The sequence below is a fragment of the Anastrepha obliqua genome, chromosome 5 (genome assembly GCF_027943255.1).
Source record: "Anastrepha obliqua isolate idAnaObli1 chromosome 5, idAnaObli1_1.0, whole genome shotgun sequence".
In the NCBI taxonomy this organism is placed as follows: Eukaryota; Metazoa; Arthropoda; class Insecta; order Diptera; family Tephritidae; genus Anastrepha; species Anastrepha obliqua.
Genome location: NC_072896.1, coordinates 102,024,133 through 102,168,311, shown reverse-complemented (window position 1 = coordinate 102,168,311; position 144,179 = coordinate 102,024,133). Strand labels below are relative to the sequence as shown.

The 144,179-nt window shown below is 35.3% G+C and overlaps 7 protein-coding genes across 15 annotated transcripts; 3 read left to right on the top strand and 4 right to left on the bottom strand.

Moving 5' to 3' along the window:
* Nucleotides 1-196: 196 nt before the first annotated feature.
* On the bottom strand, nt 197-919 carry LOC129247608 (ragulator complex protein LAMTOR3 homolog). The gene is made up of 3 exons (XM_054886792.1): nt 734-919; nt 475-667; nt 197-406 (listed from the first exon to the last, which is right to left on the bottom strand). The coding sequence occupies exons 1-3, from the start codon at nt 775-777 to the stop codon at nt 269-271; spliced, it is 375 nt and encodes a 124-aa protein (XP_054742767.1). The 5' UTR covers nt 778-919; the 3' UTR covers nt 197-268.
* A 3,057-nt stretch (nt 920-3,976) lies between these two features.
* On the top strand, nt 3,977-11,284 carry LOC129248035 (serine/threonine-protein kinase TBK1). The gene is made up of 9 exons (XM_054887444.1): nt 3,977-4,151; nt 4,223-5,249; nt 5,320-5,471; nt 5,544-5,671; nt 5,731-5,806; nt 9,555-9,679; nt 10,087-10,264; nt 10,323-10,604; nt 10,671-11,284. Exons 1-9 carry the CDS (start codon nt 4,068-4,070, stop codon nt 10,788-10,790), a joined length of 2,172 nt encoding a protein of 723 aa, XP_054743419.1. The 5' UTR covers nt 3,977-4,067; the 3' UTR covers nt 10,791-11,284.
* A 1,842-nt stretch (nt 11,285-13,126) lies between these two features.
* Nucleotides 13,127-15,809, bottom strand: LOC129248327 (conserved oligomeric Golgi complex subunit 5). The gene is made up of 4 exons (XM_054887825.1): nt 15,698-15,809; nt 15,064-15,634; nt 13,922-14,998; nt 13,127-13,759 (listed from the first exon to the last, which is right to left on the bottom strand). Coding segments are annotated over exons 1-4 (2,223 nt in total). The 5' UTR covers nt 15,700-15,809; the 3' UTR covers nt 13,127-13,186.
* A 616-nt stretch (nt 15,810-16,425) lies between these two features.
* Nucleotides 16,426-54,988, top strand: LOC129249331 (zinc finger protein 628). Of its 5 annotated transcripts, none has more exons than XM_054889088.1 (9): nt 16,426-16,819; nt 20,922-21,413; nt 39,032-39,577; nt 40,350-40,539; nt 41,804-43,081; nt 47,616-47,783; nt 47,857-48,594; nt 48,664-48,873; nt 49,637-54,988. In XM_054889088.1, exons 2-9 carry the CDS (start codon nt 21,174-21,176, stop codon nt 50,191-50,193), a joined length of 3,927 nt encoding a protein of 1,308 aa, XP_054745063.1. In that variant the 5' UTR covers nt 16,426-16,819; nt 20,922-21,173; the 3' UTR covers nt 50,194-54,988. The 5 variants fall into 5 exon arrangements, with proteins under 5 accessions (XP_054745063.1, XP_054745067.1, XP_054745064.1 ...); XM_054889089.1 differs by lacking the exon at nt 16,426-16,819 and adding an exon at nt 18,128-18,743; XM_054889090.1 differs by lacking the exon at nt 16,426-16,819 and adding an exon at nt 18,128-18,764.
* Nucleotides 54,989-63,810: 8,822 nt separating this feature from the next.
* Nucleotides 63,811-66,294, bottom strand: LOC129248447 (cell division cycle protein 20 homolog). Its single transcript, XM_054887997.1, has 2 exons — nt 65,816-66,294; nt 63,811-65,755 (listed from the first exon to the last, which is right to left on the bottom strand). The coding sequence occupies exons 1-2, from the start codon at nt 66,152-66,154 to the stop codon at nt 64,505-64,507; spliced, it is 1,590 nt and encodes a 529-aa protein (XP_054743972.1). The 5' UTR covers nt 66,155-66,294; the 3' UTR covers nt 63,811-64,504.
* Nucleotides 66,295-68,494: 2,200 nt separating this feature from the next.
* On the top strand, nt 68,495-69,661 carry LOC129247625 (mitochondrial inner membrane protease ATP23 homolog). Its single transcript, XM_054886821.1, has 2 exons — nt 68,495-69,203; nt 69,273-69,661. Exons 1-2 carry the CDS (start codon nt 68,583-68,585, stop codon nt 69,468-69,470), a joined length of 819 nt encoding a protein of 272 aa, XP_054742796.1. The 5' UTR covers nt 68,495-68,582; the 3' UTR covers nt 69,471-69,661.
* Nucleotides 69,662-79,349: 9,688 nt separating this feature from the next.
* LOC129247575 (villin-like protein quail) lies at nt 79,350-143,639 on the bottom strand. 5 transcript variants are annotated; one of them, XM_054886743.1, is made up of 9 exons: nt 143,387-143,639; nt 140,654-140,848; nt 88,009-88,218; nt 87,743-87,945; nt 87,093-87,678; nt 86,702-87,025; nt 85,660-86,634; nt 85,380-85,601; nt 79,350-79,709 (listed from the first exon to the last, which is right to left on the bottom strand). In XM_054886743.1, the coding sequence occupies exons 2-9, from the start codon at nt 140,678-140,680 to the stop codon at nt 79,596-79,598; spliced, it is 2,661 nt and encodes an 886-aa protein (XP_054742718.1). In that variant the 5' UTR covers nt 140,681-140,848; nt 143,387-143,639; the 3' UTR covers nt 79,350-79,595. The 5 variants fall into 5 exon arrangements, with proteins under 5 accessions (XP_054742718.1, XP_054742720.1, XP_054742721.1 ...); XM_054886745.1 differs by having other exon boundaries at nt 143,543-143,631; XM_054886746.1 differs by lacking the exon at nt 143,387-143,639 and adding an exon at nt 143,199-143,295.
* Between the last annotated feature and the right edge of the window lie 540 nt (nt 143,640-144,179).

Here is a 144,179-nt window from a genome sequence, read left to right as displayed (position 1 = left end):
GGCCTTGTTCCCCATAAATGAGAGAATGTTGCAGGGGTGACAGTCCTTTACCGGATATAAATCCTGGTCGTTACGGCAACGTAGAACCGACTATCGTGCGTACAAAAATGTTGGTCTTGTAAAATTTTATTGTTTTGGTCTTGTTCGACAGTTCCTTATTTATGATTATTTGAATTTGCACATATAAAATCCGTCATTGTCAAATATTGCATGTATATTGTTGCAGAAAGATATGAAAAAGGCAGAACATGTGTATATGTGTATATTATTACGCTTCGTTTACAGCTGACTTTATGTCTTCCAGATGAGCATCTAATTGGTGTTCCAAAGCTAGTATATGGCCACTGTTGCAATGCTCGCCACCAACAAAAGTTAAAATTAATGGTAGTTTATTCATTTGTACCACCTGCAACAAAGAATCATTTTTAAAATTCACACATTTAAGAAAGTATATACAAGATTTTGTCATCCAACCTGGTAATTCGAATACATCGAAATAATTACTTTGTTCCGTCCCAACCCCAACTTTCCTGCCTGCTCGCTGGCCGTTGCAAATGTAGGAATGAAAGACGGCATAAGTGCAAAGTCTACATTTTTATCCTGACTCACACGCAACAATGGTACTCCATCTCTATCAGTAACTTGTATTACATACAGACCGTTGACCCTATAAAGTATGAATTCCGAAAACATTAAAACCCCAAAAAAACATTGCAGTACTATTAATGCTCACTTGTGTAGTAACCCATTGAAATATTTCTTAACTTCATCCGTCATATTACTAGAGATATACTACAATCCCAAAACGTAATATTTGCCCAAAAATTCCACTGCGTACACTAAAAACTTCACTTCCAATCAAAACAATCCGTAAATCTAATAAACCACTTTTTGCATACCACCAAAAACCAATTTTAACAAACAGCTGTTAAGAAAACAAGGCAGAGTTGCATTGCATATTTCACTTTGCATTACGAGCCTGCTTGAAATCCTTGCTTAAATTGGGTTCATATATGCGAGATTATCGAATAAGATTACGGTAATTAATCTATTCGTTTGCAGAGTCGGTTGGTACCAAGGTTACATATAAGTAGATTGCCCCCATTTGCTCAGATCAACCCTACACAATTTCTCTTTGTTAAATAGTAATTATGAAATGCTCTCGGATTATTTCGATAGCTTTTCTGTGTTCTATATAGTTTTATCGATTATTTATGCGTACAACCAAGAAATGTCTAATGTGAAAGTAAACATAAATGAACGAAATGATTCATAAAGATATTTTCAAAAATGTTTCTTTCCGATTTTTGGTGGAGGATCTACTACTGCTTCGAAGGTGCAAAAGAAATTTGCATGTATATAAAGGCACGACGGTGGAATTTTCGACTGGTGGTTATTTAGTCAGATCATGAAGTTCCATGTATCTTCTCCAATATAATATCACATGGATATGTTTTAGCCCTGCCCCACAAAAACACAGTAATGGATTTTCTTACGTGCTTCTACGAATTGTAGATTGCGAGATTTGATCATCTAAAGGAAAATTGTGAGAGTATATTTGACTACTAAGTCTTATGGGACCCCATTTTACATGCATACATATGCTTTTCCAACCAGCCATTTTATGGGAAGTGGCTGTGTTGATTTTTCTTTTTTTTTTATATGCCAACACAATCAGCAAGAGCTGATTCCTTCCTTTTCACCAGATTTCTTGGTGATCTGACTATAGGCCTCTTCTATTCGCCATTCCCTCCGCTCGCTATCTTTATGCTCGATGAACTTGACGAAAAATTTTAATGCGAAAGCAACAATAAAGTTATCGGTAAGATTCAAAATGCTTCATCTATTCGCCACTTGATAAGGCTTGGCGAAAAAAAGAGGCCTTATGTAGACTAGTTAATCAATAAACACGATTTAAACGAGATAACGTACTTTTAGGATAAATTCAGTTAGCTGTTAAATTTTAGTACATTGTCTTGCTATATATATAATAAAAAAAATTATCAGCCAAGCTCTATATTTTTTCCTTGCCGGCACTCATTTTCATTTACTTTTCTCTACTTTACCAACCTATTTAATAAATGACTAGAAGTAATCAAAAAGTTGATCACCAAAAGAAATTTTTGAAATATTATTAAATTTAAGTTTATTGATGATGGAATTTTATGTAGCTTATCTCCTTATTTTTAAAAATTAAGGAATTACGTTGAAAATTTAAAATAATCTAGCATATATGAACATAGTATTACTTGATAGAGACCGCTTAAAGTAGGAAGAATGGTTTCTATCGCTTCGAGAAGAGCGGGATCTTGCTTATTTTCAATTGTCAGTTTCTCAATTTGTAATACCTTTAATTTTAAGTTCTAAAGCTCTTAAAAAAAAGAGGTTGTCTGTAAAGTCGGTTTACTGACGATAGTTTAACGTGATAACGTCATAAGAAAATACTGATTGAATGGTTGCATTTTTCAAAAGAAAATTTTAATTTTATTTGTTTGATAGATATTTTGTATGGATATAGAGAATGAGTTAACATTAACATAACATATTATACTTTAACATAACATAACATAACATAACATAACATAACATAACATAACATAACATAACATAACATAACATAACATAACATAACATAACATAACATAACATAACATAACATAACATAACATAACATAATATAACATAACATAACATAACATAATATAACATAACATAACATAACATAACATAGCATAGAATAACATAACATAACATAACATATCATAACATAACATAACTAGTTGTTCAAGCAAGTTAACGACGCATGAGCAAGATAACGACGCATTTTTTGGTGCGTGCAGCCGGCTACATAGAATTATAAGACGTTATCACGTCAAAAAATAATAATAACATTAAAACAACAGGTATTATTAACAAACTTGGTTTTATTTTAAATTCTTCAAGTGAATCAAATTAATAATAATCAATAAGAAGGCATATGCAAATACAAATAAGTGAATTTATATATGTACATATGCGCATATACATACACATATACGCTCACTTAAGTAGGAGAGACCAAAATGTCGAACGTTGCCGTTCGTTTGCTTTATTTGCTTTGTCGTTCGTTCCGCGCTTTCGCTTGCAGTTCATTCAAGGTAACGGCAATGAGCAAGGTAACGACACATGAGCAAGGTAACGGCAATGAGCAAGGTAACACTAATGAGCAAGGAAACGACAAATTTTTTCGTGCATGCAGCCTGTTAAATCGAATTATAAGACATTATCACGTCAAAAACTCCAAATAGTTGCACTAATTTACATTTAGTGGCATCATGCAGTTGGGAATCACCTGAAACCGGCACAATTAGCCTTAGCATTAGCTCTTCTCTTCTAAGTTATTCCGTGATAGTATGCTGCTGGGTACCTATTATCATTGTACAGATCCATAAGTAAAAACACTATCAGCTGGTTGTCAAAAATGCCCACAACTGAGATCATCTGATTTCAGAACGTTCTTTTATGTAACATGGTTGCATGAAAAATGATTAGATGTCATAGAAAATCGTGTCAAAAAGTCTAAAAAGTTACGTAATAACTCAAATATTTCTCAATAAAAAGCATTATTATAGTTAAAAAACATATTAAAAATATTTGTTATTGTAAATTTTCAAAGTTAAAATTATTACTTTTTTTGTCGATATTCTATTGTTTTTAATGTTACCATACAAATTTTAATTCGGCATAGCAACCTCGCCAATAGACTCAAGCAAAAAGTCCTATCAGTCACACCATCACACACCTGACTACCTGTCAAATTCACACCAAGGGTGTCTGTCCAAAATTTGGAAGAAGAAGAGTGTTTTTACTTGTATTTTTGTACAATGCCTATTATTAAGAGGCCGACCCTGTATACATGAAAAATTGAGAGACCGACAAACCAAGCATCATTGTTTTGAGTAATATCGATAACTTTCACATATCTTCCATCCTTAAATTAGACAAGTTAGTTTTGTTTTGGAAAGTATTAATTTTACGGTATTTGCTTTTATTATAACTGGCCGGAAAAAGGCTAATATATAAAGAAAATGGCTTTTTTACGAGGTTCACTTAATTATGTATGGTGCACGACAAGTGTGCTAGGGAAAGGAGCAACTGGATCAGTTTTCCAAGTAAATGATTATTTTGCAATTTTGCCTGTATAAACAACAAAGCATTGATTAATTTATAATCATTCAAATAGGGTGTAAATAAGAACACTGGTGAATCAGTGGCCGTCAAGACATTCAATCCCTATAGTCATTTGCGGCCTCCAGATGTCCAAATGCGTGAGTTTGAAGCGCTCAAGAAACTGCATCACGAAAATATTGTCAAACTGCTTGCCATTGAGGAAGATCAAGAGGGGCGCGGAAAGGTAATAGTTATGGAATTGTGTACTGGCGGCAGTCTTTTCAATATACTTGATGACCCAGAAAACTCGTACGGGCTGGCAGAGAATGAGTTTCTCTTAGTGCTTGAACATCTGTGCGCTGGCATGAAGCATTTACGTGACAATAATTTAGTGCACCGTGATCTTAAGCCAGGAAATATAATGAAGTTCATATCTGAAGATGGACAAACTATTTACAAGTTAACTGATTTCGGTGCTGCACGCGAACTTGACGATAATCAAGCGTTCGTTTCGCTATACGGCACGGAGGAGTATTTGCATCCGGATATGTACGAACGTGCTGTGCTACGTAAACAAATAAATCGTTCGTTTACGGCAAATGTAGACTTGTGGTCCATTGGTGTCACGCTGTACCACGTGGCTACGGGAAACTTACCCTTCCGTCCATTTGGTGGACGCAAAAATCGAGAAACCATGCATCAGATCACCACGAAGAAAGCGTCTGGCGTAATTTCGGGTACACAATTATCCGAAAATGGTCCAATTGAGTGGTCAACTACGCTGCCGTCATATTGTCATCTATCAGACGGCTTGAAAACATTAGTGACACCGCTTTTAGCTGGTTTATTAGAAAAGAACCGTGAAAAGACTTGGTCGTTTGATCGATTCTTTCAGGAGGTTACTTTAATTTTGCGTAAAATCGTATTGCATGTTTTCTTCACAAATCGTACTACTTCAGTGGAAGTGTTCCTTGAACCGGACGAACAAATCGACAACTTTCGTGAACGCATTTTCTTACAAACTGAAGTGCCTATAGAAAAGCAAATACTATTATTTAGCAATGAGCATTTGGAAAAGAAGGTGGCGTCCAGTACCATATGTAAGTATATAAGTGTAAGCAATAAATAATTTTAACTTTAAAATTCCATTTCCTCTTCCACGGTTTAAAGCCAAGGCTTTCCCGTCCACTACGACGGAAAGTCCAATATTTTTATATAGTAATGATGACAATAATGTGCAACTACCACATCAATTGGACTTGCCCAAGTTTCCCGTCTTCCCCAACAACGTGTCGGTTGAGAATGACGCAAGCCTTGCTAAGGTCAGAGAAGTTGCCACGAATTGAAATCATTTCATCCTACATTATTTATTGCTATTATTTTTTTGGTTTTAGGCTGCTTGCAGTGTAGGCCACGAATGCAAGCGTCGCATAGACACGTTTTCTTCTATGGATATTTTAATAAAACGCGGAGTGGAAAACTTTATAGCGATGCTGATAACAACAATAACTTTACTATTAAAGTATTTATTCATTTTCGGTGAATTAATTAGGTTTTATAAACGATTTTTTTTTCTTTCAGAAAAACCAAGCACTTAGAAAATCTATTGACTACAACCCTTGATTATGCGGATGCTGTTAAACGTCTTGCGAATTTAGTAAGTCGACAAAAATAATTTCACTAATTGATAAAAAAAAACTAGGGGCCTCTTATAAAAGCATACTTATCAGGTTATAATTGCTAATTTTCTGATGCTTCGTTTGCATGGGATGCAAGCAAATACCCATGACTTATGTGTGAGTCACTAACTCTTACGCAACATGAACAAGGGGATTTTTATTTTAAATTTTTTAATTCTACGGATAAGAAAAATTCAGCATTTCGCAATGAAAATGAAAAAAAATTGCTCAAGATAAAAAAAAAGAGATGCAGTCTTGTTGCTTTAAAAGCGTACAACCAAAAGTGGTTTAAAAAAGGCATAACTCTTCCCAAGGACAAGCTGGGAATGAATGAGTGCAACGCTATAGCGCGGAGAAGGTTGAGACATCTCGGCCATATGCAGCCAGAAGAAAGGTACACACGCTCACTCCAACCCAGCTCTATCTTAAATTTAATAAGGTAACTGGGTCTGGATGAGGTACTGTAAAGAGTCGAGAGCACAAAAGACCACGAGGTTGGAGGGCAATCCTCGAATAAATCTAAATGTAAGAAATTATTCTTATTGTAGCAGCATAAAACCTTCACCGTATATTTTTGGGAATGCTGTTGAGGTGACAGTTCTAGGCCGGATATAAATTTGGATCATCTGGTAACATAGAACTGGCTGTTGTTGATGTTTTTGTTGTTGTAGCAGCATAAACATTTCCCATACTTACTGCCGGAGTGACAGTCCTTGGTCGGATATAAATCCGGGTCGTTTCGGTAACGTAGAACCGACAGTCGTGGAAACGACATAGAACTGGCTGTCTTGCTTTGCTGCCATTGAAATGTTTATTCGTACTTTCCTCTAGTATACATCAATTCTTTCGAAAGAAGCGCATGTTAAACATCAATATAATTTTTTTTTTTTTTATATATATACTAGCGGACCCTCTGCCTGCTTCGCTAGGCATATCAAAATTAGAAATGAATAATGAACACTCGATTTAGATTCACTCTATGTGTATTTATTCTTTTTTTACAATATAAAATTAATGTTAATTTTAAACTTAAACTAACGCAAAGCCTTTTCGTAAACTACATTTTTTGTTTTGCCCTGAGTTGTGGTATAAATAAACAGAACTGATGGCTTTCCTACACGTGAACATGATACATATAATTGTCCGTGGGAGAAGCATGGATATTCTAAGTCAATTCAGCGTAATTCCAGCGATTGTCCTTGTGCTTTGTTTATTGCCATTGCAAATGCAAGACGTATTGAAAATTGCAATCTTTTGAAGTCAAAAGCTAAATCTGGTGGAATCGGCGGAATACGCGGAATCAATACGTCTTCACCTTTGAATTTTCCTTTTAAAATTGTTGCTTCAATAAGATTATTAATGACCTTTTTGACTGCTAATCTGCTAAGTAAAATAATTGGTGCACCAACTTTCAATTGTAAGTGATGAGCCGGCAGTCCAGGTAAATCCAAGGAATTTAAAAATTCTGTTGAATAATTTACAGCGTCATCTTGATTTATAACTGTATCAATTGATTTAAATGTTACAATCTCACCAGGCATATCATTTAAAATATTCGCATTCAATTGACCAACATCCTTATTTTTCGCAGCCAGTATTGCTCTCTCAGCTAACCAATTGTGGTTTTGATAATTTTGCGCAATATTTGGAAAAACACTTGAAACTAATTCTTGTTTTGTGTGTGCAAAATTACAAAAATTATCTGGCAAAGTGATTAAGCCAATAGCAGCATCAATAGGAATTTGTCCATTTCCTATCTTCAGAAGTTGTCTTGAAAATTCGTCAGCCGATGCATAATTTTGCAAATAAACTCGCAGATTTGTTTTCAAAGTCAAAGTTTTTACGTGCCTCCATAAATGGGATGTCTTTAAACATGCTTTTAATTCACCTGCTGGTGTTGAACGGGAAATTACTGGCAAAGTTTGACGAAAATCACCAGACAATAATATTAAAGCACCACCAAATATTTCTTGATTAATACGTAATATAAATCTTTCAAAGTTCTATCCAATGCTTCCACTGATTTTTTATGTGCCATTGCACATTCATCCCACACATTTAATTTGCATTGTTGCAAAACTCTTCCCATTCCAGTAAGTAATATAATTTTCTTTTTTCTATTGTTGAAATTAAATTTCTAATTCTTTTGGCCGCATAAGTTGATTTCCAATAAGTTAAAACAAAATAATTGAAAAGTAATGAATTTAATCAAAAAAACATGAAAAACTTACAATGTGCATTACAATCGCTAACAACAACAACGAAACCACCGTTTTTTTATTTTCACTGATTATTAAAATTTTACGCACAATATATTTTATTTTTATAAATTTTTTCCCAAAAAAAAAAACAACAATGAAAAACACACTCATATTTGCAATTTTAGTTGTTAAATGAAAATGTGTTTCAGGTACTTTTTAATGTTGCAACTACTCTTTGACTTTGAAACTGCTTACACTCACAAAATAATCCAACTCTTTTAAACACACATACAAATATAATTATTTATTTTGGGTTTTCCACTCGTCAAAGCAGCACATAAGGTTGCATTATTTAATTATTACCTAATAAAAACTTGTTCTCTTTTAACAATGATAATATTACTATGTGAAATCAAGTAAATATGGATTTTTGTATTATATCCTGAGCATTTGTCTTCAGCGCTATACCAATGTTCGAACACTTGGAGCATGAAATTTACAGAAGTATTGTTACAGAAATGCCTGAGAGCGCTATTTTAGTTATAAATACCTGCTTTTAGGCATTCATCTCGTAAACGTACGTTTGCCCATATAAAATTGTCTACGTAAATGCATGAAAAAAGTGTTAGCATAACTTTTTCGAGTATAAATGTATACATGCAGGAGGATTTATTTTTTACATTTTTCTCGTCGGCTTTCGCGTTTTCTTTTCTTGGTTTTAGACTTTCACCACAGAAAAATTACGCAAACCCATGAACAAAGTTATACTAATAGAAACCTGATCTTAATACTCGAGCTACCATCAAATTAACACATTTTATTTTTTAAAAGAACATTTATGGCGACTGTCGATCCATATGATGGATTTCAAAAAATGTATGGATTCAACCGCTAAATAATTTCGTATATTTTAAATCCATCTAAACTTTTACATTTGCGCATTTATATTTGTATTTAACATTTAGTTTAAGTAAACGTTTCAATATTTGTCCAAAAACTTTGAGCTTCGAAAAATACAGGCTTATGGTTATTAATGGAATCAAATATATTTAACGAATTTTTATTTTATCTAAATCATAAAACGTTCAAATGAAGCTCAAAATATTTTTCCAGTTAAAAAAAAAAGCAATGTGCTTTGATGCCGTGTCACGCATGCATAAAAAGGAAAGAAAAGAGAGGACAACTATTGCGATACGAATAATACAGTCGCATACGTCACCCGACATCGAAACAATGTTATTCATGACTGTGTATATTCTATTCATTTGCGTGTATTCTCATTCCGTATACGTAATGTCCGTATAAGGGAAACACGCAAATATTGTATTTTTCACACTTACACAACACACGCATACCTTTACCGATTTCTTTAAAACTTCACATAAACCATCTATGGACCAATACCAATGATCTGTGAAAGTTTGATTGAAATCGGTGAATGCGTTTAGGCGTGAATCGGCGACTAACGAACACAAAAAAACGTCTCCATTTTTATATATAAGATTTTATATTTTCATTATTGTAGACAAAACCGGACAAAGAACTGAAACCAATATTCTCTACGCTATATGATTTGAAGCCGAATTTCGAAGATGCTGCTGATGTGGTAATGCAAATGTATAAGCATTTTGTTGTTGAAGACGCACTCAAGTACGTATTTTATGGTATTTTATGTAGTTACAGCTAAACAATAAAAGGAATAACTTTGAAACTGCAAATCATCATGCATGTTGGCTGGCTGGTTGATGTAGCGTGTGTTTTAAGACCCAATTAGCGTTAAAAGCTAACCATTAATTAAAAAGTGCAAAGACACGAAAACTTTTGCTGCCTCTAAAATATTCAAGATCAAGCAATTCTGAATCAGCTTATCGGCCAATGTTACTCTTACCGAAGGCTCGAAATAACGATTACGGAGGAAAAAGTTCCTATAAGTCATAATTCGTTTCAAAGCTAGAACCTTGCAAAAGCCTTCCAAATAACAAAAGCCATCATGCATGGCCGTTTCAAAGTTATTTCGTTTCATGAAAATGCTTTTAATAACTATCACAACATTTCAGCGATCAGTGGTCATCATCTATGCATGGCAAACGCTGCCCTTGCCGCACTAGGGCCAGTCCACAAGCTAAATACTTGGTGGAGCGTCTGCGTGATTCGTGGCAACATTTATTACGTGATCGCGCTACACGCACACTAACATACAATGATGAACAATTCCATGCGTTGGAAAAGATAAAAGTAAGCGGATTTGGTAACATTACGAGCATCAATGAATTTCATATTTCCAACTTTATAGGTAGATCGCAATGGCAAGCGTATCAAAGCGCTGCTATTGGACGATGTGAAACCCGCCGTGGCACAAATGGCCGAATGTCTGGCCGATTGGTATAAACTGGCGCAAACTGTATATCTTAAAACACAGATATTGGAGAAGGATGTGCGTGATTATGAGCGTAAATTAAATGACATACGCGACGAGCTGTATCATTTGAAAGCGGAAATAAAATCCGATGCAAATGCAAAAGTAATCACCAACAATAATAAATTGTCAAAAAATATACAGAAAAATATTATGAAGGTATGGGCATACAAACTTTTTTCTTTGAAATATAAAACTTATGTATGCAAAATATTTGTTTTCCAGAAAATACAAGAACAACATGACGAAGTATTGCAAATAATGCGTCAAAACGAAGTAATCATAAATCGGCTAAAAGAGTCGGGTGGCGTGAAGCAATTTGAAACACTAAAAAATAAAACGTAATTTATTTGTTGCACTACAAATAAGATAAGACTGTGAAAAATAATTATTAGCAGGGCTCAGAATTACAAGTATTTCCTCAAACTTTCATTACATTCATTAAAGGGCGTATTCGTTATTTTTCCATGTTTAAACGGTTTTTTTTCTCGAAATAGTTTTTTATTGAATTTAATTTGAAAGATTTATTGTCGAAGAAATTTCTTTCAGTTGTGACGATTTTATAAAATCCAAGTCGCATCTATAAAAGGTGGTATCGGTAAAGCAGCTGGTATATTTTTTCCTTTCGCCGTGTCTGGCTGTCAGTCCAGAGTGTAACATGGCGAATTCGTTCTTTGTTTTCTACTTTGTCAATACTTTTCTTTGACAATCAAAAGTACAAAATATTGTTGTTGGTCTAATCCCACCACCTTAAATGAATGCGCCTTGATAAATTCATAATAATTTTCATTTTTGCTACCCGCATAATTTTGATCAATGATAAAATTGAAGATTAAGTGTACTTTAACCCAGAGAGTTTGGTCGTACTTATTCTGAAATCATGTTCTGTTATTCCTTAACTATACCGTAAATCAAAATATTGTTATACTACATCGATTATTTGTCATTTATGCACGCATTTGGTTTCGGTTCATATTTTTTTATTTTAAAATATTTTCTTTTTATTTTTCATTTTCTGGGTCCTGGGTATTATTTAGTAGTTCTCTACTATTTTAAAATATAAAATATACAAATGCACTGCTATATTAGGTATGAATGTAGTACACTTTATTAGTTCCAACTTTCATATCCAACGATCCCAGGCCTATCCATAATGTCAGTGTTATAATCTTTAACAGTAAGAAAGTTCAAATAATTATATTCAAAATTTTCCATATCAGTTAGGTATGAAAGATTTGGAGAGAATTGCGAAATATACTGTAAGCTGATTTTTTTCTTTTATGTTAAGTATTTTTTGTATATTCCAAATTTTACCAAATGCACAACTATAATGTTACAAAATTATGTTGTTTTAACTTCCGGCTGGTTTGTGTATCAGATGATTAACCTACTCATTCTCTCAACTGGCGGTTTTACACGGCCAAATACTGTTACTACAGCGATCTTACTCTATTATGGCCATATCATTGGTGCTGTGCCACCACCACTTTGCGCCCAAGCAGTATGTTTGTTGTTGTTGTAGCAGTTAGTGGCATGCCATTGCGCTAAGATAACGCGGGCCTCACGAGGCAGCTGAGGTGATGATGAATTCGATGACGGTTACCTCCTCCCTCTGTTGTATCTGGTTACTAACACACGAAAAACTTCAGCGTATCAAAGGGAAAAGGTTTGCTATTATGGAAACAGCCTAATATCTACATTCCTAATACATTTTTGAGGTATGCTGCTGAAGTGACGGTTACAAATCCGGGTCATTCTAGTAACATAAAACCGACTACCGTGGCAACAGGAAAAATATATTAAATGGCGCTATTTATTCATGTTCGTCATTCACACAAGGCGTGCGGTTGTTGTTGTTGCAACAGTTTACGAAATGGTGCCTATTGTAAAGGAATGATCAGTCGTCGTTTATGTATCTCTTCTAACGGTGGACCTAAGAAACAGGGAGGGACCATAGGAAAAGGGGCGTTAGAGAAATGGGTTTTAGTGGGCATATGAAGAGATGATTACTGTCATTCGGAGTTGTTATTGTAGCAGCATAAACATTCCTCATACTTACTTACGGGGAATGCTGCTGGAGTGACAGTCCTTGGCCGGATATAAATCCGGGTCGTTTCGGTAACGTAGAACCGACTGTCGTGGAAACGCTGTCATGCGGAGTACAATCACATGCTTTACATATGTTGAGTAAGTGCTAATTCTGGATAAATAAGACTTTAAACTGACACGATTTCCAGAACGTAATTAATTACCTGAGGTCACCTCTTTTTTTAGATCCGACCAAAGCAGCTTTGGTGACAAAGTCTAGCCTAGTGCTGAAAGAATTGAGCGCACTTTAACAGCCGGGCAAAGTTGGGTAAGAGGCGTTGCGTGTAGTGGCCGTCAAGCATCGAATTGAATTGACAAATCGAGTACTTTGTGGTGCTGATGAATTTTGTTTTTTTGTTTTTGTTTTGATAGGTATGCGCAAAGTACAACCTAAGGGAATATAAGGTGAAGTTCACGGTAAAAAGTTCTAGGTGAAAATTCACATTTCTCAGGAAAAATATAATGTTAGGTGTAGGAGTGGTTGAGAAAATTATTTGCGTCTCATCCTAACTGGTTCAGAATTATGTACAAAGGTCTTGAAGAAATCCGCTGTTCCTTTATTGTATTTTCATGCATTATACATTAATCCACAGTAGAGAGTTTATGTAATTACTTTATTAAGTCAATCTTGATAAACATAAACGATTAATTAGTTATGCTTTTAAAGCTTTTTCGAAAAATTCCACTATTAATGGATATATCTCGTCATATTGTTCACTATTTTTTCTTCTAACCTGATCACGGTAACGCTGTAATGCGCCCGATATTAATTCTAGCTTTTCACGTTCCGATGTGTGCCCTTCGAGCCACTCGATTAACCGTTCATTCGACCAATTTGCAGTAGTATGTGGACTCTGAAGTTCAGCGCCAGCGTGACCGAATAACAAAAACAATACAATGTAGCTGGGCACCAGCAACTCACTACCCACACTTTGCTTCACCAATTCTTCGGGTGGTTGCACAATTAAGAAAGACATTGCGCGTAGTAATCGTGCTGGATTTCCCAAATCAGGCAAGTTGGCGCAAATTGGCTTAAGCGCCTGCTCCATATGTGCGCAATCACTCTTCAAGCGTTGCCGACCCGCTTGACTAATCGGACGTAAAATGCTTGCATTGTGTACGAAAAGTTCAATGCAGCGTTTTGCCAATTCGTGTCCACATTTCGAAACTATTTCTTTATCTTCAAACGGGCCAATGTGATTTACCCAGACGCGATTTATGAATTCCTGAAATTAAATTAAATGCAGTCGGGGAAAGATAAAATATTTTCGTATATTTCTGTTAAAAAATGCAAAAATATTTTAATGTCTTTGGTTTACGGTATACTCGTTTATAGTTTGAGCGATGATGAAGTTTATTATTCAGTTCTATTTCAAAAAATATCCTACCTGTAACTCCTTCATATACATTGATGGACCTGATGTTGATATTTTTTCTAAATTAAGTCCCGGTTCACGATGCATGCTGAGAAGTATAATACTTATGGTTGACAGAATCGAGTCCATTATCTGTTGTAGTATGGTACTGATCAAAATATCCGTCTGTTCTAATGCTTTTACAATATCATGATGAGCAGCTGATTTCGATTTGGTAAAGTGCACCTTCAAGTCGGCCAACATTCGACGTGCTGAATCTTTATAATAGTACAGAATATTAGCCAAGAGCACATTTTGCGTTTGTTGAAAATTTGGAATGTCGACTACTTGTTTGGCATCAGCTCCCAACTTAAGTTGTGCTTCTAGTTTCGTGCAAAGCTCTTTGCCACACGCAATGAAGACAGCTACTACTGAATTTGTTAAACGCGTATCAATTAGAGCAGCACTGATTTCAGTAGATGCTACTCTTATAAAATTATCAACCGTTTCATTTGAGGGCAGATCGACCCCAGCAAGACAAGCTTTCATATTGGCGGCACACTTGCTTATATAGCCTACCTCCAGTGTAGAGAAAATGTCATTATCGAATAGAAATTCACCATCCAAACGCTCCTCCAAACCACGAGCTGACGTCAGTAATTTTGCCAAACCTTCTTGCAATGTTTGTGTCACGTGGGCAGGACTTTCGACAAAAGATTTTTTCAACAGCGTTTGTACGGCTTGCCAAAAGTTCTTGTGTATATCATATGTCTCGCCGGCATCGAAGCCGAACTGCCTTATTTGATCAAGGCCCCGCTTTAATAGATTTACTTGCTCACAACTTTCATAAAGTTCTTCATACAATAGCCAATGCAGTGATTTCCAAAACTTGGCTCTGAAGTTCTGAGTCGTGGTTAACATAGGGGTTTTTCCTGGGCCACGCATAGAATTGCTTGTCTTTGATGAGGCGTTGTTAAATGTTTCCCCTTTGTTCAATACGGAAATGTCGGTACCAGCAAAACATTCTCTCAGCGATTGCTCCAAGTCCGTGACGAATGTCGCCACTAAGTTGTCTAATGACTTTTGTAGTGTGTTGAAGTTTTTAAATATCTTCAAATGAAAGAAAGTTAAAATAGCTTTTTTTATTGAAATTTTGGATTAACGTAATTACATACCTTAAGTGAGTTGACTACTTGTGCTTCATTTCTTTCTTGCAAACCCGTTACTAACTGCATCTGTGTTAAATTTCTTAATTTTTGTCGCGAGGCTATTACTTCAGCACGAGCATTTTGTACAAACTCGATTTGCTTCAAGTCCTCATCATCTACCAATTGTCCCAATTCATAGTGTATCTCTGCTTGCTTGAGTACGTCCTTTGTTGCGCGTAATTTGGCCGTCAACGATAGTAGTGTGCCAGCCGAGCGAAGTTGATGAGATAATTCGTGCAAACGTCCCAGAATACGAGTTTGATTATCAACGTGCTGATACTGGGCATCGATTTGTGTCTTTAGTCGTTGGCCGGCTGCACGAATTTGCTCTACATCATTTGCTAAGGTGTTCAAGGCAACATCAAATCGGCCAGCGTGCGTTGCCTGTTGTAACAAAGCACCATGTTTTTCACGAACCTGCTGGTGCAGGTCGTCATTCACATTTTGAAGACGCTTTGAAAGTTCTTGGATTTGTTCCTGAATTGTCGTGTTGGCATCGACTTCGGTGATTGATTCGTCATCCAATTCTAAATCTACCCTGAATAAGGAAAAATATTAGATATAATGCAGAGAATACTTTCTGTGTATTTTATTTACTTACATTTGAGTTTTTTTAATTATTTAATTGAAGTAAAAGGATACCGTAAGCAACACTTTAAAAATAAATAGTCAAATACAAAATGTAAATAATGTTACCATATGATAGTGCTACCGGACTGGTTAATTATTTCTATTATTGCCATGAGTTATTAGAGTTGCCAAAACAAAACAAACAAACAAAAAAAACAGATTTGCAATGTCATATGATCAGTACCTTGTTTTCTGTATAAGACAGTATATACCAATAATAGTACAACCTCCAGGCCATCAAACAAATGAAAATACCGGGATATAGATGGGTTCGACCCTGACTTACATACATTTTGAATTCGGTTAAAAAATTGTTTATGCCACATCGATACGTAGTATTTATAGGACGAATTTTAATAACAAAATGCACTCAGGTCTTTGCATTTGACTATGTATTTGCAATGCGTGTAATTGTATCTAAGCTGTTGAAATGTCTGCCAATTGAATTTTACCCTGTGAAACTGTGGATTCAGATTTCAGACTCAGCGACTCTCTTTAGCTACATACTAACACTATCATCTACAGAAATTCCTTTTATAGCTCTGATTCTCCTATAATCAGCAAACAAATAACATTTTATATGATATAAAATGCTGCTATACTTATCAAGGGAATAAATGCTGAACATCTGGCAACGGAATACAGAACAAACGTTTAAAAAGGTATGGCAGCGTCCTTAAAACTTGCATTCGTTGAAAAGTTCGGATAGAATATTTCTCGTTGGAAAAGTCTAAACTTTTATTTTATTCCGATAAGAAATTTGCTTTAAAAGCAACAAAAAGTGGTTGAAGTGCTAAAGTGGGAAGGGAAGATTTGTGTAAATAAAATTGAAGTGCAAATGTGCAGACTCAATAGTAATAAATGCAGAAGTAAAGTATCTATAAATTTTCTGAAAGTGAAATGACCATTTGAGAAGACAAGAACTTGGACTTCGACGACGAAGGTGGTGGCGGCGGCCATTAAAGAATTCGGGAGATGTGTTAATTCGTTGAGGAATCATCGGTTTTCGTTTAAGCAAGAGCAACGTCAGCAGAGGGGAGTGGTGTCTGCTAGTGCTGCCAGATGTAGCAGCGTTGGATTGAACGATCGAATGGTACGAATTTTATCATTTGTTTACGTTTATAAGATATTTGGAAGAATTAACAAACAAAAATAACATTTGAGTGCATAAAATTAATTGCGAAAATAGTTTTTATTTACTTAATACAATTGGCTGTATGAAATTGTATGCTATGTGGTTACTTCAAATCAGAACTTGTTTTTGCAATGAGAGTCCGAATGTGTTAGTGGAAATAAATACTTTACGATTTTTGGGTTTTTATATTATGAATTGTGTAATTGTGTATTATTTTAGTAAATTTACAAAACATATGCTTTAATAATGTAAAGAGCGCGTAAACGCCTTCCCACTTGCTCCTCCCCTAAATATTTGAGGATGACCTTTGCGGGCATGCGTCGTTCACAGCTCAGCGGTTGTTCCATTGAAGCTGATTAGAATGGCGGCAGCGATTTACGTTGTGTTAGTAGTGGTATGGTGGTCGCGACTCTTGAAATAATGTGGCAAAGCAAAGTGTTGCTGTCTAGTGGGAAATATGAACTTGGGAGGGGAAGTGTTTTGCCGAAGCCGCCGCGAAGAAGGGTCAACATGATTTATGTCCAATTAGTATTTGTTTATAAACAAAAAATTTACTTTTATCGGTGTTAAATTTTCTTATAAACGTTATAACATATTGTTGAGTTATACTATTTGAATCAGAACAAGGTGAACTATCTTGATAATTTGGATGAAATTTTTAAATACGAATTAAAAACAAGTATAATAGTGTTGAAAAGTTAATCATAGATTTATTAATCATATTATCTATTTTTTATTCATTGATAATTGATTATAATTGTATTAATTTAAATATATTTTATTTACTGATATTTGTATAAAAAATGTACGAAAAAGAAAATTTGACTATTCGTCTACTATGATAATCAAAATAGGTACACGTATGGATATAAAATTAACTCAACCAAAAGGATAGAGGAAAGTAATATAGTGGCATTAAATAGTGGTAAACGAAGGTATATTTATACTGAAGCATCTAAAAGGCAAATTTGAGATATTTGAAATTATCATGTAGCTTATGGAATGTTTCCCCCATGACTCCTTAACAGTTTGTCTGTCGTTTATATTCGTTGTCACTACCTTTCCCAATAAGAAACACAACACTGTTGTTTAGTGCCCCTCACTCTGAGCTAGTAAGAATATGTAATCGCAATTGTCTGTCGAGGCGCGCGACGGCGCAGCGGCCGATTAGTGTGAGTGCACTAAATTGAGCGTCAATCATTCTCGTTGTACGTACATTTGCTACTTCTACGCTTCAACCAGCTTCTACGTTCTCATCTCTGTCTCATCGACATACGTTTGCAGCAAAGCTTGCGGTGGTGGCGGCGGCAACAACGATTGCGATGAAGTTCTCTTCACTTCTCTTCACCTTATTCGGTTCAGTTGAGTTCAGTCTACGCACCTTAACTCGTCGTCTCACCTCCGCTGACGTATTTCGTTCTATTCGAATTTTTTCTTCCTTGTTTTTAGCTTGCTACCAAAGTTCTTCCCCTCCATATCAAGTTAATTCAAAAGTTATTCTTCAATGGCGTCCCATTAAGAAAAAATATTAAAAAAAACAGTGTATGCATATTCTTTCAAATAAAAATTTGTAATTTTTTTCTAAATATGCATAACATTAATATTCATAAAATATTTGGTGTAAAAAAAGAATAGAAGAAAAATATGTTTGCTAAAACTAATGCATGTACATATGTATATTGTGTAAAGTGCAAAATTTGGGTACGAGAAAAGGAATTTTGAAAATCAAGTGACTCGTAATCAACACGGAATGAGTGATTGTCATAGTTCTTGTAAAGTGAAGCGAACAAATAATCAAAAATAATATATGTATAGAAATGGAAGAGACGAAAAATTAAAATGTACTGAAAAGACGACTTATTAACGTCATCGTGTCATTCTGGTAATTGTAAATATGTATCAGGTATTAAATACATTAGTGTGTGAGTGGGTAAATGTTCGCCTGGTTGGCTGTGGAGCAATTGAGTTGGGAAGCAATGAACAAGCAAGTTGATGAGCGAGCGAGCAGGCAGCCGAAGGCAGGGTTGCATTTATGCGGGAAAACGAAATGAGCTTTGAAATGTAGCTAGGTTGTGCGTAACAAGAAATCGACAGCCGCCCGTTGCCGTGCCCGCAAAGTGCATATACACATATACATGTACTTAAATATGTATATATAATATTCTACTCCCATATACTCTTGTGTGCCATTGTATGTAAAATTTAGTTTAAATACATATGTGAATGAAAATATTTAAGCTTTTCAAAAATATTATTTCTTTGTTACTTATTTAGTGCAAAATTTCACGCGATCGACGGTGAAATTTGCTACTTAAATATTTAAGATTTGTTGGTATATGGGAATGTGCTTTAATTTCGGGCGCAAACACATATGTATGCACAAATAAAGTCGAGCAAGTTTTAAATGGTAGTTATAATTTGGTTACTTCAAAGATTTTAAGTAGGTGGGGGATGTCAAGGTCAGTGAAGGTCAAATAGGTATGTTACATCAGTATAACCGTTTTGGAAAGCTTTATTCTGAAATCGGATATTGAATAATATGGCTTGAACTGATTTCGAAACTTACATTTAGCGCTCGAAATGCTTTCGGTTATCTGTTTAAGCTTTTTATTATCGTACAAAGTACGTGACAAAAGGTTTTTGATGAAAAAGCCGCTTTCTTGGTAATCCTATTGCATATCATATACATAGTCAAATTTTGTATAGTTCAATTTGGAAACTACTACAAAAATTTTGAGCTCTTTTACTGCCTTCTAGGTATATACAAATATTAGTGAGCCTATTGAGATCATAATATTTTTACTTGCCTTACCTTTTGCTCGATGTGTAATTTTTTTTTATTTATTTATTAAACAATTATGAAATGCACTCTAATTGAGCATAATGGAAAACGTAATTAAAACGTCTTAAACAGTGACCAGTGGCGGAACCTCCTCAATGCAATAGAACATACAGCGTAGCTACAACCAAAGTCTTAATTCAGCAGAATCACACGAAGGCAGTGGATTATGCTGATAACTACATATGACGATGACTCGAGCAATTTTGGGAGAGGGAGAGGGAGAGTGTAAAAGAGAAGAACTTTAATTGGAATGAGGGGGAATTGATGTAAAATTTGCTGAAGAACCTGATTATATGATTTTGATTTCATAAATTATATATTTTATTTATTTATATTTAATTGGCAAAATGTGAATAATTAATAATTTACCTACTATTTTGGGATTTCCAATTTCTCAAGTACTTGCATATGGTTTAAATAAATACAGTAACAAAAAAAGCACTGGGCAATATGCGGGCTGAAGTCGTTTACGTTGTATTTGTCGAAAGGGGTCGGGTGTGCTATAGTGTATAGTTGTATAGTTGTTTGTCTCATTGACAGTAGTGCGGTGCGGTGTATTTGTTGTTCTGTTCTAACTTGATGCGGCGGGGCATTGGCGAGAGCGAGAGGAAGCTCTTTTTTTTATGAATAAAAGCACAAAAAGAGCGAATTGGAAGTGAACGCACTAATACACACGCACATATATCGCTTTATGCATGCATACGACACATAATTGCATGCAATGTGAGTAAAGCGAATGGCAAGGCAATAAGAGCTATTGAAAAGAGATTGGAATGGGGAATGATAGGAGAGGAAAAGGCAATAATGAAGGCAGAGGCAGAGACGTTAACGGCGGTCACGAAGTCTCAGTCATTTAGGCGGTTTTTCGTTTTATTTATTTTTCACAATATTTTTTTTTATAATACAAAATCTTCAGGTTTTAAGGCGGGGGGTTAATGCAACAGACAAATAGTAACTTAGCAGACAAGTAGGTAAATGTGCAAATATAGTTTTCAGGTATAATTTTAACTCATTCTATATAAATTAAATTATTATATAAAAATTCAATATGGATATCAAGTAGATTTTAATTACATTTACTTTTTAAGCTTGCATAACCATTTAAATCGTATAGTTTTTTCACATTGATTAGGTAGACTTGTGAGTTTAATTTTTAAAGCAAATATAGTTCAGGTGCCAGGATTTAATGTTAAGAAATCTCTTATTGGATTTTTTCAGTTGTCATCCGATTGGAAATTTTACGGATTCAGCTTTTTGAGCGTGCTAGAGTCCAAGTGGAATTGCACCAATACAGAATTAGAAACTTGCAACCTATAAATATATACATATACATATGTGCATAGATTTTACAATACGTGTTAATTGCAAGATAAAAAAATATTAATATTTGAAATCAATGAAAGTGCTGTACACTTGAAATACCTATGAAGATGTTCGCCATGCAGAATTGGATTGTGTGGTGTTTGGAAAATGAATAGTGAACATGCAACAGCAAAAGCAAATGCTGGTGAGTCAGCGAAAGCCACAATTACTGTAGCAACTGCGAATGAATTGAATCGGCAATATCAACAACATCAGCAACAACAACAACAACAGCAGCAGCAACAACATCAGCAGCATCAGCGGCATTCACCACAGCAACATAACGATTCACAACATTTGCAGCAACTGCAATTACAACAACAACAACCTCAGAATCATCTGAACGAGGTGAGTTTGAATGCCAAAGAAATGGGGAAATTGTTATTTTATCAGACGGTGTTTTCTACTTTTGGGATAGATTGCAGCTGATGCTAAATAAAAAATATAGTTTATATTTCTGCTAATTTTGCTGCTATTTTGTTTTTGTTTACTCGTTCATTTACCAAGCTCTATTATTATTTATGTAATTATCTACATACATATGCACATTGTTTAATTGTTTGCGTTGTATCGGATTCGGTTTCATATTTCCATTCATATTTTGTTTGCTGTCGTTATACTGTAACTCGACTCGCATTGTGCATTTGTCTCTAATTCAATAGAAGTAACAAAGAACTTTTAATGTAAATAGTTTTTGAATTTGATCGTCGCTTATTTTTATTGCTTTTCATTTTATTGCTAATCACTCATTTACTCCAAAAATCACTTGATATTATTGCTACTTTTATGAACAATATTTGTAATAATATTGCTATTATTATCAGGACCCGCAAATAATAATTACTTTTCAAATTTCAACTATAAAATCGTACTGAGAATGTAATGATACGTTCATAAGGAGTACACCAATATAGTCCTTGTTAAACGGGCTGTTTTAATTTTTATTTGCTTAAATTTCACTAAAAAACTCAACTATAAAAATTATCATTATTTCGATTCTAAAAAAGTTTAATCATTATTTCGAAAATAGTTGTTTTTCGAATTATATTTTTTACTCAGCAAAAACAAAAAAACTTTCCATTGAGTTAAATTTTTTTTCCAGATTACAAAATTTATTAACCAATATTTTCACATTTGTACGTTTTGTTTGAAAACTCATTAAATTGATAACTGAAAATATTTATTAATATTATATAATTTAATGTATATGTGTACACACCATGTAGTTAAAATAAGAATAGGAAATAGCGCAGGAGTGCAGAAATTAAAATGTAAGATATTCCCGCTTATTTTATCCTTCCCATACAAAAGTAGATTAACATTAAGCAACGGAGATAAGTCCTTTAATACCTTTGCAAAGTCTGTTAGCTAGTCATACCCCGCATGGCACCATTATTGTTCGTTCAAACCTACTCATCTAACACTTTCTCCTTGTCTTACCCGATCGAAACAGCTGATTTCCTGTGGCTACCATTTTTGAAGGCAGTTCGCTCAGATTCAGATTAAATGTTTGTCTGGAATTTTCAATATTGAAAGATTAGAAAGCAGCTATAAACAAATTTTTCTCAGCCATCCAATATATTTGCAATATAGAAATAGCTACTTCGATAACTTTTATAGTTTTCGAGTTATCATTTAAACAAAAGCTTTTTTTCCTTACAACTATAAAAAGACGAAATTGTATGTGATTAGGAGTAGTGCTTGTTTGTCCAATACAAACTAAACTTTCGCATGGAAAATAAAAGGTTACGTGCTAAGTAATTTCATTATAATGGCAAAATCTTACACTGTGAGTTGGGAAGAAACAATCGTCAAATGGTATTTATTTTTCGGAATAAATGTTTATATTTTACTGTAGCACGAGCAAATCGGGCATTTCATATTCAATGTGCAAATACATGTCTGGGTATTTAGTGAAACATATTAATACGAATATGTGCATATGAACCGTTTGCATACATCATCGATGAGCATATATTAGAATCCTTTTTTTTATCGTACAATTTCCCCTAACTTCATTATTCGCTTGCTCCTATTATTCTGAATTTTGAAATGAAAATTTACTCACTCTCTTAAAGGTTTCTCTTTTCTATCAACTGCCGTAAGGGCATTCTCCTTACTCTTGTCTGCTATTTTAATGTTCGTGCAATTATATGATTTGTAGAAAAAAAGCAAATAATTTTAACTATTAGGATATGTTAGGTTAGTACTGTTGCTATACAATGTTTGCAGTCGTTAGTTCAAATATAAGAACCATTTGTTATTTAATTTTCGCCGTCTCTTTGACCTATCCCATTTTACTTTTAATCGATTATGCTTTTCAATTCTTTTTTACAATACAACACAAATTTCTTCTCTACTAAGCTACTCTCGTTTTATAGACTTTATTATCATATCACACTCGGGCAAATGTTCGTGTGTGTACGGGTGTGTGGTGTAAGTGTATATGTATGTATTATATGACGCCACACCTCGTCTTTGATCCTGCTCTTTCCCACTCTTTGCCGTGTCCTTTTACAAGCCCATCAAGTATGGCTGTTGCCGCCGCCTCTGCCATTAGCTTTGGTGCTGAAATCGTCTTTAAATAATATTTGTGAGGAGTGTGGCATGCGCTGAAGCGTCTCAGCCTATGCAATGGTATGGCGCTCCTAAGTTCTGCTAAGCTTATTGTTTTTACTACAGTTCTAGATGGGCTTGTATTCATCGAAGATAATCATATTTTCATGTACATACATTTGCACAACGGACATACTGCGGTACTATGGTTATTTATGTACAGGGTCTTTATAGTTTGACTTAATTTTTTGAATTAAATTTAAACACATATTCTGAATGAGAATTAGTCTTTAATCTTCTATAATATTATTTTAAAACATGGCGCTTATTCTGACTAAACTAATATACAATATGTACAGATATGAAATATATATCAAAAGAAAGGTTTTGATGCGAATATTTCCGGAAAATTATAAAAATTAAAATTGGTTAATTTGTTCATGAAATATTTGCGTGTAAAGTTATCAAAATTTTCATATTGATAACTGCGATGTCTATGCAAAGCGGGATGACACACAAATATACGCATATATATGAGTACGTTTGCTTTGTTTAGCTCTCTTTCTAATGAGCACAGCATTGTATGGTTACCGGTTACATAATGTGGTACCGAGAAGTACGCGAACTGGCATAGTTGGTAATTGTTTAAAGCGTTGCTCTTTGTGGAAATTTTTTAAATCATTTAAGCTCACAATCAATATGCGTAGTCAAGAACCCGACTATTGTAATTTTCTTTTGCGCATAGGACACGGCGAAGGGGAAGACAATGCATCAGGAGTAAAAATTCCTGATCAATTTCTTTTAAAAAACGGAACCCTCATTGACTGGGTTTTCCAACCAAATAATGGAATAATAGAAATCGATAATTTAAAAGACCGAGCCATATTATGTCCAAAAAATGATCAATGTGCCATCATAAACTCGAGTACAGTCGATATGCTACCTGGTCAAGAGCGCACATATCTCAGCGCTGATACGATTCTTTCACAAGATCAGGTAAGATTCCCTGTGGAATTTTTACACTCCCTCAATTTTAGTGGAATTCCGCCGCATAAGCTTCAATTGAAAATTGGAACAATGATAATGTTGATTCGCAATTTAAGCCCAGCAGAAGGATTGGTGAATGGCACACGACTTATCATAAAACAAATGGATCCGAATTGTTTGCACGCGGCAGTGTTATGCGGAGAGGCTCAGGGAAGGCGATTTCTATTGCCTCGTATAAATTTGCAGCCGAGCGAAACCACACTTCCTTTTACGTTGAAGCACCGCCAATTTCCCATTATAATAGCCTTCGCCATAACAATAAATAAGGCCCAGGAGCAAACATTATCAAGGGTGGGGCTTCATTTAAAGGAGGATTGCTTTGCTCACGGCCAACTTTATGTTGCGTTAAGCCGGGTTAGATCCTGGGAAAATATACGAGTTCAAATGGGCAATAACGAAAACTTGACGTTGAATGTAGTTTATAATGAAGTAATTGAAGTAATTTAAAAAAAAATTACTGATTTAACTGAAAAAAATCTTAAAAATGTTATATGCATAAGTTCTTACATATGGCATATGAATAAAAATAAACACTTTTCTAATCATCATAACTTTTAATATATAAAAATGTCACATATGCTGTTTACTTCCGTTTACCCTTACAAATGTCGAATTTTTTTGTGGGAATTTTTTAAGACAATTAGACATAATTGGCGCTCTGTCCTGGGAATAAATAACAAAAATATAAATTTTGTGCCGAATTATCTTATTAGGCAGTTCAATTAAACTTTTTTTTTCGTTTAACTTTTTATACTGGGCTTGGTTGTACGATTTCAACTAGCGGTACTCAATTTTCACAGTTAATTTAAATTAATTGTATACTATTCTCAACCGAAATCGAAGTCATTTTAGTAAATTATTGATTTTATACGCAACATCTATCAAAAGAGATGCCATCGAACATCGAACTTCGTCAAATCAAAACACGTATAAAAGAGAATTTTAACTTGAGAGACCCTGTAGCTCAGATTCTTTTAGTAAATATCGAATTAATTTACGTGGAGTGTCGTTAGTTGGTATGTAGGATGAAATAATATAGGAAAATAGTTTGCATACTTATCTTTCAATCTATAGAACTATTTTGTGATTAAACCCTTTAATCCTTAACAAACACATACAATTTTATTCGTATTCCGTCATGGCTGTAGACAAAGAAAATTGGATATGAATTTCGACTAAACACCCAGCAAATGATATACAGTCAACGTCAAAAGAAAGTGTACACCATATACTGACAAGTTTTGCCTATTTATTAACCTTTTAATTTCAATTATTTTTTTTATAAAAATATAGTTCAAACTACAACAAAAGCCATATAAAGCAAAGTTTCAAACTTTTTACTCAGAAATTCTGAAAAAAGTGCGTGTAGCGCAGTACATAAAACAGAAGTGAAACTTTCAAGGCAGACACGGAAAGAGGGAGAGACCGGAGAGAGAATGAGAGAGAGAGAGAGAAAAAGAATGTATATCTACAATAAATAAATCACAACATTTGCAAAGAATACAAATTGACAAAATTTACACAAAAACGGAGAAGGGTCGACCGGTGCAGGTAAACGCTAGACACAATCCGTGGCAACAACGCGCACTACTCCGAGCGTTTATCACCCGCACAGACGCAGCGATTCCAGGACCGCAGCAACGGCACAAATTACCGCAAGGCAATACCAATAAATCCGACGCACAGTGCGGCCGATTCCCAAAAAGCTGGCCAAAACTCAAAAAATTAAGTAATTGATTCAAAATTTCTTACTCGGGGGTTGTCGGGGTCGCTGATTACGAATTTGATCTTATAATTTTGAAAATCCACCCCCTTCCACCCCTATTGGCCACCCTCTCACGTGAAATAGCGTATATTCTAGAACATAATCAAGATGCATGTAAATTTATATGTTTTCGGGGTCGCTGATTACGAATTTGATCTTAAAATTTTGAAAATCCACCCTCTTCCACCCCTATTGGCCACCCCCTCACGTGAAATAGCGTATATTCAAGAACATAATCAAGATGCATGTTAATTTATGTTTTCAGGGTCGCTGATTACGAATTTGATCTTAAAATTTTGAAAATCCACCCCCTTCCACCCCTATTGGCCACCCCCTCACGTGAAATAGCGTATATTCAAGAACATAATCAAGATGCATGTAAATTTATATGTTTTCGGGGTCGCAAGGTAGCAAGTGGTAGCAGCTGAATCTGCAGCTGAATTTTGTTCAGTAACCATTACTTTTTTGAGTAACCTTTAATAGGTTTCAAAGCAGCATATGACGGCGTTGTATTACTATACAGTTTGAAAACTCAAATTTTGTAAAAAAAATTGCAAAAAATTTATCTACGTATTGCTGCAGCTAAAAATTTTGTGTCGAGGTATTGATATGTACTAAAGATTTCTCGTATTTTACTAACCTTCCGAAGATGATTCCATTTGGTTTTGTTCAATTTATTCCATTACAAAATCTTTCAAATGTGTACAACTTTCACTATTCATCGACAGTAATACGATGCTCAAACGAAGGCCACGTTGCGACTGAAAATACAGAGGATACTTAGGGTACAGGACGTTGCTATGAACGGTTTTCACTACTCAAGGCATTACTGTAGCCAACCCAAAGACAAAAAAACTCTATCTAGAAACTTTTTTTTCGACTTTTGGCCAGCTTTTTGGGAATCGGCCGCACTGTGCAACGGCACAAATTACCGCAAGGCAATACCAATAAATCCGACGCCGCAATGTATGGCATTTTATAGTACGCACAAGCACTAGTCGGGAAACGGAAATAAGCGCCAAAAAGTAGGCACCAAAAATATATTTCCTACAAGATGAGCTAGACCAACAAACAAGCGCCAAAAAAGTAGGTAGTGTTATTTCTCACTAGAAATTAGCAACCACAAGGAAAAACTCGGGAAAAATAGTCTAAAGTATATCTAAGATATATATTGTATAAGGTATAGCTCTCTCTCTCCTCTTTCCTCTACGTTACATCTTTTTTCTCTCTCGCGGAACGAAAATGCCCAAAACGTTGAATGGCCTTAAAATTTTAGTCTCCATTCTCGCTCGTCCATCGACGCCTAAGAAGTTTCTTTTCAAAAATTTCTTATAGCTCATTAATTTTTGGTACACTAAAGTGCAAGTTTCAAGTAGGTCAAAAATCACAATAAATTTTGAGAATTTTTTTCGCTCGCGGTCTTGTGCATTTTCTCCTACTACATTTTTCATCAACGCGATTTTTGGGCCACTTGAAACTTGCACTTGATTATTTCAATGATCTATAAAACTGCATACACGAAGTTCTTCTAAAAATTCTAAGTAAAAAGTTTAAAATTTTGATGAAAATTAGCTGAATATTTACAAATTTTATACAAATAACACGGTGTGACAAAAAAAAAAAAAATTAAATATACTTTTATGGAGACCTAGCACAACTTGTAGGTATAGTAAAACTAAGAAACATGGTATAGGAGAAATTTCCAATACACCCCCAAAATCTCATTTTATGGCCATAAAACCGTTTTTCAGTAGGTTGATGTGAACAATCACTCCTAACTTCGCCAATTTCCATCCGATTTCGAATTTGTTTTTTTAGTTCGAAAGAACAAAAACAAGCCTTTTTGACAGTGTGTTGACAATTTTTCTGAAATGACAACTGACGAGACTGTAGATGGAAGTATTTGGATTTTTTATATTTTTTCTCTATTTTTTCAACTTTGACATAATTTTTACGATATTATCCGATATTGAAGATTTTTTTTAGTCCACTACTGTTATAGTAAATTTAATTTTGCGTCGAATGAGCTATATTTGACTGTAATTGAGTTAAAATTAATAGAGTTGTGTGAGTTTTAAGATTTTATTGTATTTTTTTTTACTAATTTGGTATGAAGGTATAACTTTACGCTAAATGGGAATAAGGACGTGTTTTGATGCGTTATTATAGATACGTAATATTTATTGGAGTATATATGTATACATAAGAGTGCACTGTACTGCATACAACAGAACTGGTTAGTACTTACGAAAATATCTGACATATTATAGCACTTTTTTTTTCAATGGAAATATGAAAAGGCTCCCAAGTGTACCAAAGTCCACACTGTACATTGATTAAGAAAAGGAGTTTGTTATTATAATTTAACCTTATTAAAACGTCAAAGTTTTATTGTTTGTTTCATTGAAATTCAAGAGATATAAATCAAAACGTTGCCAGAAAAATCGAATTTCTCAATATTCTCCGATGATGTGGCATCGTCAGCCTTATCATAAACCAGATGATTGTTATTTTTATAAAACGGACGTAAACGGCCATCATTATAAAGCTCGAAAGCACATAAAGTATGCTGATGTTGCAACTGTTAAGAACCCCGTAGTCTTGGACGATATGATTGACTCAACTGCAGGACATGAACTGAAGGAAGTTCAACTCATTGCTGATGATGATCAAAGTGATAACAATAAACCTGATGATGAAAAGTACTTTCCGTCTGGTTCTAAGTCTTCAGAACGACACATTGTATCAAATTCAGATTTTCAGGATCTTTCTCGTGATTTACTTCTATCGGGAAGACAATCTGAAACGCTCGCTTCTCGATTTAAACAATGGAATTTAGTTGATGACGACTTCAGATGAATGATGATGATCGAATTTCTTACAGAGAAGTATTCAAAACTGATGAAGAGAATGGCAAATGTACCGTACCATACTAAACTCCAAAGGGCCGTTTCCAATACATTTTTAAGTTTGGAACCAGTTCTGTTGTGTACTGCACCGTACCATACTGCACAATACTCCAATAAATATTATGTGTTTATAATGACACTTGTTATCATTTTCATGCTTCGATGCCTACATATCAAATTAGTAAAAAAAAATACAATAAAATCTTAAAACTCACACAACTCTATTAATTTTAACTCAATTACAGTCAAATATAGCTCATTCGACGCAAAATTAAATTTACTATAACAGTAGTGGACTAAAAAAAATCTTCAATATCGGATAATATCGTAAAAATTATGTCAAAGTTGAAAAAATAGAGAAAAAATATAAAAAATCCAAATACTTCCATCTACAGTCTCGTCAGTTGTCATTTCAGAAAAATTGTCAACACACTGTCAAAAAGGCTTGTTTTTGTTCTTTCGAACTAAAAAAACAAATTCGAAATCGGATGGAAATTGGCGAAGTTAGGAGTGATTGTTCACATCAACCTACTGAAAAACGGTTTTATGGCCATAAAATGAGATTTTGGGGGTGTATTGGAAATTTCTCCTATACCATGTTTCTTAGTTTTACTATACCTACAAGTTGTATTAGGTCTCTATAAAAGTATATTTTCACTGTCGCACAGTGTAATTGAAATTACAAAATAAATAAATCGTCAAAACTTATCAATATGAGGTGTACACTTTCTTTTGACACTGGCAGTACATATGTGCGTATATGTGCATACATCCAGAACCAGAAATCTGCGTAAAAAGATTATTTTTATTTTAAGACATTTTTTTTTCAATTTTTTTATGAAAAAAAAAATTATTCATTCAATAAGGTACATCACTTAAATTGAAGTTTAATTTAAAACAAAAATAATAATTATCGAAAAATCCCCTTATAAATATTTTTTTCTATCAAAATTTTGCATTTTTTTTAATTTCCATTTTGAATATTTTTTATGAAATCAAAATTTTAAATTTTGACATCAGAATTTTAAGAAAATTTGAGAGTTTGCAAAGGTAAAGAGGTAATTTTTTTGAAAAGGGTCTTATGATTTTGCTCATTTTTTACAATATAGAAATCATATGATGTGTATGCATTTGTTTTTGATATACATATGCCAATTTAATAACTGTGTGCAGGTAACGTTTTTATTACGTGAATAAGTATATGTTACACTAGCAAACCCGGCCCCCTTCGCTGGGCACACTAAAATAGAATAGATATGGTTTAGAACAGAAAATATATGCTTTTCATATTATTTATTTCTTTATTCTTTATTCAAGCGCTTTGGCATTAACAATATTTTTTGTTTTTCTATTTGTTTTTGAGTAAATATAAAATATAAATTGAAAATCAGGAAAAAAGAAGATTGTTTTTAAATTTCAAATCAACGCATATGATCATCCATGAATTTTTCGTTTCAATTTATATGTTTTATTAAGCATTGGAGCTTTTTTAACCATTATCCATTTATATTTTTCAAAAAAAAAAAACGAAAAAAATTTTTTTTCCACGAACACATAATTTCATTCGGATTTCACATTAAATTCTCAAATTTCGTAAGAAATTATTCACTGTTCCAAAATCCACTCCAAAAAAATTCACAAACAATTTTTACATGTTGCACTTACTTTTTCCTTATGGCATCCAAATCAGAAAGAAATATTGACACATTGTAACTCACACTGTCAATTTGACAGTTCAGTTCCGCCCCAAGCGTTAAAAAAGTAAGCGACATTATGGCTGGTTCAAAAGAACGATGTACCCGTTGCCAGTGCTCCGAATTACAACCACATTTTACGAAACCCATTTTCAATACTTACTTAACAATGTGCGTACGTTTGGTTTAATTCGGTGCAAAGACACGGCGGGTCCACGTTTTGGCATATATTTCGAGACCCTAGTCATCAATAGGTATGAAAATTACCCCGTATTAAAGCACTTATCAACAGCTTTCATTTGATACCCATATTGTACATACACAACCAAAGGTTACCCGGGTCCACGTTTTGACCTATATCCCGAGACCCCAGTCACGTAGCGGCATGAAAAATACTTTGTACTAAAGTAGTCACCAACAGCTTTCATTTGATACCCATATTGTACATACACGTCCGAAGGTTACCCGGGTCCACGTTTTGACCTATATCTCGGGACCCTATCTACCAATAGGTATTCAAACTATACGGAAATCATCTTCAATACCTACTTAACAATGTGTGTAAGTTTGGTTTAATTCGGTTCAAAGACACGGCGAGTCCACGTTTTGGCATATATTTCGAGACCCTAGTCATCAATAGGTATGAAAATTACCCCGTATTAAAGCACTTATCAACAGCTTTCATTTGATACCCATATTGTACATACACAACCAAAGGTTACCCGGGTCCACGTTTTGACCTATATCTCGAGACCCCAGTCACGTAGCGGCATGAAAAATACTTTGTACTAAAGTAGTCACCAACAGCTTTCATTTGATACCCATATTGTACATACACGTCCGAAGGTTACCCGGGTCCACGTTTTGACCTATATCTCGGGACCCTATATACCAATAGGTATTCAAACTATACGGAAATCATCTTCAATACCTACTTAACAATGTGTGTAAGTTTGGTTTAATTCGGTTCAAAGACACGGCGAGTCCACGTTTTGGCATATATTTCGAGACCCTAGTCATCAATAGGTATGAAAATTACCCCGTATTAAAGCACTTATCAACAGCTTTCATTTGATACCCATATTGTACATATACAACCAAAGGTTACCCGGGTCCACGTTTTGACCTATATCTCGAGACCCCAGTCACAGAGCGGCATGAAAAATACTCTGGACTAAAGCATTCACCAACAGCTTCCATTTGATACCCATATTGTACATACACATCCGAAGGTTACCCGGGTCCACGTTTTGACCTATATCTCGAGCCCTATTTCCAAAATAAAATATAATCCATGTTACTCGTGGATGATGTAGCTTTCGAATGGTGAAAGAATTTTTAAAATCGGTCCAGTAGTTTTTGAGCCTATTCGTAACAAACAAACAAACAAAGTTTTCCTCTTTATATATTAGTATAGAAGTATAGACATACGTAACCTATTAATTAAAAACAAATCATTTCATTGTTTATAAGGGTATACCACATACATATGCACATATCGCTGGCTAACTCATACATCATCACAACACAAATTAAAAAAATTCAGAACGTTCAAATGTTGTAGTGAGTTGTTGTGAATATGATAATACATACATATATACCATATATACATATGTAATATTTAAGTATGCAAAGAATTTTATAAATGTATGAGTGAATAAATTTTGTATTAATTTTGAATAGCTCGTAGTGTTGTTCAAAGGATTAATAAACTTTTGTGATGTAACGAAATATTTAAAAACAACTTTGAGATGTGACACTTATTAAGTAGTTAGTGGGTGACATAAAGCTCTTATCAATTTATAATAATAGTATGGCGCTAATTGTGCTTATCAAACTTATAGGAACATATAAATAGATAGTTTGGATTACGAGAATTAATCACTCACCAAATTTTATATGCATGATAGATATGCGATGGCATGCCGAGAGAAATATATTGTACATAATAGATGGTGACGATAGAGGTCGACAGTCGGTTCTGCATTACCGGAACATCTCCGGATTTATATCCGACCAAAAATTGTCACTTAAGCGGCATTCGCCGAAAATTTAAGGGGAATGTTACAACACCAACAACATGCGAAGTGCGGCTGGAATTAACGAAAGCTGTACCACTACTATCAATGAAGAGATAACAAACTCTGGTATTGAAAAAGAAAAATAAAAAAAAAACATGTATGTATGTATGTACATATAGCGTTTTTCAATAGGTGCGCTTCAACTTTTTTCCGATAGGGAGGGCGAACGACGCAATATTTTTTATTTTTCGCTTGTCATTTGTAAACTTCATTAGTATACATTTCATCATGGAACGCTACACACTTGAGCAACGATTGCATATCGTGCAAATTTTTTATGAAAATAATCGTGCAAATTTTTTATGAAAATTTATAAATTTTCCAAAAAATCATCTTCAGTGATGAAGCTCACTTTTGGCTCAACGGCTTTGTCAACAAGCAAAATATGCGTTACTGGGCAGAAAGCAATCCACACGTGATTCATGAGGTACCGTTGCATCCCGAAAAAATCACTGTTTGGTGCGGTTTACATGCCGGCGGCGTAATTGGCCCATATTTTTTCGTTGACGAGAACGATCGCCACGTTACTGTGAATGGAAGTCGATACCGCGACATGATAAACGATTATTTTTGGCCGCAATTGAATGGTATGGACTTAGACGACATGTGGTTTCAACAGGACGGGGCCACAAGCCACACAGCACACGCTACAATTGATTTGTTGAAGAGTAAGTTCGATGAGTGATTGACGCCTCTAGACTATTTTCTTTGGGGTTATGTGAAGTCATTGGTCTACAGTAGCAATTCGGCGACGATTTGTGAGCTCAGAGCCAATATTGAACGTGCAATTGCTGGAATTTCGGCCGATTTATGCAAAAGAGGGGTCGAAAATTTGGTTCAAAGATTGGACTTCGTAAAACGTGTACGCGGTGGTCATGCAAAAGAAATCGAATTTCATACTTAAATGTATATGTTCAAACTCGATAATAAAAAAAAAATTAGTTAAAAAAGTTAAACCGTTTGTGTTTTATTCAAAAAAGTTCAAAAGTTGAAGCGCTCTTACTGAAAAACGCTTTATAAATCGAATTAATGAGTGAAGCAATGTATCATTACAAACTATTTAGGCCAAGAAATCATTGACGTCAAAGTATGTATTTCATGCGCGATGAAAATATTGTCTGTCAGGTGCGGGCCTGTCTTGGAAACTTGATACAGTAGATTCATAGTTTGTTTCGAGCTCATAGCAATGAATTCATCACTTTTGTAGCTGTTTCTGCATATCTATTTTCCCTGCCGGATAACGAATGCACCCATTTTTTTTACAGTGGTGGCCAAATCATATGCAACTCTTATACAAGGTGGCGCAAGATTAATCACCCTATCCGAAGATTTATAATTTTTGTAAATGGCGTTATATTATATTTAACACTTGTGAACTAAATACTATTAATCCTAAAGGAGTTCTTATTCAGTTAAGAGATAAATGAAAAATACTTGAGGTAGGGTCAAAAACTGAGAATAAATTTGTTGTCATTTTCAATTAAGAGATTGAGTAGAAGATTTTTTAATAGAATCAGATTTAGGAGATTGAGGATTTACAGAGTAGTAATTTATTGTTCTAGGCGGCCGCCGTAGCCGAATGGGTTGGTGCGTGATTACCATTCGGAATTCACAGAGAGGTCGTTAGTTCGAATCTCGGTGAAAGCAAAATTAATAAAAACATTTTTCTAATAGCGGTCGCCCCTCGGCAGGCAATGGCAAACCTCCGAGTGTATTTCTGCCATGAAAAGCTCCTCATAAAAATATCTGCCGTTCGAAATCGGCTTGAAACTGTAGGTCCCTCCATTTGTGGAACAACATCAAGACGCACACCACAAATAGGAGGAGGAGCTCGGCCAAACACCTAACAGAAGTGTACGCGCCAATTATTTATTTATTTTTTTTTTTAATTTATTGTTCTAAAAAGCTGCAATGGATTGCGGAAAGGTCAGAATACAGATTTCCATTTGATCGAGTTTGGCACCCGGGAATTTTATATAAAATTAAGAAAATACTTCTCGCTCCATACATTGTGTAAAATAAGTACCCGGAATTTATAATTTAAACTCTCCCGGGAATACCTGACACTTCAAATTTGGTTTTTTCATGTTGGTACACATGTCCTTGAATGCACAAGCCTTATTAGAACGGGATCTATTACTTAATGTGTTTTATTCTGCAGTCAAAGTGAGTTGATCTTTTGTTTACTTGGCGAATTTTACTATGGATTTTTGCAAAAAGAGCATCGGAAGGAGGTCTCTGAAGACATGGTTTCCCGAGCTAATACGGACCCTACGTTCATGAAACGCATAATAACTGGTGATGAGACATGGGTCTACGAGTACGATATGCAAACCAGTCAGCAATCGTCTGAATGGCGCTTCGAGAACGAGCCGTATCCAAAAAAACCACACCAAAGCCGGTCAAAAGTGAAGGTTATGCTCACGGTTTTCTTTGATTACCAAGGCGTGGTGCACTCTGAGTTCCTTCCAGAGGGCCAAACGGTTAATAAGGAATATTATTTATCCGTTTTAAGGCATTTACGTGAAGCCATTCGCCGTAAACGGCCCGAATTGTGGAAGGACAATTCGTGGATTCTGCACGACGACAACGCGCCATCGCACCGAGCCTTGATTGTACGCGAATACAAGACCAAAAACTTAATAAATACTATCGAACAGCCACCGTATTCGCCAGATCTCGCACCCTGTGACTTTTTTCTCTTCCCAAAACTAAAATTGCCACTTCGGGGAAGGCGTTTTGAGTCGATTGAAGACATTAAAAAAAATTCGCTAAAGGAGCTGAAGGCCATCCCGGCGCCGGCCTACCAGCGGGCCATGGATGACTGGGTTGTTCGTTGGAATATTTGTATCGGCTCAAAAGGAGCCTATTTTGAAGGCGATCCAACAAATAATGATGAGTAATATGAAAAAATGTGTTTTTTTTTTAAATTCCGGGTACTTATTTTACACAATGTACTACTTATTACTGAAATCATATTTAACTAACCGAAAGTATTATGTTGTAAATCAAGGCGTAACATCTAATATATACTCCATAAATGCTGGTGTGCCGCAAGGCAGTGTGCTAGGTCCGGTCCTGTAAACAATATTCACTGCCGATTTGCCAGTGTTGGCAGATGTAAGCATTGCAACGTATGCTGATGATACAGAAGGAGCGTCGCTGAATGTACAGAAGGAGCTTTATGAAGTAGAGAAATGGATGCACAAATGGAGGATTAGAGTCAACCCCAAAAATCTACACAGGTAACTTTCACTCTTAGAAAAGGAGACTGTCCTCCTGTTAATCTTTGTGGTACTCAAATACCACAAAATACGACTGTGAAGTATCTTGGTGTACATCTTGACAGAAGGTTGACCTGGAGATCGCTTATAAACTCTAAAGTGAAGCAACTTAACCAAAAAACAAAAAAGATGTATTGGCTTTTTAGTAAAAAATTGCAGCTAAGCCTGGAAAATAAAGTAAGAATCTATAATGCAATCTTAAAACCGGTTTGGATTTACGCTTTACAACTCTGGAGAACAGCAAGTCTGTCCAATGTGGAAATAGTCCAACGTTACCAGTCAAGAACTCTAAGACTAATAACAGGTGCTCCTTGGTTTGTGAAAAATGAGAAGATACATAAAGACCTCAATATTCCTTATGTTAAAGAAGAGATAAAAAAATATAGCAAAAAGTATATTAATCGACTCGACAATCATTGTAATACCCTAGCTATAAATCTGTTAGACAATAGTCAAAGTATACGACGACTAAAACGATTCCATATACTAGATTTATCAAATAAATAATATAAAATATCCCAACATAAAATGGCAAATAATGGTTAGTCTCAATGGAGACTAAACCATTTCTGTTAAGTACCTAGGTTAAGATTACAAAAATTATAAAATTTGCTTATTGTCGTCAAGATAGATTGCAAATAAAAGTATGCACACAAAAAAAAATTTAATTTTATAGAAAGTTGATTGAAAGTAAAATTATTTTAGCGAAATTTTATAAAAAGTTTTCAAATTAAAGAAACTCCATCCTTATAGAAACAATTATTCGTTGTTTTTATAACAACCCACAATATGTGTGAGCAAAACAAATGCAACTTTTTGAAAACAAAATGAGAATTATGTTAAATTAATTGTTCAATTATAAAACATTATATAAAAGTACGCTTACCGAGTTAAGGGGGGAAGCTGGTCTAGAATTTCGAAAAAATCGAAAAATTTTTTTTTGTCTTAAAAGGTGCTTTAGGGTCTTAGAAATAATATACCAAATGAGGGATGCCAGCAAAAATGTCTAAATGCCCAAATTTTTCATTCGACGGCAGTGCCTCGCAGGTATGCCCCGAACGCTACTTACAACTTTAAACGCGTTTTTCTCGAAATCACTTTTTTTAAACTGGCCGAAGACATAACTCGAACAAATCTTTACCGATTCTTACGAAATTTTGACAATACATTCGAAATACCTTTCTCCGGAGACGTACGTAGGATTTTTTATTTATATTACATAGTTTTTTTTTAATCAACAATTTTATGTCGTTCTTTATAGTGAAAATTGTAACTTTTTGTTCAAACGTGCACCATTTCGCGAAAAAACAAAATATCGAAAAAATCCTACGTACGTCTCTTTCTGTTGTTATATAGAAACTAAAAAAATTTTATTTTTTGATCCAGGACAAAAATTAAGGAGTTTACGTCTTCGGCAATGGACCCACTAGAAAAAAAGGCGCCTTAGGAGAACTGCTGGACAGCGGCCATTTTGAAATTAATTCAGACGAAAAATTTTGTATTTGTACCATGAAAGCTATATTATTAAACCTATTTCACAGATTTTCGATTGATTCCTTTGTTGAGTCAAAATAAATTCATAAAATATGCCCATTTTTTGCGCTCTAGACCAGCTTCCCCCCTTAAAACAATTTTACTTTCAATTAACATTTTACAAAATTGAACTAACAAAAATATGTGATTATTCTACAAGTTGGCGCAATACTAATTGCCCAATAACATTTTTACTAAATAAAAAAAAATGATTTTGAGTGAAGGGAATCTTTATTTTGACCTTTACGCCCTCCACTGCTTGTCTGTTTGTATACTGCAGCTGTTTAGTTCCCAAACGTCATATGATTGACGTACGATGATTCACAAACATTTTAAACATTCCAATAAGGTGATTAATCTTGCGCCACCTTTTGTTTAATACATAGGTTGCATATGCTTTGGTCACCACTGTATATTCATATTTATGAAAACGCAAACCATTCCAATTTATCTATTGATTAATCGAAATAAATGTCAACTGAAATGGTGTATAACCTAAATGCATGATTTTACATATATACATATCATCGTAGTGGATATGTTTTACATTCATGCTCATTTGGTATATGTATACATGTGTATGCACACACACTCATTCATATGTATGTATGCTAATGTTTAATATACATGCATATATGCAATATTATGCATTCGTCTGAAAGCTCACTCACATGCCCGTACATCAATACTTCTGCACTCATTTGTAAACGCTCACGTACTGTATATTTATATTAAGTTTAACGTTTCATACAAACAAACGCACACACACGCATATATACTCAAAAAAGAAAAACTTTGTACTATACATGCATACATACATACATACATACATACATACATACACACATATATCCATACATACTTGCATTTGTGGCTACACGTTCCTGCATCTAGAATAAATGTGCTAAACGAGCTGTTGGTTGGCAAACACTATACATATATACTCGTACATATGTATAAATATATATGAATGTTATGTAGCTTACAGAAAATAATGCTGAAAAATAACAAAAATTTGCATCCAAATTAGACAAGAAATCTTTGAGTCTGAAATTGTGATATTTCAATTTTTAAAAGCATCCAACAACATGTTGCAGCCACAGCCACAACTGGTACCAAGGCAACAAGCAGCAGCACAACAACATTTACATCAGCAACAGCAGAGAGATTCAATGGCGTTGAACGGAGGTGGTGGTGGTGGTGGAAGCGGCGGTGGCGGCTCCGGCAATGTCACAGGCACAACTCCCCCTACCGTAGCTGGTGGTGGCACCGTCGCTGGTGGAGGTGGTGTCGTTGGCGTTGCAGGCAATACTTTAATACCGCTTGCAGTTCCTGCGCAGCATCAGCCGGTGTCAATTGCAACTGTGACAGCAGCCGCCATTGCCGCTGCAGCAGCAGGGGTAGGAATGACTTCCACTATGGCCACAACGACTCCTGTGACTGTAGGTGGGCTAAGCGTGAGTGTTACGAATCCTGCTGCGGGCGCTACGGGTAACGTTACTGACTCAAAATTAGCGCAGTCGTCATTGCAACAGCAGCAGCAGCAACACCAACAACAGCAGCAACAGACACTAAGCTTAACTGGTGGCACAACAGTCACAGCAGCCTCCACAACAACTGCACTAATACCAAATGCACCAAACGTAAGCGTTCTTCGTCGTGCGCACCAAATTAAGAAAAAAAAAACATACAAAATCAAAAGTTCACATACATACACACTCACGCACTACATACGCTCATACATACATACGTAGTATATGTATTGTATAAATGCAGTATATCAACAAATCACTGACTCATACAAACTACAGCTTACACGCATACATACATACATACATACACACATATGCCATTATATATAAACATACGCGAAATGTTAAACATCGGCCAATCGATAGTTGGCACTCGCTGATTGACCCACAACTAAATAAAATTTAGGACGACATTTAATTTTTAATTTCATTTATGTATATTGAATCGATTTCATCTCTATGGAGGGCTCAGTGACTGAAAAAGTATAATGAAAAGTTCAAAAGCAGAATAATGCCCACTGAAAAATGTTTTTCTAACTTCAGTCCGTAGATCTCGTGTTTGGTAATCGTAATCCCTTTTTATTGCATGACCTGTATTTGAAAATTATTGTAAAACTCAATCCTCTATTAGTCTGCTAGTGGTTCAATTGGTTTTTCATATTAAACGTTTAATTTAAAACAGGGTCCTTTTTAGTAGTTGTTTTTTTCCTCTTGATTTTTCATTGCATTATTATTATTTTTACAAGCTTTTCTCTTTCATTTCATAATCAAATCGCACTAGTCTCATTTAATATTTTGCTTTTTAAGAATCAATACATCCTTAATCATCCTAATTTAATGTACATATATGTATATACATTTATTATTTATTTTTTTGTTGCAGTTGAGCAAGTATTGGGTGGTTTCGAATGGCCAAGCGCTTCCTTATAACATTTTACCTAATGGTACAATAATCACACCGCATCAGCGACAGCCAACAGCAACTGAGCAACATACGCATCCTCAACAACAGGTTCAGCAGCAGCAACAGCAACAACAACCACAGCAACAAACAAATGCGTTGCAAATACATGGTAATTAAATTTTTCAAATTTTTAGCCTTTATTGCTAATGGCATATTGAATATTTAAGTTATGGGATACAAATATGTAGTTGAATTAACAATTGAAGAAGATTGACGAAGAATATGAATCTACAAGAGCATCTAAAGAACTGTTCCTCTGACAATCGATTCTATGTTACCGGAACGATGCGTGTTGAAGTCCGACCAAGAACCGTCACTTCAGCAGCATTCTCCAAAATTTTATAGCGAATGTTTTTGCATGTTACAACAACAACATTAAGCTAGATGAGCACCTAAAGAACTGTAATTTCATCTCAACCATTGGTAGCGATTCCTTGGGCTCGAAAGTGATTTATTTTGCATATTACGGCTGATAAGCTCAAGTGTATTTTTATTAGGAGGCTGTACAAACCGTCCATTTTGTTTTCATCAGCTGTTGTTGTTGTAGCAGCATAAACATTCTCCATACATATGTATATGGGGAATGCTGCTGAAGTGACAGTCCTTGGCCGGATATAAATCCGAGTCGTTCCGGTAACGTAGAACCGTAACGTAGTAAAGTTCGGGTCGTCATCGCGAGGATGAAAGTTCACAAAGTTATTGGGCTTAACGAATTCTTGCATATTGATACATATACAACGGGAGTGAATTATGTCATTGAGGATATCGCTTACCACTCTAGTTAACCCTGAAATTTGGACACCATTCTGTGTCACTAGTGAAGCCTGAAATTGATGAATATACTTGGGGGTTTTCTTACTCCCGTCTTCCACATAAAATGCTCCTTACTATGCAGTGCTCAGATAAATCGTGGGCTGAACCAAAAAGGCCTATGTGAAAAGACGATCCTAGTAGACGATCCACATTTAACCCCTGAATAAGACATTTATTTAATATTTTCAGTCGCTGAATGCCTTAAGTGGCGAACATTTCTATTCCAAATTTTTGTTTCGTCCTAAAATAGTTACGTACTCTTTTTTCTGATATTTTGTTGGTTCTCAAAGTACTTTTCCTCAAAGTAGAGTTAGCAGCACACAGTGTCTTGCTAAGGCCGATTTGTCAAGAGAGAACGAGAAAGTGGTTTGCTGAGTAAACGTTTTATTATAGACTTTATGCTAAAGGTGTAGCATTCTTGGCTAAAAATATTTCTTAAAGTGGCCAGTTTGTTGTATAGACAAAAATTAAATTATCTATATCATAATAAGTATATATGTTTATATTGAAACGGCTCACTTTATATGTTATTAATTACTATTTTTGTATAATCTTTACAGCTGCATTAAACCAAAATGATGACAATCGACAACAACAGCAGCATGTTTCACAGCAGCAACATGTAGCCGCCGCAGTGCAGCAGGCCCAGCAACCTCAACAGCAGCAGCAGCAGCAACAACAACAACAGCAACAACAATTATTACAACGAGAAAATATTAAAGAGGAGAAACCATTTTCAGACAACGGAAAGTTAAATCAATCAATTGTTATGCAACACGTAAGCGCAGCGGCGTCGTCCGCACCGACGACGTCTGGCGCCACCACTATTACTTTGGGTGCACCGAAAACCGAAATAAAAGAGGATGTTGGAATGGGCAAACCGCCCCCTGGCATTGAAATGTATAAAGTTAACATTGAGGACATCTCACAGCTTTTCACCTATCACGAAGTTTTTGGCAAAATTCATGGCGATGTCATGAATCAGCAATTGGCCGCACATGCAGTGCCCAATGCTGCGCCGCCACCAACACATGGTAATGCGAGCAACAATGCTGCAGTTGCGGCCGTAGTTGCTAGCGCTAATGCTGCTGCCGCTGCAGCAGCTGCGGCTGCGGCGGCCGCAAATACAACAAGTGGTGGTGTGGTGGCGCCCACAACAACGACCAATCTAACGACGGCAATCAGTACCAGTGGCACAACAACTGCGCCAGCCACCGCTGTAACAGCAACTCCCACAGTGACCGGCGAATTGTTGATGCCAAAAATGGAGGGTGGCCTGCCGGTTGTGGATCAAACGACAACAATCACCCTCGCCCCCGATGGCACGCCAATCGCTACCGGCACACATGTCTGCGACATTTGTGGCAAAATATTCCAATTTCGCTACCAATTGATCGTGCATCGACGATATCATAGCGAACGTAAACCATTCAATTGTCAGGTGTGTGGTCAGGGTTTCACCACCTCGCAGGATTTGACGCGGCACGGCAAGATACACATCGGTGGACCGATGTTTACGTGCATCGTTTGTTTCAATGTATTCGCCAACAATGCCAGTCTCGAACGTCATATGAAACGACATTCAACCGATAAGCCATTCGCATGCACGATCTGTCAGAAGACTTTTGCACGCAAAGAACATTTGGATAATCATTTTCGTTCGCATACGGGCGAGACGCCGTTCCGGTGCCAGTATTGTGCTAAGACTTTCACACGCAAGGAACACATGGTGAATCATGTGCGTAAACACACGGGTGAGACGCCACATCGTTGCGATATTTGCAAGAAGTCCTTTACGCGCAAGGAACACTATGTCAACCACTACATGTGGCACACTGGTGAGTGGTGGGGTGTGTTATGCTGTCGCAAATGGCTCCCCTCTCTAATCTCACAATTATCACATTTATATTTCATTCATTTTGAATCAATATGATTCCAAACGGCTATGCATACATACACTACAAATTTAATTCTCATCATTCAATCAATAATACAATGATTTCTCACCTTTTTATTCCCAAAAAAAGTCATTTAAAATAGAAAATGTTAGGTCGTTTAGCAAAATAGAGTCCATACATTTACAGGTTCTTGGTTCAGGTTAGCCCCTTGTCAAGGGTAGCATATAAATCCGGTTAGAATATTATTTAAAGTCGTTTAAAAGGCAAAAAAACCAAATGTTAATGTCTGTCTCAGTAGGCGCTTTCGACAGTACAAATGTTTTTATTTAAATTCCTCGCGTACTTAGTATAACTCACTGAATTTTCCTTATTAATAAAAGATGTTTTATTAATAAAAAGACTACGAAAAAATATTCTCACACTACAAGACAAAATATTCGGGTTTTCTAATCAGGTTGATTGCTGAACTTAATTTGATGTATTTGAAACTGTTGCATATCAATCACCCCTTTTGCTAATGTGAATGCAGAAGAAAACAACTTATTATTTATAAAATACAGTGATACAAAAAGTATTTTATCTTTACCATTTAATGCTTCCCAAAACTAAGTAGAAAATCCACCACAATAATTTTTTTTGTTAAGGACATGAGAGATTAATGATTTAAAATATTTTTTAATCCTTTATAAAAAAAACGAAAATTCATGTACAGGGTGGGCCATGCAGTGGTTTATTAAAAAAAATGCTTTTTCGATATGTTATTGGTTTATTCAAAGGATCAAATATTCCCATTATTTATGGAACACGATTCCATTAATGTGCTTACCTGGGCTTGGTTCGCAGTAGCGCATCCTGTTAACCCGGCTTTCAAAGACTGGCTCTATTTCACGAGTGGCTTGCTCGATTTCGCCTGAATGGCTTAAATCATAAACAACGTCTAACAATGCCAAATGGGAACTCCGAAATAGGCAACTGATATGGCGGAAGCGGCGATAACAAAAAATCGATTACTCCTTTGCATTTACTCCAATTTATTACAGAAATTCAGCTGATATTTAACCTATGTCATTTTACGTGGTTTGCATTTGATCGATGTGAGATTTTACAATGATTTTTTTGATAAATGTAATAGTTGATAATTTGGAAATCAGTGACAACGAATTGTTATTTAAATATGAAAAACTTTCTGTGGAAAAGAAAGTGGCTCCAGATCGAAATATGATATTAAACAGGTGGCAATGACAAAATCGGCAAACTTTTTCAAAATAATTCAGTTGTATCCGAACTATTCACATTTTCGGATGCTGAAACATTCAATGAAAACAGTATTAGGACACTGCATTAGTGTCTCTATTTGAGCAAAATAAATTATGAAAATTTGATTAAAAAAAAAAATAATAAAAAATAACAATTTTCTTTCACTTCTTCTGCCATCACAAATTTTGGTGATGCCGGTTTTTCACAATTTTGCGCGCATGAAGCGTCAAAATTCGGAGTGCTCGAACGTTTGACATTTGCAAAAGTTGCAACATTTTCACATCGAACATGAAGCTTCGCAATATTGTTGTTCTGATTGAGACTTCAATTCCGGTCACAAAAAACGTTTATCGTGCCTGTGTAGCGCTCACTGTTGATCGCAATTCCATTTCCAGCAGCATTTTCAGATGTGATGCCGCCGCTCCAAAATCCGTGAGAATGCATTGGCTTCTCGACGATCACGTGCGAATTTTCCGATCCCCAGACGCGGCAGTTTTGCTTGTTAATATAGTCGCTGAAATGAAAATGCACTTCGATTCTGAATTCTTTTCAATAAACGCGCTGTTTGGGGTGCACAACATTGATATTTGGAAATAAATGTACAATATTTCCGAAGATATGATACTGACTTTCTGTCAATATTTCTGGCGACAAAGAGCTGTCACTGTCAAAATAACATAGGCTTAAAAAGAAAACCACTATATGGGCCACCCTGTATGTATCTTCACAGCACGTGTTTTTGGATGAGCTAATAAAATCTAATAGGTAAATTTTATTAGATTAAAATTTATATACATACATCTGTAAGTATTTTTTTTCTTTATTGTTTTTACCTTTTTCCATATAATATTTGAAGTTATTTGTTTATTTTCAAATTAAATATTTCATTAAGTACAAGGTGGCGCAAAATTAATTTACTACACTCAAACTATTTTTTATTTAATACAAAAGTTATTCAAAAACAAAACTGATGATTAATTTTGGGCTACCTTGTATATATAAATTTTTAAATAACAAGAATTTCTGTTGGTGGTTAAAATTTTTTTTAACTTTGGCGGTTTGTTAGTGTTTTGCTGTGAACGACTTTTTTGACTTATTTATGTTAGTTTGGCATTACTCTTGCGCAGCAGCTGAATCACTTCCGTATTAGCTTCGTTTCATCCAATGAAAAAAAAGGCCTTTGGAAAATCAAATTTTTAACTGCAAAAATAACTTTATTTTCATCACTTTTTGATATTCGAAGCTTAAACTTCACGCTGGACGATCAAATGCCAATTGTCAAGCCGCTGATTGCTATTTTCCGCTGCGTTACTTAGCGCTAAAGCTCTTCCATTATAATTGCAAAAACCAAATATACATAAAACTGCCAAGTAACAAAGCAATGAGCTCTTCTGTGTGAAGTCCTCTAATATTTGATATTAATTAATTAAATTAATATTTAATGTTGTCAAAATGGAAATTTAGTGCTGCCACTTATTCAAACAAAAATAATTTTTTTTTTTTAATTTTTGTATGTGTTGGGCATTTAAGGACACCCTGCACCCCTCTAGCGTCTCTTCATAAAATGCAGCCCTGCATTCAGTGTACGCAAGTGGACTAGTTTAAGGTTTTGCTAATTAGAGTTTTTTTGAGAATTGTTAGCTAAAGTAAATTTTTGCTTAGCATGTTTCCATTTTATCCATTAGGTGAACCCAGTGAATTTATTACAATAAAAAAAGAAGATGAACCATTTTTACCCTACCCGCCCACCTCTCCGACTGATTGCGTTATAGAAAGCAATGCTGAGCAGTTCGCAAGTAAATATTTATAGTAAATTGTTATTGTAGTGGCAGAAATATGAGTGAGTTAGTTTAGTTGATTTATTTATTTAGCTTTCCTGCTACTTTTCAATTTTCACAATTGTGCTGATGGCAGCGTTGTTTGGCTAATGTTGCGTATGATACAATTTTTTCCTTAGTATAATTGAATAATAATCTTCTTTATATAAAAATATTTCTCTCGATTTTAACAACGATCAGTAATTCATTAACTAATTAAACATAATAACAATAATATTAACATTAAATGATTGAGACTAATAGTTCTGTAGATATTAATCCGAAAATTATCTCCTACATACACTAACTGCCTTGACGAATAATTAGGTAACAAGTTATGTTTAGTTTTAAGCATAAATAGCAAAACATTCATTTCACTTCTTTGGTCGATCTTAAGCTTCTTTAAAGTATCGAGCATATATGCTATTGGAGTCAATATATTCCACAACAAAATACAGCGAATATCCTTTTTTGTAATTTTTGCAGCCTGTTCACCATTTCTGTTGTTGAACCCAGGAATAATATTGTAATGCAACACTTAAGTTTAGATAATTCATAACCAAAATGCTCACGGGCATTCTCACATTTTACTGCAGATTGAGTAGTCATGACTCTTGTCGTTTCTGCGACCAGTTCTCGTAGACTCCGCACACCTTTTCGAATGCGATGTTATAGCGCGAAGAAGAATAAAACATCTCGGCCGGAAAAAAGGCAAATACACTCGGCTAAACCCAGCTCTATTTCAGAGAAATGGGTTGGGATGTGGTAGTGTGATGAGTAGAGGGCACAAACGACCATGAGATCGAAGTGCAAACATCATTTCCATTCATTCATTCATTTAGAGCAAAATTCTAAGTTAGCCTTGATTTAATCATCACATTGTACAATCTTAAGAGAGCGCTCATTGATAATCGTTTTCTATTATAATTATTTAAAAAAAAAACAATTATTTTTTCCATTCTTGTGAGGATCCCTTTAATTCGTTTTGCCGCCTCTGCCACAATTGCAATATTTTCACCGACGTTTTTTTCTAATCTAAGTATTCGCGCTTTGCTTTATTAAATCGAACAGTTTTTCATAGCTATTTAATGCAATCGATGCTTGAATCAAAAACCTATTTGAAGTTCAGCTGATTGCCGTGGATTCGCTTTACATTTTCCACCACTTCAAACTCCTATTGTTGTGCTAAAACTTCAATTGTGTATTACTGGCTCGAACTGTTCTATACTCGTATGTATTCCTTACTGCAATATATCACATAAATTAATGTATAAACTAGAAAGTTGCAAGATAAATATTTAGTCGATCTCATTCGCATTACTCAACTTCACTTCATAGTCCATACTTACATATGTTGTCTAGTCTTTTAAACACATATTAAAATATAATCTTGTTTGCAGGTCAAACACCACATCAGTGTGATGTATGTGGCAAGAAATATACGCGCAAAGAGCACCTAGCCAATCATATGCGTTCGCACACTAATGACACACCATTCAGATGTGAGATTTGCGGCAAGAGTTTCAGTCGCAAGGAGCACTTCACCAATCACATTCTCTGGCATACAGGTAAACATACAACTTAAAGAACCACAATACTTGTGGTCGTTTCAAAAACTGATCTTCCACGCTCAATTCACAGGCGAAACTCCCCATCGGTGCGATTTTTGTTCGAAAACGTTTACACGCAAGGAGCATTTGTTGAATCATGTACGCCAACATACCGGCGAATCGCCTCATCGTTGCACCTATTGTTTGAAAACGTTCACACGTAAGGAACACCTAGTGAACCACATACGTCAGCACACCGGTGAAACGCCGTTTAAATGCACCTACTGCACGAAGGCATTTACGCGTAAAGATCACATGGTGAATCATATAAGGCAACATACCGGCGAATCCCCGCACAAGTGCACATATTGCACAAAAACATTCACACGTAAAGAGCATCTCGTGAATCATGTACGCCAACATACTGGCGAATCACCACATCGCTGCAGCTACTGTAAGAAGACATTTACCCGGAAGGAACATTTGACGAATCATGTGCGATTGCATACGGGCGATTCGCCGCACAAATGTGAATATTGTCAGAAGACATTCACGCGTAAGGAGCATCTAAACAATCATATGCGTCAGCACTCCAGCGACAATCCGCATTGTTGCAATGTTTGCAATAAGCCATTCACACGCAAGGAGCATCTGATTAATCACATGTCACGTTGCCACACTGGCGATCGTCCCTTCGCTTGCGAAACTTGCGGCAAATCGTTTCCGCTCAAAGGAAATCTGCTGTTTCATCAACGCAGTCACACCAAGGGCCAAGAATGCGAACGTCCGTTTTCATGCGAGAAATGTCCCAAAAACTTTATATGCAAGGGTAAGCAATTTGGGTTTAATATTTCTGTTTTATTTCCAATAAGTACTAATGCTTATGAAATTTTCTCAGGTCATCTTGTCTCGCACATGCGTTCGCACTCGGGTGAAAAACCGCACGCCTGCACTCTGTGCAGCAAAGCTTTTGTGGAGCGTGGCAATTTGAAGCGTCACATGAAGATGAACCATCCTGATGCGGTAATGCCACCACCGCCACAGCCGCATCCACAAATCCCAGCCGGTATATTGACGTCGGTCAAAGAGGAAATCAAACCAATATTTCGTAAGTTATATAATAACCAAAAAAAAAAATCATCTAAACGGAAAATCATACCCACGTAAATTCGTAATAGTAAATTATTTAAATGAGTAAGTTACTGGATTCCTTTTAGTTTGAAAATTATGGAAAAATGTGCGGGAATGCTGCTGAATTTAAAGTTCGGCCTTTCCAGTATCATTTACCCGGTAAACCTGGTGCCGTTTTTATAGTTTTAACATAAGCAAAAATACCGCAATATTGCAACTACGTTGCCTGTTTGGCCCGAGTACCAATTTACCAAGCCCTGTTGGGCACGGTGAAGACACCGATCGTCATCAGCACCGATGTCATCTAACGGTAGGCTCAAGAAATTGTTTCGACGGGAGGGTCCGGAGATAAATGGGCGTTTAGGTGATACTCGGTAGTTATATTGTTTTTAAAATTTATGAACTTGGAATTTAGTAACTGATGAGATAAGTAACACAGTTAGAAATATTGCAAGCGTATAAAAAAAATTCTTTATAGTTGGTATTTTGTAGGTCTAAGATCTGAATTATCAGTTTTTAATTTGTGCAATGAATGCAATGCGCCAAAGAAACGATTTATTCTAATCACACTCCACTTCAGAAAATATAAGCGATGTGTTAATAAAAACCAATTTCAAAATAGGCTCATATCAGATCTTCTTCCAATTTTAAGAGATAGTAAAAATAAATACAATTCATTTACTCAAATTGAAATTTATACATTTATCTCTCTCTCTCTCTCTCACTCTCTCTCTGTATAGTTCCTCATCAAACACCAACAATGCACACCATCCAACAGATTACATCGGGCGCTGCAGCCGCAAATGCCGTACAGTTGGCGCCCAGTCTTGTGCCGTTGGTTACCTCAACGATTACATCGCACAACAGCCAGAAACCACAGCAACAGCAGCAGCAGCAGCAACAACAACAACAACAGCAGCAGCAGCAGCAACAGGCACATCAACAACACCAACAGCAAGTGCAACAACAACAGCAGCAGCAAGTGCAACAACAGCAACAGCAGCATCAACAACAATTACAACAACAGCAACTGCTGCAATTATCGATACAACATCAACAACAGGAACAACATCGCCAACATCAGCAACAGCAACAGCAGCAAGCACATCACCAACAAACACAAGCGCAGGCGCAACAGCAAACGCATGCGCCACAACCACAAGCGCAGCCACAGCCGCAGCAGCCACCATCGGTGCCTATCGCACTAATACAAACCGATCCGAGCGTTTTGGCGCGCGCAGCCATGCAATTGCAGCATCTGCCAGCTAATGTTGAGCAGCATCCGGTGGTTTACTAACAGCAGCATAATTTCGCACATTGGTGAGGCGCGTTAACGGCAGCGTTCAATAATAATAACAACAACAACAACAGCGTTGATGAAATTGGTGATTGCGATAGAACGGTGCTGAGATAAATGCGCGCAAGGCTACAGCTGGTTAATGCAATTTCGACTGGTGCTTGGGTAATGCAGCTGGGTAATACAACTCGTGGTTATCGCAAATGCAGGAGAAGAAAAGCTATAAATTAAGAATGAAAGTTGTAGCAAGTTTAAAGGCAAACAGAAGAAAGAAATAGAGCAAAAAGAAGTATAATTTTCTGCACGTATTTCTAAGTTAATAGTTTTAGTCGTTTATTTTACTATTAACAGTAAGTGCTACATTATTGCACGTACAAAATTAGTATGCTGCAACTTGTAACTAACATATTGACTACAAGAAACGTAGAGTATGCAATTATAAATACCGTAATAATTTTTAAAAATTAGGCAAACTTGCATAAAATAATTAACACTTTAATTAAATTCGATACGCTGTTTGCTGCTTGGATTAAGCCTGGCTTAGTGAGTTACTTCTTCCTGCATTTGTCCTCTTCATGCTAACAGAGTGCAATCTTCTGTGAAACTTTTTTTTACCAAGCTTTACATTTTCAATTTTACTCTTTCGTGCGGTTACTTTGCATTCAAAGTATCTCGAATAGTAGTTTTGTGCAATATTGAAAAGAATTTTCTATAAACCGCTACTTATAAAATAGCGACATTTAATTTAACATAACCAGTGTATTTCAATGCTCACTAACGCATACTTATGCTAAGCGGCGCAACAGCGTGTTTGGGTAAAAGCGATTGTATGGGGTAGGTAACAAAAGTAGAAAATCTGCACTGAAATTGCAGCGTTCAAAAACAAAGAAAATTTAAAAGCAACAAAAGCAAATTCAAAATTTTGTAAATTGTAAATAAATTTTATTTTTTTTTTATTGTAAAATTAGACTTTCCACAGATTTTTTGTTATTTTTCAATTACTTTAAAAGTATTGTAAATGGAGTTATAAACTACAATATTAAAGGTGTTACACCTTACCTATATTCTGAACTAAACATATAGAGAAAATTGGACATACCTAAATATTTTTAAAGCTTCGCAGTTATTGTAACAATCACAATTACTGTTAAGATTGGCGTGATGTGAACATATTTATTTTTGAAATTTGTTATCCTGTTTTTTTTTTTTTTTTTTTTTTTTTTTTTTTTTTTTTTAAATTAATTTAATTTTTTTTTAGTTGCATAAACAGTTACTATACATATTTAAGAAATGCCGCTGGAGTGTGACAGTGTTTGGCCGAATATAAATCAGAGTTATTACGGTATCATAGACCCGGTGTAATTTGTAAATTTTTAGTGAATACTGCTGGAGTGACAGTCCCTGGTCGGATATATCGTCGAGTCGACCTAATTCTTGTTTTTGTTACAACAGCAGGAAACATTTCTCATAAGGTTTTAGTGAATACTGCTGGAGTGACAGTCCCTGGCCGGATATTATTAATGCGGGCTGTCCCGGTGGCGTAGAATAGGCTGTCGTGGGAACGTAGAACCAATTATTGTCAGCAGAAAACATTCGCTATATATTTTCGGTGAATACTGCTGAAGTGACAGGCCTTGGCCGTATATAATTACGGATCGTTCTGGTAACGTGGAATAGACTGTCATGGTTTAGCTCCGTACGCCCAGCAGTTTCGTACCCAATTGTGTTTAGAAGCTCCGAATACAATTCGTGCCATCTAATTTGTATATACAATTTGTAGGTACATACATACATGAACATATATTCGCGGTAACGCTGATAGTTACATATATGAATCAAAAGTATTTAGAAAATACTTTAAAATCTCGACTACCACCTACATACATATATCAAATGTATTTGAAAAATACTTTAAACTCTTTCTACTATCACCCATATCGAATTGTCGGCTTTGCGTTCCTTTTGAGTCCAATCGCTTTTACCCTTAAGCTATTATTTATTTTCCCCCAATTCTTAGTTTTTACTGACTTTCTGCAGCTAAAGTGGTTCGAATTACTCTGTGACAACCATTTTATAAACAATCTATGATATATATTAAAGATTTAAAAAATAGTTAACCTGTAAGAGGTACGCTGTATTATTCGCATTTTAGAAGTAAATAAAATTAAGTGACTGAAGAGACATTAATAGAAATGGAATAAATCTATTAAGGTTTTACTTCATTTTAATTTATATTTTATTTGGATAGCGAAGAAAGAAAAACATAAAGAAATAATTTTATGTGTAGTAGAGAGTGGCTTTATGCGTAGAATATGCAACAATGTGTAAACTAAAATTAAGCGATTCAAAAAATTCGGTATTATTATTGATGATGAGGGAAAAGGCAAATCACAAAAAATAAAACAAAACAAACAAACAAAAAAAAAAAAGCAGTAAATGCTAATTATGGTAAGCAAATAGAGAAGCGCAATCAAGAACCAACATAGTAATGTGTAAAATTCCAAATTTAACCACTAACACCACACATATTTTTAGTAACTAAGTCAGCAGCAATAATAAGCAAATATTCAAAGAAAAGTCTAAAAAGCAAAAGCCTATGCAACAGTTTTAAAGCGACAACTTAGTGAACGTGAGAAAACAGAAAATCACTAAATTAGTTTATACATGCATATATACATACATAATATATATATATATACATATATATTATAGGCGACGTTACTAATAAAGTGAATGCACCAAGGCATAAGCAAACATTCAATTCATACACCGTATACAGCAACACATAACAACATATATATACATACATACATGCAATAAATTGGAGCCAGTTGTGACAGTGACTTTAGCATGGAGATGGGTCTGCAAAAATGTTTGCATCAAAAATTGAAATAGTATTTTTTTATTCCATCTTTTCTCGATTTCAAATGTTCCAGTCTTTACGGTAAGAGTTTCTGCCGTGGAAGATTGCGATTTCTTTTTAAACTTGCACCCCAAGAAAGTTTACGCCTTATACTACTATTTACAATGGCAGACATTTTAGCTGGGACACAACACATTTGTGTACTAACAAAAAAATTTAATGCACATCGACACACCGACACAGCGTTTACATACCATACCAACTACATGCAAACATATTTATCAACTACATATACACGAAGTATGAAATATATATAATCGAACTAAAAATTAAACTATACTAAGTATACACCCAACAAGAGAAAAAATATATAACACTAAATATTAATATTAACTGTTTACGCTTTAATTTACAATTTAACAATACGCAAACATGAAAAGAGTTGGTTAGCAAATAAGGAACTATGCAAGGGTGGGGGTGGTTACAGTTGATGATGAGCGAGAGAGAGGATAGAAGAAGAAGAAGCGTTGCAAACTAAAACACCAGCAAAATTTTTGTTTTGTGTGGAACTGCAAGCAAACTCTTGCATATGCATTCATGCGAATAAATGAGAGTAACATATATTAATTGCAAAAAACGTAGTTCTAGTTGATAATAAAATATGATATATACATACATACATACATATACCTAGGCTCATTTACTATGCTAACAAGAAGACCACTAATTGCTATTATTAAAGATAAAAACATAAAAACAACATTTATGCAAGCATGAACATACAATTATAAGAAATATATACTAATGTTTATTAATTGCAAACAACAAGGAAAAAGAAAACTAGAACTATAAAGAGAAATACATATATAAATATGCGCGCTGAGCGTTTAATAGGCATTAACATAAAAATAATAATAATGAAAATATAACTAAGCGAGCGGCAGTGTGGCAAAGCATTAATTATATACATATATGAAATGTCTAGAAGCGCTGGAAAATCCTTAAATGATTATTTATAAAGCAATGCATACATATTTACATATATTTGCGTGTGCCTATAAGTGGATGGGTGCGGAAGTAATTGGACAGTATTGACAAGTTGACAAGCTACCAAGTTGAACTATAGGTGTGCTGTGGTGGGCGCAAATAAAATGAGTACTTTTTAAAGTGGTGTATGGGAGTGCACGTTAGTGTAGGACAAAAAACAAAAAGAAAGAAAGAAATAAAAGAAGCAACTACATACATTCAAAAATAAATATTTAGCAGACAAGCGCTGATGGGTGTTAAACTATGTGTTTTGTTCGCTAGCTGAACAACACTACGTGTGACTGACTGACAAGCATTGATACGCAATAATGCTGCAAATGATGAGCGCCAGAGTTAAGCCTTTTGGAGGCCACAGTGAACAAATGTTTTATTGTTTGTATGTTAGAAGTTTATGAAATGGCATTTTAACATTTTATTTTGCTTTGTAAAAAATGCGCCGCAACCCTTTCCAGCTGCTTCCAAGTGTGTACAGAGCTACGAGTATTTGTGAGAAAATGACACAACTATGTAAAGTAATGCCAATAAATTAGAGCAGTCGAGCATAAGCTAGAAGTTATGTTTATGATTACTGAGACAATTAAAAAATGTATTATTAATTAGAGAAGAAAAGTATTTTCGCAAAAACTTGATTTGAGGTAAGCAAAAAAAAAAAATATATATATATATAAACAAAAAATAAAACATGAAAATGAAAGAAGTAACAATATCCATATTGAACATATTTGCAAGTATGTTGGTAATTTATACTTTAAAAAAGTTGAATAGCAACCAATTAAAAAAAAAACGATATACATATATATAAAAGAAAACACGTCATAAATTAATATGTACTAATCATAGAATGAAAGGCAAAGTAAACAAGTTACACAGTTAAAAACAAAAAAACATATCCTTAAAAGAACTAAAGCACAGTTTGTCAAATGCGAAAAATTAAAAGGTTAATAAAAACAAAACAAAAAACAAAAACTGTACCGCATAAAGAAAGTAAAGAGGTATGCAATGTTTTTTGTTTAGCTCTTAACTGATGAACTACATACACAATTTATATTATGCCCTTAAACAATTGCAACATCAAACAGATAAATAACAATTGCTATAAACATAAACATTACTATATATTTTAATACATTGCAATTATATATATTTCATTTGCTTTTGAAAATAATAAAAATGTGCGTTTTATTTCGTTTGTGGCCAATAAAAAACCTTATTTCATAACGATTTTCCAGTGGATTTTTTGCAGTTTTATTTTATTTTTTTAGTTTTTGTATTAAAAGTTTTTGCATTAACATTTTATTTTTTTAATTTTTTAATTGCATTTTTTTTTTAATTTTTCTATTATTTTTATTTTTTTATAAATTTTTTTATTTCTTTTAATTATTTGTATTAGAATTTTTTTTAAGTTTTGTATTAACTTTTATTTTTTTTTTTTTTTGTATTTATTGTAATTTGTTTTTAATTATTTGTGTTAACATGTTTGTTTAAATTTTGTATTAAAATTAATTTTTTTGTATTTATTGTAATACAATTTTTTTTTAATTTTTGTATTGAATATTTTAATTTTTCTATACACATATTTTTTTTTAATTTTTGTATAATATTATTTTTGTATAATATTTGTATTAAAAATTTGTTTTTATTTGTTATATAAACATTTTGTTTTTAATTTTTCTATTAATATTTCCTTTTTTTGATTTTTGTATTAATTTTTTTCTTAATTTTTGTATTATATTAACATTTTTTGTTTTTTTTTTTTTTAATTTTTGTATTAACATTTTTGTTTTTGTTTGTTAATTTTTTGTACTAAAATTTGTTTTTTAATTGTTTTATTAACAGCTTTTCTTTTTAATTTTTGTATTAGAATTTTTTGTTTAATTTTTTGTACCATTTTTTTTTAGTTTTTGCATTAAAATTTTGTTTTAAATTTTTGTAAATTATTTTTTTATGAATACTTCTTTTAATTTTTGTATTACATTCTTGCATTAATTTTTCTTTTTTAATTTTTGTATTAATATTTTTATTTTGGTTTTTGTTTTGTATTAACAATTTTTTATTTTTTAAGTTTTTGTACCAATATTTTTTTAATTTTTGTATTAACACTTTGTTTTTAATTTTTATATTAAAATTTTGTTTTTAAATATTTGTTCTGAATATTTTGTTTTAAACTTTTTTTTATTTTAGTATTAATTTGTTTTTTTGTTTTTATTTTTGTATTAACATTTTGTTTTTAATTTTTATATAAAATTTTGTTTTAAATTTTTGTATTGAATATTTTTTTTTTAATTTTTCTGTTAATATTTTTTTTCTTAATTTTTGTATCAAATATTTTTTTAATTGTTTTTATTTTTGTATTAACATTTTTTTTTTTCATTGTGATATAATTATTTTTGTTTGCTCATTTTTGTACTAAAATTTGTTTTTTAATTTTTGTTTTAATAGTTTTTCTTTTTAATTTTTGTATTACTTTTTGTTTAATACTAAATCACATTTTGGTTTTAATTTTTTGTACTAATTAATACATTTTTGTTTTAATTTTTGTATTAACATTTTGTTTGCAATTTTTGTTTTAATTTTTTTTTTATTTTTTAGTTGTTTATAAATTTATTTTTTCTTTTTTTTCATGGTTAATACATTTATGTCCAGTTTAATAATAATTTCGAATGTGAAATGTGATGTACTTGCCCTAACCACTATTAATTCGTACCCCTACGATAAGATATCATATACACACCGTTGCAAAATTATAAACGCCACTATTTTTGTTGTTATTTTATAAAAATGTAGTTCATACTACAACAAACGCTACATAACGCAAAGTTTCAAACTTATTTAAAATTTTGTTTTTTAAATTTGATCAGAATTTCAACTTATGAGCAGAATATTTAGAATTTTTCTGGTATAACAAACTGTAAGTCTTAAGTGGTGTCTACAATAAAATACTGCTGATTTTTGGCGATTTTTTTTCTTTTTCCATATACTCGTACATGAATTCTAGCTGTACTCTGTATGGAAGAAACGATGTCGCACCTCAGTGAAAAAAAATTGTCAAAAATCAACAATATTTTGTTGTCACTTGAAGCTTGCACTTTTTGGTACTAGAATTTAATGGGCTATAAAACTACATATCCAGAAAAGTTCTCAGAATTCTGGTTATAAATTGGAAGTCTTAATGAAATTTTTAAATTTTTTCAATTCTCAAAATCCTGATTATAAGTTGGAAGAATGAAATTTGGAAATTTTTTTTTAAAGTTTGAGATTGCGTCCTATGGTTTTTATTGTAGTATGAACTATATTTTTTTATAAAAATAATAGCGGTGTGTTTATAATTATGCAAAAGTGTATATGAGAAGAAATCGTGGAGGTATGTACGTATTATATAAAAGTGAATAGAGCAAATATGTATCCTATATACAAAAAAGTAAACGGATTTTTAATTCTTCACAAGTTTTAAAGTATACATAATTTATTAAATTAAATATTTTCGATTAAAATTTCTTTAATTGCATCAAACTCTAACTAAAAACTACATATACAAAATAATAAAGAAACTAAACGCGAAATAACCATGCAGGGAACAATTTTAAATTGTAATAAAAAAATTTACTAATCATTAAAAAAGAAAAGTAACAATAAACAAGGGCAAGACAGCGATGTGAACGCCAATCGTTCCACATCGCTTACATACATTTTTTCGCTATTCTGCCTTATCGAACAGGTCATTGCAGTTAACTAAAATGCAATTGGGCATATTAAATACCACGTAATTATTTGGAGTAAAGTCATTGATTTTCGAAAGTGGGCGCAGACATCTAAAGTTTATTACTTATGCGCAACTATAAAAGGAAGAAAAAACTTTGAGTCATCTAAGCCCGTAAGCTGAACAAAGGAAAAGGACTGACTGTTTAATTTTATGATGTTGTTGCTTTTATAACAGTATAAAACATACCTTATAAACTGTTGGCGTATGCTGCTTAACATTTCAGCGCTGGGTCGATTAGAATATTTACTAGGTCGTTCTGGTGATGTGAACATGAGCGTAAATTTCTCGTTTACGACGCCTTCAACTGTAGAGTATTTTTGTTTTGCATCAGTCTTTTCTCGTTTTCATTTGTATTTCATGCCAAATTGTTTATAAAGCACCTGCGTAAATTAAATGAAATTCACATTCACGCACCTTTGAGATACGCACACTTATTTACGTAAGGAAAATGCATGCCATGGAAGCGTGTTTTTAGGCGCATGGTTACACTTTGTATAAAATTCAAATTCAGCTGCTAAGAAACTGTTAGAATTGTTAGTTAAGTTAGTTAAGAATTGCTAAGGTGAATTAATTTCGCGAAATATTTGACACCTCTTTTTTGCTCACCATAAAGTTGAAAACAAGCTAATTTTATTTTAATTTGGATTATTAAAAATAAATCGCTTGCAAAATCTAAATCTTGATATCTACTGTGGCAAACGTTTTAGGAAGGAATTAAAATAAATAATCGACACGCATAGTCAGGAAGAACAATTGTTTGATGCCTTTAAAGCGATATTTAGAAGTCAAGCGTGCAAGTTTTGTGTTTTTGTTTACAAATCAAGTAACGTGTGGAAATGCCTTGAGTTGTTTTTCGACTAAGGAGTGTTTTTGTTTTTAGTTTTCTGCAAGCCATGCCAGTTGTTTTAATGTTATAGTTGGATTTGAAAAAATAAGCTAATTATATACTTTATTATAAACAATACACTTAGCATACTTTTAGGCGCGTACACCTTATTTTAAACATTTTTCAACATTTCATACTACGTGACTCGAAATAATTGCAGGCAAGTCTCTACGGGCTAGTTTAACTATGCTTTCCAGTTCAACTAAGTTGGAACGCACCATTTTGCCAAAGCTTAAAGGGTGATATACAGTTAGAAGGCCGAGAAAAGCTAATTTTTCAAAAGTTTTTCTGAGAAAACTTTTAAATTTATTGATCTAAAAATGTCTACACATATTATGTTATTATGTTATCTTTTAGTGTATTTTAAGACTTATTATTAGTAAAAATATTTATTTGCAAAGGGGCTACAGCTGTTCACCGGGAGCTTTTCTCAAAAAAGACGTCTTGCGGTGACCACTATATCTCTGAACTGGATTCTTTGAAATTAAAAAATCAAACAGATTTTGTTAAAGTAATGCTAAATCTAGTAATTAATCGAAGTAATAAGCAAAATAAAGTTTTTCGGCAAAATGGCGGTTTTTCAAAAAAAAAAAAAATCGATTTTTGACCAAAATTTCGACCTTAAATTGCTTATAAAAACAAAAATATTTATCGGTGAGAAAAAATCTTCGTTTAATTACTAAGAAATATATTTAAGAAGCTCATGTTAAAATGTGAGATTAATCGGTTTAGCCGTTTTCGATTAATGTTGGTCACCGTCTTTGAAAACACCATTTTGAGAGAAACGCGTTTTAAGTTTAAAAAGCATTGAACCAGCACTCTGAAACGCCTTTTCAAATTTGCGTGTAACTTCGAAAATATTCAGCGGAACGATATTAAAATTTCTGTGTGTATTCTTAAAAAAAATATAAATATCTGCCGTTCGGAGTCGGCTTGAAACTGTAGGTCCCTCCATTTGTGGAACAACATCAAAACGACAAAAAAAAAGGAGGAGGAGCTCGGCCAAACACCCAAAAACGGTGTACGCGCCCAATTTTATATACATATATATATATATATATTCTTAAATATATGTATGTACATTAAAAAAAAATTTAAAAAAAATCGATTTTTTGAAAATTCAACACTTAAACTCAGTTTAAAAAATTTACTACAGTTTCACTGGCACTGAAATGTAATGAGGTAAAGTGTCATTGAATGTTTTGAATTTTAAAAAATTTTCGGGTATATCTTCTTAAAGTTTTTTACCGTTAATATTTAAAAATATTTAATTCTAAATTTTTTTTTTATAACTTGAAAGCCTTTTGGATTGCATGTATTTGATTGACCATTACAATAGGTTGGAGCATTTTAACACCACATTTACTATAATAACTCAGCTTAACTGTATAATAAAATGGGTCCCGATATGTATTGGAAGCTTTAAAAAAATTTAGCAGTAAAAATATGTCATAACACCATCTGAATCTGAGAGATTAAAACAAATCCAAAAAATAAACTGAAGCAAAAGCGTCATGTTTCCTACAAGTAAATAAAATGCAATAATCACAACTTATGTATGTATACACATTAAATTGAGTAACCGCAATAAATATACACATACTAACAGCATACATACATACATACATGAATAAAGCCATAAATATGTAATATTAAAGTAATTAACATAACCGAAAACAGCAGCCACGTTATTGAGAACAATAAGCAGTTGAGCAGCAGAATATAAGCATGCCTACATACATACAATACCTTAATATTAAACTCATAGATACATACTTACATTGCAGCAAGATGCCGTACAGATTACTTATATATATATATATATATATATATATACATATATATATTATATACAAAAATATTAACAAATATATCTATATATACAAGCGTATACATAACAGTATATATAATCGAATGTATACCCGATATATATATATACATATACATACACACATATAAAAATTACTCGTACTATATAAGGATGCAACTGAAGTATACAGTGAAAAACAGTGAAAAATGTAATAAAATGAAATGAAATAAACATCCAACATAGAATTAGTTAATATAACAATAAAATAAATAAAACCAGAGCAAAAAAACGGAACAGAATATAGTAGCAACGTAGCAGGAACATAGAGAATACCTAATTAATCAGTAATCAGCGAGAATAAATTACATATTTTACATACTAAAGAAGCCTAGTACATTTGCAACACACACACACACACACACACAGGCATACATGAATTCTTAGCCACATAAAAAGTGCATTAGAACACTAAAACTTCTAAGCATCCACTTAATGGTAAATCATAAAAGTTGTGTGAAATCCATTAAATTGTAGAAAAATTTTGGCAAAAAAATTGAAACTGGTCTAAATATCTTCATACATACACACTCGTATATGTATCTACACGCACACAGTCTTATAAACACAACAATATATGAATGAAAACACGAAATTCATCAAAGGAAATGTAAAGTTATTAAATAAAGTAAATGCGTCGAGTAATTATACACTTATATAATACACACATACATACATACAAGCATACTAGAGATACACTAACATATAATTAACACTCGAAAAAATTGAGTTGGTGAAGAGTTGAAATGAAAAATAAGCAAGGAAATATTAAAAATGTAACAAATAAGAATTTTAGAAAAATGTATTGAAAAAGTGTGTTTTATTTCAACACAGCCGGTTGGGAGAGCGACGTTCACTATGGAGCAAAAGTGATCACAAAATTACAATTCACCTGCATTATAATCAATTTCAGCGCTATGCATGGTTTTTTATTAAAACTGGTACCACCTTTTTTGGAATTAGTGTGTTACAAAATACTAGGAAACAAAAACAACAATTATATATATTTAGTATAAAAAAAGAATTTGCAAGCAGCGAGCATTTAAGAGCAACATGTAATCACTTTTGCCCTCACTCTATTTCCCCTTATGATATGGAAGTTAACCGTTAATAACAATAACAAGTTTATTTGTTTCGATAGATTTGTATTTGTTACTTCCTTTATTTTTCTGTTGCGTTGTGGTTTTCATTCGTTAAGGTTCATTTTGTGAGTAAAATTTACCATATATTTTGTGAAAAATGCGAAAAATTAATAATGAAAAAGTGGTAAAAGCTGGAGAATTAATTTTAGAAGGCAAATCAACGAGACAAATTGCTTCTGAGCTACGGATATCTCAAGCTATGGTGATGAAAATTAAAAAAAAATAAAAATTTGAAAGAGCCAAGTGCAAAAAATGGCCGCCCTCGTATCCTATCTGACCAAGATGCAAGGCACATGGCCAGAAGTTTAATGGCTGGAAAAACCAAAACACCAAAAAAAAGCTGCTGAAAGCATAGGAAATAAGGCTACTGCTTGGGCCGCGCGTCGGGCACTAAAGAAAGTTGGATGTTTTGCCGCCAAAAAGTCAAAACTTTCTGTCAAAAACAGAAAGGCTCGAATGTCATTTGCCTTAGCTCATCAGCATTGGACTATAGGAGACTGGAAACGAGTGATATGGTCTGATGAATGCAAAATTAATCGGATTAACTCAGATGGCATACGATATTTTTGGTCTGACACAGGAAGAGCCACCCAGAGTCATCAGGTAATAGAAACGGTTAAACATGGTGGCGGATCACTGATGGTCTGGGGAAGTTTTTCCTATTTCGGTTCGGAGTTTTTCCTAAACGTCGGTTAGGTAACTTTGATGAGGCCCCAAATAGCATTCATGAACTGTGGGAAAGAGTTCAAATAAGTTGGGAAGAAATACCGGTAGAAACGTGTCAAAACTTAATAGCAAGCATGCCGAAACGTGTGAGTGCAACAATAAAGGCAAAAGGAGGAATAACGAATTATTAAAATTTTAACTATGTATATTTAAATTTGATTGAATTAATTTATTATTAATTAATAATAAAGAATATAATGTTAAGTTTATAAGTATAATGTAATCAAGTTCCTACACCCACCTAAGTATAGTAATATAGAAAATAAAAAATGCTAAAAACTTAAAAGCGGTAATAAAATTTCTGCTGAATCTTTTTAAATATCTTTTGCTCCATAGTGTAGGTAGGGTAGGTGAAATGGTTATATCAGTTTGGCACTCGCCAAGTTGCACTAAAGCGCCGTTTTGATACCAAACAGATCTGTCCGTGGTTCAGAAAAATACGGTGTTAACTGCCTAAAAATGCTGTCATGTCCCTTGTGGGAATTAATGTAAAAGTCGATGGGAAGCAAATGCGAAACGACATTCAGCGCAGCACTGGGGCAAGTTCTACATGTTCCGGTGACGTCAATACATGCAGTCCTTTGGGAGTGTAAGCATTCGTTATAAAGTTCATACGTCAAATTAGTATTCAGTACGTTTTAAAACCTCCAATACCGCCTACCTGTATGCCTTTGGGACTCAAAGAATTATCTCACAAATACACTAAATGCTTACTACAACTGCTTCGATAGACCAATAAATACATTCCCACGAGTCAGTTTTGGGTTACCGGAACGACCCGGATTTATATTCGGCCAAGGACTGTCACTCGAACAACATTCCCCGCGGATGTATGGGGAATGTTTATGCTGCTACAACAACAACAACCAATAAATATAGGTATGTTGTTACGGACGATTGTATTATTTACCTTGTTCCCTCGGCGTGGTAAAAATTCTGTTGTTTGCAAAAGTGTTTGAGGAATGCTGCTGGAGGGACAGCCTTTGACCGGATATATATATTCTCTTCGATGTCGGTTTAAAATACTTTTCATTCTTAAAGGTACGAGAAGCAATTCGTAAGCATTTCTCTCAGACTATTGTTGTTTACATGTAACAATAACAATTACGTTCCATACACGTCTGTCTTATTTCGTTGCAGACGGTTACTGTTTGATTGCAAGGCTATGTAGGATAGCATAGAGTATTACCCAGGGACTGCACAAGCTCTTCGTATTCTCCATCTGTTTTTCCATTGGTAAAATTTGATCATTATCACTTTTCATTCACACAATAAGTCCAGCTTGTTTTACACGGATGTGACTCTGGTGTAAAAATAAATAAAATGTAAGTATAAACTTTGCCTTTATTAGAAAAAATCTACATTGAAGCATTACATATAAAAAATACATATTATAGAAATTAAAGTGCTAAGGCCTGTACCTAATTCGCCTTACATGACAAGTGCACATAAGCCTTGCATCTAAAAAATTAGTAAATACAAACGAAATTTAAAAATAAATGCAAATACATGAAAAGATGCTTAAAAATACAAAATGACAATGAGTTATTATACATTACAATATAAACAGCTATAATATGAAATGTGCCAACACACATACATTTCAATATCGATAATTATACTACTACAAATATGTTCCAATGAAAAACGAGATACATTAACTTCTTCTACGTGTGACCGATACGTGGTGAAGAATATCGTCAGAGAATTGATTTTTTTTTTTAATACAAAAAGTTTGAAGTATGGCAAGACACGCGATATGATGTGACTGATGATTAATCTGAACATATACATTCCTCATTACCATACATTATGAACTAAAACTATTCATATCATATTACCGCTTTCCCTGGGACGCATGCAATTATTCATTTCACATTGCATATTTCATATGATAACTTTCAGCTAATAAATAAAATTCATTACTTTAGATTCTGCTGAAAATTTGGAATATTGTTGTTCGTTGTTATTAGACGGTATTAACCCTCTTATTAGTCTATATTGTTTTCCCTTGCTGCAATTATCGTATGCTCTGACGGAAAACGCTCTGTTTAGCCTTGCTTGCCCCCGCACTTGCCTTTTTCGCAGTATACGGATCAGGTGCAAAACAATTCCATAGTCGTAGAGTTTCATCTGCACCGGCACTTATCACCGTACTTCCATCCGGTGACATCGCCATTTGTAGCACACGTGATGTATGCCCAGTCAGTTCAGCCTGTTTCACCATGGAGGGATACTTCCAAATCGTTAGCTGATTGTTTGCAAACCCATGGGCAGAGATCAACTCTTTATAGTTCCGTGACCATAAAAGTGCACAGACTTGAGATTTTGTATCAACGGATTTAACGAGGGAACCGTTGTTTACATTCCAAAATTTAATACAGCGATCGGCTGTTCCACCACCGCTAGCCAATAGATTCGGCTGCCAAGGACACCAAGCTAAGGCACGTACCGCTGCTTGATGCTCATTAAGCACGTGCAAAGGTTCTGTGCCACTGCCAGTACCTCCGCTTACAGCCCCCCATATATTAACCAAGTTATCATTGCCACCACTTGCAAGGTGTTTGAAGTCTGTCGACCATTTAAGTCCACAAACTTCCTGTGTGTGGCCAGTTAGTGTGGCGACTTTGTGTTCGCGTGCCCGTACATCATGATGTATGACAGACCTATCACGACTGCCCGATGAAACCAAAAATGAATTCCAAGCTAACGTTCCAACACGTGCTGAATGTCCGTCCATCACTCGCAGACGTTTGATCTTCGAACAATCCCACAATTCTACAGCACCAGTAGTATTTCCTATTGCTAAAATTTGACCCTCCTGAACCCAGGAGAGAGCACAGGCGTGATCACCTTCCTCATACACAACCAATTGTTCAATATTGCCTGTTGCTGCATTCCATAAATAAACTGCATTACCCAAGGCTACTGTAACAATGTTATCAGCGCTCCAATCCATTAAATTTAGGTAATAATCATTTATTATGTCGGGCGCATCAAGTATACGATCAGAAGTGTTGGCTATATAACGAGAGCCACTCTTAGTCGATAAAGGTGTGTTAATTGAGTAAACCACTTTCAATGGATTTTGATGCGATTCTGGTGCAGCAGGTGCTTTATTTTGGTAGCATAAAATGCGTGTGGTTTTAGGATCACCCACTTGCAAGGATTCCGCGATAAGTTTCTGTCGCTCATTCTTTGAAGGCGTTTTTTTGTTGATATCGTTACTATTGTTATCATCATTTTCAGATTTCTCCGGTTCTTGTTTAATCTATAGTTAAAAATAAAAATTTATAATCGATTCCTATTTTTTAGTTACAATTATAATCACCAAATAATGGCCCAGCTCGAAATTACTGGTTCCACGGTTTGGGATGAAGCGATCGCCACCGCTCGGCGTCCGTGCACCTTTGTTAGGTGTGGGTGTTTTCTTGCACTTCGCATCGCCGCCAACCTTTCGTGGAGTTTTTGCTGCTGGTACTACACCAGAAAAGCTAGTGTTATATGACATGGACAACACCGAACGGGACGCACTTAGACTTCCATTAAGGCTATTCGCCAAAGCAGAAGCTTCCAATTTTTTCTGCCACCGCGGAGGGGGCCCACGTGTAATTTCTCCATCCAGCGTTAAAGCGCTGTCAATTTCGTTTAAATAGTTAAACTGTGACATAATATTACTAAACTATAATTTCGGAATACAAATTCACTAGTTTGTTCAAACTTTGTCTTTCTTGCACACTTTATTAGGTATCTCACAAATAGCGGTTGGAAACAGAAATTGAATTTTGCGCGAGAATTGAAATATGAAAGCCTATCGGTGCTGCCAACTCAAATTCAAAATCAGGGTTGATTACAAAATTTGAAACAGGACCACTTATTTAGGGCGCACCCTACACGTTTAATATATAACAGGACACTAAGATTGCATAATGTGATCGTATTATTTATTGAACTTGTAGGGTTAAATATAGATGGAAGTTGATCCGGTGCGCGAATCACGAACCACACAACACAAATATTATGTTTATACTGAAGCGATGAATATTGTCGTACTAATGTTAAATTTATTAAAAGAAGGATAAAATAGAAGAACGCGCACAATGTTCCGCCACCTTTTTTTACCTGAAAAACGAAGAGCTAACATATATTAGGACAATTCTGATTACTTGTGGCTACATATGTATATTCGCGGTATATTTATTTACTAATACTTTTTTATAATAAAATATTGTCTATTTTAATACATTACAAAAAGTTTCACATTTTTTGTATAAATTTTATAATTCTTGCATTTATATGTAATTTTGACACTTCTCCTTAACCTTCTTTTCTCAAAACTTTGCATTCTAACCGTGCAAAAGTGCACTATTTCTTATCCTGTACAAAAAGTTATGGTCTAAACACTTTGGAGATATTTGTTTAAAATATATGTTGTATATACATATGTAATTTAAATTTTGACCGATGCTGTCAGTCGCCTGTTGAACTATGAAGGTGAGTGTAATCCAGCTGATTTTAATTATTAATTAAGTATACAAGTTCGTTAACCCGGGTTTTGTGGGTAGGCAAATTCTAGCACAAACAGTCGCAACCGGTTAAAAATTACCATATAATATAATATATACATAGGTGTATAATTAATTAAATATTTATTTTACGCAGGGAGTGCGTCTTTTGTTTCAATACAGAAAGGTACTTGAAGCGGCAGGCCACGATATTTTGTAGAAAAAAGGTTAGAAGTGGTTCTATTACCTCTGTGGTATTTATCACCTAGTATCCACAAACGCCGGGTTAAAATGATTGTGCGAAAACTTAATTTATTGCAAACAATGTGAATAATTAGTTCAGTTTTATTTTATAAATTACATAGCTTCGTGAGTTTATTTTTTTTTTTTTCTTTTTCTCATATGAGATATGAAGCATTTCGCATGGCGTATGACATAATTTCCGAAATGTTGCCATATTGGGCTCATTATAGGGGCTCTTGAGAGTAGAAAACACTATAAGTTAGCAATCATTCAATTCAAAATTAAATCTATTTTTCTCATTGATTTATGTTGTCAGGCAAAATTACTGAGGATAAACGAGAAAAGTATTGTATTCAGTACTTAATACAGTTCGAAGATGAAAAAACTTTCACGTTTTACATATCCGTGACGGCAGGAAGAAAATATTTTTCTGTTCACTACTAGGATGTCGCCGCGCTTAATCGAATAATCATTATACCTTTTAGTTACTACATATAATTACATAATTGCTAAACCTTTTTTATCTTTTACCGAAAGGAACGAAACTTATTAAACGTCCTCAACGTTTACTAGCGTGATACGCCCGTCACAATGGGATCGTTGCGGCAACGAATTTGAGTGACAGCAAAATATATTATGTGTATTTGAATCATAGGCTTCACATTTGTGCTGTACACTACGCCGGAGTGCACATAAACTGGCAACTTTCTACTCCATAATTTTCAACTAATTTTTATCGATGATGTTGTTTTATCATACCAAATTAAATGCAGAAAATTGTTGGAATTTAAATTAGTTAAGTCAATTCAAATGCGCCCTAACCTTTTCGATAAAAGTTTTTGAAAGAGTAGAGAAAAGTGTAGGCTTAACCAAGTTGTCCTGAAAATGAATGTGCGTACCGATCTCGAAGTTATGGTCGCACCCAGGGTCTCCGATTACCATAAATTCTACTGAAACCTCTTTTGCTTCAATAAGCATTTATTTTATAATATATTTCACAATCAGAAAAAATCGTTTTGTACACAACTATATAATATTTGAGTTCACGACAAGAACATCTGTTTTTTTTTTTGTTTATATGCGGCAATACATCCATTGTAGCTCGACAATACGTTTTCAGCATGATTCAATTATTAATTTATTATTAATTCTATAATTGAATCATGCGATTTCAGGTAACGTCAGTCAAATGCGTTGCCGCAATGAACGCAACGGTCTCATTTTGATAGCCCTATTAATTTATTTGAGCTTGGCATCTCTGTTGATCAGCTGTCTGGCGTACACTGTTCTCGTTATATTGTTATTTAACTTCTAAAAGGTATCCAGAAGTTATTACCGGCATTGTTTTAAATGGGTCTTTTTACCAAAGCTGAAGCGAAGACACCAGTGGATTCCCCTGTAGAGATCACAGAGGCTCCACCCAATACAGGGCCGCCAGCAAGTGATAATGGCGATACACTCAAGTCAAGATTTAAAGAATGGGGTTATGATTTGTATCCCGAAAGAAGAGGAGAAACATATAAGCCCAAATGGTCGAAGATTTTGCTAGGTATGGAAGGACGCGAAAATATCGACAATGTAAAATGTGAGCGTAACGTGTACTGGTGTGTGAAAAATAGTCCATTGGTGAAACTAATGATGGGCGCTTTGCGTAGTTCTGGTTGTCCAATCGACCTGCGTCGTCATATATCCTGCGAAGTGTGTGATACCACCGTAACTGGCGGCTATGATCCAGTGTTGAATCAAATTGTTGTATGCCAGAACATGGCACGGAACGAAGGCATGGTCCAGGGTGTGCTTACACATGAAATGATACACATGTTCGATTACTGTAACAACGAATTGGATTTCCGGAACATCGACCATTTAGCCTGTACTGAAATTAGAGCAGCAAATTTGGCACATTGTTCATTTTTAAGCGCAATGATGCAAGGTGATGCTTCGATATTTGATATAAAACAAGCTCATCAGGTTGGTCAATAATATAAATATTTTGGACGTTTTTGAAGTAATTTAATACATATGCATTTTTTAAATCAGAACTGTGTAAAAACGAAGGCGATGCAATCGGTTTTGGCAGTGCGGAATGTAAGTAAACTTGAAGCGAAAGAAGCAGTGGAGCGCGTGTTCCCAAAATGCTACGCCGACTTGGAGCCGATAGGGCGACGCATACGACGCAATTCACCCGACCAGCATAAAGCTTACATGGAAGGACCAATGTATGGTTATGATGTTTAGCAGGAATGTATTTGCTGTTTTGTGCGTAGTTCTTTTATGACTATACAATTGCTGAAATTTAATTTTTTATGATAAAAATTATAATTCATTAATATTAGCTGTAAAAAGTAATTTTGTTAATTTTGCTGTTATTAGTGACAAATGACGTAAGTTGTTTTCAATAAAAGCTAGCGTCAAATATTTTTAAAGTATCTCTATTGGAATGCCTCAATTATACATATATGCAAGTTAAGTAGTGGAAATCGGCTTAAATCAAGAAAATATTGTGCAAATTAATTACGAATACAATTGATTTGCTCCATACTTGTTTGAATTTGAAACAGATAATGTAGAATTGGGAACTCTGAGCATTATTTTACGTTTTACAAGTGAGTGCTTCTGTCAAGTTGCAACATGAAAACAAGCATACATTTCGTACTAAATTTCAACTAACATTTCACTAATCGCACCAATACAATATCAAAAGCAATTACTCATATTTCAATACATTTATTCAAAATTGACTTTGACATATTCAACAAATGCCTGTTCGATATGCGAAGGTATCCCGCTGATATTAAACTTTTCTTCACATTCTTTGGTCCTACCCTGTAGAAATAGCCTGTTTTCTGGGCCTATCGCTAGCTGAGAATGACGACTACACCGACTGATGGCTTCACAGCTCTATTCAGGGATCTGTAAGCTGTTGCAACAATAAAAAATTTAATTAAAACAAAATTATAAATGCTGGCTTATAAATTGAATAAGTTGAAACGCTTCACTTTAGTTTGCGTTTGAAATCGAGGGTCAATAGACAATAACGCATAGAAAACAAATGTGCATTATTAGCCGTAAAATTACACAAGAGCAATCATTGGAAATGTTTTTTGATATTTTACAAGTTATTTTCGATTTTATTACGGGCTTATTTTCTTTCGGTGAGATTTTTCTCTATGCAAGGGAGAGATATTAAGAATATTTTTTTTTAATATTTTTTAATATTTAAGGTGGTGGAGACGATGATGACGACTCAGAGGAATCCTAAGACCGACTTAATTTTATTTTTACTATGTATATATATGTATTTACATACATATATACAAAATAAATTTAAAATATAATTTTTTTAAATTAAAAAAATGTTTTCAAAGGAGAAACTAAGAAAGCTTACAACCGTCTTCCTAGCGCACTGAGGCAGCGAAGTAATCCGCACAAGCTAAGAATATGGTCGCAAAGACACCGTCGATTATTCTTCTCTAATATGACTTGGCTTATCATATTTTATCTCTTGTATTTCCTGAAAGAACTTTGTTTAGATTCTATATGAAGGACAAAATAGACCTTTAGGACTTAGGAATGTATGTATATCTCATCTCTATACCTTACTACATACATGCCTTTCTATGTATGTTTGTATGTTTGCATGCACAATACATATGTATTACAACCGTTTATTTTCACTTATTTAGTTCGATGTCAATTGTATTTTCGTCGTGCTCATCTGTGTAATTATAGTTATTATACTCAAATAATTACATGGTCCATTTAATTCGACTAGCATACATAAGTGCATACATATAGCTAAGTTTAAAAATAAAATTCAGTTATTCACAGTAATTGGTGAACGCCGAAAAGGAGTATAAACATAAATAAATAAAATATTCTGAAAATGTTTTTCGACCTCTTCGGTGGACTGTTCGAGTTCATAATAAATTTATTATTTCCAAGTAATAAAACACATTTTTCCAAATGTTTGTTCTATAGGATTTTTGTTCTTATTTTGATATGTAGGCTCTGGTGATGAACCTGACTCAGAGGAAGTGGAGTCTGTGGACATTACAACTGAAGCTCAAGCAGAAATTGTGCCGTGAACATCAAATACACATGCATGTTTGCATATAAACGAATGTATATGTAATATTAACTTATTCAAAAAAAAAAAAAAAAAATGTTTTGTTATATTTATTCACTACAACTTGCACTTAAGCACGTATCGTTTTCTCACATTGTTGAATATGAATAATGAAGTTGTCACTTTTGTTCGCTTTATCGGAGTTAAAAGTGTTAAACTCATTTTAATGAATTTGTGTTGGGAATGTTGAGTGTTGAAAAAATAATTACAAAATGTATTAATATAGGAGAAATAGGAAAGTAATTAACCGGCGTGGTGTTGTGCACTGCAAAGCAAATTAGAGGTGAACACGAGGCTCCGAAGTGCAAAGCTGGAAAGAGAAATCGTAACACCAAACTATATACCTTTGTTAAAAATGTAAAATTATAAGGGTTGGTGTCGAAATTCTGTATGTACAAAATTCTAAAAACAAAATTCTGCTTTTTAAAATTCTGCTTTTTTAAAATTCTGCTTTTTTTAAATTTTGCTTTCAAAATTCTGTATTAAAATATAATGTTAACAATGTTAAAGAGGTAATGTAATTATTTAATTTATTATTATTATTATTTTTTATTATTATTCGAGATATTAAATAAAAAATAAAAGAGGTTGTCTGTAAAGTCGGTTTACTGACGATAGTTTAACGTGATAACGTCATAAGAAAATACTGATTGAATGGTTGCATTTTTCAAAAGAAAATTTTAATTTTATTTGTTTGATAGATATTTTGTATGGATATAGAGAATGAGTTAACATTAACATAACATAATATACTTTAACATAACATAACATAACATAACATAACATAACATAACATAACATAACATAACATAACATAACATAACATAACATAACATAACATAACATAACATAACATAACATAACATAACATAACATAACATAACATAACATAACATAACATAACATAACACAACATAACATAACATAACATAACATAACATAACATAACATAACATAACATAACATAACATAACATAACATAACATAACATAACATAACATAACATAACATAACATAACATAACATAACATAACATAACATAACATAACATAACATAACATAACATAACATAACATAACATAACATAACATAACATAACATAACATAACATAACATAACATAACATAACATAACATAACATAACATAACATAACATAACATAACATAACATAACATAACATAACATAACATAACATAACATAACATAACATAACATAACATAACATAACATAACATAACATAACATAACATAACATAACATAACATAACATAACATAACATAACATAACATAACATAACATAACATAACATAACATAACATAACATAACATAACATAACATAACATGACACGACATAACATAACATGCTGTTCAAGCAAGATAACGACGCATTTTTTGGTGCGTGCAGTCGGCTACATAGAATTATAAGACGTTATCACGTCAAAAAATAATATATTAATAACATTAAAACAACAGGTATTATTAAAAAACTTGGTTTTATTTTAAATTCTTCAAGTAAATCAAATTAATAATAATCAATAAGAAGGCATATGCAAATACAAATACGTGAATTTATATATGTGCATATGCGCATGTACATACACATATACGCTCACTTAAGTAGGAGAGAGCAAGATGTCGAACGTTGCCGTTCGTTTGCTTTGTTTGCTTTGTCGTTCGCTCCGCGCTTTCGCTTGCAGTTCATTCAAGGTAACGGCAATGAGCAAGGTAACGACAAATGAGCAAGGTAACGGCAATGAGCAAGGTAACTACATATGAACAGTAATGAGCAAGGTAACGACACATTTTTTCGTGCGTGCAGCCTGTTAAATCGAATTATAAGACGTTATCACGTCAATAATAATAATAATAATAATTTTTTCTTCAGTGTCGATAGAATCCACAGTATTTTTGCGTAGAACTCCTTTTCGCGTGGGCGGCCTTCGGCCGCGCTTCAAAAAAATAACCCTCATCAGTCCAACTCCGGCTACGCAATCCACAGTATTTTTGCGTAGAACTCTTCTAAAAAAAAACGAACAGCTGCGAAGAATTATTAAGAAAAGAAATGAATTAAGTCACACTACATATTTAAAAAGAATTCCAAAAAATATTGTAATTGGCTAAACTAAAATATTGTTATCGTTTAAATATATACATATGTACATATATTATATTTATGGAATAAATGTTTATTTTGTTACTTCTTGTATGACGAAAATCACAAAACTTGAATAAAGCAGAATTTTTCGCATTAAACATGCAGAATTTTAAAAACAGAATTAAAAAAAAAGCAGAATTTTGTCACCCAGAATTTTGTAATACAGAATAATGACACGCTCCCAAATTATTATTATTAAACTTAACTTTGCAAATTAATTTATAAAATATATTTTGGAGGCTCGGTTACTGGACCATTTTGCCTCGCAAGCGTGTTCATATTTCATGCAGCAGATTGTGTTTTTTGAAGGCGTCGCTTAGTATTTTCATCGTACCTCACTTACTGCAGTCTAGAATTGTAGTTAGATTGCTGCTGTAGCTCGAGATGGGGCAGTCATTTAGAATGTGTTCTATGCTAAGAAGTGTATTACACCGCCTGCATTCTCGTGGTGTTACACGGCTGTATATATAATAAATTTTGTTACACCTACTCTTATTCTGGCTATTGTGATGCATTTTTCGCGTGAGAGATCTTTGTGGTAGTTTGGTCGTTCGCATCTGAAGTTGTGGGCTCTTAAGAAACAGGTTGATGATTTCCACAAGATATCTCTTAATGTTCTGAGATACGATTTATGGAAGTTTGTGATGACAGTGGTTAAGCAAGAAGTATCCGCTACGAGTGGTATGTTAAAAGTTTGTTTAACAGGTTTGTCCGCTAGCTCATTACCTGTTATTCCCATATGACCTGGTAACCATATAAGTTTAATTTCGTTCTGTCCATTTATTCTTCCCATTACATATCGGTGCGCTTCACTATTTCTATTTATTAGCGATTTTGGCACACTGAAGCTGTCCGAGAATATCACGGCCCGTTTGTTGATTTTGGTTGAGTGATGAACGGCAAAATTAATTGCTGCTAGTTCGGCGTTGAAAATACCAGCGTTTGGTGGAAGAAGAACTTGATGGATTGTTTAGAAGGTTCTGTCCATCCGTTGTTCTACAACAGCATAAGACGGTGATTCGTCAAGTAAGAGCCATCGGTATATTAAAAAATATCAGCTTTACAATTTGCTTTATATGTTAGGAGTATTTTGTTGTAAACTTCTCGTGAGCTGTTATTTTTGTGGAAAGTATTCAGTGAGATATCTATTGAAATGTTTTTGTTTGTCCTAAATGTGTCGAGTGGTTTAGGTGGTATTGGCGTATGCGTGTCCAGTAGGTATTTAGACATAGCCGCAATGCTGCAGGTGCTTCTATAGCTTTGACTGACCGGGTTTCGGCTAGTTATGTGTTTCCAAAAGTCATTATGTAGAGGATGCGACACCGTTGTGATTGATTTTGCCGCCAGCTTTGCGGATCGTTGCTGTTGCCATTAGTAATCCAGCTGCTGCTCTAAAACAATGATTAAACGCTGTATTTATTTTGTTTTTATTATTTTCAGAGGTGTATCCGTAGAGACTGATACAATGTTGGGTTACTCGTTCAGTTAGTGACCGGCATATGTAATAACAATTAAAAATAATAATTAAAATGTAAAATTACTTATGCAAAATACATCTGTTAAGATAGTTGAATTTTGATTGTTTGTGTTGTTGTTGTAACAACATAAACATTCCACATGTATATACGAGGAATGCTGCTGAAGTTCCACCCCTGCAAACACCTGCTTGAGCCTGAGCCGCCTCCCAGGCACGTCAGGAGACACCTCCTAGACTACGCTGACGAAATCTAGGACAAAACTAACCGAAATCTACTGGACCGGACAGTATTTAGACAGTCAATAAACGACATTCACCGGGAGACCGTCACCACCTTCATGAACTCCCGTCCTGTGAATGCCGTAATCGGAGTCCAACCACCACCCATCGCAGATGAAGAGCTCCAGCTTCCCCGTGAGACTCGTGTAACATTGGCACAATTACGTTCTGGATACTGTAGCAGGTTAAACTCCTACATATCCAGAATCGACCCCGACATACCAAACACATGTCCGGCATGTGAAGGAACCCCGCACGACACTAACCACCTCTTCACATGCCCCCTCAAACCGACTCATCTAACCCCCCTCTCCCTATGGACCCAACCTGTCGAAACAGCATGTTTCCTGGGCCTACCCTTAGATGAGCTAGACGAAGACGAACGATGATATACTTACACTGACAGGGCTACCTATGCTGTTAAAACAACAACAATGCTGCTGAAGTGGCAGTCCTTGGCCGGATATAAATCCGGGTCGTTTCGGTTACGTAGAACTGACTGTCGGGGTTTGATTGTGTTTGTTTTACTACAATTGCATGTAAGAATGTAACCATGGTTAATATGCTGAAGTAGACAAAATACCTACCAAGACTGGGTTGTGTTGATTCTTGACCTGGAGTAGGACTAGACAGAAATTGGCTGGAATGTTTGCTTTGTATCCTAAGGGTGGCCCATTATCAGAAAAAACTTGTTTTGATATGTAAGTTGCCTGTTTCAGTTCGCGATAGTTTTGGCATCAACGAAACTGGAAAGCAGTAAGATCTTGGGATGTTGTTGTTGTTGTAACAACATAAAACACTTCTCATATATTCTGTGGTGATGCGGCTGAAGTGACTTTCCTTGGTTTGATCAACATATATCTGGGTCGTTCCGCCAGCATTGATGCGACTCTATGGACCTTAAAACAACAACAACAACCTTCAGACATTTTCTTCTACATCATTAGATTCGAGGATTTCATATATTGTAATATATTTTGCAGAACTTTCGTTGGAATGGATTTATATAATAAGTGTGACTACCCTATGGTAGAATGTTGAAATCAATTGAGATAGAAATGTTCATTCCAATTGCAATATTTCCATTTTCAAATTATCAAGTGCCAGATGACATTGTTGTTGTTGTTGTAAATCTTAGTAAACTCCGTCAGTGCGGCGTCGTCACCGGTCGTCTTCGTCTAACTCATCTAACGGTAGACTCAGCAAACATGCTGTTTCGACAGGTTGGGCCCAGGGGGAGACGGTTGTTAGGGTATCTGAATAGATGGTTAGGGTATGTGAATAGATGGTTAGTGTCGTGCGGTATGCCTTCACATGCTGGACATATGTATGTTGGGTATGTCGGAGTCGATTCTGGATAAGTATGTAGGAGTTTAACCTGCCACAATTTCCTGAACCTAATTGAGCGGCCGCCGTAGCCGAATGGGTTGGTGCGTGACTACCATACGGAATTCACAGAGAGATCGTAGGTTCGAATCTCGGTGAAACACTAAAATTAAGAAAAACATTTTTCTAATAGCGGCTGCCCCTCGGGCAGGCAATGGCAAACCTCCGAGTGTATTTCTGCCATGAAAAAGCTCCTCATAAAATTATCAACAACAAGACGCACACCACAAATAGAAGGAGAAGCTCGCCCAAACACCCAAACAGGGTGTACGCGCCAAGTATATATATATATAATTGGGCCAAAGTGTCGCAGATCTCGCAAGGCAGTTGAAGCTCTTCGTCTGCAGTTTAAGCTAACAAGCAAAGGCTTACCAGAAATATTTGTAGACCATTGCATCCTTTCCGGCCAAATGATTTACCACTGTGCTAAGTATATTGCTTTGATTGGTGTGAAGCTTTTTTATAGGGTAGTACATTTTTTAGTGTTGTCACGTTGCCTTTCAGACTCGTAGCAGAAGCTTTTCTTCAACGCTATTATACACGGCCGTAGAAGTTTTGTGGGTTATTAAATTCACACAACACTGATGAAAGCAGCTTTAAAATCGTCAAAGAAATGGCGTAAGTTTACGCTCGCGGGATTTTGTTGGAATTGTGTTATCGGAAGTTTTTTAACTACGCTTGATCGAATCGTGTACGCAATGTAAGAAGATTGGTTCTACGATAATTGACGCAGATTAAATCATTTTATATCATCATCATATAAATCATTTCTCATATCAATGGTTTGATAAAAGAGTCTAAACACCGATTCTTGGGCGTACTACTAATCATATTTTGTTTAGGAGTTCTACATGCTAAGGAATTTACACAGCTCGGCAGGCAATCCATGCGCGATATTAAAAATTACGTAAACGTCAATTAATAAAAGCTAACCTCAAAACCTTAAAATATTTTATGTATAAAATTTCTTAACTCTTTCTGCAACTCTGCTTGCTTAAAAAAAATATATATATACAGGGTGGGCCATATAGCGTTTGTTTTTTGAACCACCTATTTTTTTGAGAATGGTAACTCAAATGACATGTGAAATGTGTTCATAATTTACTTAAATGTTTGACATTTACGAAATGGGGCGCTATACGCTTGAACAAAATTGGGAAATATTGAAAACCTATTTCCAAAGTGGTGAGTCTTCTTCTTCTTTTCTGATTTTCACGTCGGTGGCTACGACAATAAGCAAAATTGTCGGATTTGGGGCTCAGAAAATCCACACGTTACTGTAGAGAACCAAATGCATCCACAACGAGTCACTGTTTGGTGCGGTTTTTGGTCTGGCGGCATCATCGGGCCATTTTGCATTTTTTTTCGAAAATGAGCGAGGAGCCGCGGTTACAGTAAATGGCGAGTGTTCCCGTGACATGCTCAACGAGTTGTTTCCAAAAATTCAAGAGGATGACATGGACGACATTTGGTTTCAACAGGACGGTGCAACTTGTCACACTGCCAAAGTTACACTCGAACTTTTGGCTACCGTTTTTGAAAACCGAATAATCAGCCGAAATTCCGATATCAATTGGCCGCCTCGGAACTGTGATTTAAGCCCGTTGGACTATTTTTTGTGGGGAGTCGTTAAGGACAAATGCTATGCGAACCATCCAGAGACGATTGATGCTTTAAAACACGAAATCGAAGTTGCCATTCATGAAATTGGAGCCCAAACAATCGAAAATGTGCTTAAAAATTGGGTTGATCGAATGGCCTACTGTAAAGCCAGTCGTGGCAGTCATTTGAACGATATTATTTTTCACTCATAAATGGCAATGTTCAATCTTCAAAATAAAAAAAAGAGGTTGTCTGTAAAGTCGGTTTACTGACGATAGTCATACATAACATAACATAACATAACATAACATAACATAACATAACATAACATAACATAACATAACATAACATAACATAACATAACATAACATAACATAACATAACATAACATAACATAACATAACATAACATAACATAACATAACATAACATAACATAACATAACATAACATAACATGCTGTTCAAGCAAGGTAACGACGCATGAGCAAGATAACGACGCATTTTTTGGTGCGTGCAGCTGGCTACATAGAATTATAAGACGTTATCACGTCAAAAAATAATAATAACATTAAAACAACAGGTATTATTAATAAACTTGGTTTTATTTTAAATTCTTCAAGTAAATCAAATTAATAATAATCAATAAGAAGGCATATGCAAATACAAATACGTGAATTTATATATGTACATATGCGCATATACATACACATATACGCTCACTTAAGTAGGAGAGAGCAAGATGTCGAACGTTGCCGTTCGTTTGCTTTGTCGTTCTTTCCGCGCTTTCGCTTGCAGTTCATTCAAGGTAACGGCAATGAGCAAGGTAACGACATATGAGCAAGGTAACGGCAATGAGTAAGGTAACACTAATGAGAAAGGTAACACTAATGAGCAAGGTAACGACACATTTTTCGTGCGTGCAGCCTGTTAAATCGAATTATAAGACGTTATCACGTCAAAAGTTTGAAAAAATATTGATTAGTTTTTTTTTATAGCCGATTCAAAAAGCAAATTTTACACGGCCCACCCTATATATACAAAATAGTTGTTTTGCAAACACAATTTTTATTCACGTAAATACTTCATGCGACATATTTATTCTATAAAAACAAATAATTGCATTTGTATAATTATATATGTAGTTATGTAATAATTCAGTACTACAAAAATTCAATTTGTAAACAGTGACAATTAAAAGTAAATATATAACGTAATACATAAATTTCACATTTTCAAGGTTCTGTATTCAATGCGATTGAATACAACATTTTTTACCAATTTGTGTACCAAAAATGTAATTATTTGCTTGGATACTTGGATACTGGTTAGTGCCTAAAATAATTTATATTTCTTTTTCAACTCTTGCTTCTTCCACACGGGTAACTCATCGAATTCCCAGAAAGACATGCTGAAGAGCGAGACGAAGTCATCATGTGTCAAGTGGACCTGGTAAATGAAAAAAAAAGAATTAAATGAAAATCTGTATCTGCAGAAAATATAAAAATTCGATATAGAAATTATTAATATTAATTTAAATTAAGTTAATAAATTAAAGTTAGTAAGATTAGGTAAAATGAAGTTTGGATAGATTTGTGCCACAGGAAGAGAATTATTGGATATATATAGAGAATGACCGAACATTAAGTTTTAATGCCGCATTGAAACCGAATCAAAAATGTTCAACGGCTCAAGAAAAAAGGTACATACATTTCAGTCGCATATTTTTATGTTTGCAAAAATAACAAAAATAAATGTTTTTATATGGGTGCATGTAGTAATTATTTAAAGTCGGGTGTTTTTTTAGCTGAATGAGAACTAACGATATCGATAACTATGGTTTGACAACTGAGAATGGCAAACTCAGCTTTGGTTAAGATAGTGAAAGTCATTATTAATCGTTTATTGCCAGAACAATGCTTTCAAATTGTGGAATTCGCTTTGAAAAAAATAAATCTGTTCACGAAGTTCACAGACCACTGGTGGCTTTACCAATCCTTATTTCTTTCGAAATGAGGAAGTAGCTGCCATGCTAACTCAATGTTTGTTTACAAAAATTAATCAGAAATCTAAAAATTAATTAAAGATCAACGACATTTGGTTCCAACAGGACGGGGCAACTTGCCATACTATACAGCGCGCTTAGCTATCGATTTATTGCAGTATTCAAGCCATCATTGACGCCACACGGACTGATTGAATGGACCATGTTACTCGTTGCGGCGGCGGACATATGCCGGATATTAAATTTAAAAAATAAATGAAATTATATACCAGATTATAATAAAAAAATGCACTCCAACAATATTTCTGCTTTCTCAAGTTCTTGTACTGGGCAGGTTGCTAATCACTAATCTCTGGCATACTTTCAATGAAGCGCTCCGATCAAAAATCCGAGTTAAAATTTTCCTACTGGAATAATAGATAGATAGACAGATATATGAATGAGGCTTGCACTTCGACCTCTACTCATCACAGTATCTCATCCCAGCCCAGTTCCCTTATTAAGCTCAGGATAGAGCTGGGTTGGATTGAGCGTATGTGCCTTTCCTCTGGCTGCAGTTGGCCAAGATGCCTCAACCTTCTCCGCGCTATAGCGCTGCATTCCAGGAGAAGGTGCAATGGAGCCTCCTGGGATTGGGCGCAGAAACGGCAAGATCCCGTGGTCTAAATCCCGATCATATGGAGATGACTTCGCAGTCTGCGGTGGCCTGTGAGGATGCCTGTGAGGATGCCCGTGAGTATTCTCAGATTATTGTTGAGGTGGGTTATGAGTTTTTTGAACTTCTTTTGGTTGTATCCTCCCAGTATGGATTTCGCCTGGCGTAGCCCAATAGTTTGGTGCCAGCAAACCTCCCTTAGCCCTCTTCCCTCCTGAGCTGCTCCTTGATCGTGTGTTGTCCCATGGCAAGGAAGGGCTCGGGTCCTATTAAAGGCGAGGCTGCAGTCGCTCTCGCCAATGCGTCTGCTAGTTCGTTCCCAGTTATACCCCCGTTTCCTGGGATCCAAATTAGCCGGATGCATTTGCGCATTCCTAGGAGTTTAAGATTCTCGATACATTCAAGTACCAATGAGCATTTGATCTCACAGGACGATATGGGTCATAAGTGCCGCCTGCCTGTCTAAGTTTATCTCTGCACATAGGCAAATGGCATACATCTTCGCTTGAAAGCTGCTTGGAAAACTACCCATCGGCACATACCGTTTGGTTTTGAGGCCGTACATTCCAGCGTCTATGCCTTCTGGGGTCGGCAAGCCATCTGTGTACCAGTGCAGGGTACACTCATGGAGTTTCTTTTCAAATGCACGCCTACTCTAGTTCAATTTATTGCTCAGTTCAATTCTGAACTTCTTTTCGAATTTGATCACATTAGTGATACCATCTCTTGGTAGCTGGGTGAATGGGAGCTGCAGCTTTGGCTCTTCCATGTTTTTAGATGACATCACTTTTCCTCTGCCGAAGCCTTCCCTGGTAATATTCGGCAGGGTACGCTTAAGCCAATTGCCAGTATGCGCTCTTAATTGACTCTACTTTACAAGTTTTTTTCGTAAGCAAGCTTCAAAACCTGATAATTTCCGATACTTTTCAATAATTATCAGCTTGTCGATCAAATTAAATGCCTCCTGGCTTAGAAAAGGGCTTAACCCATTAATGACAAAGTATGATATATCATACGCAAAAAGAGCTTTTTTCAAAAATTCACCAAAAACCCACTATCATATAAAAGTTTTTGAAGTGAAAACTTCTTTAGAATCGTTGGGAGTGATTTGAGAAAAAGTGAAACGAAAAAAGCGACACTCTTGGCTACGAATATTACATATACACGTAGCGACGAACTAAATAACTTTTAGGCCAGCACCGACAGCATGGCGCGATAGCCGAGCGGCTAGCAATGTGAGCTTCCGATCCAAAATCCTTGGTTCGAATCACAAGAAAAAAAATTTTTATACAGTTATTTTATTTTATTTTATGATATGTTTATGAGGAGCTTTTTTTCATGGCAGAAATACACTCGGTGTTTTGCCATTGCCTGCTGAGGGGTGAGCGCTATTAGAAAAATAGTTTTCCTTAATTTTGGTGTTTTCACCGAGATTCGAACTGACGTTCTCTCTGTGAATTCTGAATAGTAGTCACGCACCAACCCATTCGGCTACGGCGTTTGTTTAATTTTACTGATGCAAAAATGAGGAAAAATATATGAATAAAGTTTGCCTACTGTTTACACATTTTCCAAAGGTGACGGAGAACCAAAAAAAAAAGTCGATTTTCAAACAAATACGAGTGCATATGTGTAATTGTGTTAGAGTTTCGGTCACGCCCCAGCAAAACCTGCGTGCATATGTGTTTGTAACATTCAAAAAAATGTAATTGTGTTAGAGTTTCGGTCACGCAGGTTTTGCTGGGGACGCTCATAATAGCAACCGTGTGTGTATTTTTATATTCGTAAATATTTTCATTTTTAAATATTTACCGCAATTATGCCGAAAAATAATACAGAAAAGTGTCGTGAATATCGACAGAAAAAAAATCAATAAATAGCATCACGGAATTCATTCACGAAAATTTAATAAAGTATACACCAGAAGTATCGCGGATACTTAGAAAGGATTACAATAAAGTTCCAATGATTTTAAGTGGCGATTTTAACGTAAATTTTGCATTGGACACAGCGGTTGCTTTAATTGACTTTCTCAATACAACATTCAATTTAAAAATGTGTAACAATCGCACTAAATCGACAACACGATCAAAAACAACATTTGACGCGGTATTTCAAAGATATGTTGACAACATCGAAACCAAAGCATTTGTATCATATTTTATCTATCATAAGCCACTCGTATCATTTGTTGAAATTGAAAACATTGAGGATGAATAATAATAAAATGAAGAAAATAAAATATGAACTTTATAGCAATATTATAATGAACCTATAATTATCCCGCTCCTAATGCTGCTTTCGTCTCATTCTCTCTCAGTTTGTTTTACGGAAGGTTTCACTTCTATCGCGTCTAACCGTTAGACTGGTGTTTTTTTATATTTACAGGGCGAGTGAGATAAAGGAGTAATTTGAAAAGAAATGCTTTTTAGTTGCCATTTAAAGCTCTTTTATTTACATTTTTCGCGCCAATTCATGTAGTGTTTTTCGGAAAAGTGAATAATGCCACGCAGGTGAGTTTTATGTCTTAAAAAAACCAAGCAACAGTATTATATACATAAATACGTGCATTAACTCAAAGTTGAAACCATGAGGCATCGAATACATACAAAACGCAGTGAAAAATTTGCCCCGAAATTTGTTTTAGCTTTTTGTAAATCATTGCGTATGTTTTATCATACGTAAACGCTACCCCAGTTTGGCTTTACGGGCATTCATATATAATACCATTTTATAGACAAGCAACAACTGAGGAGATAATTGGATGGCTCGAAGATCTGAATGAGGACGATAATGCAGATATTATAGACGACATCAGAAATGCCAATTCAATCGATGTGAATTTATTTCCACCTGAAGACCAAGAGTTATCCGATTGCGATGATACAGATGAGAACGATGAAGGTATACTGGGTGACTTGATAATGTACAGTTGTTTCAATGATGTGATCAATTCAAAACCTCGAGGTCAGTGACTTCCACTCAAAGGAAAAAGAAAAACCCCACAGTTCGTCGAAAGTGGTCCAAAATATAACTAAAAACAAGAGAAGGCACAAACACAAAATACGCGTTCACACTCCGGATATTATAGCAGATATTTTGAATAACGATTTAAGTCCATTACAACTTTTTAAACTAATTTTTGATGACGATTTTATTAAATATATACAAGTACAGATTATAAAATACGCTGTAAACAAAGGAGATGAAGCGTTGACCCTAAATTTTGAGGAATTGTACACATATGGGGTGGGTACAACAAGGGGACTATTCTCAACCATAATTTCACTTGATTACTTGAAAAATTTATTAGTTGCATTTTTAGGTACCAGCTACTCGGATGTACTGGGAGACAGAAAGTGATGTGTGCAACCATTTAGTGGCAGGTTCAATGGCGCGGAATAAATTCAAAAAAATACATCGGTACCTTCATTTCAATAATAATACATACACAAATTGATGTGAATAATAAAACATTCAAAGTACAGCCTATTCTGGATCATTTAAATACAAAATTTAAAAAGCTTGGAAAACCATTTGGAACTTCATTTTCTGTAGAAGAATCAATGAAGCCTTATTTTGGTAAGCATTATTTCAAAACCAGTAGAACTTCGTCCAGTTTCAGCACGAAAGAGGAAACGAGAAAACGAAACTAGATACGATGGAGTCAAGCACTACGTAAATTACTCAAGAACTCAACGCCGATGTAAATTTTGTGGCAAGTGTACAAAATTTATATGCATGAAAGGTAATTTCGGATTGCACCCAGATAACTGTTTTTACAAGTATCATGTAACTGACTCATCAAATAACTAAGAAATTTAAAAATATATAGATGTATAATATGTCACTTTATAAATAAAATGTTGATTTGAGTTCAAAACCTATGTATATATTTTAAATTTATTTTCATAGAAGTAGCTCTCCGAATACGCTTATGTATGATATATCATACGCTTTGCCACGCCCACATCTTTTGAGATATTTTTTTGAAAAATGGAAATGAACGGTTTAACATCAACACAAATATTTGGTGAAAATTTCAGTCACCTATCTTAACCCGTTTTATGTGTGAGCATTAATGGGTTAATCGAGTAGAAGAATTTACAGATATCCTGTTATGGTTTTTTACAATACATACATGATGCTGAAATTCCTAATGTGTGCTACGAAATTTCTTGGAGCATAGTGTAATTTGATAGCACCTAGCGCAGTTCAAGTTCGCCCTTTTCAATAGAGAATAGTAAATAATCTAGCTGTGATAGTGTAGCCTTCATGGCTAAAGGTTTTTATAGTTAACCGGCTTATTGTAGGGTTTAAGGTACTGTTTCGGTAATGAATTTTTATATGGGACTAAATCGCTGAAAAAATTACTACTCTCACAAACTATGCAGTTTCTTGTTTTTAACTAAATCTCAAAGTCATAAGCATTGCTATTGTTGTATTCCAAAACATTTACCTCTCGCTTCAAGGGATTCACTTCTGGCGGCAACAAATCGATTTCTTGCTGCAATATAACTATCGGGTACTTATGATGAAGATCAAAGTCTTTCTGATGATTTTTCAGCACTGATGGTATTATGCCATTACCATTTACTCCATTCGTAATTGTGCCATTAACGTTTGACATATTTCCTTGTTTCATAAAAGCTTGTCGTTTCAGCTCGTAGCTCACATAGTTCTAAGAAATAATATCAGCATTAAAATATTACTTCTTGAATCTTGAAATCTTCACTTACATTCCACTGGTTGTGATCCCAATTTTCGAATAGACCTTTGAACGTATTCGGCTCATCGTCCTGTCTAATTACGGCCACCGCTGTAGTGGGTCGACGTGCAATAGGCACCGACTCTAGATAATATTGTGCCATCTTAATATATTTATCCTTTTCATAGGTAGATGCTTGCCTGCCTATCCAAAGATATGAAAGTAAGCCAGTGTCGAGTACATAAATGGATTCTGGCGCGAGATCACTTTGCTCGTAGCCAATAACTTCCTGCGCATGGAATTTGCCACGTTGTAACCAGGTCAAAAAGAGTTGCGGTTGTAGACGCATTTTTGTAGCACTACTATTATTGTTAACATAAGAACCATTTTGTGGCGACGCACAATTATTATTACTGCCACTAGAAGCGCTGCCGCTATTGATAATAGGTTGTGACATATATAGGGTGACTGAACGCCAAAATTCTTTCGGCTCCTTACCCTCAACCACCAGCGAACATTCACCAAGCAGACTGCCAACATTTTTTGCCATTTCACGTGCATCACCCGTCGAACTCTGACCGCACCACACCCAAACATGGCTTGTTTTCACCACGTAGCACTCTTTGGCGCTCATTGAGGTCAAGGGGTATACCTCAACAGCTTTGGAATTATAACTGGTATCGCCATAGATGCGCAAAACAAAGTAATCTCTATTCATTAGCGCCAATTCGTTGCTAACATTGTTCAAGTTATTGTTATGATGCGACATGGTCTTTTCACTTTGCAGAATAATTAATTTGCCATCGAAGATCTGTAGGAAATGTGGCGTCTCATCGCATTCGCTCATTTGCACAAACATAGCTTTTTGATGGAGTTTCTCGAAAGTGTTCAAGGCGAAGCGCTCACAATTTGCTATATCGTCACTATTGGCCTCGGAACCGTTCCATTGATAGATGATCGTACTGATGCCCACATTTTGTGCATCGGCGAGGCTTGTAGTTGGTAGCTAGGAAAATATCAGTGAATTATTAGAGCTGTCATTTTTGATGCCGGTAGCAATTTAAAGTACTCACCATAACGGTATATTCGACCACATAACAGTGATTAGTTATAAATATAACCGTTTTGGTTTGTGGTTTTTCAATAACTTGATCTTTGGTCACATGATAGATCTTACGTTCACCTGTTCCGTCGTCAATGAGTTGCGTGTCTGCGGCCATCTTCGGACGTTGACTGAGCGTGAGTGCATCGAAACGTTTAAATATTGTCGATACCGGTTTTGTGGGGCTTGTGGACTCAGTCGCATCTGAGTGCCAGTTTGGGAAGAGACGTATGAATTCTATAGTCTCATGACCTTGCACCACTCGTATAACGGGCGTTGAGTACGGATACTTTTTCTGCAAGAGAATTGTAAATTTTCATTGTACGATCAAATTGACAAAAGACTACCAATTTACCACTAACCTTTTTAACAAAAGCTCGTCCATTGCCCATAGCGCTGATCTTGTCCTGATGTGGCGCCATATTTCCAACCCACAGCCAAACGCCTTGTGAGCAACCATCTAACACATAAGCCGTGGTTGTATCACTCAAATCTTCTTTTGTCGGTATGACCACATCAAGCTGATCTAAATGCAATCGTGTGCCACGATAGCCGCATTTATAGATCTTCAGTTTGTTACTATGCTGTTTCTCCGGGATTGCGGATATTTGACTGACGACTCGTTGACTAAGCGGTAGAAATGAGTTCCACTGATTCTTTAACTTTTCGGGCATCGACTGTTCGTAGCCATCGTCCACAATGGTTACATCGCTCGCATTAACTCCTAGCTTCGTAACCCAATCGAGTGCGCTGCGTCGTTCCGCCGTGCTGCTTGAGCGGCCAATCCAAATATAAGTATTCGTCTCAGTTTTTAGCAGCATGATATAGTCCGAACCGAAGTAATCCCAGGAAATGCTATCCATTTCGATGCAACGTAGCCATTTGCGGCCATGTAGTTGGTAGAGGCGATTCGAACTTTTTGAACCAACCAAGTTGCTTGAAAGAATGCTATCAAGTTTTCTTCTTTATTAAGAGCTCTTTCTATTATAACTTTGCAACAAGAATTACTCACGTGAAACCTTTTTTGAAGTAGGACAAGAAACGTGCACTCTCGTTTCCCTGCGTCTCGCGATATTCAGCAGCTACATTATTAAAGTATGAGTCCAGCTCTTGGATTTTATGCGCAACATTCGAACGTTTCTGCTCAGAAACCTTCTCGCCCAGCCAAAAGTGTATAAAACGTTCTAGATACGTGCCAGGTTTGGTTTCACGTGTCTTTGTGATAAATAGAAGAGTTCAATATAATAAGTCTAGGTAAATGACCGTGCTTTCACTTACTATGGTATCCTGATTGACGTAGATGCCCTTTGGCCCTGCTGCGTAAACAATATATGCACAGTCGTCAACAAAATTGCCATATTGCGCTTTTGGCTCGGCCTCCAAACGATCCTCTTCGATTTTCCAAATATGAAAGCAAATTGCATTTTTTGCAATTTTTCGAAAAGATGCATCCACTTTTAGATCAGATATGGAATTCGAACAGACTTCCTGTAGATAAATTAAATAGTAAGTAGTAGATAGTTCTTTATAAAAAATTATTACAACAAAAACATTTGAAGTTCATTATTAAAAAACGTGTAAGACAAAGAGAAAGAAATGAGAGCCCAATAGCCTTAAGTGAACAATGAATTTAGTGATATGCACTCTTCGGCGTGGCTAACTGCGAGCAATTCATGGGTTCAGTGTATATGCCTCTCGGACATGAAGAAACGATGGTTATATAGATGACAAGATATACTAAGAGAGCGTGACTCAGTTGGCGTATTTTATCGCATAGTATTCGAAGATTTTCTAATAGCGGTCGCCCCTCAGCAGACAATGGCAAACCTCCGAGTGTATTTCTGTCATGAAAAAGCTCCTCATAAAAAATATCTGCCGTTCGGAGTCGGCTTAAAACTGTAGGTCCCTCCATTTGTGAAACAATATCAAAACGCACGTCACAAATAGGAGGAGGAGCTGGGCTAAACACCCAAAAAGGATGTAAGCACCAATATATATGTATATATATATATAGGTATATAATATATAAAGGGTTTTCCAATAACAGGTGTTACATGTGAATGATTAACGATTTTTTATTTCCGGAATTGGATGGTATTGATCTGGACAACGTTGATTTTCAACAAGACGGCGCTGCTGGTGTGGCAGCAACGAAACCATTCTTCTTTTGCGTGAAAATTTTCCGGGCTGTGTTATCCCACGAAGATGTGATCACAATTGGCCATCGAGATCTTGTGATTTAACACCTTGGGACTTGTTTTTTGGGGCCACGTGAAATAGAAGGTCAACGCCTACAGCCCAGAGTCGATTCAAGACCTCAAAGATGGAATTCGTGAGGCTATCGAGGACAAAGGGCAGCCACTTTGCGATTTGTTTATGGAAAATTTCATGAAAAGGATATTGTCCTGTAAGCGTGGTCGTGGTGGTCATTTGCCTGATGTTATTTTCCACTATTAATGGCATACCTTCCTCTTTATAATTAAATAAACATCCGATCATTTATATTAAGAATAACACCTCTTATTAAAAAACCCTTTATATAAGAAAGTGTTTTTTATTTGCTACACTTATATTAAAAATATATTAAAAATATACATTCGAAATGAGATAAAATAAACGCTCTTAGACGAGTTACAACAAAACAAGCTTGGGTTCTCCGATATCTAGGTGGTGTAGATTGATGAATGAGAACATTGGTTGAGCTATGTTATTTTTCCTAACATTGAGGCATTCATCAAGATAATAAACTTCATTGATTGACGGAAAGGAAAATCGCATTTGCAGGTTTGCTAATAATTTGCTAATCTTGAGACGAGGCTCTCTCCAGGAAATTCATGGTTGAGAGCGCACAGAAGGTTGCGCAAATCGCGAACACAACTTTTCAGTAAATTTAATAAAATAAGTTGTTTAGCTCAAGTAATTTTACAGATTTGTTTATATTTTTTGGAGAAATATTTTTCTATTCTAAGTTTAAATCAACCTAACCTGACTTTGAAGATTTTTGTTAACAAAAGTTAGCTGTTTTGATAGTTTCCTCTCAGTCAGTTTTTTGCATAGCTCCTTAAAAATTAAGTCAGGTCAAAATCAATCTTAAAATCCCACTCCAATTTTCATATCTTCCCCTTTCATTCTTCCAGGAGTTTAGTGCCATTTCCTCTTTGTGATACCAGGTCACACTTTTCTGTAGACTCATGCTGATTGCCGAGTACATCCTATAACGGCAACATAGCCAATTTACTACAATACGAGCAACTAAGTTTAACGCGAAAGTGTCCACCCTTGTTGGATTGGAAATGATTACTTAAGTGAGGTAATTTTTCGTTGCATAAAACACAAAACAGTTGGACTTAAATATCTTTTCCGTATACCACCGCTTCATAATAGTTTTTAATCTGGTTCCGTTTAATTTCTAGAAGCTAAGCTAGAAGCCATGACCCTAAGTAATCTCATTTTGATGAGGACTATCGAGAATGAATTACAATATGAGTTTGGCAACGAGGTTTTTCTCCCATCAACAATCCAATTATAAGAGCTAAAATACAGGGTGGCGCACGAATCGTGCTACAAAAACAAAACGTAATAACTTTTTTTCTGTGTGAGTAATCGGCTTTTTTTTTATTTTGCAGATTAGTATTTAGATTTACAAAAAATGGAGGCTTGGGATACCGAAAAGAGGATTTGGATAGTGCAGCGGTACCATGCTTTGCAGTCCATCATTTCCGTCCAAAGGGAATTTAGGCGGATGTTTGGCGGCACTCCCCCGAGCAGATGAACCATTATGAGGCTGGTGAACATGTTTGCTGAATCTGGAAGCATCGCACGCAGACCGTACCATCGAGATCCCCATGTTCGGGTCGAAGCCACAATCGCGGCTGTAGCATCGTCAATTCAGGCAAATCCAAGAGTTTCGACTCGTAACTTGTCGGCGCAAATTGGAGTTAGCAGACGGTCATTGCAGCGGATAGTTCATGATGACTTAAACTTGTTTCCGTACAAAGTTCAAATCACAAGCAAATTAAACCCTCTGGATCTGCCTATTCGCCTGGAATTTTGCCAAAAAATTATTGAAATGGCCGAAGAAGACAACAACTTCATAAATTGCTTGTTTATGTCTGATGAGGCCCATTTTGATCTAAACGGCAATGTAAGCAAGCAAAATTGCCGTATATGGAGTCAATCAAATCCGCAAATACTCCATGAGATGGAACTGCACCCAGAACGAGTCACAGTGTGGTGCGCAGTTTCATCAAGGTGCATTGTCGGGCCATACTTCTTCGAAGAAAACGGTGTAACAGCGACTGTAAATGGGGACCGTTATTTAAACATGTTGAAGGAGTTTTTTTATCCAGAACTGCGGCGAAGACGTATCCCTTTTAACAGCATTTGGTTCCAGCAAGATGGAGCAACTGCACATATAGCCAGACCGGTTATGGAGGAGCTCCAACGAAAATTTAGAAATAAATTGATATCCAGAAATTTCACTTTCCGCTGGCCCCCAAGGTCACCTGACCTCACTGCACCAGATTTTTTTATGGGGTTATCTCAAACAAGAGGTGTATAAAGCAAAACCAAGTAATTTGACTGAATTGAAGCAGTCCATCACAACAATAATTGAGGCGATCTCGACTTCAACCCTGCGCAATGAACAATTTTCTCATCAGGTGTCGCATATGCGTGAATGAGCATGGAGGTCATTTACGTTCTATTATTTTCAAAACTAATTAGTTACATAAAATAAAATTGAATTATCTATACAATAAAAAAACAAAAAGTTAAATACATTGATTAGAAAAAAAGTTATTACGTTTTGTTTTTGTAGCACGATTCGTGCGCCACCCTGTATATTTCTCGAGTTTCGCAAGGATATTAACTACACGTGTATAGGCGCGCGCCTTCATCATTAAGGGTTAAGATATTCTAGGCAAATGTTTAAACTTATATTTCGGTTGACATGATCATCAGGTCGCCAGGTTTCTTAAAACATACAAATTGCTTGCCAGAAGGTGGCGAACAGACGGTATCACCTCCATCAGCTTGTATGTAAAATATGTCGGAGTGGCTACCACGGCTCGCCATTCCACTTAAGCCCCCAAATGGACGTTGCTACTCAAAGTAAAAACCGATTGAAAGTCGCCAAGAGTTTGCACCTTACGTAAAATCATTGTTTGTGATCTGGTGAATAGCTGTCCAATAGTTTTCCGCCTGCACCATCTGCTGCAGAGCGAAATGTCAAATCTGTATGCGTCACATCGTTTTTGGCTGAGGAATACCGTTGCACAATGGATAAAAACGGTTTTTGTTTGGAAATGTTACCGTTTAGTTGCTCAAAATCTTGAGGATAATTTTTTTCCTTGTTCCCTCCTCTCGGGAGCATAGGGCCTCGACAAGACTTCTCTTGCGTTGGTTTCGTTAATCTATTTGATTTCCATCAGAGTAGGTGATTAGCCTGCCGCTTGAGGATAATACCTCGTATCAAAAGACTTATACTCTCAATTCAAGCGAATATTTATAATTTCAATTCTGAACCAATTACATACATACATATTTACAGTAAGTAATATTAATTGTTTGCCAGTAAGTACCATTCGCCCTCTGACGATTTGTATGCAGAACTCTGCAAAACTTTCTACACAAATCTTTTTCTGAAGTATTAACTGCAATAACTAATGCCAAGAAAAATGGAAAGAAATCTAATTAACTGTTTTGTCTTTTCACTATCACTTGTAAGTTATTATTCATACATTTAAACAAGAAAACCGCAAGTCCACGGGTATCGGCTGCGCTTGGTTGCTAAACTAGCGGAACAGTTAGCAGAAAAAAGAAAGAGATTGGAATTTTTGAACTATAAATATTGTGTGTATGTATGAAGAAGTGCATACATACATACATATGAACGAGTGCTTGAAAATCAAAACTTGAAAAATCATAATTTGCAATCGCGTTGGTGATGAAGCAATGGCGGCGCAAATTCTAAAACAACGGTCGAAAATTACATATGTATATGTATATAGCTGTATGTACGAGGGTCGATCAATTTGCAACAGGAATGGAGGTGAAATTTTATACATGTATTTTTTTTAACCGAATCTTCTAATTGGGACAAAAAAACCTTCATAGGTCTCTGCTTCCGGCATTTATTGAACTGCTCCTCAAACTCGATTTTTCCACTTTGAACTGGTTTAACGGTGAGGGGCATGTTAAAAGACAACGCAGGCTGATGAAGTAATTTATTGAAGTGATTCCCATAAACGTACTATCTATTGTAATTTTTCAAAAAGTTTATGAGAATCACTAATTTTGTTATATAAATAAATACTGACTTCAATCTTTCTGGGTTTTCGGTAATTTTTTGCATTCTGCCGTAAAATTAATGAATTCTCCTATAGTGAAGATTTCTCTTTTAAATTTTTCTAGTTTTTCCATATAAATATTTGAACGCCTCTACAACGAGCTCCTCTATAAAGAGTTCCTCTTCTCTCCGTGACGATGTTATTTTAACTACGAAACATATTTTTCCATAAAGTATAGCTTTCAAATGGCCGCCGTAGCCGAATGGGTTGGTGCGTGACTACCATTCGGAATTCACAGAGAGAACGTACATAGGTTCGAATCTCGGTGAAAACACCAAAATTAAGAAAAACATTTTTCTAATAGCGGTCGCCCCTCTGCAGGCAATGGCAAACCTCCGAGTGTATTTCTGCCATAAAAAAGCTCCTCATAAAAATATCTGCCATTTGGAGTCGGCTTGAAACTGTAGGCCCTTCCATTTGTGGAACAAAATCAAGACGCACACCACAAATGGAAGCAGGAGCTCGGCCAAACACCCCAAAAAGGGTGTACGCGCCAATTATATAAGTATATAGCTTTCAGATGACGAAATTTAAACCAATGTCAAATTTACCGGAAGCCAAAACAATAGATTTTCAATCAACTTCAGACAAGGTAGCAGTAAATTTTTACATTCAAATTGACAATATTGCTGCAGTGAAGATAAAAGAATTTTACAAGGTGGCACAAAATTTATCTCCCTATCAGAAGAGATAAATGGAGGCATTTTGTAGAGGAGGCAATGGCCCATTGCGGACTGTAAGGTCGATATGGTGATTTTGCGAATGGTGTCGTACATCAATCACATTTGACAATTGTGAACTAGACAGTTTGAGAGAAAGATGGTGTGTAAGATTTTTGGACCCTTGCACGTTGGCAACGGCGTATATCGCAGGCGATGGAACGATGAGCTGCATGAGCTTTACGACGACATGGACATATTACAGCGAATAAAGATCCAGCGGCTACGTTGGCTGGGTCATGTCGTCCGAATGGATACAAACGCGCCGGCTCTGAAAGTATTCGATGCGGTACCAGCTGTTGGTAGCAGAGAAAGAGGAAGGCCTCCATTGCGTTGGAAAGGTCAGGTGGAGAAGGACTTGACTTCACTTGGTGCGATCCAACTGGCGCCGGTTAGCACGAGAGAGAAACGGCTGGCGTGCTTTGTTAAACTCGGTTAAACTCGTAAGCGGTTATCGCGCCAATTAAGAAGAAGAAGAACTCGACAGCTGCAGTATACAAACAGACATGCAATGGAGCACGTTAAGTCAAAATAAAGATTTTCATTACTCAAAATCTCAATTTTTTTAGGAAATAAGTTATGCAAAAACAAAATTGAATGATTAATTTTGCGTCCGTATGTGGCCAAACTGTGGCAGAAATCGTAGTTCCTTAACAATTACGTAAAAATTTAATTAAATTACTGAGATTGAAAAGGTCATTCTTCGTTTAGTAGCATTTAAAGCATTTTCAAAAATAAAAGAAAGTTCTACATCAGGCAAGTGTGTGCTAAGAAAACATCTTTTTTAACTCTCCTATAAAAAAACTTTTCTATAACGAAGTGTTTGGCCAGTCTTTAAGGTGTCTTTTTTTATCCAAACTCTCGAAACTCATAGCTGGTATTCAGGATCCTTCCAACTTCTTCACGAATTAAGGATGGATATTTCTCTTTCTCAATTTTTTAATCCTGTTTAGAGAAATTTATAAATCACTATGAAATTTAATATACAGTGTCGCCGGGACCAAAAATTTTCAAATTCGTCTTCTTCTTAGCATCACATCCTTGGTGAACCTTTGCTTCATTTACAACCTCTCACCACCCGTCTCTATCTAAGTCTGCTTCCTTCTATCGCCGCACGTTCAGCTTTGCAAGGTCATCTTCAGCGTACTCGAACCTTTTTTTCCTGGCGCATCCTCTTCTTCGGCCTCCAACAGACGCTAGTACAACTGCCTTTCGAGTTGTTCTCTCCTCGGGCATTCAAAACACGTGTCCAAGCCACCTTATCCTCTGAGATTTTATAAATCTGATCACAGTTTCGTGTTTTGCTAGAAGTTCAAATTAGGTCGACGGAATTTCGTCCAATGCTTTAGTAAGAATTAGAATTTCCTTTGGTCAAGATCGTGGATCGTAATAGAGTTTAAGTAGCTACTTTGCGCTTCGAACCAGAAAGGAAAAAAAAAATCTCCCTTCTGAATGTCCGAATAATTTTTTGAATTAGTTATGTACTTGTTTTTTTTATGCTAACTGTATTCTAATATACTACAATGAAATTCCGAAATATACCTATTCTTGATTTAACATGAATAGATAACACTGTGCGACAGTGATTTTATACTTTTATGGAGACCTAGTACAACTTGTAGGTATAGTAAAACTAAGAAAAATGGTATAGGAGAAATTTCCAATACACCCGCAAAATCTCGTTTTATGGCCATAAAACCGTTTTTCAGTAGGTTGATGTGAAGAATCACTCCTAACTTCCCCAATTTCCATCCGATTTCGAATTTGTTTTTTTAGTTCGAAAGAACAAAAACAAGCCTTTTTGACAGTTTGTTGACAATTTTTCTGAAATGACAACTGACGAGACTGTAGGGGGAAGTATTTGGAATTTTTTTATTTTTTCAACTTTGACATAATTTTTACGATATTATCCGATATTGAGGATTTTTTGTAGTACACTACTGTTATAGTAAATTTAATTTTGCGTCGAATGAGCTATAGTTGACTGTAATTGAATTAAAATTAATAGAGTTGTGTGAGTTTTAAGATTTTTTTTCTTTTTTTACTAATTTGGTATGTAGGCATCGAAGCATGAAAATGATAACAAGTGTCATTATAAACACATAATATTTATTGGAGTATTGTGCAGTGCAGCACTGTACGGTATGGTACGGTGCGGTACAGTGCGGTACGGTGCAGTACACAACGGAACTGGTTCCAAACTTAAAAATGCATTGGAAACGGCCCTTTGGCCCTTCATCAGTTTGGAATACTTCTCTGTAAGAAATTCGATCATCATCATTCATCTGAAGTCGTCATCAACTAAATTCCATTGTTTAAATCGAGAAGCGAGCGTTTCAGATTGTCTTCCCGATAGAAGTAAATCATGAGAAAGATCCTGAAAATCTGAATTTGATACAATGTGTCGTTCTGAAGACTTAGAACCAGACGGAAAGTACTCTTCATCATCAGGTTTATTGTTATCACTTTGATCATCATCAGCAATGAGTTGAACTTCCTTCAGTTCCTGCAGTTGAGTCAATCATATCGTCCAAGACTACGGGGTTCTTAACAGTTGCAGCATCAGCATACTTTATGTGCTTTCGAGCTTTATAATGATGGCCGTTTACGTCCGTTTTATAAAAATAACAATCATCTGGTTTATGATAAGGCTGATGATGCCACATCATCGGAGAATATTGAGAAATTCGACTTTTCTGGCAACGTTTTGATTTATATCTCTTGAATTTCAATGAAACAAACAATAAAACTTTGACGTTTTAATAAGGTTAAATTATAATAACAAACTTCTTTTGTTAATCAATGTACAGTGGGAACTTTGGTACACTTGGGAGCTTTTTCATATTTCTATTGAAAAAAAATGTGTGATAATATGTCAGATATTTTCGTAAGTTATAATCAGTTCTGTTGTATGTAGTACAGTACATATATACTCCAATAAATATTACGTATCTATAATAACACATCAAAACACGTCCTTATTCCCATTTCTATTAATTTTAATTCAATTACAGTCAAATATAGCTCATTCGACGCAAAATTAAATTTACTACAACAGTAGTGTACTAACAAAAATCCTCAATATCGGATAATATCGTAAAAATTATGTCAAAGTTGAAAAAATAGAGAAAAAATAAAAAAATTCCAAATACTTCCCCCTACAGTCTCGTCAGTTGTCATTTCAAAAAAATTGTCAACAAACTGTCAAAAAGGCTTGTTTTTGTTCTTTCGAACTAAAAAAACAAATTCGAAATCGGATGGAAATTGGCGAAGTTAGGAGTGATTCTTCACATCAACCTACTGAAAAACGGTTTTATGGCCATAAAACGAGATTTTGCGGGTGTATTGGAAATTTCTCCTATACCATTTTGTTTAGTTTTTCTATAGCCACAAGTTGTGCTAGGTCTCCATAAAAGTATATTTAATTTCTTTTTTTTTTGTCACACAGTGTAAATGAAGAAATAAATAAATAAATCTTATTAATGGCCATGTCAAGAGGTCTTGGGAAATGAATGAAAAATTAGAAAAATTTGGAGCGGGGATTGGACATAAGTATGCACATATTATTGCCCCAGCTACGCCACACGTCTCTAAGCACAGTTATTCATTGATCAACCCTAGTACATAGATATCTTTACTAGTGGATTTCGAAACGAGTTTCAAAATTTCGATGAGCTCAATTTACGTTGGCTAATGCATCTGGCGGCCGCCGTAGCCGAATGGTTGGTGCGTGATTATTATTCGGAATTCACAGAGAGAACGTTGGCTCGAATCTCGGTGAAACAACAAAATTAAGAAAAACATTTTTCTAATAGCAGTCACCCCTCGGCAGGCAATGGCAAACCTCCGAGTGTATTTCTGCCATGAAAAAGCTCCTCATAAAAAATATCTGCCATTCGGGGTCGTCTTAAAACTGTAGGCCTCTCCATTTGTGAAATAACATCAAGACGCACACCACAAATAGGAGGAGGAGCTCGGTCAAATATCCGAAAAGGGTGTACGCACCAATAAGTTAGGTTGAGGTTAGGTGAGGTGACGCATGGGGAGCTTTCCCTATTTCTCCTAAAACCAGTGTGTGCTTTTCAAAAAGTTTAGAATACCTCCTATTTCTGCAGAACTGAGATCTTCCAATTCGTTAAAAAATTGTCTGCCTAGAATAGCAAATCTCCGTCTAGATAGGACAGGACAATGGCACAGAAGGTGCAAGATTGTCTCTTCCTCTTCCTCATCAAGACAACTTCTACAGAAGTCATGCGCTTGCACACCCATCCTTTGGGCGTGCCTACCTACCTATTAGGCAATGTCCCGTTATGACTGAAATCAGTGTGCTAAGACTATGCTTACGATATTTTGGCTTAGCAAAGATTCTGTGCGTTTTGCATTGAGAGTCGGCCATAGTTGACGGGCGATTTTGCAGGTGGCTTTATTACGCCATCTTTCGTTTGCTTTCCTTACGATTTCTTCAAGGATGACTAGTTTGCATGATTGTAAGGGTATGCCTACGTCATTCATTGTCTATGTACTCATCTCGCTAGTTCATCAGCTCTGCAGTTACCCTCAATGTCGCGATGGATATGTCTTATCTTTAAGCGAAATTACTCAGCCATCTCGTTAAGAGATGTTCGGCATTTCATGGCTACATTTGAGGTTGTCAACTGTTTTGTGAGGGATTTTAAGCACCAATAATATATATAAATAATTGTTGAAACGAAAATCAGTTTTTGTAATTTTTTTATTTGCCTATTAATAGTTATTGTATTGTAATTTTCGAACATAAAACAGTTATTTTATTCGTTGGTTGGCAGATTTGCATTCGATTAACGTGAACTTCTACTTTTTATCGAATAGATCATAAAGCGTATGCTCAATTTCAAGTTGAGCTCCAGTTATGCTCACTATTTTTTTACTTTAATGGGTGGGATAGTCATGGAAACACTTCGAACATCGAATATCGTCGGCAAGAAGTTCTGCCAAATCGTGCAGCCAACTAGAATGTGGATTAGCAAAAGCTCGCGTAAGAAGTGGTAATTATTTATACGATATGACGTGGACAGAGCTATGCACGTACAGCTTATGTCTGAATGGATTGTACCCATGTGGCATAGGTGCAGGCGACTGCCAACGAAATACTTAACTGCATACCGAGAGGCGATTAGTACATAATACTGCGGCTACAATTTCACACTCAAACGGCTACAGGCTTTCGATGCTTGCTTGACATACAAAAACCTCGTTGATTGCTATTGTTTTACGATTTCCAACCGAAAATACAAGGCAAAGAAAAGCAGTTCGACCACTGTGCGTAGTTGATAAGAAACATTTGTTTCTTTCACATAAATATGTCACAATTATATGTCAATAATTCATTAAAGAGGCCATAATTACATTGTAAAAGTAGTTTCGTTGCATGCAGCTAGTAAAAACTGGACGTACATATGTATGCATCTAGTTGCAAATGAACCGTTAAATTTTGTCTAAACACTTGTGCAGCGACAGATATCGATCAGTGGGGATAGACAGGCGACAGGTGCGAAGCAAATAGAAGAACTACTTCTGCGCGAATAGAGCGATTGTGACTAGATAAAGTTAACTTCACACAAGTGATGGGTTGGAATCAAACCAGTTTTTTTGCACCGTTTGCTCCACAAAAAGTGTGCCGAAAAACTAGGTGAGGAGTGAATTTCGCTAAAATAACGGGATGTGGTCGATGCCAAAGACGTGCTTTGCGATAGTTTTGATATTTCATTGTGTGCTGCAAATCATAATTACCATGTCTTTCGATGATATTTCCATCACCTGCATTGCACTGCACGATTGATTTTCGTTTGCTTAGCGAATGAAACTTTGTGTTGTTTGGGTGGTGGTAGTACTGGTCGCACAGTAACTTCTGTGCCACTCTGTTGGTCGCCAATCACAACAGCCTTGAACTAATTCGTTGGGACGTGTGCCACAGGCCCAGAGCAAATTGGCACAATTTAGTTAAGACGTAGTGAAGTTTGTTGCCTCGTTTTATTTGTTTGGCGGCTTATAGTGCATGTGCGGTAAAGCTTGAACTTGTGTCCGAACTCGTTTCGCGCGACTAAAGTGGCCGGCTTAAGTTGTGCGCGTTGTATGACTGTGCACAGACCGATTTTCCTCACTCTTTACTTTTTATTTTTATTACAACTTATTTGTTTTTGTTTTTTTTTGCCGTTTTCTCGTATACGTGTGAAAGTGAAAATCCTTTCAAATAGCGGGATTTCACATTAGAGCTCTACTTTTGCGTTCGGTATTTCGCAAATTGCGGTAGATGTTTTATTTTTATAGTTATGTGCTATTTTGAAATAAATTTTTTTAGTTTTTTTTAGCTATATTTTTAATACTGAAAATTTTGAAAATACTGACTTCAAATAGAAAAAATATTTGAGTACAAAAAATGTATGATTGTTTTTGGGACACAAAAATTAACATCAGCTCAACATTCACACTGGGGCCAAAAAAAAAAAATTTAACTTTGTTTTCGAAAAACTTTGTATATTCTACTGAATTCGATTCAGAATTTTTAGTTTAGTCACTTCTTGCGGATATGTACGAGTGTATGTATTTCCATTGTTCTATTTGGTGAGCTGCTACAGCGACCACAGCATTATTGCATTTCACGCTAAGTAACCGTTTTTCTCTTTACACATGAATTATTAAAACGTCTTCCACGCAGCAAAAAGCACAAAAGGTGCAACCGTCAAGCGCGTTCCAGCTTCAAATGCAGACTGTCGTCAACAAAGCGTTGGCAACGTGTTTATTACTAACCACCAAAGCCTATGCTACCAACAAATATACCATCGAGTGCCGCTCCAGTCAACTAACAGCCAACAAACATAATACAACCAACCAACCTGATGATGATGGGGTCTCCTCATAAACCGCTGAATGAAATAATCAGTTGACGGCGCGGAAAAACAAACGTAGTTGTATTAGTTCGGAGAAATGCGGGAATATGCGGTAGTAAATAGCTGGAAAGTCACTGTGTGCATTGTGCACATCAACTGGATATACATATGATGATACATTAGTACATATACGAATACATATGTATGTACATAAATATTCCTATAAATGTGTTTACATATCTATCTCTTCTCTACATATGTATGTATGTATGTATTAATCTTATCCAGGTGCTGTGGTACAGTGCCACATTTGGGGTCAGAAGCTTAAATAGCAATTTCTGTCACTTATTAAACTCAAAGTCATTTAGCTGAGAATGTTAATGAATTTTCCAGTTCAAAGTTCGTAGAGAAGAAGGTTTTCGAAATATTTCATGTAGAAAATGCATTTAACCCATAAGGGCATAATCGAGTCGACGTTCTCGGCCACTAAAGCGATATTCACGATCTAAAGAGTAGTCGGGTCCAGCCAAGAAACAACGACGAAATTAACGCTGCGTTTAAACCACGGATCGAAAATTGACTAAATTGTATGAAACAAATTCTTTGTTTGTCTGTAATATAAAAGTCACAGCACAATGGCTTCAAAAAAAGTTTTGCCATTTCCACATTAAGACATTACTTTGGTACCGCTCTGTAGTTGAGCTGCATGCAATGAGATGTCTAAAAGATAAAAATAAATATTAGTATTTGCTACTATTAGGTTTTCCAAGAAGTTTTGCGATTCGATAGGAAAAACACAAATGTATTGAAATACACTTTATTATTCAGATAGTCCCTGAAGTGAGAATCTGGAAGGGCTGCAAAATATTCTTCCACAGCTTTTATGACCTCATCATTTGATGAAAATCGTTCTCACGCATACTTTGTTTTAGGTCGGGAAACAGATGGAAGTCGTTAGGGCCAAATCTGGTGAATACGATGGATGCTCCAACACTTCGAATTTTGATTCATTATCAAAATGCTCTTGTGACACGGATGAAAAATAATTTTTTTCTTTTGCAAACTGGGTCACGAATTTTTCCCTTCAGCTGGTCTAAAGGGTTGCAATAATATTTAGAATTTATTCTTTTATCAGTTTGGAACTAATCCTCAAACAAAGTTCCTTTCGCATCTCAAAAAACTGATGCTAACAACTTCTTGGAAGATTTCTGGACACGAACTCGTTTCGGAGCCGAAGAACCAGGCTCAACCACTCTTTAGCATTTAGTTTTGATGTAGGATCATGGCGATAGACACAAGACTTACTTATCTATAGTGATGAATCGACGCAAAAAATCCACTGTATCCTTTCCAAAACGCTCTAAATGTTGCTGAGAAAGTCGCATTTGAAAACGTTGTTGTTCTATTGTTAGCGAATGCAGTAACTATTGCGCGCACAGCTTTCTGAAACCCAACACTTCAGTGAAAATTCCGCTTACACTGCCCAATGAGACGCCTAGTGCTTCTACTAAATCTCCCTCAGTCATTTGTTTTACCGGGGCCCTTGTAAGTTATTTTGTGAAGCGTGTGGTATAGCTTTTTCCCTTGAAACATGAAGAAATCTCGACAACAGAAATCCTTACCACATTCAGTGTCAATTATTGTATGACGGTTATTGTCCGCTGTGTGATAGCTACTTGCTTATTGGAATGATTGCTTGTTCTGCGATAAAGCCAAAATGATGCTCTACAATAATGATCGGTCAACTAAGATGAGACGAACATTCGAGAAAAACGCGATTAAAGTTATCGTTCTTACTCATCTTTCGCTCGACGCTCATCACTTGACTGACTTTATAGGGGTTTTTTAGACTTTCTATTAAGCTTAAAACATTGAAAAGATATTGTTGAAATTGTAAATGAATCTTTAAAGCAAAAAAAAAAAAACAAGGAAAATTTAAAAGTGCTGCCCTCTTGAAATTGAAAATTGAATTGGTCGAGCCAAGGAGCACCAAGAGATTTGGTGGCTCCTAAAACACTCAGGCTAAAAAGCCCATTGTATTTACCATAGAACTCTGGAAAGAGGGTAGATAGTGAAGGAGAGAAGGAGAAAAGTATCAGAGAAAGAGATAGAAAGAATAGAGAAGAGATTGAGGTAGTTAGCCCTGTGAGATCTTTCTAGATTCTTTGATAAATCTGTAAATATATTCCAGTTTTAGAGAACGAATAGTACCCATTCTCACGACATCGGAACGCAAAACTCGTAGCCTTGCTCTAGCAAAGGCAGGACACTCACAGAGAAAGTGCTCAGTGCTATCCGCCTCCTCCAAGCAAAACAAGCACATTGTAATAATACCGACCATCAACCGAACGTCTTTCCTTCCAATTTCTATTAAGATATCGACTCTAAATATTATATAATGAAAACATGCTAAAAATATCGTCGCTTTATAGTTATGGAAAAGTTAACAAGTGGCATCAGGAGAGGGCTCGGACATTGAATGAAATTTTCAATCAGAAATTTTTTGGCACTATTACTGAGGTAAAAAAAGATTTCTGAGCGAATCCATGATAAGTAATCCAAATATTTTGAGCATATTTCTAAATTTTTCAGAAATTTGGTTTATTTGTAAGCTTGAGGTAAAGTGAAAAAATGTTGAAAAAAATTTAATAATGATAAGATTCATTTATTGCAGAAAATTTTATTTATTTATTTATTTATTTAAGTCTATGAATTACAATCCTTACAGACTATGATACAAAAGTTGCTTAGATTAAGCTACAAATATATTATATGTATTTAAAAACTATACTAGCTACTAACTAACTATAATATAGTATTCAAAAGATTTAAAAGTGCTGTTCTTGAAAGCGAGAAATCAAGAAGAACATCATTATGAACGGCATTTAATTCCCGTAAAGCACGAGTAATGGGAGCATTGCTGGCATACGTAGTTTTAAAGTTACCCCCATAATAAGGGTAGAAGTTCCTAAGAGATCGTTGGGGAACATTAAATCGAATTCTTTCCAATAAGTAGGGACAATCAATTACTCCAGTAATAATATTATGAGTAAAAGACAGACACAGTATAGTCCTACGAATCTCTAAGGACTTGAGACTTATAAGCATGAGACGAGCAGAATATGATGGCATGGGATCAATAAAATTCAGGGACCGAAGGGCATATTTGAGAAATATTTTTTGCACACGTTCGATTCTATTAATAGCTTGCTGACTACAAGGTCTCCAAATAAAAGCAGCATATTCTAAGTGAGATCTAACAAAAGATGTATACAGTAACTTAATGGTATAGGGATCAGAGAACTTAGTGGCGTTCCGTCTGACGAGAGTTCTTTAAATGAAATGTTTTTGGTTCTTTTTAACATTTTTATTAATTAGCTTTTTAATTTTTTGGCTTAAAATGTTATTAAAAAACATTATTTAGAAAAAAGTAATTAAAAATTTTTCCAAAAAAAAATTTTTGAAAAAAAAAATTTTAAAGTAAAAAAATTACAAAATAAAATTATTTTTTTTTAATTTCTTCCGTTTTTTGATTTTTGACAAAAAAATTTAAAAGTAAAAAAATTACAAAATAAATTCTTTTTTTAATTTCTAAAAAATAATTTTTTTATTTATTAAATGTATTTAAAAATGAAAAACACAGTTTTTTGGAAAATTTTTATTAAAAATTAAAAAACAAAAATTTTTGGAAAATTTTTATTAATTAATTTTTTACTCTAAAATGTAGTTAAAAAAATTAGTTGAAAATGGTTTTTAACATTCTGATGAAAAAGTATGTAGCTGCGATCAACATTTAAAAAATTTTTTTTTTAAGTTACACTAAGTTTAAAACTTGGATTTTTATTGTTATTACAAGCGAATGAACTATGGTATGTTTTCATACAAGAACTATCAAAATTAAGTAAGAAACAAATTAATTTCAAAGCTTTTCAATAAGTTCGAGTGATATAGTTACTTAACGCAGTGTTGTATCATTGGCACCTCCATCCATTATTAGGTGATTGACTGGAGTTCCCTTTAGATTTTTGGTGTACGCTTTAAGGTTATCCTACAAATGTAGGAGTCTACAGTTTTACGTTAATTTCGAAACAAAAATAGTGATGGCGGGAAGTGTTACTTTGGACTCAAGTAGCAATTAAGCCGTAAAGCATGGCTCTCTGATTAAAAACTACACTGAACTACGGCGCTGAAGTTTCGTGATGTCGATATTGAATGAATTTATCTGTGAAGTGTTCGAGAGAGAGGTGCTCCGGAATGCTTCGTCGCATAAAATAATCACCTATATGAGATTTATACAAGAAGTCTTTGCTTTATGGACAATATGTCACTGTTGACAACCAACAATTACAAGTTATCCTTCTACCTTGGTACCAGCATCAACAACAAAAATGGCGTCAGCCGGGAGATCAATAATTCTTGTCAACAGGTCTTACTTTGGGCTCCGCAGGAAATTGAGAGCTTTCTCTCGATGGACCAAACCGACACTCTAAAACACGCTCATCATTCCCGTCCTGCTATATGGCGCAGAAGCATGAACGATGTCAACAGGAAATGAGAAAGTTTTCGGAGCCTTGGATATAAAAATTCTGCGTAAGGTCTTTGATCCCCTCCGCGTTGCTGAGGAGTATCGTGTACTGGGGCACAGCGGGCTACATAAGCTATATAGTGACATATGTCCATAGTGACATGGACATAGTTAAGCGTGTAAAAATACAGCGGCTACGTTGGCTGGACCTGTATGAACGAAGACATTCCAGCAAGGCGAATTTACGACACGGTATCCCAAAAAGGAAGATGAGGAAGAGGAAGACCACATCTCCGATGGAAAAACTAAGTGCCGCAGGACCTGTCAGCTATCGAGATTTATAACTGGCACTAGCGAGCACAGGACAGAAATAGCTGACGCGCTATTTTGGATTCAGCCATAAACCGGCACAAGGTTGTAGCGCCACATAAGAAAGTAAGTATAAGAGATTTAAAATAACATAAATATATAATATATACATATAGTATATATACATAAGGCAGCTGGATTAAGATCTCGAAGAACAGATGAATTCAATAATTTCAAATGTTCAAGCACTGCTTTGATGATAGCAGTATGGGAAAAGTTAGATCTTCTTTGCGTTCTAAAAACCCAGTGCAGAAAAACTTGGTTTCACTCGGTGCTTCTGATTGGCCGCAAAAAGGACTAGCTTACATTTTTGAACTCAGAAAAATTAAAGTTAATGCGTCTCTTAAAAGAAAAAAATATAAAAATTGAACTTCTGGACGGATTTTCTTTTAAAATTGATGCATTAGCTTAGATTCTGCTATGAACAAAGTTGAGTTTTTTATGCATTTCACAACCATTCTTCTACAACTATTACCTCTCTTTCAAAGTAAGCCTCTCCAGTTATGTGCTCTTTGAGTTCTCGAAACAGTTCTTAAACTCTCTTCCTTTAAGTGGCTTCAGCTCACGAAGCGATCTGTATAAGCTTGGCGCCTAATGTCGAGAACAGATTCTATTCTACATTGAGAGTCAGAGACTCGAAGTTGAACATGGAATTGCATGGCATCTAATGCAGTCTTTAGGGCCTGTTTGCTGCGCGAATCCAAATGGGCACAAAAAGTGAAACAGCTAAGTATATTAGGTGAAGCGCTCGGAAACCCTGACCTTTTTGAATAATCATGAGGCGCTTGAAGGCAACCTCGACTTTTCTTTTCTATAGTGAAGCCGCACGTTCTCTCTTAGTTTCCGCATACCACGATCGAGTGTTCGAATAAAGGTCAAGAACGATGAATGTAAGTAGTGTGAGACGGCGTATTGTACTGTATGTAGAAATCAACGGCTGCATGCTGAAAATCTGTCATAGATTTCGCGGATAGATTTACGTAAACGACGCAATAGGCAAAAAAAAAATTAATACTTGGTACGCACACTTCTGTTAGTTGTTTGGTTGAGCTTCTCCTCCTATTTATGGCGTGCGTCTTGATGCTGTTCCACAAATCGCGGGACCTACAGTTTAAGCCGACCCCGAACGACAAATTGTTTTTTATGAGGAGCTTCTTCTTGGCAGAAATACACTCGGAGGCTATTGCCATTGCCTGCTGAGGGGCGACCGCTATTAGAAAAGTTTTTCTATAATTTTGGTGTTTCATGCACGGAGATTCGAACATACGCACTCCCAAATGGCAGTCACGCACCAAACCATTCGGCTACGACAGCCATCGCGCAATAGGAAATACGAGTACTTAAAAATAAAAAAATTCGTTTGCCTAATCGATATACGCGCGAAGTTTAAACTGAAAAGTGGCTTTCAATTTGAGTAAGTAAGTTTAAGGTATTCAATTAATCAAGATCTCGCATAGTCCCACTGTCCGTTTGGCTCTCTGCAGCGCTATTTTTTCGCATTTTTTTCAATATATTTTTTCACTGCGATAAAATGTTGATTGCGTTGTTAGTTGGCTGAATGTTTGCCTGCTTTGTTACGGTTGGCCTTTTTGTGGGTTGCTGTTGCTGCAATTCTATTGACGACAGTTGCCAGTTCAATACACAAACGCGCGTATTGTTCATCATACGAACGGCAAACTATAAAAATTGCATGCCACACAACTGTTGCGGCAACAATGCAACTCTAGACAATTTCTCATGGCAGACGATGGCGTTTGCTGTTTTTTTTTATTGTTAGCAGACATTTGGAAGACAATCAGTCTTACTATGCACACATTTGTATGCACATAACTACTAATAGATAAGTTGTAGTGTATTCAATCAAGCATTTCAAGTCACAAACTTCAAGCGTTGACGGTCAACTGTTGCATAGCTGCCGCTGTTTGTGTTGCCTTTTTTTTTCAACCGCTAGCCAGTCGCGTTTTTCATAATTATTGCATCTCTTCTCTTCCATTTACTCCACATCGTGAGTTTTGTCTTTTTGTCTTTCACTGTTTGTGACATTTGGCTGTACAAGCACATCATTCATTCGGCACCCAACGAACGTTTCTTGTTTGTATGAAGATTTGTGTACTTTTGTAGGTTTTTTTTCAAGCTTTCAGTTTGGTCTAACTATTGTGGGCCGGGTGTGTTGTTTGTAGCATTTAAGCTTTGTTCGTGATTTGTGTCTTTTATGCATTTAACACTTTTACCTTTTATGTATATGCACTTTTAGCACCATTTTCCAATCGGTTTTATTATTGTTTTTTGTTTTGATTTTTTTGGTGACTTGGATTTGAGTAAATTTTTAGCTTTGCATGACATACATACATACATACGTACATACATGTATTTATGCGAACATGTGCAGTCATACAAACGTACTTATACTACTGTGTCCAAAAAATAAGGTGACATTTGATTTTAAACTGCGCGCTTTGAAGGATTAGGAGAATTCTTTTTTTTTTTTAGGTTGGTAGTACTGTGAGTGACATCTATGTCAAATTTCATGTGAAATATTCATTTACTGTTTGAGATACGCGTCGTTTTGTGAGCTGCTAAAAGTGAGTTTCTCGTTTTTTGCAATGTCGAAATTTGTTGAGCAAAGAATTTGCATTAAATTTTGTTTGCGGAATCAATTTTCGGATACGTTGAGGATGGTGCAGAAAGCCTTTGGTGATGAGGCTATGTCTAAAAAAAATGTTTACAAGTGGTATAGTGAGTTCCAAGCCGGTCGTGAACGTGTCGAAGACGAAGAGCGTCCTGGGCGACCATCAACCTCAACTGACGAAGCTCACGTCCAACAAATCAAAGATTTGGTGTTGAAAAACCGTCGATTAACGATTAGAGACCTTGCTGATGATGTTGGCATATCGAAAGGCTCAGTCAATACCATTTTGAAGGATGTTTTGGGCCTCAAGCGCGTCAAATCTCGACTGGTACCGAAAACATTGAATTTTTTGGACTCGTAATTCGTGATCATTTCATCAAAAACTCAACCCATATCGTTCCGCAACCACCGTATTCACCTGATCTGGCACCGTGCGAGTTCTGGCTGTTCAGCAGGCTCAAAAGACCGCTCCGGGGACACCGTTTTGACACGATAGAGGAGATTCAAGCCGCAACGAAGACGGAACTGAAGGCCATCCCGGAAAGTGACTACAACCAGTGTTTCGAAAATTGGAAAAAACGTTGGCATAAGTGCATTGTGTCGGGAGGGGATTACTTTGAAGGGGATGAAATTGATTTGGAAGAATAAATAAAGAATTTTCAAAATAAATACAATGTCACCTTATTTTTTGGACACAGTAGTATATACAATACTTATTTCGTTTCAAACGTGACAAATGCTTCATACGTTCATTCGCCTTGCATCGTGATTTGTGCCATCTGAGTCTGGGTGTCTGCTAAGTCTGGTGAATCTGATGTGGTGTATAAGTAAATAAGTTTATTGTCAGCAAACATTCACAGGTTGGTAAAAACCAAAGTACTTTACACATTACAGGCGGGGAAGGGAGGGGAAGGAATATACAAATCACCTTTGGATTGCGGTATGAAACTGTGTTTTTCCATCATTTACACATTTCGATACTTTTTTGAATTGACATATTTTAAAATTTTTTATCTATGTTCACAATTTTCCTAATTTTCTCGATTTCTCTCTTTTGAAAATTTCACGCTAATGTTAAAAATCCTCAATTATACATGAGTGTAATGTTTGATTGTCTTTGAGTATTGATTTCGGCTTGCACAACGGCATCTTGTCAAAGGCGCGTTCAAGTTGAATGCAGTGGGAAAATGTTCGCGAAACTGGTAACCAACTGGCGATGCGGGTACATAGTGAATGTGTTTTCAAATTGAATTAGTACTTTAAGGAAATGTTTTTGTGTTGGAAATTTTACAACGGCTTCTGGTTTTGCATAACACTCCGGCGGGAGTCTGCGGCATTTGCAATAATCATTTGTAATTTACAGAGCTCATTAGCATATTGCCAACAAATTATGTCTGCAATGCAAATGCTTAGTAATGCACTTACATATGCACATACATAAGTTTGAATAACCGCATTTATGTAGATCTATGACGTTTTGCATTTTGAATTGACAATTTCCTAACTGCTTTTACTCTTACGAATTTATGTAATTTTATTTTTTTATATTTGTTGTAAAATAGTGATGAAGAATAATCTCTATTTTTTCAATTCGATCAACAAAGCTATAGATATCACAGACTATCTTTGAATATTTGCCGTGAAATATGCGTGAAATTTCTTTTGTAGGTATCTCACGGCAAAGTAGTACTCAGTTCACGCCGTGAGAACGCCGCGCGTGACGTTTCTTCTCATTTGGCAATCAACGTTGCAAGCCAAATGCATGTTGCTATGATATTGCGATTATTTTTGGATCAAAATGAATTGATTAAATATGGCAATTGCACCGTGCTACAGTAACTTTAATCCTTTAAGATGAAATGGTAGAGATCGTAGATCTGATCGAGCACAACACAAACCATGTTTCAAATTTTTCATTTGCCTCCAAAAATGTATATGTATTTATTGTTAAAAAACCGTTTTTCGGTAATTGCTGTATTCAAAAAATGATAACTCGCTCTTTTTTGAGCGTTTCTATAAAGAGGAAAGAAGCTTTCGAAGTATTTACATATACAAGGTGGTGCAAAATTAATCACCCTATCGTAAAATTTATAATTTTTGTAAATTTTGTAAATGTTAATCATATTGTGACACTTGTGACCTAGAAACCTGCGGTATATGAACAGACAAGCAATATAGTAAAAAACAAAAAATTATTTAAAAAAAAATTTGTTTTTTTAGTAAAAAAGTTGTTAAAAAAAAAAAAAATTAGATGACTAATTTTGTGCTCTTGCCTTGTATCTAGGGAGTTTTTTAGTTTGTTTTGAGTTACAATCGACAAAACTCTATTATAAAATTTTGCCATTTTTGATAATTTTCCAACTTTGAAGATAATAAAGAACTTTATGGGGTTAGGGGTAGTCAGAGGCCCGAAAAAATTGTGATTTTCAATCATTTTTTGCTATTCATCAATTGCTTTATTTTACAAAAATAACAAAAAAACACTAATACATCATGTTTCGACTTGACTTCGAAAAAAAAAAAAAAATATATATATATAATTGTAAAAGTTATCGCTGCTTGTGTGGAGCCCGTTTCTCCAGAAGTCTCTTGCGGTGGTCATCACAAGTCCTTGGAGATTTATCTAAAATCAATCGGACAAGAGAAATTAGTTTTATTAATAAATCATACATTTTATTCAAATCTACTAAGCGGTTTTTAAGTTACAGTGATCACCAGCTCCGCTCCGGAGCGCCCGATCGCCTTTTGTTAATTGTTGAATAACTTGAAAAGTATTGGTCGGTTTCTCTTCAAATTTTTACAGAATATTTTTAAGATATTATATTTTAAGAAAATGCAAAAACAATGCAATTGTTTGAAAATTCTGACTACCCCTAACCCCTTAATTTTTTTTACCAATTAATTTAAATTTTTAGTTTTTATAAATAAATTCAAGTTTTTCTTCACGCTATTACTGTGAAGGTAATATTTTGTAAGTTTATATGTACAGTCTCGAACAAAATCCAATTGTTTGCTGTTTTTGTGTGCGTTCGAGAATAATGATTACTTCATAGTTAAATTTTTCAACAAGGTTCATTCTAAAATAATGATTATTGTTGGATTCTCAATTATTGATTTTTGTTTTTTCTTCAACAAATGGCAATTTTTTTTTATTTTATTCTGTAGCTCAAAAATAATAATTGGCTTTAAATTTAGTTTTTTTTCGTTAAGAAAAAAATCCTTTTTTTAATTTCGGTTTAAAAATAATGGTAGTTTTTGCGCTTAATTTTAGTTTTCGGAACACAGATACCATTTAAATAAAAATCAATAAAAAAAGCTAAAAAATAAGGAAACATAATGCAAAGAAAAACAATTTTTCCAAAAAATTTTGAAGCATAAAACGGGGTTTTTAAAACTTGTTTCTACATTATCCAAAGTTAAGATTTATATATATTAATAAAAAAATGAAATAAAATCCCAGAAATGAGCCCCAAGATTGCGTAAAATAAGTAAGTAGTTAAAACACACAAAAAAAATACAGAAAAAAAAATTTCAAATAAATAAAAGAAAAAAAAAAACTAAATAAAAAATAATCAATATTACTGATAAAAAATTTATTTACCATAAAATAATGATTAAATTTTTATTCATTTAATATATGTATGATACTAAAGTTATCCGTTTTTATTCCAAGGGCAACTTTAGCGCACTCTCTCTTACACTTTGTGCACCATAGCCTTGCATTCCGATGTTTTCTATCCCCGCACACTTGTTCCCAATGGTTCTATAATATTTTTCAAATAACGGTTTTATGTAACAACATAAAGGAATCGAGATGTACATATAAGATATAGGCATACATATGTACATACCTAAATGCTCAGGGTGAGAAGAAGCTGGTACATGAACCTTTGAACTTTTGTGTGCTACTCTTATGACAGGGTATCCTGCTTGAGTTGCAATGACACATTTACTGGGCAGCCTGGTGGTAGATGGATTTTATAGAACGTCTCTCATAGGTTGATGGATGGTACGGCGCTTCCCTTCGTTTTCGTTTAGCATGTTCACGAGTGCTCTCACCAGTTCCCCCAGCTTGCTAAACGAGTTTTTCGTTTCCAGATCTTATTTCTGTGCTGATCTGTTAGCGGGTGAGCCAGCATCCGTAATGCTCTGTGGCTCTGCGACTCGGCAAGTCCGATCCGTGGGACATCTTGCCGGTGAATGAGCTAACCGTGAGCTTTTCCTGCAGGGAAATGCTCAGAATGATGAGAGAAGTTGATTTAGGCATATCTGTATCCTTGCACACCATAACTCGAGTAAAAATTGATATTTTTTTATCATATTTGTTTGGCACACATTTTATTCTTTGTTCAGGGTAGTTTTATAAGTACATACATTGAAAATGCGCAGTATCGATCGATAACCATTGCCACCTCCCCTATAATTATAATTTTCAAAAAATAGAAAAGTGATATCTCGTTCTAAATCATGCAAAACTAATTATGATACTTAACTTTGCTGCAAACCATGAACCCAAAATAAAATACGAGTATATGACGTAAGTAAACTTTTGAAAAATGAGTCCACGATATTTTTACCTCGTTAACGACCTAATGAAAATCGCTCAAACTTTGCATGCGTTGCATGCGTTTAGATCATCAATTCCTAGAGCTCCAAGTTGGAGTACTCGAATAAGGCCACATTTGGATGCGACGTAAATATTATATTATTGAGAAAACCATGCCCATTTTTTATATGTTAAGACTACAGTCATCCATCCCTTTAAGGGGGGGGTAACGTTTTTAAATTTTTTTTTTTGCATTTTTTTTTATTTGATTTTTTAAATGAAGAACCTTTCAAGAATATTTTGTGAAAATTGTAGACGAATCGGAGCAAAACTTACAAAGATACAGCCATGTAAGTGTTGCTACCTACCTGGCTCAACCGCGCGCCATTTGTACTTTAAAGCGTTTTTCCCACAACTTACGTTTTCAAAGTCGGTGCCCCCCATAACTTTAAAACTACTGCACCGATCCCTTTGAAATTTTGAACACTTTTTCTGTAGATGTTTTACAAGGTAACGCCGAAGTTTTTTTCGAATTTGTTGATACTTTTGTTTTTACGGTAACTAATTCACCGATTTTTTACGCGAAAATCGTGTTTTTGACTTTAACGTGTTCCCAAAAATCGAAAAATTTTTAATTTCAAAAAACCCTCTCGGCGTTACCCGGAGAAAACGATTATCTAACGAAATAACTTTGGTTTTTTGATTTCAGATGATTTAACACCGAGTTATGAGGGGCACCGCAAAACTACTTTTTTTTTAGATGCGTCCGAATAATTTCTGCCATTGCCGTATTTTTAAATATTTTTGGATGAAAATTTCACAAAATATACTTCAAATGCTATAGTTTTATGTAGTAAAAGATTTTACGAATAAATTTTAACTGTGTCATCAAAAAAAATCATAAAAATGTGCCTTTTTTCCATGAATTAACGTTACCTTAATGTTGATTCTAAATATTAACAGTCTGCTCAAATAAAATTTGTTCTAAAGTGAGTGTGGGCATATAAAATTCGATGCGGACCGAATTTAGCACTTCCTTACTTGATTAAACTGGAAAAACTGTCATACCAATTGGTATCGGTAGGGTTCGCTAAAAATCATGTTAAGAATAGAATGCTCTCTGATTTTATCAACATAATTGCACTTGTAGGTACATAGGCAGCTTAGGCATGCACTGTTTGTGCTCCTGGTAACCCTGCAGGAAAAAGTACTAGTTCTGAACTAGAGTACTACCAATTCACTTCACTTTTCAGCTCCACCCGTTCGGGTTCTTTCTTTTTTCTATGCTTTCTTCTTAAATTTTCTTATAAAAAAACTTATTTGCAGATAAATTAATAATTTAATTATTGGTCAATGAGCGGATCAGCTAGCGAGAAAAGGTTCGACACCAGACATAGCAGAGGCGGTGGCAGTCTTCACCCCATTCAACACAATAAAAGCATCCATTGCTTCACACTATCATGCTTTAGCCGATAGAAGGTGGAAGCAATTAACATCATATAAAGCGTTTTTCAATAGGTGCGCTTCAACTTTTTTCCAATAGGGAGGGCGAACGACGCAATATTTTTTATTTTTCGCTTGTCATTTGTAAACTTCATTAGTATACATTTCATCATGGAACGCTACACACTTGAGCCACGATTGCAAATCGTGCAAATTTTTTATGAAAATAATCGTGCAAATTTTTTATGAAAATTTATAAATTTTCCAAAAAATCATCTTCAGTGATGAAGCTCACTTTTGGCTCAATGGTTTTGTCAACAAGCAAAATATGCGTTACTGGGCAGAAAGCAATCCACACGTGATTCATGAAGCTCCGTTGCATCCCGAAAAAATCACTGTTTGGTGCGGTTTACATGCCGGCGGCGTAATTGGCCCATATTATTTCGTTGATGAGAACGATCGCCACGTTACTGTGAATGGAAATCGATACTGCGACATGATAAACGATTATTTTTGGCCGCAGTTGAATGGTATGGGCTTAGACGACTTGTGGTTTCAACAGGACGGGGCCACAAGCCACACAGCACACGCTACAATTGATTTGTTGAAGAGTAACTTCGACGAGCGCATTATTTCCAGAAATGGACCGGTCGAATGGCCGCCGCGCTCGTGTGATTTGACGCCTCTAGACTATTTTCTTTGGGGTTATGTGAAGTCATTGGTCTACAGTAACAAGCCGGCGACGATTTGTGAGCTCAGAGCCAATATTGAACGCGAAATTGCTGGAATTTCGACCGATTTATGCAAAAGAGTGGTCGAAAATTGGGTTCAACGATTGGACTTCGTAAAACGTGCACGCGGTGGTCATGCAAAAGAAATCGAATTTCATACTTAAATCTATATGTTCAAACTCGATAATAAAAAAAAAAAATTAGTTAAAAACGTCAAACCGTTTGTGTTTTATTCAAAAAAAAAGTTGAAGCGCTCTTACTGAAAAACGCTTTATTACAACAAGAAACACTTGGCCGTCGTACAAAATCCAAAGGACGAATCACCTGCTAGGATGCTCTCGATCAAACATTTCACACATCACTGCAACCCTTACAGGTCATTGGAAGGTAGGGGACCATGCAGTCAGACTCAGCCTCCCCTTCAATCCCATCTGCAGAAGCTGTCAAGCGGAAGGGGTGAAGAAAAGTCTCTTCCACTACTCACTACTTATGTGAATGTCCAGGGCTAGCTAGGGCACGACTCCGCTCCTTCGGTAAGCCTTTCTTGCAGCAAGTGAATGAGATCTCAAACATCGAGATAAAGAATTTGCTGCTATACTTGGATCTCACAAAATGGATCTGACTTAGAAAAAAATACATCATCACACGAGAACAGTGGTAGTAAAACGGTGCTGGTCGGTATTAGAAATACTGAACCACTTCAACAATAACAACTGGTCAATGACAAGCTGGTATTATTTTTTCTATAAATACGAGTATCAGAATTAGAATGTTTGCCTTTTCCCTGCAGGGAGGTAATAAATAACTGCACCACACACATACATACACATCTCTTTTATCTGACAAGTATACGCATGCGCGCGCTTTCAACTTTTTTCGTATTTCTAACGTAAGTGTTGCTTGACATGAGACGTTTGGGAATTGAAAGCCATCATCTATCTAACTGGTCTGATGGCGAAGACTTTCAGCGGGTTGCTTGGCAGGGTGGCTCAGTCTGCTGCTTTGCCACGTTCGATTCAATTTAGTGGTAATTGTGGATAATTAAAACATCGTCGCTTCTATAAGCGACTATATTCTTATATGTGTACATATGTATGCACATCTTGCACTCACTCACTTACACACTTACACAATAACAATGCAAAGGTGTGCATTGCCTTCATCATTGGCTTGGCTGCTGCGGTGCCGATTGCATTGCTTTCTATATGGATATGTATGTGTGTGCATCAGTTGCGTCTAACGGTTGTTGCGTTTCAGCTGCTAAGCTGTAGTTGCGTTTCAAATTGAGATGTGGGCTTTTCGAATGTGGTGCACACGCAACAATCAAATAGCAGCAACAACAGCAACTAACTTTAATGATGGCGTGTAATTGTTTTGTTTTTTCTGCTGTTACTGCTACTACTTCTTCTTCTTCTTCTCTTTCTCTTGTTTGCTTACATTATTGATGAGTTGTTAATGTGCGCTTTATGCTCAAAAATAGTTTCAGTGCGTTTCTTTACTGTTTAACCGATACATTGTTGTTACTGTTGTTGTTATTGTTTTTGTTGTTGTCATATCTAACGTTTTTTAATGCGCTCTTTGCATAAATCACATTATAAATGAAACGCACATCAGCGTGCCTCAATGTTGCGCGCCGCACGTTGCACGGTATACTTTCAATTTCGATTTTTTCTTTTGTGATTGATGAGAAATTGCGCGAGAAAAATCCATCGCCATGATTCGATGCTAAGATAAAGAAAATTCGAAAACGCCTTTCCTCTTCTTTTGTATGCAAAATCGAAAAGTGACCATCACTACCACATGGATTATGCGATTTTCTGTATCTGCGCCTACAGGGATAATTGTGCGAAAAAGCCGCATTTTTCTATAGAAAAGTTCATAATCATTTTGATTGACGTGTGAGATGAATCGACGCTTCAGTAGCGCCGTGTTGACACCTGTGCTTAGTGTGCGCAATCGCGCGTGCCATTTTGAGTTTATCGAACTTAAACAAAAAAAAAACAAAATACGAATTTAATTGCAATAATTTGTGGTAGTTAAATAGCAAAATGTTCAATAAAAATGTTTATTATGTACGTACACTCAGTATGCGAGTTTACAACTCTACTTGTATGCCAATGTGACCTTTGGTAACCCGACTAACTCTAAAATATAAAAAACTAGCTTATACCCGTGGGTTTCACCGCACATTTCTATCAAAAAGTATGCAATGTAAATAAAACAACTTTAACTTTTTTAAGTCAGTTTAGGTATTATTTAAAACGATCGGATATACGAAATTTTTTGTTATATTATTTTGAGTATAAATAAAAAGGTTTTTCGGTGCGCCAACTCTGGAGCAAGCTACATATAATTGGCCATGGGTAAAACATGAGTTGGTTAGATTGACTCCTGCTACAGCTAATGATTGTCCCTGAGCTTTATTTATGGACATTGCTAAAGCCAGTCTAATAGGAAATTGGAGGCGTTTAAAATTGAAAGGTACAATATATCCGTCGGTATCATTGGACTTCTTGGTATGAAAACTTTGTGGTTTTCAAAATTTCCTGATAAAACTATAGCTTCTATAACATTCGGTAAAAGTTTCGTGATGATTAGCCTTGTGCCATTGCATAAACGTGGATGATCCAAATTACGCAGCATAATTATCATGGCCCCCTTTCTAAAAGCTTTTTGCGAATATAGATATTACAATGGAATGCATCAGCTGTTTTTTGTTTACATATTTACAGTGATGGCGATTAAACGATGATTTTATAACTTGTGGTGTACACTGTCAATATTTTCCGCTAGTTAAACTTGCACTTCAATTTGATGTGTGTGGTTTGCTATTTTATTAATTTGGATTATTTCATATTTAATTTCAAAATAAAACTATGTTAGCTTACATACTTAATCATATAGCTTTGAGTGTAATATTTATGTAGCTAAACCGGCATTATTATCTAGGCATGGCGTAGTTTTTAAAGCATTTTTTTTTTAAATAAAATTGATATTTCACTTAGATTGCTGGACTGTTTACTTACCGATAAAGCTTTACCAATAAGAGAATGCATTCAATTCAGCAATACCTCTATCGTTGATAATATAAATTCGTTTCTATATCAAATGGTCTAACCCCCATTTTTCTCTAAGCTCTAAGCCTTTTTCTAGGAATACTAAATACTAACTTCATTAAACTTTTTACCAATTTTTGGTATTCTACCATAAATGCGTCCAGTAATATGCAGTATGAAAAATCCCATTTGTATGGGAGGTGTAACGCCCCATTTCTAGCTATCACCAGTTTTCTTGGAGGTGTTAGGAATTAACCTCATATAACCCCTTCCCAAATTTCATTGGTCTAGCCCAAATACTTCCAGAGATATGGACTATAAAAAATTCCAGTTGTATGGGAGGTGCCATGCCCCCTTTTTCGTTTTTCTCAGTTTTTCTGGATGTGGTAAGGATTAATGTCATATAACCCCTTACCAAATTTCAGTGGTCTAACGTAAATACTTCCAGAAATACGGACTGTTAAAAAATCCATTTGCATGGGAGGTGCCACGCCTCCTCTTTAGTTATACGCAGTTTTTGTGGATGTGGTAAGGATTAATGTCATATAGCCCCTTACCAAATTTCAGTGGTCTAACGTAAATACTTTCAGAAATACGGACTGTTAAAAACTCCATTTGTATGGGAGGTGCCACGCCCCCTATATATATCAAAATATTTTTTAGCCTATGACCATCCCGGTAAGGTATCCAGTTCGTGTTTCAAATTTGGTTACGATCGATTTATGCGTTTAGGACGCAAGTCGATCTATAGATACATACATAATTTGAATTTTATATATATCGTCCCCTTAGTATTAAAATAGCCTATAAATTTTTTGATGTTTTGAGAAAATGAATTTCGAAAGTAGCTCTCACTCAAATCTCATTATGTCTGTAAATATTTTTTGACTGACGTTTTGACCCACTTTGTGGAACAAGAATTTGACAAAATTTTGACCACATATAAAATCGACGATGGAGAATCCAAAAATTAAAAAAAAAATAATAGCCTATGAGCACATAGGCTATTGTTATACTAAGGGGACGATATAGATTGGCGCCTACACTTCTGTTAGGTGTTTGGCCGATCTCCTCCTCCTATTTGTGGTGTGTGTCTAGATGTTGTTGCACAAATGGAGGGACATACAATTTTCAGCCGACTCCGAACGGCGAATAGTTTTTATGAGGAAATTTTTTCATGGCAGAAATGCTCTTGGAGAAGCGACTGCTATTACAGTTACGGTGGCCGCTCTAATACATTCACTAACAATATTTTCGAAAAAAACTAAAAATATAATTCTACAAATATTTTCAGCACATGCTTAGAGTAATAAATAAGTAATTGATGAGTTCTCACAGCTTAAAGCATTTGATTCGTTTAAGAACCCGCATTGGAAGTGTTTTCCTTCTTGCGAAGAGTCGCTTATAGGCGTACTAAAACCCTTAAGGGGTTAGGTAGAGGCCCGAAAAATGATGATTTTCAATGCTAGTCAATTGCTTTATTTTACAAAAATAAAAAATAGCATTAGTACATCATGCTTCGACTTGACTTTAGCAAAATTTCAAAAAAAAAAAAATTAATAATTGTAAAAGTTATCGCTATTTGTGTGGAGCCCGTTTCTCCAAAAGTCCCTTACGGTGATCATTATAAGTCCTGGGGATTCATCTAAAATCAATCGGACAAGAGAAATTAGTTTTATTAATAGATAATCTTGTGCCTGATCGAAGTTTTTTTTTTCAAAATTAACAATATTTTTCAGATTTTCGAGAAAAAAGACTATTAATTGTTAAAAAAAAATCCAAATTTTTGAGAAAAAAAAATCCTTCAATCAGGCGAGTTTTTTATGTTTTTCAAAAGCAATATACATTTCATTGAAATCTACCAAGTGGTTTTTAAGTTACACTGATCACTAGTTCAAAAAACATAGTTTTGAGGTAAACGCATTGAAAGTTTTGCGCCGAGCGCCCTTTGTTAATTGTTGAATAACTCAAAAAGTATTTACCGGATTCACTTCAAGTTTTCTCACAATATTTTTAAGATATTATACTTTAAGAAAATGCAAGAAAAAAATCCAATTTATTGAAAATTTTGACTACCCCTAACCCCTTAACTCATTTCAATGATTTTAAGAATGAGTCATACATAAGTGACTCTCATTGGCTTCATTTACGTATATTTTTAGATTCTTATTTGACGCTTATGGCCTCATACTCGTTTACGATGCGTTGTTGTAAGTTTCTTAAAATCTGTTCTAATTGAAAATTTCCTGCATTCTCACAATGATTCGTACAATAACGGTCATGCAATGAAACACTAAAAACGTGGAAATATGTTAATAAAAAATATACATAGAAACAAAATATAGCAATTGATTCGTAGTTTTTTCATATTTTATTGTAGTTACCATGCAACCATATATTTTTGACACTCCACTTATTTAGTTTTGAATAGTTTTGAATTTATATTGAATAGGATTACATTAAAGTAATTTATATGGGAAAACATCTTTCCAAATTGTATAATTAAATTATTTTGTTAAAAATCGACTAAAAAAATCGTATTTTTGTTGTTTTGCTTTTCCTCTGAGTAACTACTTTACTTTTGATTGCCGTTGTATATTTACGTACATTGTATGCTCAGATACGCTTATAGTGTTGTGTGAGCGTAGGTATGTAAATTTTAGCATTTGAATTTTATACCAGGGGCAATCAAACTCATTAAAGTTCACAGCCACTGTTTCATTTTATTATTTTATTGTTGGATGGCCTCTTTCCTTCCCACGGAAATATTTATTAACAGGAAAGCTCTATGTACCCTGCAGGGAAAGTTGAACTAATATACTAAAGCAAACTTCTGATTTAATAATCGTTCATGGTTACTGCCACTGGGGCCTCGTCACTTCGCTATAGCATTTCATTTGTTTGTTTTTGGTTCCAGTCGAGACAGAAAAAATTATATATACATTGTTTGCATTCAATAATGGATGGGTTTAGTATAAGTGGATTATGATTTTATTGTAGATTTTAGTCAAAGATATTAATTCGTTTCGAGAATTTGATGAGAGATTCGATTCTCAGGTCCGAGAGTACTGAAAGATTGTCAATTGTTGGAGAGCCTAGAAGAGCGAGTCGACTTCTGGCTAGACCGGGACAACTGCACAGCAAATGTCTGCTCGATACTTCTTCATCTTCGTCCTCGCAGTATCTGCACAGGTCGTTTTGAGGAACCCCGAGCCGACGTGCGTGAGTGCCCAAAAGGCAGTGGCCGGTGATAAGAGATATTATATGCCTTAGTTCGTGTTTCGAAAGACTTATAAGGGTTTTTGTCTGTTTCAGATTGTAGGATGGCCAGATTTGTCTGGTTGTAACGCAAGTAGTTTCCACTCGCCACCTCCGATCAGCAATGCTGTGAAATTCTCGATCAATGAGCAATTTACATGTTGAGAGCGGAATGTGGATTGTGGGTAAGTTACTGACATTTGATTGCGCAGCGCCAGCTCTTGCGAGCTCATCAGCTTTGCAGTTACCTTCGAATCCACTGTAACCCGGTATCCAGATAACTTGGACAAAATTCTGAACACTTATCTCGTTAAGAGATAAGAGACAGGATCGAACCACATCTGAATGGGTATAAGAGGAGCTGAGTGCTCGAACGGCCGCTTGACTGTCGGTGAAAAAGCGGATATCCTCTAGTGATATTCTATTTTCTAAGAGAGTTTTCGCAGCATACCAGATAGCGCATACTTCCGCTTGGAATACACTACAGTAGTCGGGTAATCTAAATGATAGAATGATGTGAGGGGAATTGGAAAAGATTCCAAATCCCACTTAACCGTCTTGTTTTGAACTATCTGTATATATATTCAGAGGGCCATCGATTTCGGTTAGATTTGTCTTCCATTCTTCCCTAGTTGGGAGTGAACAGGAGAATAGCAAGGGTGGTGATGGAAGACTTACATGATAGTCTATGTCGGAAGAGATAACAGTGTTCCTGTTCAGTATGGCCGAATCGCCAAGATACTTATTCCATTTCGATATAGCATTCATGCGTGTCGCTGCTTTCGCTGCAATCGCTTTGCCAGCCAGATCGATAGGGAACAAGTGAAGCAACGTATTTAGAGCTTTAGTAGGTGTTGTACTTAAGCATCCTGTTATCAGGAGGCAGGCTGTTCTTTGAACTCGATCAATTGTGGCTACTCTACACCGTTTTTCGAGTGCTGTCCACCATACAACCACACCGTAGAAGAGTATCGGTTTGATGATCGAGGTATATATCCAATAAATGATCCGAGGTGAAAAACCCCAGGTTTTGCCTATAGCTTTCTTACAAGTATAAAGAGCTATGAAAGCTTTTTTACATCTGTTTTCGATGTTCAATTTCCAACTCAACTTCCTATCTAGAATAACTCCTAGATATTTAGCTGAATCAGATAGGAGTAATGATTCCCCTTTTAAGGTTATTGTTTGCAGTGGAGGAGATTGTTGTTTCCTATTGAAGAGAACAAGATCTGTCTTTGCTGGATTCGCAGCATTTAGTCCGCATTCGGTGCACCATTTTGACAGAATATTGATTGAGCGTTGCATGAGCTCAGTGAGGGTATTCAGGTGTTTGCTTGACACGCAGAGACCAATATCATCTGCATAGGCTACAACCTTGCAGCCTGCTTTTTCGAGATTTCGAAGCAAACTGTTTACAGCGAGATTCCAGAGAAGGGGTGAAAGTGCTCCGCCTTGAGGAGTGCCTTTGACGGCGTACATTCTCATGCGGCTTAACCCAAGCTCTGAAGTGATTATTCTAAGAAGTAAAAGTCAAGACATATATACATATATAATTGCCGCATACACCCCTTTTTGGGTGTTTGATTTGACCTCATTTTCCATACAGCTGACGTAAAAAGGACTCGAAGCAAGTCTCACAGCATGCACACCTCGTGGATAGTGTTCTGTGAGAACACCTACGAAGTTTGAGAGCTGAGATTTTGTCAACCATCGTCAAGGATCGCTCGAGCGCCCATCTTTCCAGGAGCAGACCGCAGGTGGTCAAGTGGATCCCAATCCTCTCCCTTTGCGGGGAAATCACCTCACATGCCCCTTGTTTAGCAAGCTTATCTCCTCAAAGTTTGCTGCAATATCGCTATGACCAGGAACCCTTATGACAAAGGGTTCGAATGCAATCGAAAGTGAAGCCTGACTAATTTCGAATTCATCATCATTGACTTGAGGACCCTAATTGCCGCGTTGAGTAAATATTTACTTTCTTGACAGTTAATACGCATGTGAGTAGACAATCAGCTACTTTGATTGCGACTACCTCTGCTTGCAACACACTGCAGTAGTTCGGTAACCTGAATTTGAGTCCGATAGGAAGCTCCTCGTAGAATACTCCTCCGCCAACCTTTCCTTGCAACTTCGTTCCATCCGAGAACAGGTTCACCCGTCTCCAAGTGTAGCCCCACTGCTCCCTTGATGGAATGTGAGTGGAGAATGTTCCGCTTGTACTATGTGCACCACATTGATCTGTCGACAGGGGGATGAACTCAAAGTTACTTAGGATACTTGAGTGCCCATAAGTGAGGTTGAGCCTCTAGCCCGAACCGCTCCGTCTGATTGCAATGCGTGCAGCGCCAATTTCGCCTGCTATGTCTAAAGGTACCATATTTAGCATCGCGTTAAGCGCAAGAGGGGTAGTTCGAAGCAACCCACTGATTCCAATGAGTCTAGATCTTTGAACACTCCAGCTTCTTCGTCGATGCCGTCCTCCCTAGTGAGTTCCACCAGACTATGACTCCATATAACAAAAGTGGCTTTATAGATCCAAAATACAGCTTAGGCGAAAGGCTCCATCTTTTGCCAATAGTCTGCTTGCATCCACACAAGGCAATTGTTGCCTTCCTTATTCTCTCCTCAATGTTGGGTTTCCACGTAAGCTTACTGTCAAGGATTAGGCTTAGAAACTTCAACTTGTCAGAAAGCACCAACCGAGCACACCCTATTGAGAGGAGTTATGCTCATGGTATTTTATATTTTCTCATGAATAGGACGAACTCCGTCTTGAGAGAATCACCGATAGGCCCCAATCCGTTGCCCATCTAACAACTACGTTCAGATATCCCTGCATCAAATCGTTCAGGGTATTTATAAATTTTCCTCTGACAATTAGCGCCACGTCCGCGTAGGCAATCATTCATAAATACAAATTAGATGTTACTCATGACGCCAGGGTCTAACCAAAATCTGCCACATACCCAAAAACAGCATGATTTTAATCCTTTTTCTCTGGGTCTATGTTTTCAAATCTCTGGGGTATATTTTAACTTCACGTGACTGCATAGGTAAAATAGTACAATAGCGTTTTTGGGAGCGGAATGATTCCAATTCAAAATGAAAAATGTAAATCCATATATTATAGCCTCCAAATCTTTTTGTATTCTCAGATAAAATGTTTTTTAAGTTTGCAATTTTTTTCCGAGTGTTTTTAATATTTAAACTCGTATCGGGGAGCGAAATATGCAGTTTTGGAACAAAGAGTAAAATTTCACGAGGAATAATTTTGTAAGCGACTTTCGTCGAGATTGAAATGGAACTTGTAATTATGCTCTTCAGGCTATGTAAAAAGCCATTTCGAGAAATGTTTACATCCCTTACGTCCATTTTTCAGCCGGCCTGCGTCAAATCCTTCGATCTTTTCTTCTAATCACATATCGTGTCCAAGTGAGAACGAAATTGTAAAGTTCGGCAGTTTTCTGGTGATCTATGTATACGAAGCATACACACTAAAAACCTTTGGGTTTCTAAAATCGGACCCCTTATACGACTTCCACAAATATCTCAAATTGAGCATCACATATTCTTGCCAAAGAAACTTGAAGAACTTTACGAAGTATCCGATTTGTAACGCGCTAACGTTCGTTAAGTCAAATAAGCGCACATACTTCCCATACAAATACTCACTATCTAGTTTCCAGCATTTACTCTAAAATTTATTTTGATTATTCAAGATAGATGCTTCGAGGCGCACAGTAATTAGTACCTTCTTCCACTCCTCTTTAGCTTGAAACAATATTATTAATAGCATTAACGGCAATTTATAGCCCAGTAAAGGAGTGTATACTATGTTCATGTGCAAACGTTTGCTCTTTTTAGAGTCTCAGTCTCCAAGCCATATAGTACTCTGAGAGTCAGATTACGTTCTATGACTCCGTTGCACATGATCTGAGTGTATCAGTGATAGTAACGCAGACCGACCGTTGCATATTTTTTTATTGCTTTTATTGCTAACAAATGTTCAACTACAACGAGGAGCTATCGTCATTTCCTAGAATTTCGGGAAAGAGGAGAAACACGAAGTCAGTGGAAGGGGACTAGTTCAGTAGCAGTAGGTTTCTCTGCAGGGCATGTGTATATGCAGTGAATACACATATAGATGACGTCGCTACCACTACAATACAAAGTTCAAACTCTTTGGCCGCTACTGACCTGCAGAGTTGTAGCCGGGTTCAAAGAAATTTATTTATTGTTAAAGCCAGCAGCAACGGCTTCCCTTTTCAGTTCACGGAAAACTCAGCAGCAATTCACGTATGTACGCAGCGGTGGTGGTAATAATGGAATGATGCCAAATTTCGTTGGCAAACAAACGCAATAGGTGGTTGGGAGATTAAAAGAAAAGTAGTGCATACCTACATATAAAGAGTACATAGTATATATGTATGTATATGTGTAGGGGAATTTCGAGCATGAAAATATGATGTTTACGAAAATTTAATGCATATACATATATACTTATATTTACTCACACATATAATTAAGGCGCACTAAAACCAAAAATTAGGTGTTTAAAAACTCTTGCAAGCGCATTGGTTTAGCTTTTAATTATTTGTACGTATATATGTATAGATTAGGTCTGTGCGTAGGTTTCTTAATCGCTTCAAGTTCGTTTGTAAATTTTGAAAGGTTTTTACTCAACAAAAAAATAAAATAATAATAATATATTACAATAATAGTAATAATAAAATAGTTTTTCGCAAAAATGTTTACAAAAAAAAGGGGCGATTATTGTGTAAAAATAAGAGAGAGAGTGTGTAAAAATAGGAAAGGAGATTAATCATGCCAAGTTTTGGCTAAAAGCTAATCATTTACTTGGTGGTGCAACGTCAGACTGCTAAATATAAAGTATAAGTAAATGAAGGATTTTATTGAATATGAAAGTAGACTAGTATGCAGAGCTAAGGAATTTTTGAGTAGCATTGGAGATGAGTTTTTGTCCAATAGCATCAGTTTTTTTGGAGTTATTTTCTTAATTCCTATTAAACTAAAATAAAAAAATCTGTCATAAAGCGATTGTATACCTCAACTAGTCACTAAGTGATCAAAATCTAAGGACGACTCTTCGAGTGGATCAGCGAGAGATATAACTCGAAGTAACATAAGTTCCACATTCCAAAACGCTTCCTTCAGTTCATCGCTCTTAATCCAATAGGTAGTTGTTTTTTGTTTTTGAGTTTCATGATTTTCGGCTTCGTTTTCCTTTCAGATTTAATTACCACCCATCACACTGCGTAATAGCTGTTGCAAAATTCTTTTGTTAGCACTCATTCGTTAAAGTTATTGTTTATGGTTCAGCAACTTTCTTTACCATCCAAATTAAAACACACAACATACATACACACACTAAAAACAACACTTTCGAGCTTTTAAACTGAAAGTGTGCATTTCCATCTTAATCTTAATTATCAACAAACTTTAAACAAATAATAAAAATAAGCATTAAAACGAAAGAGTGCAAAAAAGTTAAGCCAAATTTTAGAGGAGTTTAGAAAGAGTTCAATTTTGGAAAGTAGCTATTAAATATTTAGTTGTAGTAGGGAAATAAATACGTTAAAAACAAATGTTAGAATTGTGCGTGCCGAAATATCTGAAATGGTGTATTCATTTGCGTGTTTACAGTCGTGAAAAAGAAAGTAGTAGTACCTAAGAAAAATTGTATTTGATCAGCTTTGAGCTTTTTTCAAGTACTGATAATTGGTCGTTTAAACAGCTCGCTTGAAAAATATATCATATGATATCATAACATATATCGGCCTTTTAGAATCGGCTTAAAACTGTAGATCGCTCCATTTGTGAAAGAACATTAAGAAGTACACCACAAATAGGAGGATGAGCTCGGCAAAACACCCAAAAAGGGAGGAAGACATATATGCGGCTATAGCTTCCGGAAACCATAATTTTTCTTTTTGTTCTTTCTCAGATAAGATATGGAGGACTACAACTTAACTCAAAAAATGATGAGATATTCGATTATCGCTGCTATATTCGCAAATCACAACGATTTAGATCACTAGAATCATTAATTTCCTTAAGGGGTTACATGGGTTTCGTGGGGTAAAAAAAGGCCTATTTTCAATATTTTTTTTTCTATGTAAAAAATTATTTATTTAATTCAAACTTTTTTCTGTCTTACAGATATATATTTAAAGAATAATTTCTGAAATTTTCAAAAACAAAAAAAAATTAAAACTCCTCCATTGTGACGTCATTTACGGTGACCCCTAAAAAAAAAGGTGCGTCCGCGTTGTCAGCATAACTCCTGACAGGCTCATCAAAAATGAAAAAACAAAAATAAGTGCTTTAGTTAAGACCATAAACTCGTGCTTGAACGAAGGAAAGAAAAAAAAGTAAAAATTGGAATTTTGGTAGACATTTTTGCAAAAAAATGAAAATTTCGGTCAAATTTGCTTGACATTTTGTTTTTTTTTAAATAGTTGTAATTGAAAAAAAAAAACAAAATCTTTTGTTAAAGCACGAGTAAATTGTATTTAGAATACCTGTGTAAAATTTCATCAAGATCGGTTGAGTAGTTTTCGAGAACATTTGACAACCGACTTTGAAAACACAGTTTCGAGAAAAAACGCGTTTAAATTTTTGAATAACAATAAAAATGGCTTGGAGCGCACATATTCCAAAAGTTGTATCTCCGAATTTATCATTCGGATCGACTTGAAAATTGAGGATAATATTTCTGAGATGGTGCACGCCCGTTAATTCCTTTATAAGGTTCGCCGTGATTTGGAAGCATCGGGCGGCGATGCAGAATCTGTTACAAAACACGAGGATTGTTGTGACACTGCCCGATCTGCAGAATTTCATCAACAAGTGCAAGCGATCATGGATGGGGATCCTTCAAAGGGGAGTTCGAGGGAGCTAAGTTTTTGTGAGTGTCTTATCCGTCGAGTTGTCAATGAAGATCTCCATATAAATCCTGCGTACATACCCTGCAGTTTGACCTTCAGGTCAAGCTTACACCACATTAGCGTCATTCCGCAAAAATGCATGGGGAATGTTAATTTTGTTACAACGTGAGCACCACGAAAAAGCGGCATAAGATTGTAGGCTCTCTATTAGTGGCACAAAACAAAAATAAATCCCATATGTTAGAGAAGAGGTACGGCCTGAAATGGTTGTTCCAGCAACAGCGAATTGACTGAAATAAACTGAAAAGCATTAAAATTTGCACTCTATGCCTAAGAAAGTTTTTCACGGCTCAAACACAAGCGTACTCTCAAAGATTCAACTTTTGGGTATGAAGTGCCTCCAGAACAGACCATAGCTTAGAGCCTCAGAGTTAGCAAATGTTCAAGTATTCTGAGAAATTATGTTCGGAACCCAAGTTTTTGAATAATTTTTGAGAAGTTTTTGTCTTACAAGCTGGAGCGGAGCCATACTGAAAGGTCCATGGTCCATTTTCGAATAATGCTGAGTTGAAGTTTTTTTCAAAGTATTGACACTTTTCTCGCAGAAGTGGAGCTCGCTGAACCCACCGTAGGCGATTCCCTGCCAAACTTTTTTTAAATCTGAGTGGTAGCCACGCTAAATTCTTGGAGCAATTCCTTACTGGACGATTCTGTAAACGTGAAAAATTGTATTCTCAGTAAAATCAACTCGTCTGGGACTTTTCTTCGCTTATTGTAGTCGATCAGTGGCTAGGTCGAACCGCAAAGTATTCGATGTGGTCCCAACTGGTGGTAGCAGAGGAAGAGGAAGGCCTCCTCTGCGTTGGAGAGATCAGGTGGAGGAGGATTTGGCTTCACTTGTTATTTCCAATTGGCGCCGGTTAGCACGAGAAAAAAACGACTGGCGCGCTTTGTTGAACTCGGCCAAAATTGCGCCAGCGGCTATCGCGCCAATCCAGAAGAAGAAGAAGAAGTCCTACTATTTGTGGTTTTTAAATTAGAAAATAAATAAAAAATGTGGCTTAAAATGCATCCTTATCTTTTTATTTTATTAGCCAAGCACCAAAATTTTTGGGGTTGACTACAACCCGCGACAGCAATCAGTATTTTGAGCAGTTCTGACTTTTTTGGTTCATTGTCTAACAAAAATGAAATAAATTCAAGTTTAAATTAATTAGTGAAATACAATAAAGTGCACGTTTGAAGTTGCTAAAAAATCCCTCTGATTTTTTATAATTTTTTCCGCCGTATAAAAAATTAAAATGTCTTAAATTTGTAATATGAAAAAAATGTGCCACCGCCGAAGAAAAAATTTGTAACAAATCAACGATTTTATAGCAACTATTAACTGCATGCCAAAAATCTTTCTAGAAATTTTAACTAAAACTTATGGAATTGGGATAAAAAATTTGAGAAAGTTTTGTAATTATTGTATAAAATTTCGATATTGGATCTACATATATGGTTTTTACTAGACAATGAGTTATATTAAAAAAAAAATAAGCGTTAAAAAAATAGAAAAGAAAAATAGTTATTTTTATTTTTTTAGTTATATTTATTTATTTATACTTAAAAAAAAGAGGTTGTCTGTAAAGTCGGTTTACTGATGAAAGTTTAACGTGATAACGTCATAAGAAAATACTGATTTCATTTTTCAAAAAAAAATTTTAATTTTATTTGTTTGATAGATATTTTGTATGGATATAGAGAATGAGTTAACATTAACATAACATAACATAACATAACATAACATAACATAACATAACATGCTGTTCAAGCAAGGTAACGACGCATGAGCAAGATAACGACGCATTTTTTGGTTACATAGAATTATAAGACGTTATCACGTCAAAAAATAATAATAACATTAAAACAACAGGTATTATTAACAAACTTGGTTTTATTTTAAATTCTTCAAGTAACAAATTAATAATAATCAATAAGAAGGCATATGCAAATACAAATACGTGAATTTATATTATATATGTATGTACATATGCGCATATACATACACATATACGCTCACTTAAGTAGGAGAGAGCAAGATGTCGAACGTTGCCGTTCGTTTGCTTTGTTTGCTTTGTCGTTCGTTCCGCGCTTTCGCTTGCAGTTCATTCAAGGTAACGGCAATGAGCAAGGTAACGGCAATGAGCAAGGTAACTACATATGAGCAAGGTAACACTAATGAGCAAGGTAACGACACATTTTTTCGTGCGTGCAGCCTGTTAAATCGAATTATAAGACGTTATCACGTCAAAAAAATATAAGCATTCAAACGAAAAAAAAACAAAAAATAGTTCAAACTGGTCATGGTTGATGTGATATCCTTGCATTCTATACCTAGTCAAGGTCGAACATTCAGGACAAAGTCTATTCAGTTGTTCAATTGGCCTCGATGTATGTATATGTAGGTATGTATATAATTTCCTTTAACTTCGGTTGGAGCGTAAGACTAGAGAAAATTGTCCTCAAACAAAGGTCGAAATTCTGTGCGAAAGAGAATTCTGTGCGTCCCTACTATTTCTTGTTGTTGTATTTTCATTGATATAAAATGCGAGAAGTTATACAAGTTCCAATAACAAATACCATACAACCTATTTTGTTAAGAAATAACAATAACAAAGACATTTTTCCCAGTGATTTGCTCCAAAACTAAATTTTTTTGAGACGCTGCTAATTTAGCGCTCACAGCTATATACTATAAATACTTACAACCAATACATACGCAAATACAAACTTCATTCCCACTGACCGTTCAAATAAGCATCTAAATAGCAAAAGTCAGGGAAAGCTTTGCTACTGGCGAGTTGTGGCTTCTATGGTTTCCGGCTTGCTTGCGGCTCTTCAAAATACATATACAGCACTAAATATTTACAAATAACATAATACGAGTAATAATGCCTGCCTCGAAGAAGAGTGTGTGTGAGAACATTGCCGACCGACGTTGATTGTCATTTGATTGCCGGAAGTACGGCGCAACATCTTTAACCAGACAAAAGAAACTAAACTAAAAAACAACTATCCAAAAAATTGTGTTTTTTTGTCTATTTTCACAGCTTTCTTGTAGATTTCTAAGAATAGTATTATTTACCGTTGCGTTTAATTAAAGCTCTTCATCTCCGATGTACTGCGTAAAAGAGTAAATAGGTGAATAGGTGAATATTTCCCCTCTACCCATTAGTGGAATCACTGCAATTAGTCACGACCATTTGCTTTTTTATCAACGAGTATGTGTGAGTGTTTGTGCTGCTTCTCCATAACTTTTATGTGTTGATTGTTTTGTGTCGTAAATATTTCAATAAACCTTGCAGAATCATTGTCAATATGATGCATGCGTCGCTAGCCGCACTCCTCTCATCCCAATTGCATAGATAAAATCATAAAAAGGCAACAATTTCAATGACGCTGATAAGCAAATTGTGAGCAATCTGGTATATTGCCGTTATCAATGCCAGGCCATTATCAAAATGTAAATTACGAACAAATTAACTTTCGCTTCATTCATATGTAGGTATGTGTATGTATGCATGTATGTGCATATGCATATAAAAATTATTGCCTTATTTATTTATCTAAATATCGATTTTCTGCTACGCTTTTTGTAATTTTTCCTTCAACAATTCTAATTAACGGTCTCATATGATATGATAGCTCCCTGAAATTCGACAACAAATTGGATCTACATATTATGAACGAGATGTTGTGGCGTAACCTACAAAGAATGCAAAAACAAAACAAAAAAAAAAAAAGAAACTTACGTGCATAGATTTTGCTCTTTATTACTCAACTTCTTTGCTATAGATAATGAAGAGCAAAATGTGGTGGTTGTAATTTGATGTCGTGGTTGTAATTTTTGGGAGATGACGTAGATGCTTGATATAGTAAATATTACAATCATTCTATTGGCAACTACCTATGTACAGAGGGTTATGAAAGTGAAGCAAAATGCATCCCACGCTTTTAACTCTAATTTGAATTACTCTATTTGTATCTTAATTTTTGTTATAATTCTGTTCTGAGGTAGTAGACTATGACTGATCCTTCGATTTGCTATTACTTCATTATAGGTCCCTTTGTCATTAAAATTTATTTTCTACTTTTTAGTTCGATTAGCAATAAAAGCGTGTTTTTTAGTTTTTTTAAGCTATATTTTATTTTCTACTTTTTAGTTTGATTAGCAATAAAAGCGTGTTTTTTAGTTTTTTTTTAACTATTTTTTATTTTTAGTATTATATATGTAGGTGTTTACGAGTAATATACTATTACACAACCGCACACTAAATACTAACCTCAATGGTGGTGTGGAAACTAAAAATTCCCAATTTTTGTTTAAAAAAATACCCAACTCATGTTTCTACCGGTATGGCAATATTGGCAAATGTTATAAAAAATGCACATTTTTCAGCGCTCTCACGAGAAAAAGAGTTTCCCATCTAGTCATCTATGTTGTGTGTTCCGAGTCGATCAGATTTTTAGAAGCCAGTGAAAATTAAGCTCAAAGATTCCGTTACAGTCATTCATACATACAACCCGAGCTAATAAAAGTGTGTTAAAAAAATAAAATATTAATCCTGGCAATCCTAATAAGGATAATGGAAAATTTATCTCACATGTCTCACACTGCACTCGTTCTTCGTGACTATTTCGCCAAAAATTCCACGCATATCGTTCCGCAACCACCGTATTCGCCTGATTTGGCTCCGTGTGACTTATGGCTATTCCCAAAACTCAAGAGACCAGACCTACCGGAAAGGGACTATTTGGCATGTTTCGGGGATTGGAAAACTCGTTGGCATAAGAGTATTTCATCGAGAGGGCATTACTTTGAAGGGGATGAAATTGATTTACAAGAATAAATGACGATTTTTCATTTTACAACCAAATTCACCTTACTTTTTGCCCACAGGTAAAAAAAGAAAATATTAATCCTGGCAATCCCAACAAGGATAATGGAAAATTTTTATCAAATTATTGCATTGTCATCGGTCCTTGATAGGTGTGCAAAATTTCAAGTCGATCAGATGTTTACAAGCCAGTGAAAATTAAGCTCAAAGATTCCGTTACATACATACATACATACATACATACATGCATACATACATACATACATACATACAACCCGTCCTAATAAAAGTGTGTTAAAAAAGGAAGCCAAATTGCCTATAGGTGCTAAAATTTTTATTTTTATTTTTTTCAAGTTATTTCATTGCCTTCAAAGTACTCCCATCTCCCGCCAATTCTCTGAACCACAGTGTGGGTGTACACTGTGATCTAAACAACCATTTCCGGAATATGTTTCAAAGCGTGCAGTGAGTCAGTTTTTATCTTCTCAATCGTATCGAAGTGCCGCCTCCGGGGCACACTCTTGCGCTTAGCGGATAGCCAGAAATTGCATAGTGTTGTGAAGCCGATGGTTGTGGAAAGGTATTTGTTGAATTTTTAGCGATATGCTTTCGAAAAACCAGTGCAGTGTTAGCTGGTGTATTTCCTGCAAAAGTAAAATGCATGGATTTTGGTACACTCTTTCCGGTCAGAAAACATCTTTCAAAATAATTTTTTGTGGTCCAAGGAAATGTTAACAGTATCATCGAGATCTCTAACTAATTATGATCCGACGAGTTTTGAGCAAGAAAAGTTTTACTTTCTTGATCTGTTGTTCACCAGTTGATGTTGATAATCGTCTAGGACGAGCTTCCTATTTCACGATTTTTCTACATACTTCAAATTATTTTTACCACAACCTTCGTTTTTGTAACATAAATTAGTCACCGAAAATTCGCCTTTTTTTGATTTTCATTTATTTATGTACTTATAATACATCGCCTAGAAGCGGGGAATGGTTCCCCGTCTGAAACCTCTGGCTTTAATCCTGAGTGAACAAATCTTGCTGGGTTCTATGATTTCCTCTCAGTTCTGCTTCTTAGTAATAATAATAATAATTGGCGTTTACACTCTTTGTTGGGTGTTTGGACGAGCTTTTCCTTCTATTTGTCGGGTTTTGTGGTTTGATTGGAGAGAGCTACAGTTTTATGCCGCCTCTGAACGGCAGATGGTGTTTTCTACCAAATGGTAGTCAGGCATAAACCCATTCGGCCATGACAGCTGAGTGCCATAGGGGGGAATACAGTAATCTAATCTAGTGTTATTAATATTATTTTCATTATTCATCATCATTGTTAGCGTGACGGTCCGTGTTGAACCTTGGCCTCTCTCCATAACTTCGACTAAGAATCCCGATCCTTTGCAGACATCCTCCAGTTTTTTCAGTCCAAAGATCTTGGCATCTCGTTGAAACTGTGTCAGTCCAGGTTTTCCTTCCGTGACCCCTTTTATAAGGCACACACAGTTTACTATTGTACTTATTGATATTTTTGGCAATTTCGTTTGGGTCCATCCTCAGAATATGTCCAGCTCACATAAAACGCTGCAGTTTGATTTAGTCGGTGCTTTGGAAGTCGTTTAGTTCAGCTAGGCATTCATCGTTGTCATGTAGGCGATGGTTAACGTTATCTATCCGCACTGGTCCAATGATGCGGCATAGGATTTTACGCTCAAATATATTAAGCTTTTCCTCATCCGGCTTTCGCATCTCCCAGGCTTCAGAAGCATACGTAATTTTCATTATTATTATGAGGGAATTTTAGTATTTTAGGTCTATTTTATTGAGTTATTTCCTCCTCTGGTAAAATACTTTTATTCAGGTGCTTGTACCACGTATGCCTCATATTGTTCCATTGGATAGTTCCAGTATAATCTTCTTTGACTTTCCTCTACGTCCTGAATAAGGGGGGAGAAGCTACCCTTTCATAGGTCACAAAATGTGTCTGGGCCTATAAATTATTTAATGGTATCACTTCTCCCGATTAGGCGGATACCTATATTGGATTCAACTATTAGATGGCATACACGTTGGCTACAACGCATAAGCTTTGACTACTATGGAAAATACACATGGATGGACGACTGCATGCGTGCCTATGAAAATTTAGCCTATTCTGCCCAATCCAGTAGGAGGCTGTAGTACTACAAATATGAGAAAATCAACGCAAATTACTCAGCCTCTATGACTAATTGACCAAATTCACTGAACTGAAGAATCCTTTTTCGGCGAATGAAAATCATTACCTTTTATTTACTTTTATTATCTGTTTTATTATTCCAGTTGACAGTGGCAAAGGAAAATGGAGGTTATCTTTGTGTGGGATTGAGTTCCCATTAAGGTTGCAATTGGCACCAGTTTCAGATCATTTTCCTGAAAAAACCTTAAACGAGATCATCTTCTCACAGGCGTAACAATAGTAATCTGAATACAGATGCAAATTGCTTTGAAAAATCTGTGCGGAGGAAATATGACTTGCAATTAAAATGTTTTTATCTACATAGTATATCAAATTCGCCATAATAAAAAATTGTACGCTTTCTGAATTAGTTTTCTAGGTATGGGAAAATGTAGGGTCTTTGCATATTTTAAGCATAGTATTCGCCCCTAAATCTATGCTATGAAAACAATCAGCATCGAACTTGTCGCCTGTTAATGCGTCAGTAGATTTTACCATATCGATGGTTTTCGAGAAAAGCGACACAACTCAAAATTCGGAGTTTGCCGTTAAAAGCAGAAATCAACTACAGAGCTTATATATTTTTATCTGGAAAAGCGTCATAAGCGAATCTTGAAGCAATTCTGAGAGATGGCGTTAGTGTCGTTTTGTCAGGTGATCGAATTGGCGCGTCCCTTATCTAGAAAACTGACCCAACTCAAAAAATCCGGCTTTAAAGTCCTTAAAAACTTAGATGGAGAACTTGTAAAAATAAATGATATTAGTATCTTCAGAGTGGAAAAAGAGTCCCCTTTTACAGTGTTTTATAAAACATCATTTTCCGAGACTGATTTTATGAAATTTGAAGTAAAAAAAGCCCGAACATCGTCTACCCGTAGTAGTACTAGCAGTAATAGCGAATTAACAACTCTACCTGCGCTCAATCACGCCTACAAGGCTAAACAGAAAGTTAAGGATAAAAAGGGAAGGTTTATTAAAATTGATGGAGAAGAATATCATTCCAAAGTATTACTCTCAGTTCTACAATAACATCTAGGATTTTTCTTACCATTATGCCTTCAAAAAAGTATTTTTTATGTTCTACCATTCTATTACCAAAGGATTTAATTGTTTTTGTTTTTGTTTTACTAGTTTATTCAGAGGAAGTTTGTAAATGTTGTGTTACAATTTCTATTTTGTAATCAAAAATAATCAAAAATAAATTGTTTTTTTGCTTTTGTCCCCACTACTCTTCCAAATGTATCTCAAAATTTGAAAAAAATATAATATACATTTTTTAAATCTTTTCAGGAAAAATGACACATTTGCGAAAAACTTACAATATTTCTTTTTAAAATAAGCTAAGAATGTAAAATATGTTATTTCCCCAAAGCACTGTTGTATTATGATTGCACAAAACCAGTAGAATTGGAAAATATGCATAATTGTAATCAAAAACTTAAATTATCTATTTGCGTAATTTTAAAATTGTTTTTCTACAAAACTTGTAGTTTTGAATTATGTCACTTTTCTCGAAAACCATCGATATATTTGATTGCATATAAGAAAAAAATGAAAAAAAATGTATGTAATTAAGAGCATTTCGCTTCATATAAATGAATTATGTTTTATACATTTATACATACATACATAGTCGTCTATCACATTCAAGCAATGTACCTAAAACAAAAACATAATTACCCATGTTATGACGCCATTAGAGGCGATTTCAAGCAAATTGTACATAAATGCGTAAGCGTTTTAGGTAAAAAAAGATGTGTTTAAAAACTTTTCGTAAGATAGGCATATAAAAAGTGTAAATTAAGGAAAAGTATAAACAGAAAGTTTAATAAAATGAAACTTTTTTCGTGTTATTGTTGTTGTTATTATTATATAAAAGCAAAAAAAAAGCATTCCCTAATACCTTTCTTGGTTCATTATGCTTTTGTATTAAAATATTAATAAGGAATTGCTTGCGTTTTGCAATTATGGGTGTACATCTGTGTCTAATTAGTTATGTATGTATGTATATATGTAAGTACATATTATATATTAGTTGAAATATTATTTGTTTTTCTACGTGACGTATGAAAAGTTTATCAATCAAATTAGGAAATTCAAGGTGAGTTCGAATAAGGAGAAGTCGCTAGAGCAGCTGATTTGGGGTTTTCTCGCAATAAGGTGTTTTTTAATTGGTTTCTTTATATTATATATATTAGTTTAAGGGGTTATATACAGTTAGAATTTTCAAAAAATCGATTTTTTTTTATTTTTTTTAATGCACATACATATATTTAAGAATACACACAGAAAATTTAATATCGTCCCGGTGAATATTTTCGAAGTTACACGCAAATTTGAAGAAGCGTTTCAGAGCGCTGGTTAAGTGATTTTTAAACTTGAAACGCGTTTTTCTCAAAATGGTGTTTTCAAAGACGGTGACCAACATTACTCGAAAACGGGTAAACCGATTAGTCCCAACACGAACACTTTTAACACGAGCTTCTTAAATATATTTTTAGTAATTAATCGAAGATTTTTTTCACCGATGAAAACTTTTTTTATAAACAATTTAAGGCCAAAATTTGGTCAAAAATCAAGTTTTTTTTTGTTTTTGAGAAACGGCCATTTTGTCAAAAAAATACATTTTGCTTATTCCTTCGATTAATTACTAGATTTAACATTACTTTAACGAAATCTGTTTGGTTTTTTAATTTCAGAGAATCCAGTTCAGAGATATAGTGGCCACCGCAAGACGTCTTTTTTGAGAGGAGCTCCCGGAGATAAGATGTAGCTCCTTTTCAAATAAATATGTTTACTAATACTAAGTCTTAAAATACAGTTAAAAGATAACATAATGTGTGTACAAATTTTTAGATCAATAAATTTAAAAGTTTTCTCTGAAAAATTCGCTTTTTTCCGGCCTTCTAATTGTATATAGCCTGTTAAGGAAAAAGAAAACCATCATTTTCCCGGTACAAGCCTATTGTGAACGATATGTCGTAAAGTATCGATCAAACAATTTAAAGTTTAAAGGTGACGTTTCACACTAGGAAAACTTCTTCTGCTGTTTTTTGTTTGTTCCATTCAGTTGTGAGTTACAGGGTGTTAACACTGGAAGTCAACAAAGAACAAACTCGGTGGATTTTACAGTTTTTCTTTAATAAAGACGGAAATGCAAGCCAGGCCGCTGAAACTGTGAATGGGGAATGGGGTTTATGGTGTCGTTACTGTAACAGCTAATTGCGTGGAATTTTGGTTTCGTCGATCCGTTAAGACCTTTTTGATGTGAAAGAAAATATCAATAATGTCGAAAATGTCGAAAAAATCACAGAAATTATCGAAATTGATCGGTATGTTAGAGGTCCTAGGATCGCCCAGGAGCTAAAGATCGACCATCAACCATTTTTAAGCCATTTGCGCAAAGATTTTATGCAAAACTAATGGATTTATTTTCTCCAATCAATATATTGCTTTTTTTTTTTTTGTTTTCCTTGTTCACTCCTCTCGGGAGCATAGGCCTTCGACAAGACTCTTGATTTCTGACAGGGTAGGTGATTAGCCTGCCGTATTGCTTATATGTACATTATTTATATTCCAATCGAAATTTTTACCTTCAAACCACCAAATTGCAAAAAAAATATATGTACATTTTCTTTTTGTACTACAGCGATCATCTAGTCTGCATTCGCTTTGATGAAATAAAGGGTATTTTAAATGACGCGCATAGATTTTGTTTAAAAAAAAAAACACGATAAAACTTATATTCTTTCAGATTTCGCTTTTTTAGTTCAAAATACGACTTTTAACAATTATATGTGAAAAATGACCAAGAGCACGTCTTCAGGCTATCTTACGAGAGTTTTAATTTTCAGAGACTCGCTCACACATCACCGCATTGAGTTCAGTAAACTCGATCCGAATATTGTGTTTTGAGGTCTGGAATTGTTTTTGACTTATTCTCATAGACTTTACTTAAAAAAAAAAAACCCAGTCTGGGCTGCCAGTCCTTTGTCTAACCTCAACAGAACCAGTTTCTTGAAATTTTTTCACCAACCTTTGGTTTGTTGACTCATTCGGATGATTATTTCACCAAAAATATCAAGAAATCATAACATTCGATCATTTTCATGATAAGTTTCAGTAATTTTAACGCGTTATTCTAGTGTTAATCGGTCTACTTGACGAATGTCAAATATGACATAAAAATAGTACCGTCTAAGAATTATTCATTACTGGCATCTAAGCGTCACTTTTGAAAGGCCCTTTATCTTTGGTAATTTAACTACATTCGAACATGAGTAAATTTTAGTAAGTTTTGGTTCTAATAGCTTTTGTATAACAACAGATTTTGGTGCCCTTAATAATATTTATTTGTGCTTGCGACGCTTCAATGAATTTTTTTATTATATGTATAACTGTGCCAATGACTTAGAGCTCCTCGCTTTTCAAAATATGTACATTTATATTATATGTACCGTATCGTAAAATTGAACGTACTCTTCCCACGCATGCCCCAGATATCCATCTCGACTTTGACATTTGTGTCATTACGAAAATTTACACGAGGCTTTCAAGCAGAATTTTCACCATTTTTCTTTCCATCTTCTGCTGAAATTCTTCACACTCCGCCTTTTGAGCTCTATTTTTTTTTTGTTTTTGAAAAACCGTCTCTCTCACTCTCTGCGTTCTATAGGTATCGGCCATGTTTTTTGTTGCAACGTATCAACTGCGCTTCGTTGGGCTTGTTGAAATCCAACGGCTTCTTCGGCGACGGTACGATTGTAGTGAGTGCAGGTGTAAATGTGGAGGGGCAAAATTTTACAATGTCCAAAGTCGATCACTATTGTTCTACGAGCCGGGTGCCTTATGATCATGTTATGTTTGGGTTTTTGTAGGAAATTCGAGCTTTACTTTCTGTCTGAGTCTATTAATGCATTTTTTCATCATTGGCATCTCAGTGATTCATGAGTTTGTGTTTATGAGTTGGAAATAGCATATTAAGAATCTTAGTGGGATGTGGCATTTTTTTCATCAGGGCAGTTTGTAAGAGAGATCTATAGTATAAGCGACAAAGGCCTGCAGGTTATTCAAGTGCTAGGAAAGGGTGCATAGGTAGATGGCAGGCAGTTCTAAGTGGGTTGGATATTTCATTTTTGTACTGTTTGGATTAAAAGCCTTTAGAGTTCGCTCTAATCTGTTATTGCAAAAGGACCTTCGGAGCTTTTCGTTAACAACCAAATGCGAGTTGAGTTTTGGCCTTGTGCAGCTCAATGTGGAGTTGTATTGCAATCGGGTGCGGTACCCAAAGCACGGCAGAGGTTTTACACTGGCCTCGAACCTCACTAGGGTAGCTGGTGTGACCGCTCTGCGTTGCCAATTAGTACCAAAAAGGCTCACACTTTAAAAATATGTTCGTGTTTTGTGATTGCAGTATTTTTACTTACCTGTTTTATGAAGTTAAACTGCAGCATTGCTAATTAATGATTTGTGGCTGCTCCTTGCTGCTGTGTATGACTTTTAAGCAATAATGTAATTCTTTTATTTTTTTTTTCTTTTAATTCACACCTTTTTATTGTATTTAGTTAGTTGATGAGTGATTTATGCCACGTTGGACATAGGTTGCATGACTTGGCTTAATGCTGGAAAGCAACGTAGAACAAATTAGCAATTAATTTTATTTTTTCTTTCTGTTATTTAAATATTATAATGATTAAAAAATGCATGGTCTCAAAAAAATATGTATGTGTGTTGAGATGTACATTAGGGTATTCCTTTTAGATGAAGCATAACTTCATATTGTTTTGATTTTGGGTGGCAACACGTAAATTTTGCCATAAAATAATATTTTTTTTTATTAATGAGAAACTTTAATTAATAATTTTTACTAGAACTGTGTTTGGGGTTCGAATTTAAGTTTCTTTATTCTCACAAAAAAAAAAAAACACTATGGAGGTAAGTTTTCAAAGCCTTCCATAACGATTTCTGTCGGATGTGTAGGAAGGGATAAATGACTGGGTTGTCTAGCGAAGTAACCACGTTGAATAAGTCCAGGGAGCATACGGTATTTGAGGACATGCATATATGTGTCTAAAACTTCCCGAAACCAGGATTTTTCTTTTCGCTTTTTTCACATAAGATATGGAGGACTATAACTTAACTCAATAAATGAAGAGATCTGCGATTATCGCCGCTATATGCACAAATCACACCGATTTCGAAATTTCTAATTTTCTTAAGTGCACCCGTTCATTCGTTCATAAGGATCGCCACGATTTGGAAGCATCAGGAGGCGATGCAAAATCTGTTGCAAATGGCAAAAAACACACGGACCACTCGACACTGTCCGAAGAGGGCCAATGCGAGGAAGCTTAATGTTCCTGAGGGACTTATCCGTCTAGTTGTCCATGAAGATTTCCGGAATAAATCCTACGTTGCGTAGAAGACACTTTATGTCGGAACAAACACGAGTCTGCCGCCATAGTCGAATAAATTGGCGTGTGACTACCATTCGGAAGTGCCCAAGTACGAATCTCCATGCATGAATCACCATAAGATGGAAAAAGGTTTTACCAACAGCCGTCGCCCCTCCACAGGTAATGGCAAACCTCGGAGTGCATTTCTGCCGTAGAAAAAGCTGCTCATAAGAAACCTCCTCATTTCCCGTTTCATCTAGAAACTGCAGGTCCTCCGTTTTGTGAAAAACATTAAGACGCAGGAGCTCGGTCAAGCATCCAAAATAAATACAATATATAAACATAGGAGCAAAGAGTTAACCGATCAAAAAAACGATTTCTGATGAAAAAAAGTTTGGCCAAGACTAACCGAAGAAATGATCAGAATGACATATAGCTATGTATGTTCCAATTCTCCAGAAATTTCTGTTTTGATGCAGACGAAGTTTTTACCCACTGTTATAGACAAGACTTCTTTACTCAAGGTTTTCAAGTCAATTCTGCTGCATATATCGAGTGTCGAGAGACAGTAGTGAAACCCTGGATTGTTAGTATACACTTTGACAGCCCATACATCCTTCAGCAAGATTTTACTCCTTCACACAAAGCGATGGTGATCCAAGTTCGGATGGCTGAAAATTTCCGCAATCACATAACACCTAGCTTCCCAGATTTTAACCTCCTGGATTGCTACGTATGGGGCGTAGTTGAGGGTTAAACCAATAAGCGTCCTCATAACACCATTTCTTCTCTGACGACTGGAATTAATATCGTTGTGATTTGATTAGGGTATGTAATAGTTTCCGGACCCATATCGAGGAGGTCCGGATGCTAATGAAATTTTTTTTGAGTGATTTTATAGATATATAACAAGCTGCTGTAGTCGTATGGGTTGATATGTGACTACCATTCGGGAGTGCGTAGTTTCGAATCTCCGTGCATGAACATCAAATAATGGAAAACGTTTTTCTATAGCGATCGCCCCTCAGCAGGCAATGGCAAACCTTCGAGTGTATTTTTGCCATGAAAAAGCTCCTCATAAAAGCCATTAGCCGTTCGGAGTCGGCTTAAAACTGTAGTTCGCTCCATTTGTGGAACAACATTAAGAAGCTCCTCCTGGCCAAACACCTAACAGAAGTGTACGCGCCAATTATTTATTTTACTTTTGAATGAGTAAAAAATTCCTAAAGTTTTATTAAATTTTGTTCAAAATAAAAGCTAATTAGTTTTACTCTCAAGTGGTTCTCAACTATCGTAGACACCCTGTAATTATTTTCTGAAGTAGTAATGCGGCATCTTAATCAATTATGTATTGTAATCATGAGTTCAAGTTGTGGGCACCATGATTTTCAAACTGATTCAAATTAGAAGCAAATCTTGATATAAAGAATAAAAAAAAAAAATAATAGTGAGTCCAAAAACATCTTATAAATTGTATTATAAATGGTACACCCTAATGTGCATGCGTATGTACGATAGAGGCTTGGGGCTTATGCAAGTTATATGAAGTTAGATCGGAACACTGCCAAAGCATCACCAGAATAATTTTTGCTGCGTTTTTCATATGTGCCTGCTGTTATTGTTGTTATTCGGTTGTATTTTTTCTCCAAATCGTTTTATTTATAATTTCATAGGAATTTTCACATAAGAATTTTCAAACCTATTTGATGATAATTTATCACTGTTACTGCCAAGCACCAAATTCTATGCAATACACTAAAATACCGTTATTTGGAATGATTTCTCTCAAATTTCTTCGCAATGATTTTAATATAAATGATTTCTTAAAATGCTTTTCTAAATATTTTTATGTATTTATATTTGAAATAGGACAAATTCTTAATCCATTCACTTCGCGCCGCAACGGAATTTATAAATCACCAGATACTTAAAATGTGGACCCGAACTTTTTAGTTTTGGTTTAAAATTTAAATAGGTGGAGTGAAGCTTTTTTGCGAGTCCGTCGATGACTGCGTGAAATCAGAAAATTCGTAACTGAGTACCCAATGCCAGCGAACAGTGTGAGCGAACTTTAACAATTTCAAAATTCCAACAAAAAACTAACAATAGCAACAAAAACGTTAGAGACAATTGTAATACTCATTAAATGTCAGAAATGAAAAGGCTTTGCTATGGTTTATGTTGTTATTATTGTGGCTGTTATTAAGAGTTAAAGTTTATGGGATTTTGTTATTGTTGCCTTTTAGCTCTTTTACTTGCCATGAGCACCGTTGGCGCTAGACACACACATATGTATGTATGTTGTTGTTACGGAAATGGAGTTGAAAAGTGAAGTGTTAGTGAATGCGGTGCGCAATTTATGCTGTTGTTTTGTTGTTGTTGTTGTTGTTGTGACAGTCACTTTTTATGGAAATTATTATATTTTACATGCATACATACATATGGTACTCATAATTTTATTTCATTTTGATTTTCGCAGTTCATATTTGGTATTTCAAAATGAGAGTACGCACTTGGCAGCTGAATTTTGCAGTGGTAAATATCCGAGCAACCGCGG

What these genes read in the sequence shown, in the direction of transcription:
- LOC129247608 (XM_054886792.1), bottom strand. Translation starts at nt 777, where the DNA reads ATGACGGATGAAGTTAAGAAATATTTCAATGGGTTACTACACAA. An exon ending in TTCAATGGGTTACTACACAA is followed by an intron (nt 668 to 733) that starts GTGAGCATTAAT and finishes CATACTTTATAG; the next exon opens with GGTCAACGGTCTGTATGTAA. An exon ending in CGATGTATTCGAATTACCAG is followed by an intron (nt 407 to 474) that starts GTTGGATGACAA and finishes TCTTTGTTGCAG; the next exon opens with GTGGTACAAATGAATAAACT.
- LOC129248035 (XM_054887444.1), top strand. Translation starts at nt 4,068, where the DNA reads ATGGCTTTTTTACGAGGTTCACTTAATTATGTATGGTGCACGACAAGT. An exon ending in TTAAACGTCTTGCGAATTTA is followed by an intron (nt 5,807 to 9,554) that starts GTAAGTCGACAA and finishes TCATTATTGTAG; the next exon opens with ACAAAACCGGACAAAGAACT. An exon ending in GTTGTTGAAGACGCACTCAA is followed by an intron (nt 9,680 to 10,086) that starts GTACGTATTTTA and finishes ACAACATTTCAG; the next exon opens with CGATCAGTGGTCATCATCTA.
- LOC129248327 (XM_054887825.1), bottom strand. An exon ending in AAGTAGTCAACTCACTTAAG is followed by an intron (nt 14,999 to 15,063) that starts GTATGTAATTAC and finishes TTTCATTTGAAG; the next exon opens with ATATTTAAAAACTTCAACAC. An exon ending in TGTATATGAAGGAGTTACAG is followed by an intron (nt 13,760 to 13,921) that starts GTAGGATATTTT and finishes ATTTAATTTCAG; the next exon opens with GAATTCATAAATCGCGTCTG.
- LOC129249331 (XM_054889088.1), top strand. Translation starts at nt 21,174, where the DNA reads ATGAATAGTGAACATGCAACAGCAAAAGCAAATGCTGGTGAGTCAGCG. An exon ending in TAATACCAAATGCACCAAAC is followed by an intron (nt 39,578 to 40,349) that starts GTAAGCGTTCTT and finishes TTTTTGTTGCAG; the next exon opens with TTGAGCAAGTATTGGGTGGT. An exon ending in GGAAATCAAACCAATATTTC is followed by an intron (nt 48,874 to 49,636) that starts GTAAGTTATATA and finishes CTCTCTGTATAG; the next exon opens with TTCCTCATCAAACACCAACA.
- LOC129248447 (XM_054887997.1), bottom strand. Translation starts at nt 66,154, where the DNA reads ATGTCACAGTTTAACTATTTAAACGAAATTGACAGCGCTTTAACGCTG. An exon ending in TCGAGCTGGGCCATTATTTG is followed by an intron (nt 65,756 to 65,815) that starts GTGATTATAATT and finishes TTTTAACTATAG; the next exon opens with ATTAAACAAGAACCGGAGAA.
- LOC129247625 (XM_054886821.1), top strand. Translation starts at nt 68,583, where the DNA reads ATGGGTCTTTTTACCAAAGCTGAAGCGAAGACACCAGTGGATTCCCCT. An exon ending in ATATAAAACAAGCTCATCAG is followed by an intron (nt 69,204 to 69,272) that starts GTTGGTCAATAA and finishes TTTTTAAATCAG; the next exon opens with AACTGTGTAAAAACGAAGGC.
- LOC129247575 (XM_054886742.1), bottom strand. Translation starts at nt 99,601, where the DNA reads ATGCAGGTGATGGAAATATCATCGAAAGACATG. An exon ending in ACGTCAATCAGGATACCATA is followed by an intron (nt 87,946 to 88,008) that starts GTAAGTGAAAGC and finishes TTTATCACAAAG; the next exon opens with ACACGTGAAACCAAACCTGG. An exon ending in GACGAGCTTTTGTTAAAAAG is followed by an intron (nt 87,026 to 87,092) that starts GTTAGTGGTAAA and finishes ATTCTCTTGCAG; the next exon opens with AAAAAGTATCCGTACTCAAC.